Genomic DNA, 140,799 nt, shown 5'->3' with positions numbered 1-140,799 from the left:
CTCCTGTGGCTGAGAACAGGACAGGAGGCCTGAGGATGCTCCCTGACCCATCTATCCCAAAGGAGACAGAGGACAAGTGTTTGCTGAGTGTCCCCACTGTGGTCAGTGGCACAGGGAGCAGGATCTGGGTGTCCCACACTGATCCCTGTGCCATCCTTCCTCCCAAACAGTCCATCCACTCCATGGCTTTGCTCAGCCTCCAGCTGGACTAAAGCTCCTGGTGCTCATAGCAGCCTGGGCAGCAGCTTTTATTATCCCTGCAATTAAGTTCAGCTTATTCCTCCTTAATCCAGGCCTCTAAATCCCAAAGAACCCCGACAAAAGCACAGAGCTCTCTGTGGCCAGGGAAGACATTGGATACAGTCCAAGGTGTGTTTGGAGTTGAGGTGGGAAATTTCACTCAGGCTGCCTGATCCAGCCCCATTCCATGCCAGTCTGACCTGCAAACACCTCACCAGGACTCCAGCTGCCAGAGCCCACGTGAGGAGTCACCTCACAGAGCCCTGAAGCTCCTCCAGCCTCCCCAGCCAGCCCCCAGAGGTTTTGAGCCCCTCTTTTTGCTGTGCAGCATGAGCCTGGATGTGCCCAGAGCCGCTGGGATGGCAGATTGACCTCCTGGGGACCCACTTGAGATGGGCACAGCTCCATGTCAGTGCTGCCAGCCCCCCCTCACTGGTGGACATTCTTATCAGGAATTAAGTTAATGATGCTTTGAATCTCATCTACATGTTCTTCTCCACTGACTTGGGACCGTTCATCCGCTTTATTCCTGCTTTTTCTCTGGGAATGACCAGCTTCCTTTAAGACATTTTTACATGCCTACATGGCAGGAGGTTCTTTGGGAAAAATGATGTAATCCATGGAGATCCTGCCTCGTTTGCCTAGCAGCCCAGCAGGACTCTGGGCACCACACAGCCTTGGCTGAGCCTGTCCAGGCTCTCTGGACTGCAACAGAGATCCAAGAAGTGGTGAATAAATACCTCTGCTCAGCCTGGCAGCCAGAGTGGAAAGCTGAGCCTAGCAAGGAAGGACAGTGAGGCTGTGAGTGATGGGGATCATATGGAATCACAGAATCCCAGACTGGGTTGGGTTGGAAGTGACCTCAAAGCTCACCCTGTCCCACCCCCTGCCATGGGAAGGGACAGTTTCCACTATCCCAGATAGCTCCAAGCCCCATCCAACCTGGTCTAGACTGGATATTACAGAAAATTTCTTCTCTGAAAGGGTGATCAAGCACTGGCACAGCTGCCCAGGGCAGTGGTGGAGTCCCCATCCTTGGAGGGATTTAAAATCCATGTGGATGTGGCACTTGGGGACTTGGTTGGTGGTGGGTTTGGCAGTGCTGGCAGAATGGTTGGACTCTGATCTTAGAGGGCTTTTCCAGCATTAATGATCCTGTGATTCTATGATTTCAGGTCTCTGCTCTGAGCTCATGACCCTCAGCACTCATCAGAGTGAGACAACAGCAGTTCTAAAAGCCCCCAGCCTGGCTTGGAAGCTCCACAAGGAAGGGATTTCGAGCAGATCCCAGCCTGGCTGCTGGCTCTGTCCCATCCTCCATGGAGGAGCACATCCTTGAGGCACCTGGAAACAATCCTGCCCTCCAATGCTCAGCTCCTACACCCTGCATCACTCAAAGCCTGCTTGGAGGTGTCCTGCACCTGGGAAAACTCAGGAAAGCACTGTGTTGCCTGATTCTGGACAGGCCAGCCCCTCTGGGGAGCACTGCGTTTTCTTCTCAGTGTTTCACCATTTCAGCCAGGCAGGGAGTTTATCCAGAGTCTGGGAAAGGCTTCCTTGCTCCAAAATGCAGCTCAGTAGTGGGAAGGGACCCCTTTGCCCAGAACTCCATTCCTGGCTGCAAAGCAGGGGCAGCACTGCCCTGGGCTGTCCCCAGCTGACCCCAATCCGTTGGATAGAATTCATTAATCACTCCTCACTGCTTATTAACATCATTAATGCAGCCGAGCCCGCCAGTCTTCACCACTTCACCCTCCATCTGCTCACGGATTGCTCCCTGTTTTTCACACTGCCTCATTCCCGCGGCGCTGAACCGAATGTTCTTCCCTCCCCTCCTTCCTCACCCCGTCTGGTGACAGCCCCAAAGCCCCAGTCTGCTCTGCATCAAGGTCAGAATTATCTGACAGACTTGAAAAGATGGGTGAGCCTTTGCTACAAGACAGCCTGGCACTGGGTGGGGAGGGACAGATGGCAGCAGCAATTTGTTTCTTCCACACTGAAAACGGAAATATAGGAGTTTTCCCTAATTTTGTTTCCTGAGGTGTTCCTGAGGTGATGTTTTCCCTCTCCAGTTTGTTTGAGGGCTCAGGAGCAGTAGCCAGAAGCTCATTTGGTGGCACTGCCCTGATTTCTAATGGATCCACGCCTGGTGAAAAGTCACGTTAAACAAAGTGTGATGCTTTTTCTTCCCCCTAAGGATCAACCGAGAGCTTCTCACCTCTGCCCAGAGCCTAAACTCAGCGGCACTGAAAGAATGTGCCCAGACAAGCTGCAAACTTTGCAGGGCTGGTATTAAAGAGAAAAAAAACCCAAAGACACCTGGAGGCAGGAGAAATCCCACAGCTCCCTGACTCCGGGGCACAGGCAGCGGCTTGGAGCTGCAGTGCTGAGCCCCGCTATGATTTTCAAATAGCTCATTTATTCTGTCCTCACTGACTGCTCAGCTCTGCAATTATTTGTCCTTGCTTTTCCAGCCCAGGACATGCAGCCTTTGCTTTTCCCCCCTCACAAATCTTGCTGTGCAGGGGCCAGAACGAGCCCTGGCAGCAGGGATGGCTGTTGCAAGAAATCCAAGGCTTCAGGGGGCATTTCCAAAGCTTTTAAAATGCTCTTTTTTCCTGACCCTTTGTGGCTCCCGGTTGGACAAACCACCCCATAAAACCCAGGGCACAGGTTCAAGGCAGTCTGCAGCACAGACCCAGACTGGGCTTAATTTTCAACTTGCAAAGTGAGGAAGCAGGAAAAATCACTGAACCCTTTCCTTTGGGGAGGGGATTTCCCACAGGCGCAGCTCAGGCTCCTGCTGGAGCCCAAGTGAAGCCCAGCTGGAAGCATCTCAGGGCACCTGCAGCAAAGCCAAGCAGGTTTGCAAGGACTGGGGAAGAGCAGGGATCCATCAGCGTTGGGTCTTCCCAGCTCAGGGATGCAAATCCTTCCCCACTGCACACTCAGAGTGCTGAATTTGGCCCGGGGAGCATTTATGAGACAGCCCCAGGGCTCTGTGATGAGATGATGCATGAATACTGATAACCCAGGCCAGTTCCATGGAATGGGGCCAAAGGAGCCCTTCCAAGAGAAGCTTGACCTTGAATATGGGCTGAGACAACGCCACAAGAGCTCACATTGCCCTCTCCTCATGGTAAAAACAACTTTTCCTAATAAACAGCAGCTTCAAGAAAGAAAAAAACCCCACAGAATAATTCCTACCCCGAGATTCCCCATGGTTCAGTAATTTCAGCATCAAGAAAGATTTGGGTGACATTTAATTTTGGAATAACATCTGCCCCTGGGGACCAAACCCTTTCAAACTACTACAGCAACTGCAGTATTCCAGCACATCTAACCCCGATAAAATCCCAGCTTCCCTGGCATCTGGACAGTTGCGGGGGGAAAAACCCAGCAGATGCAGAAAGCAAGCAATCAGGGCAGAGTTTATTTTAATAAACTCTTGTGCCTGCAATAATCTCAGCTCTGATTAGCACTGGGGATTAAAAAATGTAAATATTTACCAGAACATCTTCAATATCCTCGTGGAGTCGAAAGGGCAGTTTCTGTGTGCAGCGTGTCAGAACTACTTGCTCCGGCAAACTCTCTCAGACAACTGTGGAATTATGCAAAGAGCTTCAGCATAATTAATTATATTCATTACAAAGCCAAAATATTGGAGTTTTATTTGCTTTCTGTTCCAGCTCTGAGTTCTCTCTGCTTTCTGCCTCTCGTGTGAGACTCAGATGGCTCCTTTAACAAAAGCTGTGATTCCCACTTGGCTCGAGGAGCTGCATTCAATGAAAACTAACAAGTTGCATGATGCCTGCAGTAAATTTGGGCTGACAGACCTCCTTCCAGTCCCTTCAGGCGAGATGTCTTTGCTTCTCCTTCATTTCAGCAGCCCAGAGAAGCTGTGGCTGCCCATTCCTGGAAGCGTCCAAGGTTGGACAGGGCTTGGAGCAACCTGGGATAGGGGAAGGTGTCACTGCCCATGGCATGGGGGTGGAATGAGATGAGCTTTAAGCTCCCTTCCAAGTGAAACCATTCCATGATTCCATGGTTTTTCGAGCCTCCACCCCGCCAGAACACAGTGTGGCTTGCGGGGGAACATCTGCCCTGTGTTGCTGGTGACACTGGCTCCCAATAAGCTCTGAATGCAGCACATCAAAAGCAAACCAGTGGCCTGGCTCCTTCCCCAGCTTGCCAGGCACCTTGTTAGGAGAGGCTTCAAGCTGCTCTTAATTACCAGAGGTGCTGTGAATGGGCTGGAGCCTGTCCTGCCCTCAGTAACGGGATTACATCCCAATTAACTCGCCCCGGGCACAGAGCCTGCTGTGTGCAGCTGCCTTTGGGCTAGGCTGGGAATTTGAGGTGAGGCACAAGGAGCAGTCTCTCCCTGCTGACACATTCCCATCCTCTGATCCTCTGCTGTCTTCCCACCTTTCTGCTCTGTTCCCATCTTTCTGCCACGATCCCACCAGGCACAGTTCCCAGTTTTGGTACATGGTCCAGGTCTCCAAACCCACCTTCCAGGGCCATCCACCCCCAAAAAGCATCACCCCTCTGCCCCTGAACCCAAATTTTCTCTTCCTTGCCCCCCTTGTGCTCCCATGGCTCAGTCCCACAATGCCAAGTTTAAAATTGCAATGAAATTGGGTCTGTTGCTGATAGAGAAACCCCTTTGCTGGACAAAGGAGGTATGAAAACTGTACCGAGTGAGTGACGTGGAAAAATAAAGCCAAAGAGGCTTTTTAGTGCTTCAAAAAGACTGGCAGATGCCATGGAGGGAAGGAGGGAAGCTTTCCTCCCTTCCAGAGGGTGAGAAATGCCAGCAAGGGCCTTTCCTGGACACAGAGTCAATCCAACCTTGTAATTGTGGTTGTTAAATCATGCAGTGAACAAAGCTGTGGTGGTGAGTTTGGGCAGGAGAGGCCTCTTTGCTTTCCATGCCTCCAATGAAGGGAAAATTCCTGCTTTTTGGGGCAGCAAAGGTGCTCGGGGAGCTCAGTGAGATGCAGGTCTCGTGCCATGGCCTTGCTCTTACAGAGTGAGTGTGAAAATCAAGTCAGACAGATGGCATGCAATCCTTAAGTGGAAAAAGCCACCAGCCTGCTGGGTTTGAGAGGCAGAAACCCCAGCTGAGGGGCAGCCCTGCAAATCTTCCTGCTGAACATCCCACCACCTGCAAAGAGCAGGGCTGGCGGAGTTTCAAAGAGAGAGGAGGAACCACCACCTCTTCCTGACATCCTTAACGCATCAAGAAAGATCCTTGGAAATATATTTTTCTTAATACAGAAAAATCTGGTTTGAATTGAGCTTGTTTCCAGGCAAGCAGGACATGCAGAGCTCTCTGAAGAGGCCGAGCATGATGAGTTCACACAGTCACTGCTAAAAACAGGGGGGTTGGTGTCAGAAGCAAGAAGCCAAGTGGGATTTTTTTGACCTGCTCTGTGGAGCAAGGATTTTTTGAGGTTTTTTGACCTGCTCTGTGGCTGGAGCTCTTCCCACTCCAAGCCTTGGGCTGAGCCTCACCGCGAGCCAACCATTTGATCTGGCAGACGCGCTCGGGCCAGGCCTGTCTTTTAAGTCGTGCTAAAAAGAAAACACACAGCTCCACAAGCCACAATCTGCTCTTGAACGGCAGTCAGGAGGGACAATGAGTCTCCTCACGCCGGGAGGAATTATCCAGCCTTTCCTTCCCACCCAAGGAAAGGGCTGAGGAAGGGAAAGGCCCGGCACAGGCGCTCCAAGTAAACAGAGGTGAGCTGCAAAGTTGTCTGCAGGCCCAGCCCTCAAACAATGGGGCCCAGAGGGAAATGGGAAAGCAAATATTAATGTTTGGCTGTTCGTACAGCCCCCGAGAGAAGAGAACAATGCCTTCAGCTGGACACCACCCTGATGTCTTTCTCCTCCTCCTCGCCTCGTGCTCGAAAATGTTATCTCAGGAGCTGGGATTTCTTTGGATGGAGCAAGGGAGAGATGAGGGCTGCCTGCTGGCCAGAGGGAAGGATTGCTTCATTATAAACCTATTTCAGTACCCCCTCCCCAAAGTCAGGGTCATGAAGCAAAACCCAAAGGCACACAAACAACACTGGAGTGCAGAAATGAGTTCCATCAGCTGGGTGAGGGCAGAGCTTAGCTGAGGAAACAGAGGCACCCAACTCCTCCTAAACCTGGCAGGAAGGGTGATCAAAATCCCAGGGACCAACACACTGGGAACATCTCCCTGGGGAAAGGCAGAGATGAGGTCCTGGCTTGTTATTTACTTTGATTGTAATTCCTATGGGGACAGGCTGGGAGAGCTGGGGGTGCTCAGCCTGGAGAAGGGAAGGATCCAGAGAGACCTCAGAACTCCTGCCAGTGCCTAAAGGGGCTCCAGGAGAGCTGGAGAGGGACTTGGGACAAGGGATGGAGGGACAGGACACAGGGAATGGCTTCCCACGGCCAGACAGCAGGGATAGATAGGATATGGGGAAGGAATTGTTCCCTGTGAGGGTGGTGAGGCCCTGGCACAGGGTGCCCAGAGAAGCTGTGGCTGCCCCTGGATCCCTGGAAGTGTCCAAGGCCAGGCTGGACAGGGCTTGGAGCAACCTGGGATAGTGGAAGGTGTCTCTGCCATGGCAGGGGGTGGAACAAGATGAGCTTTAAGGTCCTTCCCACCCAAACCATTGTGGGATTCAGTGAGGAAAATGCCTCTGCTAGCTGCACCTACAGCCCCTGGAAGGATCTGGCAGGCAGGCAGGTGACCAGAAATTGCCATGGAAATGCAGACCAGGCTCCTTGGGCCCCCTCAGGGCTCAGTGCTAGGGAGAGAAAAGCTCCTGCTCCTTCTCAAAACTGCACAAGCCATGCTGAAAAGCAGCTGGGCTCTTATCCTGGCCCAATTGTTCCAGAGGCAAAGGAGAGCAAGGAGAAGAGGAGAGAGCCCTCATGCTCGGCCATTCGCTAGGGGAGGTTGCCATGGAAACCACAGCATAATTAAAGCCTCTCTCTCTGCTCTTGGAAGCTTTGGTTCTGCAGCATCTGGGGCTTTCCAGCCCTTGTTGGTTCTAAAGCCAGGGGTCTCCTTGGAATGAGGCTTTTCCAGCAGTGTGACCCTGCCTTGGGAGAGATGTGCCATGGGTAAATGTTTGTTGTCTCTGAACAGCAGCAGTTTTGGTCTCATGCCTCATGCACAGCTGTCCTGCCCTGTCCTTTAGTCCCTCTCCTCCAGGGATAACAGCTGGTGGCCTCTCAGGACACAGCACCATGGGATAAGAGGAGGGTTAATGCTGGAAAAGCCTCCCAGATCATCAAGTCCAACCTTTAACCAATGCCCACTAAATTATGTGGCCACACCTGCTCGTTTTGTGAACATTGCAGCCATGGTGACTCCAACACTGCCCCAAAGCCTGACTGCTCCTTCATCGAAGGAATTCTTCCTGATATCCAACCTGAACCTCTGAAGCAGCTTGAGGCCATTTCCCCTTGTCCTACTGGTAGTTTTTCCTGGGAGAAGAGCCCAGGGAGTGGCTGGGATGTGCTCAGGTATCTCTGGTTCCTCATAACACGCTGGGTTTGAGCCCTGCTGTCTGGCACGGAAGGAATCCCTTAAAACACAATTGTTTTTTCCTTCCTTCTCACAGACGTAGCCGAAAGCTCAGGTTTTTGCTGGTTTTTTCTTTTAATAAACCTCCCAGCGTGGGATGAATCACTGTTTTATCATTCCATCTCTCACATTCTTCCCCCAAATGGCACAAGATAAGTTGTAACTTATTAAAATCAGAGGAATAGACTGAAAAGCCTCACCAGTAGTGAGGGTTCTTTTTTTTTTCCCCTGCATAGCAGCCAGTAAATTATGCTCTACACTGTAACGGAGCAGGTTCATTAAATTGTACCACTTTGATGTTATCTCTTGGGCTGAGCTGCGGGAAAGTCTGGGGAAACACGTGACACTTCTGGGGGAAAACACTTGTTTTGTTCATTAGTATGCATTAAAGCCTGGCTGCCTGGGAGCCAGGCATCACCAAGTCAATAAAGCAGATCTGATTTCAGGTGAAAAGCAATATCCACCCTAACAAGTCAGCTGTGAGCCACCCTCCAGCTCAGGTTTTTTTGCAGAGGCCTCCAGCAATAACCCTCATGGCCAAGTGTTGCAGGCTAGAGGCAAAAATTCATCCTGACAGAGCTTGTGACACAAAGGGCTGCAGGTAACCTCTCAGGGAAGCTCTGGAGTGAGGATGCTGTGGTGGGAATAATGTGGTGGCACACCAAGGGGAAGGGACTGGCCACCTCCTGAGAGGTTAGGGCAAGGCTGGATTGAGAAATGATGACTTTGGTGCAAAGAGTTCGGAGAAAAATGCTCCAAACCAACTCCTCCTACTCCTTCCTGAGAGGTGGAAAGGAGCTCTCCTTCCTCTGGGATGGGTAAGCACTAAAAAATCCTGTTTTCATATGGATGGGAGTGTTAGCATTTTAAAAAGCCAGCCTAAATCCCACTGATGCTCATTACAGTGGAGAAGTCTGATCTCGCCTCAAAATAATTGAACTTGTCTCTTGATATCTCAATTCCAGAGCAGGGTGGGGAGGAAAGCTGGAGCTGTCTGTGATGAGCAGCTCCAAAACCAGAGGAGGGTTAATTTTTAAGGACACAGTGCAGGTAGACAAGGTAATTTTGCTCAAATAGGGAAGGTAGCAAGGAGAAGAGCACAGAGGATCAGCATCTTGGATGAAATTCTCACCTGGGAAAGGTGAGGGGACAGGGGAAGGTCCTGGGAGAGACACCAAGGAGGCACAACTGAATAGGAGAGGCAAATGGGGAGTGATGAGACTCTTTCCCACTGCACATCCAGGGTGCAGGGGGAGGATGGGGCTGATATTTCTCCCCCCAAACACTGTGCTCAGTTCCAACGCCCCTCCTGTGTTCCCAGAAAAATTCCGAGCGCCGCTGGGATGTGTTCTCTGATGGATATCTCTCATCCCTGCAAAACACTGCAGACTGCTTCAATAACAAACATGAAAAAAAGGCAGCTTGATTACCATTCCCCTCTCTTTATGTAACAATTTATTTTGAAGCCTGATTGCCAGCAGCAGAGGCAATTTTACCATCAGCTTTACGGAGTCTCCCCGCTGGAAAAAAAAATAAAAAACAACAGCAAAAAGAACATTACAGGGCTGCACGGTCAAGTGCTCAGATATTAAATTGTGCTGAGGCACAGCTCGCTTCCAATAGCAGAATTCTGGGAGTTCTAAGTGGATCCTCAGCACTTCACAGGAGCAGAGACAGGAAGGTGGTGGCAGCACTTCTATCCCCTCCCAGGCTCCTTCCCAAAAAAGCTTTGCCCTTTCCCTGCCCAGCTCCTGATTTCTGCAGGGCACAAGCCCTTCAAACATCCCACGGGAAAGGTGGAAAAAGCAGATATCCAGAGCAGGAAAACTGCTTAAGTCTGGAAGATTTGAAATTAATGTGAGAGAAAATTGGATTTGAAATTAATGTGGAGAGCAGCAAGTGGAGATGATGAGGCTGATCCTCACGGGAGAAAGGTGATGGCTGCAATCAGGCTGAACTGGCTTCCCTGGGAAAAGCTGGGATCCAGGCACAGTTTCTCTCCCTCTCCAAGTGTGCAGTCCAAAAGGAATCCAGCTTGTTTGATCAGGCTGTGCTTTTCCTTTGCAAAGCCACCCAGAGCTCCTCTGTCCCAGGTTATCTCCTCTCATTCAGCAGCTTCCACAAACCTCTGGCAAAACCACCTCTCCTCCAAAGGGTTAAAATCAACAGACCTCAGAGCCCCTTCCAGGGCCTAAAGGGGCTCCAGGAGAGCTGGAGAGGGACTTGGGACGAGGCATGGAGGGACAGGACACAGGGAATGGCTTCCCACTGCCAGAGGGCAGGAAAAGATGGGATATTTGGAAGAAATTCCTCCTGTGAGGGTGGTGAGGCCCTGGCACAGGGTGCCCAGAGAAGCTGTGGCTGCCCCTGGATCCCTGGAAGTGTCCAAGGCCAGGTTGGACAGGACTTGGAGCAACCTGGGATAGTGGAAGGTGTCCCTGCCCCTGTGAAACAAGATGAAGGTCTCTTCCAGCCTCAGCTATTCTGGGATTCTGTGAGTCTATTTCAGTGCAAAGACACAAGAGATCCAAGCTGTTAAAAAACTTTGCAGCTTCCCAAATCCCAGCCAGAACAGCTGACAAGGTAATTTTTGTTTTAACGCTTTGGAAAGGAGGGAATGCAGCCCAGAACTTGGCTGGGTGACAGTCATTGGTGCTGGCGAGCAGGTCACAGTAAAAGTGTTTTTAAAGAGAAATGCGATTCTTTGGGTATTTCCCCGTGGGTGTTCCTGCCATTCCCTGTTATTTCCTGATTGCAGCAGCTGAGTCACTGCTGCCTCTGGAGGGCTGAGAAAGTTCAGGAGGAAAGCGAACAGGTCCTGGTGTCCCTGGTGACCTCTAGAGAAAATCAGAGCTGGAGCTGTGCACGTGGGATGAGCAGACAGAATTTGTCAGAGACCCGAAAATGGTCTGAGATCGATGGGAATTAACAGCAGAAAGGCTCAGAGTGGGATGGGAAGTGAAGGCAGAGCTGGGGAAAGGGTGAAGTGTTTCCCCCTTGTTAAAAAAGGTGTAAAAAATTGGGATTTTTGCGTTTTCCACAAAAGCTTGAAGCATCTGTCCTTAATTTTGCCTAGCCTTTAAAAATAGTTGGCGGGTGAAATCTGGAGGGAGAAGCTCCAAGTTTGAAGCTCCAAGTTTGAAGCTCTAAACCCTCAGGAAACCTGGAGTTGCTCAGGTGGAGCAACTTTGGGGTTAAACAGCAGTGCCTGACCCTCTTACCCAAATAGAAGCCAAAGGCAAATTCAAAAACCCCCAAATTTTAAACCCAACAACCCCCCAAGTTATGGGGGGGTTTTCCCAAGATTTTCCAAGCACCAGCCTGGGGTGGTGGAAGAGGTGAGGCTGATGGGAGCACTGCAGGAAGAGGGAGCTGCCCCAGACCCAGCCAAGCCTTCCCCGTGTTATCCCATAAATCCATCCCCATCATGTGTCCCCTAGCAGCAGGCAGAGTCCCCAGGGTCACTGACTCATTTGATGGGTGTCACATCAAACGCTGCGACAGCTCTGGGAGGGTCCCAGGTGTGGCTTTGGCCACGTAACCCGAGGCAGATCCATGTCTCCTTCAGAGGGAAGGCAGGGAAAGCAGCAGGGAGTGCAGGACGTCTCTGCATTATTTTTCTTCCCAGACCAGGCTCGGTGCCAACAGTGCTGCTGGTATAAATAATGGAGCGTGATGACAGGGACATTTTTAAAGGAGAACAAATCACCAGACTCCTTTTCCCAGCTTCTTTGCTCTAGTCTAAAGTGATGCTAATGAGGGAGGTCAAGCCGTTTCCATCTCTCCCTGCTGCACAAGCTGCGACATTTATCTCTTTTGACAAAATAAAAAAATCCAAACTCCTCGAGCAGACTTTCATTTTTCTGCTTGCATGGCTGGACTGTCCCTTTCCAGGGAGGAAAACTCCTCCAGGAGTTGGATGATGCCCTGGGGGATGCACCAGTCTTTCCCCACTGCCCTTGCTGCCTGCAGGGATCAGCTGGAATGTTTGATCCCATGAGGTGCCGCCTCCAAGGTCACCTCGGGGTGTGCTGGGGACATCCCGGGCTGCAGCAGCGCTGGTGACAAGGCCAGCTGTCCCCAGGGAGGGCTTGGAGCTCAGAGGGACATGGGGGGGAATGCTGGCAGTGTCTCCGTGCAGGGATAACTTCTTGTCTGAGAGGATGGCTTGGGAGTGACAGCATCTTTCCAGTCCTGGTCTCATATCCCAAAAATCCCATTTTCCTGTGACCCACGTGGGAAGCACTCCCATTTCCAGAGCAGCAGATGCCAGACCACACACATGCAGGATTCTGCTGAGTGTTTGAGTAAGACTCCATGGATATTTTGAGTAAAACTCAATGTATATTCACATCCCTGAAGTCTGGGAGACAATCCCAATTCCTGGGAGAGTGCTGCCTTTCCTTCCTGCTGTGGTAGCTGGAAGTGGCCCAGGAGTTTCCAGCTTCACGGGAGCAACCCTGGGCTCCCAGCTCATCCTCTCCAGGCAATTTGGATGTGTCCAAAGGGCTGGAATTTTGGGTCTGTTCCTCTACGGGGGGAGATGCTGCCTCTTCCAGACAGCCTGGATGTTCTCAGGGAGGACTCCGACAGAACTGGCAGGGGCAAGGCACAGCTCAGGCAAGAGGAGTTGACTCCTCCAGGGTGCAGCTCCTCATGGAAGTAGTTGGCAGATGTTGGAATGTGCCCTGGGCTCCTGAAAATTGTTGGAGAAGCAATTCTTGGGAGATCATAAATCCCAGAATGGTTTGGGTGGGAAGGGATCTTCAAGTCTACCTCATCCCACTCCCTGCCATGGGCAGGGACACCTTCCACTATCCCAGGTTGCTCCAAGCCCTATTCAACCTGGCCTTGGACACTTCCAGGGATCCAGGGGCAGCCACAGCTTCTCTGGGCACACCAGGCCCTCAGGGATTTCTCTGGCTGCCAGGTGGAGCAGTGCAGGGCAGGTGTAAAATGGGTTTTGTCACCCGTGTAAAGCTTCATTAGGAAAGAGCAGCCACTTCCAATTATCCATGCTGAGCCCTGTTCTGTTTGTCAGTGAGGTGAGAGCCTGGAAAATGAGGATTGGCTCCTGTTGGGCACCTCAGCAGCCCTCCAGGTCAGCAAAACCTCTCCTGCATGATCAATAAACCTCGTGGGAATGGCTCTGGGCAAGCTCATGGAATCCCAGAATGGGTTGGGTTGGGAAGGACCTTAAAGCTCATCCCATTCCACCCCCCTGCCCTGGGCAGGGACACCTTCCACTGGGCCAGGTTGTTCATTCCTGGCTCCCAGCTGGTTACTGTCATGATTCACACTGGAATTTTTGCCCTATTTAACAGGAGAATGGTGATTTTGTTCCATTCTAACAAAAAAAATCCCTATGGAGTGGTTTACATCCTCCTTCAGCGCAAATTCATGACCAAACCATCCTGGAAACGCCATCCTACACCCTCCTACAGGGCCAGCAACACTGACAACCCCAAATACCCCAAGAGCCTGGATCAGTTCCTTAAAAATCATGGAGGATTATTTCCTATTCATGGTTCTTACCTCTCAAATCTGCAAGTAGCTCTACAGCGATCAGGTTAAAAAAAAAAAACCACTAATTTTTTAAGAGGAAAGCAAAAACCAACAATTAATCACCTCCCCCAGGGTTTCAACAGAATAATTTAAAATATCCCAGGAAATGCAGCATGAGATAGTGGTGACAGTGTCTGTCTCTCAGAAGACCTGGCTTCTTGTTTTATTCCCACAGATTGCAGGCTGATAACAAACCTCCAAGAAATATTCATCTTTTCAAAGAGAGAGAGAGACAGAAAAAAAAAAAAGCCTGAGACAAGTCTAAATTCCCTGGAGCCTTCCCATTTGGTGAATGGGCTCCGTGTGCTTGACACTAATTAATTAATTTCCTCAACTTAAATTGCTTCTTCTGCATCCCCAGTCTACAGGAAAACTTACACCAGACCTGAATGCATAAGAGGGGAGGCAGAGTTTATTTAAGGTATCATTTAATAGCAGCAATTTTTTTCCTCGTGTTTTTTTTCTGGGTTTTGTCTCCCACATTAGGTTTGGTGTCCAGGGATGCAGCAGCCTGGGGAATAGTTTAGCTAATTTTGCCCCACCTGGAGTCAGGGATGTGCTGGGAATGAGTCTGAAGTGTAGGAGGAGCAGCATCCTGGGACACAGAGGTGCTGCTCCCTCTGCTGAACCATGCTGGGGTGATGGGAGCCATGTGGGAATCACCGAATTCCAGCCCAGCTGAGGTGGGAAGGGACTTTAAAACCCCTCCAGTTCATGGGCAGGAACACCTTCCACTATCCCAGGTTGTTCCAAGCCCTGTCCAACCTGGCCTTGGACACTTCCAGGGATCCAGGGGAGTCCAATGCTTTACCTGCCCCATCATTCCGATATTTATAAAGATTTTGAAGAGGATCTGATCCAGGACTGACCCCTAAAATGAGCCAGGAAAGCTCACGCTGATCGGGACCTTTGGGGCTGGCCATGCCTCAAAATGCCACCAGCCGGGCGGGGACAGCGGGGACACCGCGGGCACAGCTTCATCCAACAGTCCAACGCTTCCCTCTAGCGACACAGAGGCCGAAGAACAACAGTACAGCCGAGACGGAATTCCAGGGAATTCTGTGCTTGCACGTGGCGTGGGGTTTTTTGCCCTCCTCCTTTAAAAATCAGGCTCAGTAGATGGAAACCCCCATTCTTTCCACCCCCGGCTGTGGGGCACTCCGGTGCACCCCTGGTCCACTTCCAAGGAGGATCATGCAGGGAGTTTCATCCCTTCCCCTTCCAAAAGCAGGTCCTGGGTTGATCTCTGCTCCCAGCTAGGATTAGGCTCAAAACCAGGCAGTCCAGAGAAGCTGCGGCTGCCCCTGGATCCCTGGAAATGTCCAAGGCCAAGTTGGACAGGGCTTGGAGAAACCTGGGATAGTAAAAAATTGTCCCTGTCTGTGGGGTGAAATAGGATGGGCTTTAAGGTCCTTTCCAAGCTAAACCAATCTGATTCCAGGGAATCCTTCCTGATTTACACCCTGGTTGTGCATACCAGGGAGCCCCATTTGGCTAATTAGGATGAACAAGCTGCTGCCTTTCTCGGCAGCCAAAAAAACTCTCCACGGGCCAACTCACCTCTCTGCTGTTTTACACACCAGCTTTTGGTTTTTACCAACTGAAAATAGGAATAAAGGCATCCAGAACCCTAACTCCACGTTAAAAAGGGAGAGCATGGAAACACCCTGTGCCAGGCAGAGATGTAAACTCAGACTAAGCTCAAATTTTGATGGGAAGGGAAGCAGCAGTGCCTTTCCAGACCTCAGAGCTGCCAGGTGTGAGGGACTTCTTTGGGTCCCCGAATTCCAAAATTCCAAGAGCAAGGCTTGTCTCTGGGCCATCACCAGGTGGCTCTAGAAAACAGCTTTTGCCAGTCTTGCCGAGCCTCCCATGGCTGATTAGACCTGTTTGCTTTTTTCCTTTTAGCTCTGGTGTCCCAAAAAGCAGGAGGGAGATCGATGCCACCTGCATTTGCCAACATCTGTGTGGGCAAATTTCAGGTCTGACTCCCCTTGGGGTTGTTTTTCACTCCGCTGCCAAGTACAGGGGGAGGTTTCTGTGCCACGGGGAATTTTTTTGGTATCAAAGTTCCCTTGGGACACAGGAGACACCCCTTGATGGGACAGCAAAATGCCAGCACTGTGACTGTCACACAGGAGGCCACCACCACCGTCTGCCTGGCATGTAGGGAACATCCCACCAGAGAATTCATTCCAGGGAGACAGGGATTGCAAGGAGAAGAGGGTTGCTTTTCCAGCCCTTCCCTTGCCAGGAGGCACAAGCAGGGACTGTCCCCCTCCTTGGGAATATCTAGAAAAACAACCTGCAGCTATGCAGCTGGAGGAGTTTGCCCTCAGGACAGGTTATCCATGGATTTCAGCTGACCTCGGGAATGGGCCAAGCAGATAACCAGGGCCATGTGCCTCCTCACTCACCTGAGGGCAGATCCTGTGCCTGGCCCTTGCCTGGCACCCCGGCTGCTGAAGTGCAGGATGCTTTAAGAAATTCCTGCCCCGGCTCTCAATCTGCTTCTCCAGCCAGCCAGAGAAACTTTCTGAAAGCACAGGAGGCCAAAAGAGGGCAGCTTTTAGTTCAGATTCCTTCCTCTGCTCAGCAAACTGGGATGTGCAGCCAGGTGCAGCAGTAGGACAAGGACACCCACAGGGTACCCCCAGTCTCTGGCTACTGAATCTCACAATGGACTCCCATGGTCTGAGCACAAAGCCCCAGATCTCCTGCCCAGGTGATGTCCCCATGGCTGATCTATTCCTCATGCTCATCTCCCCACTCTCGTGCCTTCCTCCCCTGGGCTGCGTATCCCCTTTGGAAATGATAGGCATCATTTGGGCTGTGATTCCAACCTGGTGATGTGAACACGCAGCTCCAGCCCCATTTCTATGCTTAATTGCATGACCTGGACCCCACTTGATTGAATTACAGCTTCTCTGCATCCAGCTGCCTCTGGGATTGAGAGGAAGGGAATGTCTGGCAGGATGTGAAATCCCACCAGTGGGGTGTCGGTGTTCCCACACTGCTGTGCCTGGGAGATGCAAAGCAGAGCAGTGATTCCACAGATCCCAGAGGCCTGGGCACATCTGCACAGAATAAAAATAATCACAGAGTGGTTTGGGTTGGAAGGGACCTTAAAACTTTTCCCATTCCACTCCCCCTGCCATGAGCAGGGACTTCCACTACCCCAGGTTGCTCCAAGCGCCATCCAACCTGGCATTGGACATTTCCAGGGATCCAGGGGCAGCCACAGCTTCTCTGGGCACCCTGTGCCAGGGCCTCCCCACCCTCACCGGGAACAATTCCTTCCCCAAATCCCATCTATCCCTGCCCTCTGGCAGTGGGAAGCCATTTCCTGTGCCCTGTCACTCCAAGCCCTTATCCCAAATCCCTCTCCAGCTCTCTTTAGGCCCTGGAATGTGCTCCAAAGTCTCTCCATGGTGGAGCCAATAATGGATGCTGCAGTCACAGCAGCTGAGATCTGACTGATCTGTTGCTTGACCCTGGAGTATTTTTCCCCCAAATTAGGTTCCAGTTGAGCAAAGTAGCTGCAAACAACCCTGTGCCTGCTAAACAGCACAGAGCTGCATTTTCCCCCTCTGGTCATGGAACAGCTCCTTTACAGGAGAAAAAACCCCCAGTGCACCAGCTAGGAAATAAAAAAAGGACAGGCAGCAAATAAAATGCTCTGACATTTTGGGGGGCTAAGCAGAAATTTGTGGTGCAAATCACCCGAGGAGGCAATTTGAGAAGCTGGCGAGCCCTGGGTGATTCATGAGCCCTAAATCTCCACCAGCTCTGTGCTTTCCCTCTCTCCGCAGTGCTTGCAGCTCTGGAAGGCTCCAAGATTTACTGCCCTGGGAATGGGTGCTGAGAAATTGAGGGTTTTTCTAAGCCTCCTCTGCTTATCACTGGCAGCAGGGATAATCCACTTCCCTTTTTTTTTGGGGGGGGAGGGCTTGGGACAGAGTGTCACAGGAAAATTATAGGGTGAAATCTGCATGGCTGACTCCTTCCCCAGGCAAGACTGCTTTGGTCAGGAATTTTACCACGGTAGGAAGGGGCAATTATTATCCAGAATTATTCAGGACAGGAATGAGGGAGGCCAGGTTGAACAGGGCTTGGAACAACCTGGGACAGTGGAAGCTTTCCCTGCCCATGGCAGGGAGTGAAATGAGATGATTTTAAGAGTGGTCCCAGCACAGGACACCCAGGTGGGTGCAGTTATTATCCCCTCAATTTTCCCTCGGCTGCACCAAAGAGAGCTGGGCTTTGTATCCACACTCAGAGCGATGTCCTGGGGGAATGAAACCAGCAGGGTTTCAGTCGCGGCTCCTGCAGCCCCAGGATTGCTGTTGAGCAAAAAAGCAGCTCCTCAGAGCAGTTATTTACCCAGCTGGAAACCGGGGAGGGACAAGGGGTTATTTCGATATTTCCCTCCAGGCAAAGGGTGTTGGATGTTTGGTCTCACGGCCCATCCGGCTGGGAGGAAAGGGCTGATCCTTCCTTGCCCTCAGCTCAGCAGGTGCCTCAGCCACTCTGAAATGTGAAGCAGAGATGAGGGGATGGAGAAGCTCTTCCCAAATCGTAGAATCCCAGGATGTTTTGGGTTGGAAGGGACCTGAAAAAACATCTTGTTCCACCCCCCGCCATGGGCAGGAACACCTTCCACTATCCCAAAGTGCTCCAAGCCCTGTCCAGCCTGTCCTGGGACACTTCCAGGGATGCAGGGGTAGCCACAGCTTCTCTGGGCACCCTGTGCCACATCCCCACCACCATCCCAGGGAAGAATTTCAGCCTGTTATGGTTGAACTCAATGATCTTACAAATCTTTTCCAGCCTAAATGACTCTGTGATTCCTTGGCAGCCTTCAGGGAATTTGGGGAATTGGAGCCCCAGATGCAGCAGATCAACCCTAAAAGCTGCTGAAACCTCAACCTCTACAACGATCAAAGGAGGAAATCCTACTTTCCTCACTCTCCACTCTACAGGATTTTATTCCAAGCATCCAAGCAGCCAGTTAGTACACCTAAACCTGAGCACAGATGTTTGGGGGAGAAATAGAAGTGCTGTTCAGTTGGATCCGGGCTGTGAGGCAGCCCTATGTCCCCCCCTGGTGCCCTCAGCAGCAGCAGCAGCAGTGCCAAAATTATGTCTGTGATCTCAGCAAATCACGGGAACAAAGGCAGGGAGCTCGCTGCTTTTGTCCCTGCCTGCTCCACTCACGCACATGGTTTGTTCCTCCTGCCCAATTTCATGGCTTGGTGGAGGAAAAGGGACGGGCAGAGTTGGGGCTGCAGTGAAAGCAAAGCACAAAAAGAGAGATTTTTGGTGAGAACCCCAGCCTAACCCACCAGAGGTTAACTGCGAGGCTGTCCTCGGGCTGGCAGAGTGTGCAGAGGACCTTTCCAGGCAGTTTTCACACCTCTTTATCCAGCAAAAATCAGCAAGGCACGGCATTCTGCCCCAGGATGCTGAGAAGGATAAAAGCTTGTAAAGCTTCACCATGGGTTCGTGTAAATTCATGAAGTTAAAAAAAAACAAAAACAAAAACAAAAAAAACCCAGCCAAAAAGACTACACCAAAAATTCTAATACACACCCACCCTGGTCCTGAGCTCCTCCAGCTGCCCCCACTCCTGGAGGATTTAGGGCTGCCTCGGAAAGGCTTTTTTGACACCAATTCGTTTGGAGGATGTTTGTTCCTCCTGGGTGTGTGGCCGCTGCAGTGTTTCCTGGGGCCGAGGCTGTGAAAGTCAGCTTTAAGCTGGTCCTTGGAGGACTTTGCTTGGCCTGAGGAGGCATCTGAGGTCATGGAAAGGAGCTGAGCTGCTGTGCTGCAGATGAACGGATTATTCTTCACTCCTGCATTAGGAGCTCTGTGGATTTAGCCATTTCTCCACTGTGATGCTGCTTCTATCACCCTTCCATCCCTTCCTCCACGCACCCCTCCGCACATCCGTCCGTCCTCCATCCACCCGAGACACACCTCTGAGCCACCACACCTCGGTGTTTATCCCAGGAGCTCTGGGAAGGAGCGGCTAGGGATGGAGGGACCTTCTCCAAGGGGCACGGATCCCTTCCCAGAGCAAGGGCTGAAGGCTGGAGGGTGAGACAAAGCACAGGAAAACACCCACGGCACGCTGTCTCCAGGAACCACTGGAGAAACTGGCGGCAGAGGTGTGAACGGAGCACTTAGAGGGATAATCTGGTGCTAAATATGTAGTATCCGTCTGTCTGTCTCTCTTCACTCCCCTGCGTTCCTCCGCTGTCCCCCATTAACCCTTCCCGCGGGTGGCCCGGCTGTGTCACCCGCGGAATCCAGCGCCGCCTTTCCCGGGAGGAAGGAGTCCCCATTAAATCCGCGATGCTCTCTTCCCTCAAAGTTAACATCCCAAAGGCTCCCAAGGGACTCACAGGCTCTTCAACCCTTAATGATCCTGCAGTACCTCGTTATCCAGTGAGTGAGCTGGGAAGTCCTTGGAAAGGAAAAGTGTGGTGAAGGGAAGAAGGAGAGGATGCTGAGCACGACAGGCGCTGACCCCCCAAAGCCTCCCCACGGCCTTTCCCCTTCCGTCAGGGCTCACAAACTGGGATGAGAGTTCCTTATTTCCCACTGCTGCCTCCCCCAGCTCACACTATCCCGGGAAAGCAGCCGCTCGGACAGAGCCCATTCCTGAAACCCTGGGAGAAGAGGGGAGCAGCCCCGCTTGTCCCACCAGAAGTGCCACCGCAGTTGGGGCAGCTCAGCGCAGCCGTCGGGCTGTTCCTGCACCCCAGCCATTAGTCACGGGCACGCCATTAATTATCGCCAGCAACGGGGGCAGCCCTAATTACAGTCCCGGCCTGCTCGCTTTGTTTGGGCTGGTGCCTCTGCCTTGAACGCAGAAACAAAAGGCAGCAGCTTAGGACAAGTGATGCTACAAAGAAGGAAGGAGCAAGGGGAGGGAGAGAGGATGCTGCACGCTCCAAGAGTAGGGATACTGCTTAAAAACCGATTTTTCCCCCCTCTCCGGGTCACGAGATTTGGCAGGAACCTCCGGCAGAAGCTGCTGCTCCAAGGTTTCGCTTTGCGCGGGTGATGAAGGGCTAATTGGATGCAGATTAAAAGTCACTATTAGGGATAATCCCTGAGCGGCCGCGGAAGCGCGGGGAGCATCCCTCCCTTCGCTCTGGATGTGTGTGGACTCCTATATTTCACCCTCCCCGAAAAAGGAAAAAAATGATAAAGAACGAAAAAAGATAGTTGGAAACGCAAGATGAGCTGGGGGAAGGGAGATGGGATGGGGGAAAGCTGGGAAGAAATAATTGCCATGTCTGAAAACAGTTACTATGGCAGCAACAGTCTTCGCGCTGCCTGAGCGAAATGTTGGGGACCAGCAGCCGTCCCTTTGTCACATCCTCAGACACACATTTAGATGCTAATGCTGCCTTTAACCTTGGCTGCTTAACCTTGATAGGACGGGGAGGGCGGCGGTGGGGGAGAAAAAGCAGGGAGAGGCGGGGGAGTTTACGGAAAAGATGGGTTTCCTCTCCCTAAATTTGCCACCGAATGGACTTGGCAGACTCCTCTCAGCTGCGATTAACGCTGTTATTTCTGCGCTTAATATTCCGCGGAGGTTTTACCAGCTTATTTATGGATAGCTGGCATTAGCTGCAGCATAATTCACCGCTGCGACGCTCCCGTTTATCTCCATCCCCTTGGGATTGTCTCCTCTGGGGCCGGTTTTGAGAACATCCCCAGGTTTGATCAGCCTGGCTATCTAATCTCGCCTTTATTTAGAACCGGCGTGAAAAAAGGAGGGGTGCACGGGAGGAAGGTCTCCCCTCTAGACTTTGGATGGCGGGGAAAGAAATTCTGGCGGCCTGTGTAGCTTTTCTTGAGGCTCAAATCTGTTTTCAGCAGCGGGATGAAGGAGGAGGGAGGGAGAGAGGGAGGGAGGGAAGGAGAGGGGGAATTCCCTGGGGAGTGCTACCTGGCACAACACCGAGAGGCGGAACAGCATCTCCTGCACTCCTGGACCCGAGCACGGGCTCATAGCCCGAAGGTAAATTCCTAAATCCCAGCCCTACTGCACACAGATTAGCCACTAATTCTGGGAGCAGCCCGGGATGCCCTTGCTTTGGGATTATCCTTCACAGCAGCCTTTAAGGAAGCTTTTGCTGGAGCAATTCAGGCAGGAGAGATGAGAGCGGTGCCAGTGCTGGATCTGCCACTCACAGATATGACCCTATTCTTCTATTTCTGGCTTTTTTTCTCTTCTTTAATGCTGCAGGTCCTGGAGTCAGGTGATCACTTACAGCTTTCTCCACGTGCTCTTGGAACCTCATCACTTTGGCAGAGTAAAGCCTGAGCTCACACCAGCTCAACATTTAGTCTAAGACAGCCCTGGTGCACAAAATATTTCCATTTTCCAGCCCATCCACTGCCTGTGCCCCGATCTGGGATTAGCAGTGCCACCTCACACGAGCCAAGGAGTATTTCTCCCATCTGCATGATGCCGGGCACAGAGTTCCCTGCACTTTTCCCGCTGTCACTGCACGGTGATTTCCACAAAACTGTGTCCTGTGTCACCTCCGAGGGCTGTAAAAGCAAGCTGCCTGTATTTTTAATGATGCCATGTGTTAATAGGTAGCCTTATCTCCATGCAAAGCCTCCACATTTTGCATCCTCGGGATGAAAAATGAATATGAGAAATGATGCCACTCCAGCCCGACAAATCCTCACCGCATGCTGAGGGGGGAAAGCATCTTAAATTAAAAGCAGTATCTGTCTTCTGCAGTGCACTTCTTTCTCTGGGGCTTTCTGGCTAAGCTGTCAGATAGAGTCGATATTTATTTTACAAACGCTGTAAAAGAGGCAATGGGTAATATTGCAGCAACCACCCTGCTGCTGCTTTTTGGCTCTGGAGCGAGAGCAGAAATAAAAGCAACAGCACTGGCACAGGGTGCCCAGAGAAGCTGTGGCTGCCTGGAAGTGTCCAAGGGGAGGTTACATGGGGCTGGGAGCAACCTGGGATAGTGGAAGGCATCCCTGCCCGTGGAATTGGAGCTTTAGTTGGGAGTAGATCTTTAGGGTCCCTTCTATGAGTAACTGGGAAAGAAGTTCCATGGCTCAGAGCACAAAGCGTGCTGGACCCTGGGGGGCTGTCTCCAGCTGTGGAGACCTCAGGAGCTTTAACAGGGACTGAGGGCACTCACAACCTTTGGAAATATGAGATCCAAAAAGCATTACCAGCAGTGATGAGCATCAGTGCCAGTCGTGCCCTGGACCCGGCACAGGTGAGGTTTTCCCTCGTGGCATCTCTCCTCTTTGGGAGACTGTGACAGCTGCAGGGGACACAGATGCTCCGCACTGCTCTCCAGCTTTCCCGCTCAGATTATCACTGGTGCCAGTTATCCCTGGAGAGCTGCGCCTGAACAGCTTCTGGTGCAGTGGAAAGTCCCTCCTGGTGTCTCACGTGGAATGAATAATCACAGAATCCCAGAATGGTTTGGGTTGGAAAGGACCTTAGAGATCATCTCGTTCTACCCAGGGACACCTTTCACCAGACCAGGTTGCTCCAAGCCCCAGGTTGTCCAATCTGGCCTTGGACACCTCCGGGGATGGGGCAGCCACCCCACGAATAACACCTTGGCTTGGTTACTATTTTTAAGGCGTTTTTTACTGCTTGCTGCGGTCGCTGATGATGACAATCACAAGGATAACCAAGCCTCCAGCACAGGGAGATGTCGCTCCCGGGGGTCCCCGAGGAGCAGAAGCTCAGCCAGGGCAGGTGAAGCTCGGCCAGGGCTAGGTGAAACTCAGCCAGGGCAGGTGAAGCTCGGCCAGGGGCGGTGCAGGCAGGGGCGATCCGGGCAGGACGAGGGGCGGAGCGGGAGGAAGGCGGCGGCGCGGCCCCTCCTCCTCCTCCACCTCCTCTTTCTCTTCCTCCTCCTCCTTTCCTCCTCCTCCTCCTGCCGGGCGGGGCGGGGGTCGGCAGTCCCGGCGCGCTGCCGCCGCGTGGAGCCGAGCTGCGTGTTCCCGATCCCTGAGCCCATCCACATCCCCGCTCCCGGCTCCCTGCCCGCCGCCCCGAGCCGTGTCCCCGCTGCGGGCCGGCGGCGCGGGGATGGGCGCGGGGCTGTGAGCGCGGCCGGGAGCCGTGGCCATGGGGAACATCTCCTCCAACATCTCCGCCTTCCAGTCCCTGCACATCGTCATGCTGGGCCTGGATTCGGCGGGCAAGACCACCGTGCTCTACCGCCTTAAGTTCAACGAGTTCGTCAACACCGTGCCCACCATCGGCTTCAACACGGAGAAGATCCGCCTGAGCAACGGGACGGCCAAGGGCATCAGCTGCCACTTCTGGGACGTGGGCGGCCAGGAGAAGCTGCGCCCGCTCTGGAAGTCCTACAGCCGCTGCACCGATGGCATCATCTACGTGGTGGACTCAGTGGACGTGGACCGGCTGGAGGAAGCCAAAACGGAGCTGCACAAGGTGACCAAGTTCGCGGAGAACCAGGGCACGCCGCTGCTGGTCATCGCCAACAAGCAGGACCTGCCCAAATCGCTGCCCGTGGCCGAGATCGAGAAGCAGCTGGCCCTCCACGAGCTGACCCCTTCCACCACCTACCACATCCAGCCCGCCTGCGCCATCATCGGCGAGGGGCTGACGGAGGGCATGGACAAGCTCTACGAGATGATCCTCAAGCGCAGGAAGTCCCTCAAGCAGAAGAAGAAGCGGTAGAAGCCCCGCCGAGGCGGGGAGGGATGGGGGAGCAGACAAAGGAACCGAGGGGGAGACAGAACCAAAGCGATTCTTTTGGGTTTAATCGTTCCTTTTTTTTTTTTTTCTCCCCTCCTCTTCATTTTTTTTCCCTCCTTCCCCAAAGGACAGACAATAGTGGTGATAACAAAGCGCCTCCCGCCAGCCGAGCCCAGATCCCGGAGCTCCCCTCTCCCACCGCCCCGTGCTCCTGAGGGTCTGATCCGGACTGCCTCGGGCTGGAAACATGGAAAAACGGAATGAATCCCCCTCCTCCATCCTCCGGGACCACCGAGCCTTTGTGTGCCGGGGGGCCAACAGGGCAGGACCCTGTTGAAGCGCGTTCGAGAGGAGCCCGGCGTGCTTTTGGATCTTTCCTGCGGGCATTTTGGGGCGGGGGGGTGTCGATGCCAGCCCCCCACATGCATTTTGGGGCGGGGGGTTGATGCTGCGGGGGGTGTGGATGCACCGTGGCTCGGCAAGGTCAGCGGGGAGGGGGCTCGCAGCCCGCCTGCCTTTATCCCTGCATCCCCGCATCCCTGGATCCCTCCCCCGCGGGTGGCGGTGGGAAGGGGTGTCGAAAGCTTGGAGGAGGGGGTTGGACCCAGAAAATGTCTTTGGGGGGGTGGGTGTGATGGGTAAGGGGACACCCACCCACCCTGGCTGGTGTTTTAGGGTGCAGAACAAGGACAGGGGTGGGGGGGGATGCGACACTGGGGTGCTGAGCAGCTGCTGAATGGTGCAGAGCTTCAAGCTCTTTGCTTGAAAAAAGGGCGAAAAAAGACAAAAAGACGCAAGGGTTTGGGGTGAACGCTGCTGGAAGCGTTGTGGGGGATTCTGCAGGACCCCCATTTGTCAAAGGCTCGGCTGTGTCACCTTCTGCAGCAGAGCCCCCGCAGGTGTGCATTGTCCCCGTGCCCAGGGTGCTCCCAGGTGCGGCTTTGGAGGTGATCCAAACTGGGGGCTACTTGGTAAAACCCCCAAAAAAGCAGAGTTTGGGGTTCTGGTCGCTGTGCTGCTCTGCAGTGGGGCAGGAGGCCAAGTCGGGGTGGGTCATGGCAGGGCAGGATGGATGGATGGATGGACAGACAGAGATTGCCAGAGCCTGCGAGAAATCTCTGCTGGAAAGGGAAAATGGCAGGGTGTGAAGAGACATAGGGGGGTTGTGGTCGGTTTTTAATAAAGATTTAAACCTGACTAAAAGCCCCTCGCTTTCCCCAGTAGCCACAGGGGCAACCTCTGCCTGCAGAGCAGCCTGAGCAGCCGGGCAGGGTCAGGCCCGGCTGCCTCCTCCTGCAGGTGAACGTTTTGGTACCTGGATGGGGCTGGGGACCAAAATCCACTTGCTGTCTTGTGTTTCAGCCTGGGATCCAGCTCTCCGGGGGTTCTGGCTTCCCACAGAGCTGGAGCAGGCAGCCCTCAGGGGCCGAATATCCTGAATTTTGAGGCAGGTGGGATTTTCTGGTGATTTTACACCAGCCTTCTTCCCATTTGCAAACCCATTCCCAGAGCAGCCAAGGGGAAAGCACCAAGCAGACAAAAGCAAAATGCCCTTCGGCTTTCGGGGAGTTGATCCTCCCCTTGCAGCGATGAGCACCTTCCAAACAGCATTTTTTTTTGGGGGGGGGTGGTTTGTTAGGAAACAAATATTGCAGCCAAGTTGTGTTTTCTGTTCTTGCGGGGTTTGAGTTCCCGGCGCGAGTCCCGACTTGTGTGGGCTGGTCCCATCCGTTCAGGTGGCTCTCTTCCCGCTTCCTTGGGTTTCCCTGCTTTGTCTTCACCTCCAACACTTTGGTACTTGCTGTCGAGAGAGAGAGAGAGAGAGCGAGAGAGAGAGAAAAGAATTATTTATTTTTGATGCCACAGAAGCCACATGTATTAACCCTTTTTTGGGAGAGCGACCCGTTTGAGAGGAAAAATGTGCAAGCTGCGTTGACCCCAGCAGCTCCAGAGGGATCAGGTTTTAGGAATGACACGTGCAGGCTGTTAGCGGTGGGTTTCACCTCCTGGCCGTCGTCGGTTTAGCAAATGCTGGCATGGAAAGGCTCTTTTTCTGGAGCTGGGTCCTTCCTGGGAGTTTGTCACACCCAGCCGGGCATCCCCTTGGAGAGACGGCAGAGCACTGGAAGGTTCAGCTGAGCCAGGTGGGACGCTGTGCCCGAGCCCTTGCCAGCCGCTCTGCTTTCTGCAATAATTAAAAAGACTTTTCCAACGAGTAGCTCCTGACTTCCCGTGGTTTTTCTGTGACGTTCCAGCACCCGGATTTCTCCCGTGCGAAGATGCGCGTCGCCCTCGGTGGGCTGAACGAGAGGGGCCTCAGCAGAGCAGCTCCTGAGGGGAGCTGCCTGGGCTCTTTGCAAGGTTGTGCATCTTCTCGAATTATGAACGACCTGGGTTTTTTTGGCAGGTCTCATTCCCCCAGGTCCCTTTGCCGTGTTCCCATCCATGAAATCCCGCTGCCCGTGTCCTGCCCTCGCCTTTGTCCGTCAGTCTCCGTTCCTCCTGTCTTTCCTTTTTTTCTTTTTTCCTTTTTTTTTTTTTAAAGATGCAGACATAATGCTGTGAACTGAAATAAATTATTTATACTACGAAAGGGCCTGATTAAAAAAAACAAAACAACAAAAAACCAAAAAAACCCAGTGTTCTGCTTATTTCTCGATAACAGTGCTGCGTTTTGTGTGGTGTGAAGGAGGTTCCTGCTGCTTCCCCAGGGAGAGGAGACAAGGGGACAGAGGAGTGACCTGCTGAGGATCCAGTGTCACGGGTCTGTCACGTGACAGCCTGCTAGGACATGGGGGACATCCATAATTTGCTGGTTAATGAAATCCGAGCTCTTCTGCAGTTCACTTAATATCTCTGCATCTCTCTGCTGCTGTCTGTGCGACAGGAGGATACTTTCTGGTGGGGGGATTTTGTTCCACCACCTCTCCTGATTTCAAATCCATGTTAAGGGGGCGATCACACCGAGAGAAAGTTTCCATTTTTGCTCAGTGTGGCTTTTTTTAAACGGGTGGCCTCGGGCGAGCGGTGTCGGTGGCAGGGAGCCAGGTCTGCAGGGGTTAAAACATCACTTGGGAACAGGATGCTGCAGACTGAGCTGGAGGCTGCCTCTGCTCCTGGGTGGCTGCTGACACAGGAAACCCAGGGTGACATTTCGGGGGGGAGAGGTGGAGCTGGGTGGTAAATGACTTTTTCTTGCCCTTTTTTTTTTTTTTTTTTTTTTTTAAATGATGAGAAGGCAGCTGGAGGGGAAATGATGCGCCTGACTTGTGAAAGTGAGATTTGGAAGGGCTTGGGGAGTTCTCACTCTGCCCGAGGTTTGTGGGGTACAGAGTGCCTGGGTGAGGGGAGCTCTGAAGGGTGACAGGACCCAGGGAATGGCTGGAGCTGTGTCAGGGAAGGGTCAGGCTGGATATTAGGGAAAGGTTCTTCCCCCAGAGGGTGCTGGGCACTGCCCAGGCTCCTCAGGGAATGAGCACAGCCTGAGGCTGCCAGAGCTCCAGGAGTGTTTGGCCAATGCTGTCAGGGATGCACAGGGTGGGACTGTTGGGGTGTCTGTGCAGGGCCAGGGTTGGATCAGTGATCCTTGTGGGTCCTTCCAACTCAGGACATTCCATAATTCTGTGACCCTCAAGGCTTACCCTGCACTGCAGCTGCTGAGCTATCAAGGCTCAGAACTCCCTTGGAGCTGAGCTGGACCGTGGCATTCCAGGATTGAGTTGTGAATTGCTCAGCTGCCCCCTGACCCTGCAGAGAGCCTCTGGAAGGTGCAGTTCCTCACTCCCAGCATCACCAACTCTCCCACTATTCTGTCCCTCTGTCACACGGTCTAGTGCTGCTGAAGATGCTCCTGATCATCCTCTGGCCCCATTTTCCATGGGACACCGTGTGCTTCTCCTGGTTTCACGGATCTGAAAGCCCAGCAGTGGATGCTGCAGTGCCTGCACCTTAGCCTGAAGGGACTTCTCCTCACCGATCCCACCTGGCAGAAGCTGATTTTTGGGGACTTTCCAGCTGGCGTGGAGGTGTGCATGCTGACATTGTGTCTTATCTGTGTTCCAGGGGAACTTTGGTCCCTTGGGTGCACAGCAATCCCACGTGGAACTGTGGGGACTTTTCTCCCAGTTTTTTAAAGGGGGAACCATCCCTTTCCCTGTGATGGAGGAAGAGGAACAGCTGCTAGGGTTTGGGCTGTGGGTTTGTTTGAGAGGCCGTGACCGGGTGTGTGACTGCAGCTGAATCTACCCCCCTCCCCACAGCGGGGATTTGCGGGAAGGGGCGGGAGGGGCTGTGCCTTGTGGCCGGCAAAGCTCCTTGTGCTCCCAGCGGCAAGGACAGACATCCTCCTTGGAGCAGCCTGTCCAGAGAGTGCCTCTGTCAGCAGGGGGGTGGCGGTGTTTGGGCTGGTTGTCATGAAAACATTGCTCAAGAGGCTGCTGACCTTGCGGATGGATGGCAGAGCAGCCAAACAGCGAGGGACACCAGAGCCCCAGTGCCCAGGGTGATGTCTGGGGACCCTGGTGGCACGTGGGGCCACCAGGCAGGGCCAAAGGATGCTACCCCTGCAGTTGAGCTGGGGGCTGCATCAGCTGAGAAGGACCTGGAGCATTTCAAGTGGCAGAAGAGGATGGGTCAGGGTTGGGAGCAGCAGGAGATGGGGCCAGGACAGGAATAAGCAGAGATGAAGTCCCATCTCTCCCAGCTCAGAGATGAGCTCCCTGTTGCTCCTCTGCTGGTCCCTGATGGACCAATCCTCACCAGCTTGGCGTATCCCACTTTTCCATGCACACAGCTTCCCGACGTCTCCTTCAACCCTCTGCTGCAGGTTCTGCCATGCCCCTTGCTTCCTTCTCCCTCTCTTCCCTGGCTTTGCCTCGTTAAGCTAAATCCCTCTGCTTTATTTCAAATGGGATTTGCTTCCCAAGCAAGGATCTTTAAAAGGATCATCCTGGTTAATGCAATCCGGAGAGCACCAGATCCTTGGAGAGTGGCGTAGTGCACTGGCAGCTGCTGCACAGCACCAGGTGCTTCTGGGCAAATTTTGGGTGGGCTGAGGATGAGCATCACCTAAAAATGGCCTAGAAATCACTACCAGAAGACAAAAAACAAAATCCTACACGGATTCAAATGCTGTTTGCTTTGTTTCAGGCAGCTCCATCCTGGAGCTTCTTGGACGGGAATTACCCCAAATCACCAGAACTTTTTGTCTGAGCAGCAAAAGGCCACTGCTGTGAGTCACTTTAAGCACTTCGCACACAAACCGTGCAAAAAAATTTACCAGTCACACTGGCCTAGCAGAGCAAAATTGAGACATTTCAGCATGATGAAGGTTGAATATGGAGAGCTCAGCCTGGGAGTATTTGCTCTAATAAACCATTCTGTTTATTTCAGCTTAGCCTGTGTTTGCTTCCCTCAGATACTCATGTGAGATTTAAGGGAGGATAGCTCACAAAGCCCATCAAACTCTCTAGCAAAGACATTAAAACACTGCTGGAAGGTGAGGTATGGAGCCTGGACACCCCCCAGGTGACCAGAAGGAATCCCACATGCCCAATGACCCTTCCCTGACTGATGACATCCTACAGCTCCCAAAAATGCTGCAGCACCACAGGATCTTGTGAGAAGGGCAGAGAGCAACTCACCCAGCTCTTCAGCAGCCCACAGATGAGATTCTTCTTATTTGTCATTAGTCATCCTTATTTGTTGTTGTGAATAATATCATAAATAGGAATTCTAATTAGTATTAACAATTTGTTTATCAATAATATTAACAATTTGATAACACATACATTTATTATTTAGTAACAAGTAATAAAAGGAGGGTGAGGCTCTGGCACAGGTTTCCCAGAGAAGCTGTGGCTGCCCCTGGATCCCTGGAATTGTCCAAGGCCAGGTTGGAATAACTTGGGATAGTGGAAGGTGTCCCTGCCCAAAGCAGGGGGTTGTGACTGGATTGTCTTCAGGGTCCTTTCCAACCCAAACCATTGTGGGATTCTGGGATTATTTTTATTGCTCAGCCTACTGGTACCCAAATTTTGCAGCTGGGGTGAGCTGCTGTCAGCTGACAAACATTCTCAGGATGCCATGGTGCTGCAGCATTCCCAAAAGATGGGGACAGGCAAAACTGGCACTGCCAAAGCCCCTGATCCCACCTGGCTTTCAAGGCTGTGTTTTGCTGCCAGGAGGAGAGCAGGATGCAAAACTGGGTCTAAATGCAGGTTTTTTCAGTCTCTGCCACAGACTCCTGCCTAAACCCTGGTCACATCATTTAACTTGCCCTAGACTTCTTTTCCACAGGGGTAAAAGAAAATTGTCAGCATTTTTCCTACTCCCTGGGCTTTAAAAAATCCATTAGGCCTGGTGTGATTCTCAGATCCCCACAGAAAATACACTAAACCTTCAGGATTGTCCCTTCCCTGGTGGGAAAAGGGGTTGAAGGTGGAGGGTGGGGGGACATTCCTGCAGATCCAGGTCCTCCTGCCATGCCACGGGCTGGGAGCAGCTGAGGGCTCTGCAAATCCACCCACACAGAGGTGAGGGCCCAGCGTGGCTCGGTGGGAACACAGAGCCATTGTTGTGCTGGTTAATGTTTAAAGAGCCCCCGGGAAGCCCTCCTGTGCTGCCCTCCCTAACAAAGGGGGCCTTTCCACTCTTTGGCAACTTCCCCATCCTTCTGCTGCCTGCTGGAAATGGCCAGAGGCTGGAGAGGGAGTGGCAGTGCTGGAGATTTCCATCCTCCCAGGAGGGATTGTGCTCTTCCCAATGTCCTTGGAAAACAGCTGGTTGCTTAGAAGGAGGGAGCTGTCAGAGCTGCTCAGGAGGACAATGGGTGCTGGGGAGAAATAAATGCTAAAAGTGATATCTCACAATCCATACATGATTCTTCACAGAATCCCACAATGGTTTGGGTTGGAAGGGACATGAAAGCTCATCCCATCCCACCCCCTGCCATGGCAGGGACAGCTTCCACTATCCCAGGCTGCTCCAAGCCCTGTCCAGCCTGGCCTTGGACACTTCCAGGGATCCAGGGGCAGCCACAGCTTCTCTGGGCACCCTGTGCCAGGGCCTCACCACCCTCACAGGGAACAATTCCTTCCTAAATTTCTCCCTAAAGCCCGTGCTTGGCTGTTCCCCATCCCCAGCCCCATCTCCAGAGGAAATGGCCTTCAGCCTTCCCTGTGCATCTGGACAGGGCCTTTTCTCCCAGGAATGGACAAAGTGGAGCACCTGGCGATCCCAGAGTGATGGGGAGACTTCTGCTATCTCAGCCCAGCCCTGGGACCTGCTGCATTCTTCCTGGGACTTCCAGCAGAGTAGCTCAGACTAGGAAGGAGGAGGCAAGGATGGTTTAAAGTCAGTTTTCCCTGTAGATTCTGGCACCTCTGGAGGTGCTGCCCATTTTTTGTGACAGGGCTGTGATGCAAAGAGTCTGAAGAGCCAAGAATTTGTTCCTCATGAGCTGCAGAACCTCCTGCAGGACAAATTACCCACCTGGGGCCCTGTCCTTCTTCCCCTATGAGAGCAAAGCAGGTGCAGGGGGGTAAAACTATTTATTAGGTTTATACATATTTCTGTATATTTACATATGTGTGTTTATATCCCATCCATGTTCTGGTTTATATATATATATTTAATATATATAACTGCACCCAGGGAAGAGTATATTGCAAATATTTCCTCAGCTCCTTCTGCCCCTCTGGAAGAGGAGCTTGAAGGTGTGGGTGTGGCACTTGGGGACACAGTTTACTGGTGACCTTGGTGGTGCTGGGGGAGCATTTGGACTTCATGATCTCAGAGGGCTTTTCCAATTCCAAGACTGTATTTCTCCTGGTGATTGGAATTTCCAGCCCACAGCTTTCCCCTCCATGAATGTGTTTATGGAGGCAATCACAGATCTCTGAGCCCCTTTATCCATGTCCCCACTCAATTATTGAAAAAATCAATTAAAAATTGCTCCTATTTCTGCTCTGGGGTAAGAAACTCAGGGCTTCCCCCAGACTCTCAGCTGAAGGTGGCAGGGATGCTTTTTGGAGGCTAGAATGAAGTGGTTTGGGGTGTTTGCTTGGGCACCCAGATGCCCAGCAAGCCCTGAAGTGGGAATCTTGCCCAGGGAGTGGGTGTTTATCCCAGCCCTGTTCCCGGCAGACCCAGCCAGGTCATGTCTTGGTGATCCATTAACCAGGGAGAGGAGAGGAGAGAGTGTGCAAACCTTGGCATCTGCAGTGGAGCTGCTTGGAAAGCATCCAGTGCTGCTCTTCCCTGGCCATCCAAAAAAATAAAAAAATAAAAAAAATCCGAGGATTCATCCAAAAAGGAGCCATTTCATGGAAATGTTGGTGGCAAAATGCCACACTGAGGGTGGAAAAGAAGGGAGCTGCAGTGACCTTGAGCTTTTGGATAATGCTGAGACCACAGTGCTGGAATGGATCCTGTTTGCTCTGAGATGGCTCCTTGCTGGGAATTTTTAGTGGAATTTTGCATTATTAAAGGTCTATAATGAAACCCACCTTGAAATGTGGGCAGGGCACGGGGGGCATTCTCCATGCTGGGGCTGTTTTCTCGCTGGGTTTCCAGAAATTTCCAGTATTGGTAGCCCAGGAATCCCAGGAAAATTCTCAGAAATGGCAGCAGGAGAATTCTTAACCCCTCTCCCCCCTGCTCCCAATCTCCTGCCCCCTTGGAGCTTCTTTTAGCAGGAAAACTGTTGCATTTCTGCTGATCTGAACTCCCTCAGTCAAGACAAGACTCAGCTTGCAAAGAATGTGGGTAATTTATGTGTCGATAATAAGGAGAGGGAGAGCAGGAGGCAAAAGGAGTTTTGTGTCTTTCATTCCCCTCAGCCCTGCTCCTGAGGCTTTGCCCTACCCACAAGAATTATTCCTGATTACTCCAGCTGGATTAATTTACATGGGGACCTTACTGAATCCTCAGTTTTGCTTTAATCAATCCACTGTGGATGCAATTGCTAAGTAGGGAAAAAAAAAACCCAACAAAAATTACTTTTCTCCCCACATTTCCCCTAAACCTGTATTCTTTTGCATCCTTGGAGGTCTTAGCCTGGCTTTTCCCTACAGGCTGGTCCTTGGGAACACAGCAGAAATCCAGCTTCCAGCTCCAAGTTAGTGATGGACTCTCCAAACCCCTCCTGGTGCTGGCACAAACCAGAAGCCCTGACACATTTATTTATTTATAAAAGTCCAGTGCTGCTGGCAAAACACAGCTGAAGGCAAGGGGGACCAGCAGTGGGGAGAGCTGGAAAGGAAAATCTGCTGAAAAAGATGCCCTTTTGGGTGAGAGGAACCTTGGCAGCTTCAGGTCTGATTGGGAAAATAACGCAGGGAAATTTCTAAGAGGCTCAGGTTTTTATTTTTTCCCCCCTCTCTCCATCTCAAAAAGGACTGATCTGTTTCTTTTCAAAGTTAAGCCCAACCCTGAATTCCTCACTCCATCTCCAACAACAAATCTATGGATAACATGCCTTTAATTACTATTAATTACTTAATCATGCTCTCCACAGCTCTGCTTAAGACACTGCCTTAATTGCTCACAAACAAGTTCTGGACATGTACAAGCTGCAGTGGAGACAGCAAGTCCCTTAAATCCCATTCCCTGCAGGTTTGGCCCCTCCTTCCCCACCTTTCCCAGAAGATACCATTCCCAGTGCTTTGCTCCAGGCTTTCTCTTTCAGTTTTCCGGATGATTTTCAGGCTGACCTGATGACACAGGGTCTTGCTTCAGGGTGCTCTCACCTCCCTGGGGATTAGCAAGGCGTGGGAGATCATTTCCAGCAGCTCCAGGGGGACATCTCAAGCAGAAGGGATGGGAGAGTTCCTTCCCTGCATCAGGAGAAATGGGAAGCAAGTGGAAGGAATGAAATGCTGGGCAGCAAAACCCCTGGGCCAGGCTGGATGCAGTGAGCTCTGTGAGACAAGAACAGTGTGAAAAATTCAGTTTTAAGCCCAGACTGCTCAGGCCAAGCCTAATGTCTTAGAGGGAAAGCAGCAAGTCCTCACTGTGGAAGAATTCCAAAGAAATCGACTTCTAAAACAAAACAGTGGCAGAATCTCCAATTGACACTGGCTCCAGGCAACAAAATCAATCCCAATCACATTTCCCCAGCCAGGCTGCTCATCACACACAATCGGAATGCAGGCTGGGAGGAGGAGGAAGAAATACAAACTTGAATTCCTATGGGCAGAACTGAGCAAATCCATGGATACAGCATCAAGCACCACATCAGCCAAAACACAGGAAAGCCCCATGGCAACCATCCCCAGGGATGAGACAAGAGAACATCACAATCACAGAATCCCACAATGGTTTGGCTTGGAAGGACCTTTAAGCTCATCCAGTTCCATCCCTGCCACAAGTAGGGACACCTTCCACAATCCCAGGTGGCTCCAAGCCCTGTCCAACCTGGCCTTGGACACTTCCAGGGATCCAGGGGCAGCCACAGCTTCTCTGGGCACCCTGTGCCAGGGCCTGCCCACCCTCACAGGGAACAATTCCTTCCCAATATCCCATCTAACCTTCATCCTTATCCCAGTTATAAACAAAAGGGAGCAAAAGGCTCTTCCTCTGGAAGAAAAATGGGTGGGGAGGGAGGTCCCTGAGCCCAGCTGGGCTCCCAGAGTGTGTCAGGCAGCAGTGAAGCACTTCAGGGCCCTTGCAGATGTGTAATTATTGCAGTGAGAGCTCTGGCAGTGCAGTTTGCTCTCAATCATCACCACAAACCGGTCGCGTAGGCTGGGGCACCTCATAACCTGGCTGCTCGTGTTCCAGGTGAAATCCAAACCCTCCAATCCATTTCCAGCTTTCCAAGTGTTTCCTGTCGCATTCCTGTCCCAAACACCTCAGCAAGATCCCAGCTGCAGAGGGGATGAATGCAGGGAGAATCACGGGCACTCTGCCTCTTGCCTTCCCTTAAATGTCAGCTCCTGGGAATTTTATCCGAAGCTTTGTGGTATTTCGTGGTTTAGCACAAGTTCCACATCCTGGGGTTAAGTTCTGCCCACCTTCCCTCTCAGATGTCAGAAGGAGAACTTGCAGCTTCCTGGGTGATGCAGCAGGTTGGAAAGAAGCCAGTAGTTAGCATAAAAAGAAAAAAATCCAAACCAAAAAACAACAAACCAAACTAAAAATTAACTCCTGAGTTTTATTCCTGTTTCAGGATTTTGCAACAGCCTGCTGCAAGCGGCTTTGTCCCTTTTAACACCAGAGGTTGCATCAAAAGTTGTCCTAACAAGTAAAGTAGGGCAGTCAGAGGAAACAGAGGGTGACTGCAGTGACCAAGCCCCAGCAGGCTGAGGTTTCCCACCCATCAGAGCTGGAGATAAAAACCCTGTTCTGCCAGAGGTTGCAGCTCATCTCTGTCCTGAAGCTCCCCACTTTGAGAGCTGCACCCCAACACTGTGTCTGTAATAAGTAACTCTCATCACTGTCCTGAGGATGGGATGGAAAGCCACAGAATTCCAGAAGTGCAGAGTAAAAAAATCACATGTTCTCCTGCTCCTTTCCCAAGGAAAAAAGGAGACCTTAAACACCAGCAAGGGTGGGAAAACCCTGTTAGAACAGGGTCTGGTGAGACCCATCCCACATAAGCCAAACACAGGACCACCCTGAGGAATTTGGGATATTCTCAAGCCCCCTGTTGTCTGGCAGCCCTGGCTCTACCAGGTGTGATGCCCATGTTCCTCAGAGGTCCTGCACAGAGAAGAGCTGATGGGGCCAGGAAAACCAAGATCCCTGTCCCGTAGTGTCCCAGGGAAGGAAAAAGCCCTTCCTGGTGGCCCCCAGCCCCGAGGAATTCGAGCTATGCAGGGAGCAGAGGTCACTGCAATCAGGTGCAGCATAAAAGGCAAAGATAAACCCCATAAATCAGGCTGTGGGAAGGGGAGGAGGGCACAAGTGCACAGAGCTGCAGGAGGATGGTACAAGGAAACCCCCCCGGGCAGAGGGAGGGGGGAGGTGAGGGATAACCTGGGCTCCAGAGCAGCCTGGAGAGGGGGGATGGCCAGGAAAAAGGGAGCTGAAAGTACCCACGGTGGGAAAAATCACTTGCTTGTCCTCTGTCAGGGTAAAAAAACCAACAACACTACAAAAAATGGAAAATGCGGGGAGGGAAACAGAAGCAGTGGGTTAGGTATAGAAAAAAAAGCCCTCAAAGTACTATTTTGCTTCAGTTTTAGTCTATTTTTCATATATTGTTTCTGTGATGGAGGAGGAAGGAGACACAAAAAAACCTCCTTGAAGAGTGTTACAAATGGCGTAACGTGAAGTGTTTTAAAAGATGTCATTTCTTTCCTGCTTCAACAGGAGACCCCCCCTGAGGCTGGAAACTCTGTTGTGCAAGCGTTCATCCCTGTGGCTCCAGCTTTCCACAGGAGCCCACATGTCCATGGGGAGATGGTTGGATGGATGGATGGACATCTTGGTGACTTAGCTGGTGACCTGCTCCCCTTTCCTGAGCCCTCCAGGTGAAAACAAGCATCCAGGCAGGTTTTTGGGACACAGGAGTAGTCAGCTATCCCGAAGAAGCTCCTGGTGAGAATCCATGCTGGGCCACATCATGTGGGATCACGAGAGCAGCAACAAACCCACAGCAGATGCTCTGGATCTCATCCCACCTGGTCTGGTCAGAGCTGATGCATCACCCTGGGAGTGATGATCCCAATATAATCCCAGCTTCCACAACAGGATACTGAGATCCAGCTCCCGTGCAAAGGGAGAAGAAAAACGTGAGCTTGCCTGTCTGGGGAGGAACAGATGGGAAACGTGACCCTTGGAGGCATGGAAAATAAAGAGGGAACTGTGTAGTCTCGTGGTTTTTAGCTCGATTTCACACACGAGGGGATCTTAAAATGCACCATCCCAGTCCTGGGAAAGTTTGGAGCCTCTGGCCAGTCTCCCCCAGGCTCGGCAGAGGAGCTGGAGCCTCGCTGACACGGAGCGCCCACAGCCGTGCGAAAATAGGTGACTCGCTGGAGGAGAAAGAGAAAAAGCTATAAATATCCCGAGTGAGGGAAGAATTCATCACTCACTCAGCTCTTATTATACATCACAGGGAGCTGTTATACAAACCCCTGCCACAAAGAAAGGCCCAGGCATGAATCACTCGCTGTGAGATATCCAAGAATTCAGCCACGGAGGCCAAACCCAAATGGACCCAGACAGCCTTGGAGCCTCTGTTCTGACCACGTTCCTATTCCTGTGACCATCCAGGAAACAGCCTGTCCTTTTGGGAAAGATATCCAGGGGGCAGAGATAACACCTCCCTTTGAAGGGCTTCTAATTTGGAAAGACTGAAGGGATGCAGTGACCTGAGCCCAGGTGTCATCCCCAGGCTAAAAGATCAGGGGAAAGGGCTTTTTAGGATGCATAAAATAGAAGAGAGAGGAATCAGCATCACAAGCCTATCTCCCTTTTTCCTTGGGCTCCCACTGTGCCTCATCTCACTTTTCCAATCTGCCAGGATAACTACAACTCCCTGTTCAAGGCCCAGTTTGTGGATATGGAATCACAGAATGGTTTGGGTTGGAAAGGACCTTACAGATCATCTCGTTCCAACTCCCCTGCCATGGATAGGGACATCTTACTTCCTCCCCTTATTTCTCTGATGGAGAGGAGAAAAGGAGAGCTAAAAGTTATATCTGAAGGCTGTGGGGATGAAACCTGTTCTCCACTATCCAGGATCATGGAGAGGGCTGGATGCTGAGTGCTGAGATAAGGAAGATGCCTAGAATAACCCAAATAGCTGAGATAACCCCTGGTCTGGGGTCTGGCATTTCCATCCATCACTGACCTGGAGCCAGGAGCCTGCTCTGACCTGACCCAAGTCTCCACTCTGCCTTCCAGATCCCAGCCTTGCTCCAGGCAGGGTCAAGGTCTCACAATCCTGAACCTACAGGGTGATGGGAGCTGAGCCTGGGGACTCTGAGCTGTGCTGGAGAGCTCTGCTGGAGCAGCCAAGCCCATCCTGAGGGCAGTGGGGTGGGGTTGAAGTGGGTTCTGCCCAGCCTGGCACACAGGGAGAGGTTGACAGGGGCCAAGGTGGGACAACAGCTGTGCAATGGAGCTTCTCCAGTGTCTACACTCACATGACACCCCCAAACCCATGGGATGCTGCTCTCCAGAAGGTCAGGAATGGGCTGTGGAGGGGGCTCTGGATGGTTTTATTCCCCCTGATGAGCTCATGACTTGGCAGGACAAAGCTGCAGATGAAGCTGAGTGGTTTCCCATCAGTCTCTCCCCATCCCTGCCTCAAGCCATGCTGCCTGCTCCTTTTCTCCAGGTAGCAGCGATAGTGAGGGCCTGTTTTCCAGCTTCTCCTCATTTCCTTATCTCTCCTCCCACTTCCCCAAAGCCTGTGAGGGCTGCAGCCAAGTCATGGCTGAAGTATGAGCCCTTGTTCACCACCAGGTCAAACTATTCCCCAGGATAATCATGGCTAAAGCCAGAGCTGAAGGCTTCCCTCCCCTGCAATTCCAAGGGTGGAGAGCCCTGGGAAGGGAGGGCAGCTCTGCTGACACCACGGAGGGGATGGATAGGACAGGGAAAATGGCTCAGAGGTGTATTTGCTCCTTGTGGGCTCTTTGGCGCCTCTTGCAAGGAGAGGCTCAGAACACAGAGCAGGAGGCTGCAGGAGCCAGCAAGTTCTGCTCCTGTCATCATTCCTCCCAGGAAAAACAGCTTCCAGCACTGGAAGCCTTAATTGGGCTTCCCTCATAAATCACCTCAATGTCACCCAGGTGTAAGCACTTCCCAGGTTAGCATGGAAAGGCAACCTTTCTGTTTTCATCCCACTCTCCATTCTTCAGCAGGAGCTGCTGAACCCTCAGAGCCTCTGGCCCTGAACGCCCTGGGAGATCCTGGGAGCTCTGCTCCTCCAGGAATGTCAGCTATCCCAGGATGCTGTGCCCTGCTCCACATGCTTTGAGAGACACTTGCTGTGCTAACAGCCAGCCACAGCATCTAGTTTCCTCTCCTAGATTAGTCATTCTTCCCAAATTTCCTTCTTTTGTATGGGGATTCCCTCTGTTTCCTGCTACAGGCTTCGTTTTCCCTGTTCAATAAGCACTGGGAAGTATTTGTACTGCCAGGGAGGCCAGTTCATCTGTTCAGCTATTTTTATTCCTCCTGCCATAGCAGCTAAAGAATTGTTTGTCCAGAATAATCTCTGCAGGTCAGGAAGGGAAAGAAATCGTCTTGGATACAGCTGAATGGATTGAAAGCAGTTTCCTACGCAACAGGACCACCCCATCCTGCTGAAGTCTTTAATATTGATACTCCATGACTTGATGATCCTTGTGGGTCCCTTCCAACTCAGGATATTCCATAATTTAATTGGCAGGAATTCAAAGCAGAGCCACATCCTTTAAGACATCAGGTCCAGGTGTCAAAGGTGCCAGTCCTGGGGAGAAGAGTGGGGGATCTCAGTCCTTTGCACCTCTGAGGACTAGAGGGTTTTGGTTTCTTTCCAGAGCTATTAAACCTCAACTGAGCATCCCACAAAATTGCTCTTGCTCTCAGCATGCCCAGGCCTGGCACCAGGAAATGAGCCCTGCCCATGGCAGGGAAGTTGGAATGAGGTGATTTCTAAAATGCCTTCCAACCCAAACCATCCTGTGATTCTGTGATCAAGCCTCTGCAAACACGGATTCCTGTGGAAAAGGACAGTCAGGATATTTCTGGGCTCAGCTCATTCTCCATGACTGCATCAGTATTTGGGGAGTCAGGCTCCCTCTTGCTGCTCTTTGGAGGCAGCATGGCAAACCCAGCCTTGCCCACCAGCGTGGGATGTGTGGAGCATCCCTTGTGCTCTGCCTGCAGGGACACGCCTGGAATTCCTGCTCTGAGCCAGGCACTTGGCTGTGCCAAGGAGATGAAGCTTTGCCAGCTCCTTTTCCCTGGCTCCTTCCACTAGGATCTGGTCCCAGCAAGCCCTGATGCTTCACCTGTGCCAGCCATCCCTGCTCCAGCAGAGATCCTTAGCCAGCTCTTGGGTGGAAAGTCCAAACTGGAGCACCTTTCTCGATGGCCTCTATGGGTACTTGTAAGGCCAGGCTGTGCTGAGCCTGAGTGCCAAAACGCATTCTCCTCGTTGCATTCAAGCAAAAAATAGCCATGGTTGTTCCTGAGGGAGGACATTCCCTTCAGGCTCGACTTGCACATCTGGATCAGGAGGAGAAACAGAGAACATGTGGAGTTTTTTTGGAGCAGAACAGCCTTTTCTGGGTAGCACTGATGTCATTTGTGGGACACATCTAGAAGTCTGAGCGTGCCTTAAACACTCTGGGCTTTCAAAACACTGTATTTTTCCTCATGGTTGGTGTTTGGAAGATGGCACATTCCAAAGCTTCTTTAAACACCAGTGAGGTTTAAAACTGAGCCTTTTGTCCCCAAGTGTGTGAGCAGCCTGGGGCTGTTGGTTCAGAGGAATCCTTCCAGCAGTCACTCATCAGTGACCCTCGGTGCCCTGTTTGCCTCAGTTTGGCTGTGCTGCATTCCAGGGAAGGAAAAATCCTTCTTCTTGGATCATATCCTCACTTCCCAGCTGCTCCTGGCCGAGAGTCTGGTCAGCTTTGAGGGCAGCTCTGACTCTCCCTCCTCATGCCCACACCACAGTCAGATCTAGTCTAAGCCCAGCCTTAGTTTTGCCCTTTTCCCCCTGCTTGTCACCATGAGGGGTCCCTGATGAATATCTTATTCCCATCAGGACTCATCCCAAACCTTCTGGGGTCACAGCACAGCTCAGCACAGCAGACTTAGCACAGTTTGCGTGGCAAACCTAAACGAGCTGTTTGGCCACAGTTCTTCCTTAATCCTCCTCTGGCCTCTTCCTTGTCCAGGCATCACCTAAACCCTGACAGGGCCCTGCTGTTGCTTCCCCAGCCTTTGATCATTTATTCACAGGCTGGACAGATTCTCTCCGTTACGAATTACAGCCCTCTAATTGGATTGAGAGCCAAGCCTGCACCTTCCCCTGTAATTTAACTTTAATTAATGCCCATTTATTATTAACTGTTTTCAGCTGGGCTTAGGCTTAATATCAGCTGGTTATTATCCAGAGGCCGGCACGGATTGTTTTCATCTCCTTTATTACCCATTTCAGTAATTTCCCCCCCTTTCCCTGTTGACAGATGCCCACAGAATGTGCATGATCAGCATAAAGGATCCCTGTGAAGGAACAACGGGGCTTTCAGAGCCACCAAAGCCCCAGGAAAGCCTCCCCATATCCCCAGGTCAGTGCCCAAGGCACGTGGACGAAGGAAAATCCCTATGTCCCACAGGAGAGACACAGTTTGTGTTTTTTACTGACGCACAAAATCTGTAATTGAGGGTGGAAATTACCCGGGAGCTGTTTTGAAAGAATTGGGGCATTTTCACGTTCTTTTATATTTTCCGTTTTCTCATTTCTGGCTTTAAGAAAATAAAAATAAAAGAAAGAAGAAGAACAGAAAAAGAAACCTTTCCTTCTACTTCCTTTTATCACATTTCCCTCCCCCCTGCAAAAAAAAAAAAAAAAAAAAACCAAAAAAAAAGCAGCAGTGAAAGTACAACACCACAAATCCAAGAAAACAGCAATAGTCATGAGCATGGATGAAAAATAGGGAGCTGAAGAAGGAAAGGTTGAAAAAGCCCTTTAAGACCACCAACTCCAACCCTTAACCTAAACACTGCCAGCTCCACCAAAATTATGTCCCCAAGTGCCACATCCACACAGTGAACACTTCCAGAGATGGTCATTCCACCCTTGTCCTGGGCAGGCTTTCCATAAGGAAATTTCTCCTAATATCCAATCAAAACTGTCCCTCCTCCAACTTGGCCAAGAGCACTGAGTGTGCAGGGGACTGAGAAAACTCTTCAGAGCTCCAGGTGGGCTCTGGTGCCACCCAACCACAGGCAAAAGTCTCTGCTACAAAGGGTGACAGTGACAATTTGTGAGGGAAAGCAACAGTGGCAAAGGTGAGAAGAAGAACTGAGGCATGGGAGGGCCCTTTCCTCCCCTGATGGAGGTTGAAGAACATTTTGAGAAAGGTCAGGAAGTGTTAGAGGAACAGAAACATCCCCAAGGAGGGATGGGATATGTGACTTGCAGGTACAAAAACAGTGACAACTGCTTGGGCTTGACATTTCCCCCACCCTTAGGGGATATTTCAGTTCACTATTTCTCGACAATTGTTGTGAAATTGGCAGTTCTTGCCCCATTTAGTGCTTTCTTCTCCTTGCTCTGCGCTGACTTTGGAAAATTAGCCTCTGGGTTTGGTGGGGGAAAGAACCAACACTCCAGAGTTTCCAGGACTCCAAATCCCACCTTGCTCCCAACCTCCCTTTGCCCCAGGGGTGTGGGAGACACTAAATCTCCGTGAAACCCTGGCAGCAGCTAAGTGAGACCAAGCAGGCTGAGATAGAAGTCACTTAAAGCATGTCAGGATGACAGGGGACATCCCAGGCACAAAAGGGAAGGAGGGAGAAGCCTGTGGAGTTAATACATCTCATCCCTGGGACAATTACCTGGAGCCCAGTGCATCCTCCAGCCAGGAGCTCTTCCCTGCAAAGGCTTCATTTGCTTTAATTACTCTCATTTGGAAGTCAATTCCGAGCGGCTTTCCTGAAGATGCCTGCCTGGAGGAGCCCCGGAGGAGCTGGAAAACAACGGAAACTGTTTTCAGTCACATATCAGCCCCCTCAGGCTTGATGAAAAATAGGGGAAATGCATCAACAAAACACTTTAAAGACGTTTTCTAAAGATGTTTTCCCCAGCTTGCTCTTACCCAGGCTTTCAGCACAGTCAACTTCCCAGCCCTCAAGGCTGGAGAAAATCAGAGAACCACCATTATCATCAAATTATTTGGGTTGGAAGGGACCTACAAAACCATCCAGTGCCACCCCTGCCATGTGCAGGGACACCTTCCACTAGCCCAGGTTGCTCCAAGTCCCATCCAGCCTGGCCTTGAACACTTCCAGGGATGCAGGGCCAGCCAGAGTCTTAGAAAGGAGCGGCACACTGGCAAGGAAGGATTTCTGAAATATTTCCTAGCACTCACTATTAAAAAAAAAAAAAGGCTGATGTTTATTGAAATGTCACTATGCCAAGGAAAGAAAAATCAAGAGCAAACCAGACCTGTCCCCTCTCTGTTGTCCCCCTCCTCCTCCTTGAATTTCTTCGGAGCTGAAACAGTGACTGCCACAATCTCTGGCCCTCCTGGGTATAAATTCATCAGGTTTCAGCCACTTCCAAGCCAGACTCTGAAAATAAGCTCTGCATGGCCTTGCAGGTGACCCAGAACAAGCAGCAGAGCAGGGTTTGGATCACAGCTTTTAAATCCTGGCTCTGCTCCTGCCAGCAGCCCTTGTCACCAGCTGATAACCAGAAGCAAAGGGCTCCATGTGGCACTGTTTCCCAGTGCCCTGGAACACTACCCTGTCCTGCAGGGAACAGATGGCCAGCGTGGATCTGGGCATCACCTCGCCTTGTTCAAAGCACTCTGTGTCCAAGTCCTCTCCTGGCATGAATGGATGTATTCCCAGCAGTTTTCCTGCACAGCAGGAGCTCTGCAGCAGCTTCCCATGGTCCTTTTTTTCCCCATTTAGGCAAAAACCAGGAGGGATGGAGCTGCAGTTTGCATTTCCCGACACCTTGTGCCACAAGCACACACCGTCCTGTGATCCCAGCCAAAGCAGGGATGGAGCCCCGGGATCAGCATCGCCGGGAAGTGGATCCCGGAGAGCTGGAAACACGCCTCAGGGCACAGCCTTGCTGTCTGAAAGCCTTCTCCCACGCTCCTCGGGGAAACAGCCTGCCCGAGGCAGGATTTCTCACCTCAGCCGAGGATGGAGGAGAGGCGCTCCGAGGCTGCCACCGTGCCTGCCTGGAGGGATGCTCCGTGCCAGGCCAGCGGCACCACCCCGTCCCTGCCAGGACCTGCTGCTCCTGGCAGCCACACGGCTCCGGCGCCTGGCACCGTGCCCGTGCAGGAATGGTCCAGTGGCTCCTCCTCACACCCATCTCTGCCAGGATTAACAGGGCAGGCTGGAGCTGCTTGGAAAACTGGGCATGCTGGCATCTCACGGGGCGGCAGGAGCTGGTGTGTGACCCGGGCACCTGATAAATCAGAGTGCTCCAGAGGAAGGGAAGAGCTGGGAGCATCCTCCCGTGAGGCTGTAATTCCTGCTGGCTTCCTGTCCCCGCTCCATTTGCCATGAATTGCTCCTGGTGAGCAGCAGGGAGATATTAAAGCCTCAGCACAGGGCATGTGGCTGGGAGAGGCTGGAGTGGGCACAGGCGGCTTGGAGCCCACCCTCCCTCTGCAAACAGAGGTGTTTCCCTTGCTCAGAGCTCCCAGCCCTTCCCAGAGCCTTCCTCAGAGTGATTTCCAGGGTCAAGGTGGCTGGGTTTGGGATATGGGGACAGCACACTGTCCCTGCATCAGAGACAGGGGAAAAAAATCTGGAAAAGCAACAAATGAAAAGGGTGGTGAACACTGGCACAGGCTGTCCAGAGAAGCTGTGGATGTTCCATCCCTGGAAGTGTTCCAGGCCAGGCTGGACAGGGCTTGGAGCAACCTGGGATAGTGGAAGGTGTCCCTGCCCGTGGGAAGGGGTTGAATGAGATGGGCTTTAAGGTCCATTCCAACCCAAACCAGTCTGGGATTCCTTGGAAAACAAATCCTGGCTATTCTGACACAAAGGCAAGCAGGCATGGAAATGTGCCCTCCAACCTTTTGGATCACTTCTCTGCTCCAAGGCAGGTGTTGTTTTGTATTCTGCTCCCTCCACCTCCCCGCTCCTGCCCTAGCACAGGGAGAGCTCCTGAAATAGCTGCTTCTGAGCCACTTGATTTTGGATGCAAATCATTGGTATTCTGCAAGAAGAGCTCTCACTTGGAGAGCTATCCTGCCAGACCTGTTCCAGCTGATTTCCTCACAGAGCTGAAGCCCTTCCCATAAAAACCTCCGGCTGCAAACCCAGTGAGCAGCCAGAGTTCACCTCCTTTCTTTCTTTATCATTCCAAACCCGTCCCCCTCCTCATTTGTCTCCTTTTATTTCCCTTCCCTCACATCTGCGTTGCTGCAGAGTGCTGTTAATAAGATTTATGGCTGAATATCCTCTGGCATCCAGGTAATTCCATAGGCACTTGCTGGTCCGGTTTGAAAAGCAAACAGCTCCTCTCACCATTCCCTTTTCTGCTCTGCTACCTGAATTCCCTAAGGCAAACCCTGTGGAAGGTAAATATTTGGTCTAAAGCTTTAAGGCTCCCCTCTCCATGGGGGGAGCTGGGCAGGGTTAGGGCTGCCCTTTCCCATGCCATGGACTCACTGGGTCTTTGCTGAGCACCACCAGAGCAGGGGAGGAGGGAGAAACAGGAGCCATGCAGGACACTGGAATCACCAAACCAGAGTAATTCCATCGGGAAGGATCCCTGCAGGCCACTGCTCCAAACCCTTGCTCAAAGGTAGGTCCAGCCAGATCCAGCTGCTGTGTCCAGCTGCACTCAAATCATGTCCAGGGATAGACTGGATTTGTAGGAAGGTGCTGCTTCTCAGGGAGGATTTTTGCAGGTTTTCTTTCACTCTGCACAAGCAGGAGACATTGAGAGCCTGTCCAGGAGTATATTAGAACTAAGACATCCTATGCCTGCAGCCAGGAAAGCAGAAAATGGAGAAAAATAGCTTCTCCAAGAGTAATTATGCAGCAAAGTGACTGAACGGGGGAGACAGCAGAGGTTAAATCCATGCCATGCATCCTGTGACAGCACTGCTACCTGGAAAACCATTATGGGCTTTCACACTGAACAACAAGGCCGGGAAATCTGGGTTTTATCTACTCCAGTGACTGGGAAGTGGGAATTTGCAGATAATACAGCAGGAATGTTTCAAAGAGCTATGTTCATGGAATCATGGAATGGTGTGGGCTGGAAGGGACCCTAAAACTCATCCTGTTCCACCCTCTTCCACAGGCAGGGATACCTTCTACTATCCTAGGCTGCTCCAAGCCCCGTCCAATCTGGCCTTGGACACTTCCAGGGATCCAGGAGCAGCCACAGCTTCTCTGGGCACTCTGTGCCAGGGCCTGCCCACTCTCTCAGGGAACAATTCTTTCCTAATATCCCATTTAACTTTTATCCTTCTCTGGCAGTGGGAAGCCATTCCCCCTTGTCCTGTGGTGTTTTCTGCACATGTGCCACAGCAAAGGTGCCTTTCTTCACCAAACCAGGTTCCCCAGCTCCCTAAAGTGTGGTGATAACTCACAGGACAGGGGCTTTCCCTCAGCTCCAGGTCTTCCTGGAAACTTCTGTGTGAAGTAAGAGAAGAAAAAATGCCCAAATGTAAACTGAGAAACCACCCAAATCTCTCTCTAATCCATGGGCATAGCCCAGGTCTGCCCTGGGATGGGAAATTTATATCATGTACCAACAAAAAGCAAATTGAAGGGACTCCCATTTTGCACCTATCAGATTCTGTTGGGATATATTTTTGTTTCAAGGTTGCTTGCCCTTCCTAGAGGGTAAAGCCTTGTTCCCTGCTCCCCTGTCCAGGGATTCCCATGCACTTCCTCCTCCCTTTCCATCAGCTGCAGACCTTGAGATACTTACAGGGCAGCTTGGGGACATGGTTTAGTGGCTGGACTCCAGCTTAGAGAGCTTTTCCAACCTTTTTATGATGGTTCTGTGGTGTTGGTCCCCTTAGAAAACCCTGTGAATTTCACACTCTGCCCCAACTGCCCCTTTGCAGGGCTCGCCCAGCATGGCAAGCAGAGGGATTATCCACCTTGGAATCTTCCTGCCCATCCTGCAGCCGGGGATCAGAGGAGGCCACCGGGAATGCCACGCTCCAGACAGCCCATCTGCATTGCAGTGCAATCAGGGAGTGACTCCGTGGCAGCTCCAGCTCCCTCGATGAGGGCAGTTTTCCCTTTCAAGGAGGGCACTCCCTTGGAACGAGCGCTTGGCAGCAGATGAGTGAGGAATGAGATGGCTCTAATCCCGTAATTTAATTAGAGCTGTGTCCAACTGCCTAACGAAGAGCCCATTTCCTGAGCAGGCTGCAGTGTCTGGCTGCTCTCTCCAGGCTTGCAGCCGGGATCCTCCTGCTCCTGGTTTTCCACCCTTGCCCTATCCCCTGCTTTCCCTTCCCGTGGATTTTAGCCAAAACAGCACTGGCTGGGACTCCCCTCAGCTGTTCACCCTCACATTTGTGCATACAAGATTAGCTGGAGTGGTCTGGTGGGGAAGGGGAAGGGCAGGAGCTCTGGTTTTATCCCAGAGAAGCAGGAGGTGACAGTGGAAATATGAGCAACCTGGGATAGCAGAAGGTATCCCTGCCCACAGCAGGCAGTGGAACTGGATGAGTTTTAAGGTCCCTTCCAACCCAAACCATGTTATGATGGAGCAAAGGATCTGGGAATGAAGGACCAGCAGCCTGAGGGACCATTTGGTAAGGGCAGGAATGCACAATCCCATCCCTCCATAGAGGAGAGCAGCCTATTGAGACCTCCTCCCTGTCTCAGGGGAAAGTTCATGCTCACCCAAAATCCACATGGGATCAGTTCAGCAGGAGGTTTTGCTCAGATTCTGGCTTGACCCTTCCCCATGCATTCCTGGCCCATGGCTCCCAGCAGCCTCCTGGGGCCTCAGCCAGACACAGAGCCCCCCTGGTGCAGACAAATTCCTGCACAGCAGCAAAATCCCAGGCTGGCCAGCAGCAAAATGCCTGATTAACAATCACTGGCTCCTCGCCACCCATCCACCAGGCCCAAGCTTGCACCAGTAATTGCTGCCCCATTATGGTTTCCGGATGCTCCAAGGTGAAAGGGAGCTTTGTCCCGGAATCCTGGGAGAGCCAGGGATGCCTCAAGCTGGCAAAGAGCTCCTCCTGCACAAAGTCCTGATGATGGGACAAAGGCAGGGCTGGACATCCCATTCTGCTCCTCAAAACCTTGGCAAGAACTCCCAGCTCCGAGGGGGAAGGGGGAATTCTGGTGTCTCACTAAATGTCCTGACCAGTGTCCCTGGTGATGCACTGGAGACACCTTTTGGAAATGCATCCAGGGGATAACATTATCCCAATGCCACAGACACACCAGCACTGGGGGATTTCCTTCTTCTAAGCTGAAGGTTGCTGAAAAGCTGCTCTTAGACTAAAGATTTTGCTGCTAGACTCTCAACATTTTTCTGATGCTGCTGTATGGTATCTGTGGCCCAGCCTGGAAGGAGCATTTCTTTGTGGCTCCTTGAGGAATCCCACACACAAGGCTGCCAGGATGTGGTTAAACAGGGATTCCCCTGCTGCAGAGCCCACCTTCCACTCACCTGCAGCTGTGTGAGGAATCAGAGCCAGGCCAGCACTGGAGATCTTCAGAGCGTGCAGAACAGGCAAGAAAAGACGCTGAAGGCCAGAGGGAGTTGGGAAAACTTGGCTCTAAGAACTGCTCCTGGTTTGCAAACAAAAACAGGAATGAAGGTTCCTAAATGCAGGGCCAGCGCGGCGCTGCTGTGGTGATGCTCTTGGGCTGTACATGAATTATCCTGTCTCCCACAGCCCAGCCCTGCCCCAGCCTGTCCCCACTGCTCCAGGCAGGGGAAAATCATCACCAAGCACAGCCAGCCCCTGCTATTCCAGGGCAAAGCCTGGAAAAAAGCTGCTCTCATGCCATCTCCCTAAATTTCTGGGTCCTCCAGAAGGACCACTATCATTTATAGTGCATTTCCCCAAAGGATTGTCTGCCTTCCTTTTCAAGTTATTTAGGTGAAGAGTAAAGCATGGTTTGCTAACCCAGGCAGGAGGAAATTGCTCTTATTTAGCCAAGGCTCTGAACCTCAATGAATTCAGTGTCTTGATCTCAGAAGCAAAGCAAGCCTGGCCAGTGCAGCTGTAGGAAACCACCTCAATGTGTTTCAACCCCACTGCTGGTTCCCAAGGGATTCCTGGACAAGAAGAGACTCCAAGGATGGCCAGCCAGACCCAGACCTCACCCAGCTGCTCTGCAAAGCCCCAGGCTGGGCTCTTCCCACCAGTTTCCTCTTCTGCAGAGAACTTGTGTGTGCAGCTATGCCCAACAGACACAGAGCAGCAGCAGCAAGTTCCCTGCTCCAAAATCCCCCCAGTTTGCCCTGCAAGCAAGTTTTGTTCCTATAAAATCCTGCAATGGTTTGGGTTAGGGAGGACCTCAAAGCCCATCTCATTCCCACAGGCAGGGACACCTTCTGTGATCCCAGGTTGCTCCAAGCCCTGTCCAGCCTGGCCTTGGACACTTCCAGGGATCCAGGGGCAGCCACAGCTTCTCTGGGCACCCTGTGCCAGGGCCTCCCCACCCTCACAGGGAACAATTCCTTCCCAATATCACATCTCAGTCTGCCCTCTGGCAGTGGGAAGCCATTCCCAGTGTCCTGTCCTTCCATCCCTTGTCCCAAGTGCCTCTCCAGCTCTCCTGGAGCCTCTTTAGGCCCTGGAAGGGGCACTGAGGTCTCTCTGGAGCTTTTCCTTCTCTAGGTGAGCACCCCCAGCTCTCCCAGCCTGGCTCTAGAGCAGAGGGGCTCCAGCCCTGAGAGCATCATCTCCATGGCCTCCTCTGGACTCTCTCCAGCAGCTCCATGTCCTCCCTGTGCTGTTCCCCAGGGCTGAAGGCAGCTCTGCAGGTGAGGTCTCACCTGAGTGGGACAGAGGGGCACAATTCCCCCCTCCACTGCAGCCCAGACTGTGGGATCAGCCCAGGTCACGGGGATTTTTCTAGGCTGCAAGTGCTCATGGCTGGGTCCTGCTGAGCTTCTCAACAAATGCCTCTCCTCAGGGCTGCTCTCCATCCATTCCCCACCCAGCCTGCATTTCTGCCTCTCACTGAGCTGTGCAGCACCAGGCTGTAAATTCCTCCTTCCTGCCAGGCAGCAAGCAGCAGGAGTGAGGGATGCAGGATTCCCAGCCAAATTTCCTGCATTCTGTCCCTTCTTCCCACTCAGAGTGCCAGCCAGGTGGAGAAGCACTGGGCTACCAGCCTAGGATGTCCCTTTCCTGGAGACATTGCAACTTGGAGCATCCCTCCACACACATTCCACTCTCCAGGAAACTCGAGGTGAGCTCAGGAGAGGCTACAGCACCAGCTGGGGACAGAGAAACTGAGATTTATCGCCCTGCTCTGCTGCAGGCTCTGGATGAATCCTAAGTGACTCAGCTGTGCCCTGATGGTAATGGGGATGGGGCTGGGGTGGGAATCCAGGTTCATTTCCCAAGGGAAGAAATCCCTCCAGGAACCTGCAGCATGAGATGGACATGAGCTCATGGTCATTCCAGCATCCGTGCCTGGGAAAAGCAATCCTATGGGTGCCTTTGGAGCCTGCAGCACCTAATTATAAGGCAAGCTGAGGAGAAAGAGGGAAAAAAGGAACCCCACCAGGAAAACAAAGGGCATTTCTGAGCAATGATTGGTTTACTCCAACTGCACTGCCTTGAAGCCTCCAAAAATTCTGGAGCAATCCTACTGCTGTGTCATCTTGTGTCATTTCTGGAGCTAAACAGCTGCTTTGGGGAGGGACACTGCACTATCCTGCTCCAGCAGGAAACCAAAACAGTGGATTTATCCTGTCCTTTCCTGCAGGAGGGACAGTCCAGTGGTTTCTGGCAGCAAGCAGGAGGTGTTTACACACATCTGCAAAGCCCTTCCAGGCCCAAAGAGCAGCCAAATCCAGGGCTGATTGCCAGGAAGGGATCTCACAATCCTCTGGGATGCAGCAGGGAACTGAGAAGGTAAAAATGGGAGATCCAAGGAGGGCAGGGAGAGGGAGATGGACTAGCAAAAAATGGGGAAGGAGGAGGAGAAAAGGGGAGGTAGTGAAGGGGACATGTCAGAACCGAGTAAGTGAGGCAGTGATGTGGTAATTAGCCAGTCTTTCCCAATGGAAAGGAGTTTCCATCAGGAGGATTTCCTTCTGGCATCAGTCAGGGACAGGACAAAGCACTCATCCAGGCCCAGTGAGCCTAACCAGTGCTCCCAGTACAAGGTGGGCCACTGAGGAGGGCGTTTGGGCAACTGAGCTCCAGCTCTCTGCCCTGCAGGAAGCTTTGTCCCCCCCAAGGGAGGGGACAAGGGCAGGCAGCCAGCCCACCTTGCCAGGTGCCAGAGGGAGAACAACAACCCTGTCTGAACAAGAAACATCCAGAGGTTTCCAAGCTGGGCTGAAAGATTTGGGAGGGCGTGCAGGGATGTGATCACATTCCAGACTGCAGCAGCACAGCTATCCTGATATCCATCTTCCTCCTTCACTGGGGCTGACCTCGGGAGAGGCAGTGGCTGTGTCTGCTCACTCAGGGTGACTAAAGCAAGGTTTGAGCCAGCTTCTCCCAGCCCAGGATTGTACAAACACTAAGGAGAGGGTCAGGGAGTTGGATTTTGCCACTCCCTCTTACCCCAAATCAAGGGCAGGTAAAAAATCACCTTGTTTTGTACCTATAAAGAGAGGTTAGCCTTTCCCTGCCAGGAAGTTACACCACAGGGCTTCAAAAGGAGACTGGGAAGATGAAATTGTGTCAACATTTTACAGGGTAGAGAGGGACAGGGATGGCCCTAAATTGAGGTCTCTCCACAGTGGGTGCAAGGAAACAGTCCCCTTGATTTTCAACATTCCTCTCATTCTAAAATTCTGTCCTTGAGCAGGTGAAAATGCCCTTTTCCTGAGATAACTCCAGAAAGTCACTTCTCACAGCTACAGGATGCTGAGAAGACGGCAAAGGTTTTTGAGCACCGGGTTTTTTCAGCTCCCACCTCCACAAGTCATGTCTTAAATACCAACCAGACGAGGCTGGGGAGTGCTGGGCTGTTGGGTGACCTCCAGTGCCACTGGGCTGGGCTGGTCCTTGGGGGGAACTGGTGGAGAGGACAATGCACTAAGGAAGCAAAAGTGTCTGGGCACAGCTGGTCTGGGCAGTGTGCAGGTCACAGCCAGTCTGGAGATGGTCAGCAAATTCCCACTCCAGAGCCTGCTTGCAAAAAGGAACTCAGGAGGAGCTTACATCAGACTGGGCCAGAAGTGACTGAAGGAAGAGTGACAGGAGGCCAAGTGAGTCAGTTGTGGTGGGTGGGGGCAAGGAGGGAGAAGGGGATGTGGTCAGGAGCAGGGCATGAGTCACCAAGGAAGGGCATCTGGTGATAACAGCTGGATAAACTCGCAGCAGACATCAGGTCTGCTCAGGAGAAAATCCCAGCTGGAAGCCAAAAGCTGGAGACAACAATCCTGACAGGCAGAGCAATGGAGAGCTGGGAGAGCCTGGCATGGGCTTTTCCTGCCTGGCAGCTCAGCCAGGGCTTGGGATGAACATTTTCCAACAGGTAACACCATGGCCTTGTATCTCACATGCTGTGATTTCACTGTTCATGTGGGCTGGCAGGCAGCCTTGTCCCCTATTATATTCCTGCAGCCTCTCATTACCAGGAGGGACAGACAAGTCCCTCCCATCCCACATGGCACCAACCCTGCAGAACCCTCTGTGGAGCAGTTTCCTGCAGGAATGCTCTTGGGCAAGAGGCAGGAGCATGGCTGGGACAGGGGAAAGCACAAATCAATTTGCAATCTGCCACTGCCTCCTCTCCTCCATGAGATCATGTCTCCAGCTCCTAATCCCTGCTCCCCACCGGCATCCAGCTCCCAGCTCCCCCTGCCCATGGCTAAAATCCTGCTGCAAACCTCTCCTCCCCTCCCTGGGAGCAGCTGCTGACTAACGAGATGTGTCATGGTCACAAGGCTGCTCCTCTGCACCCATCACTGCTGCAGCTCTTCCCCTTCGGCTGGGAAATTGGAGCAGCAGTGTCCACATGGCCCAGGAGAAGTGGGGGAAGAGGTGCCTGCAAACAGCAGCTCCATCCCTCTGTGTCCTTGGGGACTCATCCAGATGTCCCACAGCTCTGCCACGTGCTGGACCTGTCACTGAGAGGGCAGCAGATGATCCAAGGGATGTGCTCTCTGTCACTCACAGTGCCAGAGAGAGGGATCCTCATGGGAAAGGATGAGAATGAGGCCACCTTTGGCACAGGAATTGGGGGAAACAAAAATTCCTGCCGCTGGACCCTGTCCAGCCTTGCCTTGAACACTTCCAGGGATGGGACAGCCATAACAATTTGGGCAAAGGAGGCTCAATTACTCTGAAGAATAATCCCATTAAACACTACACACCAGGAGTGAATTACTTTATGTCAAGCCTGTATGTGCCAACATGAACTGTAAATAAATATTTGATTAAGGTGATAACCTCGGTGCAAAAAAAAAAAAGGAGATTTATGTTACCACCTTTGATCTAAACACAATAGCTGGTGCCTGCATGTTGCAAAAATCAGATCCTCCCTCCAACTGCTCGGAAGCAACAGGAATCACAATAGCACTTTGTGGGAAAGCCCACGGGGCAGAGGGAATTGCCAAGCACAGGTACACAATTCCCAAGCACTGCTGAGAGTGCACTTCTCACCCCAAAGGCAAAGGGTGAGCAGTCCTGATCCTAAACCTCCTGCAGAGAGCAATCCCACCAGTGCAGGGATGCTCCAGCATTACCCCTGGCACTGGAAGCACTCACACTGAATTACATGAATTAATTACTCCATTATCACAAAAACGCCACGAAAACCAGTAGGATCATTTCCTTGCCTAGGCACCCTTAATGATGCTCCTGTGTGGCAAGCTGGGAAGCGAGCAAGCAGGGAGATTCCAGGTTTGGAGAGGCTGGAGATGGAGCCAGCAGAGATGGCGGGAGGAGATGTCCGTGCATGCAGACAAGTGCAGGCACAGCTGGCAGGCTGGCAAAGTGAAACCATCAGGGTGCAATCATCTCCTCCTTGCCAGTCTGCAGCCTGCCCTAGGCATGCCCTTCCACTTTTCCTGGCTGAGAATGGCAGTGCTTTCACAGCATCACTGACAGATGGATGGATAGATGGATTCCCAGCCTGCTCCACGTTCCCATCCTGCAGCACCATGTCCTAACGCTCTGACCTCTGCCAAGGGGACACAACTTTCCCTACAAGCAGGGTTCTGATTCCAGCATCCCCCTGTTTGGCATCCCTTTGTGCTCCTCCACACCTCTTCCACTGGCAGCTTGCTCTTCCCAAGGGATTTGCCGGACAAGGTCAACTCAAAGCCTCAGAGGGAGGTAGCAACACTTCCCTCTCTGCTAAATCCATCTCCCAGGACTGCACTAGCAACATCCTCCTGTGCCTACAGCCATCCTGCAATTAGTTTCTACCCCACTTCCCCTTCCTGTGGCAATTCACATGGATGAGAGTCCAGCAAATGGGCCAAGTTTTATTAATAGGGATTAAAGAGATGTTATTAACAGATAAAAGATGTGCAAACACACTACCTGCATTACATCATCTCACACTGCTGCTTCTCACAGGCCCCAAGGTCGCTCCAGCCTCCCTGTGGGACATCCAGGACCTCTCCCACATGCTCTCCACTGTCTCAGCTGCAGAAGTGATCCATAAGCTCCTCCACGTGTGCCCAGCTGATTGGGAAAGATATTAATGAAGTCAGCTTCATTAATGAAGTCAGCCCCAAACTGAATCCCTGAGCAGTTCTGTTCACCTCAACACACATCCTGTTGTTCATCCTGTTTCCCACCCACCTGAAATTCCTGTTGGCAATGCTCAGGTTTGCTCCCTTCGTTGGAAAGAAAAAAATCCCTCGTCAATAAAAGTCATTTTGGCTGCATCTATTCAAGCTTGTGGTATCAATTATTGAGCTTTTCACTTGCTCCAAACATTATCATAACTCGCCTTGACTAAAATCAGTCCATTTGTCTAAGGAGGAGAGCAGAGGAGCCAAATCCAAGGGGTAGAGGCTCAAACTGGACACTGTCCATGGCACAGGCTGTGGGTGGCAGCACCTCTGTGTTGGAGTCAGCAATGCTGATGCTGCATTTGGGCAAGAAAAATCTCCATTAATGAGCTTTTTGCTTTTAAAAGATGACTGTGAAGCTGGGCCTATAAATGGAAAATAAATTAATGGGCCCCATTCAGGCACAAATGCCTGAAGATGAGTTCTTGTGTGAAGATCATCTCTGGCAGAGCCAACGTCACGCCGTCCAAATTAGAACAGGTCCAAAACTCATCTAAAAGTCAAACCAAATCTGCCTCAGGCTGGCAGTGGTGAGCAATAACATGGATTGCTGTTCCCAAGAGAGAACTAGCCCTGTCCCACTAACATGGATTGCTGTTGCCAAGAGAAAACTAGCCCTGTCCTGCAAGGAAAGGAGAATCATGTGTTTCAGGGAATAAAAAAACCAGGATCTTGACTGTTTGGAAGTCAGCACCACTGCTGATTGGTGTCCAAAAAATGTGTGGATGTGGCACTTGGGGACAGGGTTGATGATGGGTTTGGCAGTGCTGAGCAAGGAGCTGGACTTCATGGACTTAGAGGGCTTTTCCAACCTCAATGATCCCATGATTCCCACAGAACAAGAATTCCTCACCCCAAACTCTCACAAGACTAAATGGTGACATCAATTAGGGTGTATTTCACCACAGGCATTATTGATTGATTAAAGGCCACAGGCATCATGCAGGAAGGTGCCAGGGACAAACCCACGTGTGGATTTGTCTGCAGACATCCCCTGGGAAGAGGCAGGGATAGAAGCATGGCTGGGCATTGCAGGACTGCAGGTTCCACACAAGAGCAAGCAGATGCCATGTGTCCTGAGCAAGAATTTCCTGGGAATGCACGGTGGGAAATGGATGCTGTCACACCACTGCCACCCCAACAGCAGCTCAGAGGGGTCACAGCCACATCCTTCCTCAAGCATCATTCCTGATCCCTGCCAGCTCTCCGCAGGAATCCCCTCTGGATGGAGAGATGCTAACTGAGCACCTTGGAGGACAAAGGGAGCTGCTGACCCTTGCAAAATGCCCACAGGAGCTCTCCAGGGTGCAAGCAGCTGCCTTGCTCCTCGTGAGGATGAAGGACCAGGAGCTCTCTGTGCCTCACACATCCCACGGACAAACAGCACATCCCACTGCTGTGATTCACTCACACTCCCTTAACCTGGGAAGGTGTGAGAGCTTGGGTGCCTTCCAAGCTCTGCCTATCTGTGCCTCGGCATCAGGCCAGACTGGAAATAATTTCTGGAGACAGGGAAGGAGTTGCTCCAGGCAAAGTTTGGTGCATTAAATGGCTGGTGAAGCCCCATGAGAGACAGAAGCCAAATCAATTTGAAGCCGAGGCTTGATGTCCTTCTTTAGCTTGATGGGAATTTCTGCCAACCTGCACTAGGAAAAGTGTCTTCTTAGGAAGTGATAGAAGAATCAAGATGGAGGAGAGAAGCCCCAAATATTTGAGGTGCTTCAGAGAGGATGCAATTTGTCCTGCTTTGTATGATGGTTTTGCAGATGAGCAGAGATCACTCCAGCCTAAAGCAATGCCCAGGCCAGAAGACACCAGAGAGGCAAATTCCAGCACACTTTCCCTGGGCTTTGATTCAAAGAGGCCATTTGAGTTCAGGACACAGAGACTGCAGAGGTGACATTTCACAAAGCACCCATCTTGTTTGCTGTGGGCTTCTGGAAGTGTTGAGACTCTCAGTCCCTCTCTGATCCCTTCTAGCACACAATTCCAGAATGGAAGGGAATCCACAGGCTCAGCATCTCTGACTGCCAAAGTCCTGGAAGGCACAGCAGCAAGTCTGACAGCTCCAAACCATACCTGGTGGGGAACACAGTGCTCTGGAAGCACATCTTTAAGGGGTCTGGAAACACCTTTATCCTTTTAGGATATAATGACAGCGGAAAACCCAACTTTCCCTATGTATTCCCATGAAAACAGTCTCCACAAACTGCTTGGGATGAATCCAGCGGATCTCAACCATCTGCCAGCTGCAGCTCTGGAAGCAGGTGAGGGTTTTAGTGAGTTTGCTGCCAGCACTTTGCTGCGTTCCCACTTGACTCTGCAGCTTCAGGAGGTTGGACAGGCTCCCCCTGCCGTGATGGGAATGCTGAACAAGAGGACTGCAGTGTCTCATCCCAAATGCAGCATGGAGAGCACTGGGTGAATCCCTGGCTCTGCAAGGGCTGGGAATGGTGGGATCTGATCCCTGCAGGTGCATGGCGAAGGGACAGGTGACAGAGGTGGCAGGGACACCTCCCACTAGACCAGGTTGCTCAGAGCCAATGGTGGTGGCTACCAGAAATATCTGGCAATTAAGCCCAAGCAGTTCCCCTTGGGAATCTCCAGGGCCTGACAGTGGCATTCCAGCAGCCAGGGACCTGGGACAGGTGGCTGTGACCTGTGCTGCTGCCACCAGCACCCACCACATCTCAGAAGGTGGCTCTGACCTCCCGGGAGCCACATTTTATCCCCATTTCTGAAGAGCAGTTGCTACGGCAACAAAAACTGTTTGCATTTTTAAATGATTCCTCAAGGATGTCCATTAAGGAGGCTGATGATGGGGAGAGCAGAGGGATGGACTCAACATGTGGCCCCAGCCCTGGATGAGCAGGTTTGGAGCAAGCCCAGGTGTCCATCCACGATATTCATAGATCTTCTGGAGTACAAGAGCTTCCTCTTCTCACTCCCTCTGCAGAGAAGGCTGCTTGCATGTGCATCAATGGAAGAGAAAATCCAGGCAGGAAAACTCTGTTGCTGGCAGCTTGGCACAAACAGGGGAAAAGAATCACAGCCTCATCAAAAAAAAAAAAAAAAGAGGAAAAAAAAGCAAAAAGTCTTTTTCTCCAGAAGGTACCAAAATTGACTCCACTGTTCTCATTTAAATGGACAAGGATGTTCAGGCAGTACTCGCCAAGTTTCCTTCCCAAAAAAGACTCACAGAGAAAGTCCTCTGAGGGATAATTAACTGGCTGACAGACAGGAAACAAGGATATAAATAAGTGGAATATTTCCGCTGTTGAAGGAGATTATCTGCGGGATCTCTTCCCATGATTGCACAGCAACTCGCAGATCACAGAGCGACTCCCAGCCAGCCACTGGTTTGGATGCCACCACTGGAGAAGGGAAAGCTCCCAGGTCATGGAACCACCACAGAATGTTTGGGTTGAAGGGACCTTAAAGCTCATCCTGTTCACCCTGCCATGAGCAGGGACACCTTCCACTATCCCAGGCTTCTCCAAGCTCCTCCAGCCTCCAAAGAGGAGCGGAGGCCAGGAGCAGGAGGGAAGGAGCTGTGGGATGGGATATGGGCAAGCGCTGGCTGCCAGCAGAAAGACAGAGACTGCAGCCAGGCAAATGACAGGGAGCCAGCCTGGCAGTGACAAGGACTGTGATTAATGTGTGGGCAGAGCCCTTGCGAGATCCCAGCTTCAGGCCAGGAAGAAAGACTTTTAAAAAATGACTTGTGGGACATCGTGATGGATGGGGGGACAAAAAAGCAACAACCAGCAGGTTTGAACCCAACATTTATGCTGCTAATTGTTTTCAAATTCTCACAGTGCCCTGAACGTGTTTTGCTCAGGTGAGAATCACTTCAATATGCACGGGATCACGCATGGGATGAATGCAAACAGTGCCAATTGTCCATGTGCTCATCCATGCAAACTCCAGCTGGAATGCATGACCTGCATCCCACCTGCCTGCCACTCTCTGATATTCATGGATGTTTCCCAACCTGGCAGCTTTGGAATTTTCTCCTGGCTCTCAAATCAAGCTGAGCTGGTGCAGAGAGTCTCTGTGAAGCCACAAAGCCACACCCTGCATACGTGGACAGCAGGGTCCTGCCAAGCGCTCGGTGGCTTTCTGTGCCACTGGCTGAGCCAGCAGTGGCTACAGTAATTACAGGGGAGCATGTGAACTTCAAGGCAGGCAGAGGGAAAAGACAGATTCAGAGGCCCTGGCACAGAGTGCCCAGAGAAGCTGTGGCTGCCCCTGGATCCCTGGAAGTGTCCAAGGCTAGGTTGGACAGGGCTTGGAGCAACCTGAGATAGTGGAAGGTGTCCCTGCCCATGGCAGGGGGAAGAATGGGATGAGCTCTAAGTCTCTTCCAAACCATTCCATGATTCTATGATCCTCGAGCCTGACTGTGAAAGAGGCCATGGTGGGAGCCGTTTTGGTTTGGAGTTTTGGTCCTGCCAGCCATGTGCATTGAGGAACAGGGAATGTCCCCAGAGGACTTGTGACTTGCTGAAGGCTTTTAATTGTTCACAGTTGTTTGCTTCCTTCTGTTTTCCAAGCCTCCCTGGTTTGAAAGCTTCCTTCTTGACCAACAGCACTGGTGACAAACCTTATTGAAAAAAGGCCCTTTTGAAAGGGCTAAAGCAGATAGTCTCTGCACTGGTGTCATTTGAGAGCCAATATTTCAAACCCAAGAAAACAGGCAACAAGCTTTTGCTATGGACTGGGAGCTGTGGAATTTGATTCTGGAATGGGGGAGAAGAAATCTTCCTCTACCAGTGAAATCTCGGGTGCTACAAGTAAGCAAATTCCATCCTTCAGCCCCCAAAGATCTCCAGCCTAAAAACACACGTGTTTCTTGCTGCCCTGCTGCAAAGCTCCACATCTTCCCTCCTCCCACCCACCGGCTGTCTCTGCCACAGCTCCCAGCCTTTCCCCAGAGCCTGCTCAGCAAAGGATGCTTTTCCCCAAAAGAGCTTCCCACAAACACTCTCCTCCTCTCCGCTGCTAAGGAATGCTGTGGCATGAAAGCTGCTGTTTTCCCAACCTCTTACAATCACCAAAGTTGGAAAAGCCCTCTAAGATCATCAAGTCCAACCTAGCACTGCCAAATCCATCACTAAACTTTGTTACTCAAGCTCTGATTTTTGCCCCTTTTTTTGCCTTTTATTCTCCATCTGCAAAGAAAGAAGCGCTCAAGCAAAAAATTTGCCAACAGGTCAATTTTCTGCCTGTGTTGGTAACTCCACACCAGAGATGTTAGTGGAGGTGAAAGGGTTAAGGCAGGCTGGGGACAAAAGCAATGGATTTACTAAATGAAGCAGAAAATCCTACTGTTTTCTTTCCTGCCCTTGCTGGAAAATATTTGCCTACTCTCCTTCTGAATTCTATCAAAAGCCCTGCAGGAATTCAAACTGTTCAAATCTGTTTTTCTGGTTAGAATGTTTTCTAACAGGTCAAAACGCTCTTTGGCCAGCAGCAACCTCTTCTTCTCCCTCCCTCCCTCCACATCTGGCACAGCAGGGATTTACCACCCATCCTTGATAAAGATTTTTTTTCCTCCCCCTTCCCAATCCACCTCAGGTTCTCCACCCTTAGAAATGCCCTTAGATGTAGTTGAGGCAGAGCAAACAACCAGAGAACATCCACGAGGAATTCCTGCATTCCCTGTGGCTCATTTTCCCCGGGAGCTCCGAAATTGCCAATTCCTGTGACCACCAAGCTTTTCCAGCGCTTGCAGGAGAAACGGAAAGTTCATTTTCAAGGAAAAGCAGTGGGATGCCTCACTCCCTGTGAGCTTCTTCCTCTGCAAAAGGAGCCATATGGTAGTGCTTAGCTGCACTCACTGTGCTGGAATGACTTGGCCTTCTGGCTCTCTTCTCCAAGGCTGCCCAACTGTGCAATTGCCACCAAGCTGCCACCTGCCTGCCTGGCACATGCTGTCCCCCTCCCCGGGCTCCAAACTTCTGCAGGCAGCTTTGGAAGGCTGCAGCTCCTTTCCAACCTCGGATTTAGGGAGGTCTAGCTTGGTGTGACCACCCATAGCACCACAGTGTGTTCCTGCTGGTCCCCCCCAGGTCACAGCTGCCCCCATGCTCTGTAAAAAACAGCATTTGGGGCCAGCTCCTCCTCCTTTTCAGACTCCACCGTGTGAATTCTTGTTGTCTTCTTTGGGCCAGGAGGCTTGGGAATTACTTTTCCCCCATGTGGCATCAACCCTCTCCAAACTGAGTGAAATCCCAGGTAGGAAAAAGCCAAAAGAAAAACCCAACGAACCTGAGAATGAGTTTAGGGGAACATCAGCGCCGGGCAGTTCCGTGTCACATTGTGTCTCAGCTGATCCCACATCCCAAACCACGGGATGAACACCATGATCTTCTGTGCACCAAGAGGACATCAAAGTGGCCACAGGGTTCCTGGCAGCCCTGGGTAGCAGCTGATGAGTCAGAAGCTGCTCTTCTCCTTTTGGTCACCTCCTGAAGTCAGCTGTGTCGAGAGGAGAATTGTGGAGGAGCAGCTTTGGCACCTCTCACCACGGAATTCCTGCGGTGGTTCTGTGCAGGATCAGGAGTTGGACTTGATGTGGATCCCTTCCAGCTCTGGATAATCTGTGACTCAATGACCTGTGCCACCAGCAGAGCCATGTGTGCAGCAGATAGATCCAACAGGGATGTTCACAGAACTCAGTAGCTGGAAACAGCAGGAAAGGGGAGCCTGAAGAGCTCTGAAAATAAATTCAACCCCAGGAAATGTTGTGAGGGAAGCCAGGCAGGTGTTAAATCACAACAGCAGGTATCTGCCTTCAGATCTTGTACACAACAGCATCAACGATAAAATCCAGGTTTCTGCTTCCCTATCAGAGAGAATAAATATGGGAAATCACTCACCATTACAAGGGAGCAAGGTCTGGGTGGGCAGGCAGGGGAAAGCTAAGATATCACATGGGTGACTTAAACAGCAGAAAAATTTCCTATTAAAGAAAAAAACTCATGTTTGGTACTACACTCTATATAGCTGGAAGGTGAGGCTCGTTTCGCTCCCAGGAAAGATCCACAGTGGGTTTATCTGCAGCTTAAACAGATCACTTTACAAGTTAATCCAGTTTCCCTGTGCTGGGGTACCTGGGATTACTGCTCAGTGGCTGTGCCAGGCTAGGGATGTCTGTGCTGCCGTGTCAGTCCAGGCTCTGCCTCAGAGTCTGACCTATCCTCCTGCTTGGGAGAGACTTGGGGAGCTTGGGAGGACCAGAAACATGCACTAGGCAGCTTCAGCACAAGAAACCCCCTTTTCCCTGGGCTCTGCCTGTCCAGCTGCATTATCAGAGCTCATCATTCCTGCCCCAAGTTTGTGGGCACACAGCCGGACCACCAAAGGGAAAGGAGGAACCTCTCCCACCTCAGCCCTGCTAAGAGGTGGTGGCTCAGCAAAGCTCTGCAGGATCTCTGCCAAGCACTGAGTGTGCCACAGGATCAGGGGCTGCTTTGCAGACAATGCAAGGAGAGCACCCATTAATTCGGCTTGCTTTGCACAAAGCCTTATTTTTAGTGCTCGCGAGCAGTGCCAGATTGGCAGCATTATAAATAGAAGACTTCTATTTATCCTACAGTCTCGGTAGCGCCGTGCTAAGTCAGTCTTACGACCTCAATAAATCCAGATTAGGTGCTCTCAGGGCTGTGTCACCACAGAAATAACATCTCCTCTGTGTTCAGACACAGCTGGGGGGGCTGCTGTCCCTGAGAACCAGCCTGGGGCCTCTGATGCGTCTGGATGTGACACAAGGTGACATCCCAATGGGAAGGGGATCCCACCTTCAGACCTCTCAGCCCTACTGGAAAGGGGATTACTTACCTTATGTCTTGGGGGTTGGAGGGTTTGCCTCCCAGGACAGGGAGCATCACACTCTCTCTCCACCCAACACTCTCTGCTGCTCTGGGCAGGGTTCAGTCAGATGAGGGAATTGTGGTGTCCTTGCACCCACAGTGACAGAATGCCAGGGCTGGGAGTGAGAGCAGCCTGCTGTTCTGGAAAGGTGGGAAAGGGTTACAGCAGGAAAAACTGTGTGGTTTGAATGAACAACTTGTAGCCAAGAGTAACATGTTGCTTTTCCAACCAGCTGGCTGTCAATTATTATTAAAACACCAAACCAGAATCCTGGAATATTTTGGGTTGGAAGGGACCTTAAAACTCCTCCAGTGCCACCCCCTGCCATGAGCAGGGACACCTTCCACTATCCCAGAGTGCTCCAAGCCCTGTCCAACCTGACCTTGGACACATCCAGGGGCAGCCACAGCTTCTCTGGGCACTCTGTGCCAGGGCCTCCCCACCCTCACAGGGAAGAATTTCTCCCCAATATCCCATCTACCCCTGCCCTCTGGCAGTGGGAAGCCATTCTCCCTTGTCCTGGCACTGCAGGCCCTTGTCCCAAGTCCCTCTCCAGCTCTCTTAGAGCCTCATTAGGCACTGGAAGTAGCTCTAAGGTCTCCCTGGACTCCTAATAATTCTTCCCCTCTTAAAAAAAAACAAAAAAAAAAACCAAAAAAAAACCAAAAACAAAATGAAAACACCCCCTCCAATTCCCTTCCACTTGTTTTTTTCCTTTCAGTGAGTGGTTGCTTCATTTCATCTGTGGCATTATGACAATTCCCAGCATGGCAAGCATTTCCTAGTGGTCACACACCTCCCTTTGAGCTGGTCATGCTGGTCCCAGAGGCAGGGAGTGCTCCTCCTGCAAAGCCCAGCCTTTCAGGCTGCCTGCTTCCAAAAACACCACCTAAATTGTGTAGGCATCCATCTGAGCCCGTGCCCTCCTCCAAACCCCAGGCATGCTGCATGCCTGGAGGCTGACTCTCTTCCTGTAGGCTCTCAGCCAGGGAAGGGCAAGGGGAAAAAGACTGGAAGGCTCCAGTCACCCTGGAATTACCTGCGTGGGAACCAGCCTGTCCAGCTGCTTTGGTCTCTGCCGGGAGCCCAGGGAGCAAACGCGCTGGGAAGCAGAGCATATCAAAGGGCAGAGGAATTCCAGCAGCTGAAGGTTTCTGATCCTTTCATCCTCCAGGAGATTTTTATAGTTTCCAAAGCTGGAAGCCTGCACCAGTACAAGCTGCTTGGCTCAGGCACAGCACTTTGGTCAGCTGCCTGGCAGCAGGAGGAACGTGCTGGGCTGGGATGAGTGTCCTGCCTGCTCCAGCTGTCTTCCAGAGCTGGATTCTCCTGCTCACTCGACCCAGAATGGGGGCTGGAGGGCAGCAAGGGGCAGAGGGGTGATCCAAGCTCACCAGAGCTTCAGAGCCCACCTGAAGTGTGAAAAGGGGATTGCGGAAAGGAACAATCTTACCAATTTCATAATATTATCAAATGGTTTGGGTGGAAAGGGACTTCAAGTCCATCTCATTCCACCCCCTGCCACAGGCAGGGACACCTTCCACTATCCCAGGCTGTTCCAAGTCCTGTCCAGCCTGGCCTTGGACACTGCCAGGGATCCAGGGACAGCCACAGCTTCTCTGGGCACCCTGTGCCAGGGCCTCCCCACCCTCACAGGGAACAACTTCCCCCCAATATCCCATCTAACCCTGCCCTCTGGCAGTGGGAAGCCATTCCCCCTTCAAAGCCTGGATCTGGAATGGGTACTGGAGAGTCTGGAGGCTTGGGCTGTATTTTGTGGGCAGGGGAATGGAAGCAGAATGCAAAATGAGACAGGTTGCGGAGAAGAAGAAAATAAAAATAAATTTTTTAAAAATATATCATAAAATAAACCAATATAGAATAAAATCAAAAAATGTATAATAACAAAAATAAATAAAAAGTTTTTAAAATGAGAAAAAACAAGCCAGACCTTGGTGGGAGTGTCAGTTATTTGCCAGGCAGTGCTGCCTGGGCTTAGAGTCACAAACCTGAGCTCTAAAACCACCATGGAGTCACTACAGAGCCACTTGTGCTACTAAACTGGGATTTCAGCCAACTTCCCAGTATTCAGGAGTGGCTCTGCACCACTCACGTTCCAGGATGGGATGAGGATCTGGGATGAGGGCTGCTGGAAGGCACATGGGTGCCAGAGCTCCCCGGCAAGAGACAATCCCATTTCACAGCAGCTCCAGAGGTTTCAGAACGAGTTCCCTCTGCCTGAAATGAAAGCAGCAGCTTTCAGGTGCTTTCAAAAAATTTGGAGGGGGGAAGGGGGAGGGGAGAAGGAATTTTGTTGAAATGTCTATTTTGGGATTTAAATCTTCAGTCTTTTCAGGACAGAGGGTGGGATGTCCTGTGGCTTGTTAGCACCCCCACCTGGTCTGTCATCACTGGCTGCCCTTCCAGCACAAATCCAGCTCCCAGGGATGCAGTGGCTCCTGCCAGGACAACAGCCCGTGCCTTGGATCTCCCAGCCCTGCCATCAGACAGCTCTCCTCCTGTTTGCTCCTGACGTGAGGAACCTCTCACCAGAGGATGTGGAGGCGACACTTTAGCTCATTTTCCATGAATTCTGCCTGAGTGGAAGAGACTTGAGCCTGGAGAGATCTCCTGAACAGCAGGAAGCCCCAGCTCCTGATGGCAGAGCCCACGCTGGGGGGGTCTGGACCATTTTGTGCCCATCCAAGGACAAGCAGGGACTTGGATGGACAGTGCCTGTCCCTCTGGTTCCTGCCACAGAGCCAAGCTCCCAGCCACATGCCAGAGTGCTCCAGAGGAGGAGAAACAGGCTGGAAAGCTGACCGCTAGGCTGGCTTCCTTTGGATCTGTTCCTGAGCTGCCAGCTCAGCCTGACAGAAGGTTGCTTCCTTATTTATTTCATAATTAAAGTGAAAGGCAGCTTCTGGGAAGCCCATTTGCCTCGTTAACCAAAAGATGCTACACTAGTCAGAGGTTTGTCCAAAGATTTATGCCTTCAGGATCCTTGGGAGGGAACTGGGGTTCTCTACTCTACCAATCCTTCATCACTGGGCCTGAGGATGGAAATCCCAAGGGATGAAGCACACAACTCCTGGCAGCAGCTGGAAAACACTATTTTTCTCTGCTGGAACTCATTTCAAGCCTGGCTCTCTCACTGCAGTGACCATAAGGCAGCTGCAAAGCAATTCCTCCTGTTCTGAGTTGTCATATTCCAAAAAAATTAAAAACCCATGGAGCAAATTCTACTCTCAGTTCCAAACTTGCTCCAGCATCAGCTCCCCAGTTGGGGTGAGTGAGTGTTCAGTCCATAGGAAGCAGATTAATCCATTTATGCCTTGTTCAGTGGGAAGACAACCCCTTCCCAGACCTGTGTTTCCCACACAACCACCATGCACTGGCAGGGGCAGAAAAGATTAGATCTTGTCCCACCTCATCCCACAGAACCTTGATGGCAAACCTAGGACTGTCCCCTGCCAGTGCTGAGGCAAATCCTTTAAACCATGAGGTGTAACACGACAACAATGAGTTCTGTGCAGAAGAAACACGGGATCCATCTTGGCTTTCTCATTTCAGATCCTGGGAGGTGGGCTCAAGTCATGCCTCAAGCTGACCGCAGGTTATTTTCTTCCTTGTGCCTCAGTTTTCTACCACAATTATGGGAAGAAATCCTTCCCTGTGAGGGTGGTGAAGCCCTGGCTCAGGGTGCCCAGAGAAGCTGTATCTGCTCCATCCCTGGAATTGTCCCAGGACAGGTTGGACAGGGCTTGGAGCAACCTGGGATAGTGGAAGGTGTCCCTGCCATGGCAGGGGGTGAACTGGGATGAGCTTTAAGATCCTTTCCAACCCAAACAATTCCAGGATTCTATGTTGACTGGGCCCAGAGGAAAAAGCCATCCAGATGTGCTGGCTTTGGCCCCCCAGCTCCATCCTTGTCTCCATCAGGAGCAGCAGTTTGGTGTCACTAAATGGAAGCAGCCCCTGAGCGTGCAGTTTATGTATTTCCAGATCATTAAGCCTTCTCCTAGCGACAGTGTTTAAAAGCCATGATGACGTTTCATTCCTTCCCCCCCTTCGCTGTTTGGCTCTTGAAAATTAAAAGATAAGCTTTGTAAATCTCACCGAGAAGAGGGAACTGTCACTTCAGCTTTAGAAGAAAAGCCAGCAAAGAAACAAAATTCCTCTTTTGGCAGAGGAGAAAAAAATCCATTATTAAAGGCTTAGAGACAAAGGCTCTCGACACAATTAAAGGCAAACCTAAGCCTTTGAAAGCAGAGGGCATGACATTGGAATACACACAAGAGGTAGAGATGAAAGCCTCCATTGTGGGGCTGCTGAAAAAGTTGGGTTTTTTTTTTTAAAAATAAAGGAGAGTTTCAATGGATGCATTTGCCTAAACCAAACTGGATGAGAAGCTTCCTAGAGAAGGGCTGGAGTCTTCCCATGTGTTTATACAATGCCAAGAGCCACTGGGCTCAGTCTTAATTAGGATCCTGGGGCATTACTGGAATAACTTGGGGGGTGAGGGTCACAACATTCATTAATTGGAAAGAAAACAGGGCTCTGATATTTTCTGTGGGAAATTTTCCACCTAGGAAACTTAATCTTCCTTTGCAGCCTGCTAAGCCAGAGCAGAAAATGTTTTGGTTTGGTGTTGTCAAGGCATGGATTTGCCATCCCCCCTCTGCTGCCACTGCCCAAAGCTAGGCATGGTCTGACCCTACATGGCTGCACTATGCTGGGGAGGTGATGTTTCTGCTGTCCTAAAATCTGACTCTTCCCTGAGAAGCTCAGATGGCTTTAAAGGAGAGCAGCTCCCTCTTTTCCATGGATCTCATGGGTTCTAGCAGCTCCTGTGTCTCCAGAAGGGGATGCTCCAGTGGTGGCTGGTTTTCCCCAGCTTTGTGTTAATACAGGCATCTTAATTTTATTACTGCTGGGTCTCCCCCAGGGCTCTGCAGGGAGGGCAGGAGTTGCTTTATACCCAAACTCAGCACCATCATTGGGAGTTTGGAGGGGGAGACTGTGTGGTAAGGACAGTGCCCAGGGTCACAGGAAATTCTACCATTACAGATACCTGGCTGTTTAATCCTAATTCTCCTCTCCAGAGATGCTCCTGGGATAGCTGAACCTGTTTTGGGATGGCTTGGGTGAAGGCCAGAGCCATTCCAGGCACACTTACATCCTGCTCATAGCCACACCACAGGCTAACTCGCTGTCCTCCACTCTGAAAATAAAACAAGGTCCAAGGATGGGTTCAGCTTCCCTTTTTTTGTGTGTTTTCCATTGGTTGGATTCGTCACCAAGGAGACCAAATTCCTACACTAGCTGTTTTAGACATTTTGCCGGAACATAAATCCCAGCTCCTGTGCCAATGGCCATCACAGCACAATTACATAAGGAACGTGTTGTGTGCTCACTCTACCTGTGATCTACCAGGGTTTTATGGCTATCCAAAGGGGAAAACACCATCCTCCAGGTCTGCTCCAAGCCCATATCCCTCCTGGCATCGTTGTCCAGAGTCACCTTGGATAACTCACCACATATCCATGTGGAAAATCCTGTAAAAAACACAACACGGCACCAGGGGAAGGAAAAGCATTCCTGGTGTGCTCCTGCAACAGCAGCTGAGGCACAAATTCAGAAAACACCACTGTCACCCGGCCACTTCAGGTTCCCAGTGAGCAGCAATGCCTCTCTCTGTGCCCTAATCCTGCCCGATTTTTGTGCCTCCCCCCTCTCAAACCCACTCCTAAGTGTGAGCTCAGTTTTCAAAGCACTGCACAGCAGCACCGTTGGATGGTGTTAATGGGAATTCTGTGCCCGGGATGCCTTTCAGAGCCCAGTTTATCCCGAGTCCCCCAGGACACAGACTGTCTCAAGTTGTTTGCCTGATGCCTGTCACACTGGCCTCCATCTCCACAGCAATCCAGAAAATCGAGCAACGGCAATCCAAAACACCCATTTCTGACCAGGAAACGAGAGGGCAGAGCTGCTGCAAAGAGGGCAAGGCAATGTCCACTGCAGGATGTTGGACCAGGAGGTAAGTGGGATGTCAGCCACAGGTCAGAGATGCCATCAGGGCTCTCAGAGCTGTGAAAATCAACGCAAACCCACGGTGGGTCACTTATATAAATGGTTACCTAATGATGTGTCTTCCCAGATCTGCATCACGGGGAACTGATCTGCAGGAGAGGCTGCGCTGGTAATGCATCAGGGAAGATGTGTCAGGAGGAATTTGCCATCCTGAACGCTGGAGGTTTCAGTGTTGCCTCTCTGTCCTTCTCCAGAATCAGCAACAAAACCCTTTCTTGAAGCAACAGCTGGTTTCCATGATCTTATTTTCAAGCCAGCTCCTTAACAGATACTCCCTTCCCTTCCTCCCCCCTCCCCAGTTTTAGCTGTGTTTCTGCTCCATCTGGTCCCTCCATGCTTGGAGGAATGCCAATACCTCCTAGGAAACAAAAAAACCAAAAAACCTCCTCTTCAGTTTGGGATTGTTGGGAAAGCGTGAGCAGGCAGTGGCAGCCTCTCGTGCCCGTTTCCAGTTCCAACTCTGGACCATTCCAGGAGGCTTCCAGCAGCTCTGAGCCTCTGTCTGCTGCCCAGTGAAGGTGATCTCCAGTCCCCTGGGCATCTCCATGTGCCCCCTGGGCCAGTCTGAGGTACAGAGAGAGGAGCTGAATAGGTGATACTGCATGGAAAACCATTCCACTGTGGTTTTAACCTGTTTGCTGACCTCAGGCATTCCTTTCCTTCTGCTCTTCTCTCCCAGAAAACAGAATATAGCAACTTCTAAAGATGCTGGATAAGGTAGAGGGAAGTGCTGAAAGATTTCTCCATAGTCCAGGAGACTGTGGCACCATTTCTCACCTGTTGAACAAAGACCTGCTCCATCCTGCTCCCAAGCCAAGCAGAAGCACCACTTTTTTTTTAGGATTGGTGAGAAGGAATATGTAGTTTGTAGTTCTGGCTAAACCAGACCAGACAAGCATCCTGCAAAACATCAGGAAGCCCAGTCCAGGATGAAGTAAAGGCTCTGGGGCACTTCCCATTGTTGCTGGTGCATGTGAGGAAAAGTTCCTTTGTTTTTAGGACAATAGCTTCCTTGCCTCCAGGGATCCTGGTCTGAGCCCCTTTCTTGCCTGTGTTACAGCTCAGGAATGAAAAACAAAGAAGGAATTGAGGAAAGAGAGTCCAAGCAACCCCAGGAAAGGGTGGGCTTGTGCTCCCCTGAGCACAGGCTTTGTTAGGGCAGCCAGGGAGGTGTGAGATTATGGCAAAGGGGATTTTCCCTGTTGGTAGGAGCCACCTCTTCCCCTGTCAGGCAGGAAGCCTGTGGCAGAGACCCCTGGTCCTCCCTGCTCCCCTGTGGTGGCCAAGGCTGGGCTTGTCACAGCCTTTAGGCTGATGAGGCCCACATGGCACGGGGAGGTGACATCTCCAGGGCTCAGGGCCATCCCGGGAAGCTGCAGCCCCAAAAGCAGGGCAAGCCAGCTGGGTTTGCCTCTCTGCCAGCAGGCTGTCTGCATCCAGCTCCTCTCCTCGGCTGCCTAATCCGAGGAGACAGCAAAGACACTCACACTGACAGGCATCCTCCTGGGAGCACGGCTGTGCCTGCCAGGGAAGTGTCTCCATGGTGCTGAGCACTTCCAAGCTCCAGGAAGGCAAGTGATGCCCAGGCAGGTGAGGAGGCAGCTGGTTCATGCCACACTGATTTCCCAGGAGAGTGAGTTCCCCATTTAAATCAGCACAGCCCAGACAGGTCTCAGGTGTAGAAGGGAGCCCAGGTACTTCCGGGGACCAGCAGAGCTGGAGAAGGATTTATCCTGTGCTTAGAAACACATCCGGACCAAAGTTACGCTTTTCTTTCAAATCATGGAATTGTTAAGGTTGGAAAAGACCTCCAAGGCCATCGAGTCCAACCGTTCCCCGAGCACTGCCAAGGCCACCACAAAACCATGTCCCCATGGCAACAGCCATGTGCCTTTTGAACACCTCCATGGGTGGAGACTCCACTGAACAGCCCCTTCCAAGCCCTGATCACCCTTTCCATGAAGAAATTCCTCCTGCTGCCCAGTCTAAACCTCGCCTGGCACAACCTGAGACCATTTCCTCTGGTGCTGTCCCTTGTTCCCTGGAAGCACAGCCCAACCACTCCACTCCTGTCAGGAGTTGTGCAGAGCCAGAAGGTCCCCCTGAGCCTCCTTTTCTCCAGGCTGAGTCCTTTCCCAGCTCCTTCAGCCACTCCTCCTCAACTTCCCCTGCACACAGGCACATTTTTAGATCCACTTTAAAGGGATTCTGGATCAATCATGGCCATCAGCAGGGCCTCAGATCCCTACTGCCTTCCCACAGGATTCCCAGAACTCCAGACCTGGCTTTGCTCTATCAGCCTCTAGACATGGAGCCAGGTTGTAGAAGGCAATTCAAAACCTTTCATATGTTAGGAAGGATTAACAGCCAAAAAAAAAAAAAGCTATTTTGGGGTGACAACCAGCCCGATTTTATAGAGTGAGGGGGACAAATCCTTATACAGAGCCAACAGTGAAGACGACATGGCTTGGGAAGGACCTGGCAAGCTCCTTGGATCAGCTCTGCACTGCAAACTCCCCTCAGACCCCCAGCCTTTGCTCATCTCCAGTGTGTCCATACAAACAGAAGGGTGAAAGAAGCCTCTCTGGTACCCTGTGCAAGCCCAGCACCCTCAGGAACAGGATTTCCTTGAATTTTCAGGCATTGGGGAAAAAAACCCCAATTTTCTGGAAAAAAAAACTCAATTCATTGAGGCTTTTGGCTAACTGTCTGAAGCTGGGCTGCAGGAGAGGTTTTAGTGCAGGGACATGAGAGAGGGATTCCTCTCCATGGGACCTGGATCTGGAATTCATCGAGCTCAGGCCATTCCCAAAAAAGCTGAAACCCAGAGTCAGCTCCGAGCTGATTAAAAACGTGGGGCTTGAGGGATTGATTTATGTGGGGGGATTCAGGGAGTTCAATCAGCCTTGCTCAGCAAAGTCATGATTAAAGGAGATGGGAGGCTGGAAATTCCTGGGAGCTTAAAAAATCCAATGCCCCACCGCTGTGGGGCTGCCCAGAGGTTGACCTGGAAGTCTGGAGATAAGGAAATGGAGATGGAAAATGAAACAGAGCACGAGGCTCAGCCTGGCTGAGGACTGAGGATGCTGCAGCAGCACTCATGGGGCAGAGGGGGACACAGGGGACAAAGCAACCCCACTGAGAAGGGGAGAACCCACTGTCTGATCCCAGAGGGGCAGCATACCTGCATGAAGCCATCAGGAAGGGTTGGAAAAGCTGCCTTTCCCACAGGAGGGCAACAAGCAGGGCTGTCACCCAGCTGTGGGTCAGACCACAGGCCTCCTGGCTCTTTTCCCAGCGTGGTGTCCCCAGAACAGCTGGCCAGCTGCAGATGGGCACTGCCTGCTCCAGCATCCACAGGCAGGGGTGAGGATGGAGAGATTCCAGCAGCTGCACGGGGCTCCCTCTCCCCGGCAGCCGATGCAATTTGCAGAGTGATTCAGCAGGGTATTGATTTAACTCTCTGCAGACAAATGACCTCTCTCTGGGCCACACTTTTTAGCAGAGGGCTTCGGTCTTCTGCATGAATATTTTAGTAGATTTACAGTGGAGTCGCTTCACCTCGGCAGGGAGAGGGAGGGAGGAAGGTGAGGACAGGGGTGGGGAGAAGCAGGAGGGGAAGCACAGGCTGAGAGGTTTGGGTTTTCTGCAAGCAGGCAGTGAAATGAAGGTTTTTCAATATAAAGATGTTCCTGCTGCTCTTAATTCACATTAGCACTGCACCAAGAGCAACTCACTTGGCTGGAGTTCTCCAGGCTGCAGCTCAGAGGAGGATGAGGGATCGATCTTTTGGGTTGGAAAAGCCCTCTAAGGTCATCGAGTCAAACCATTCCCCCAGTACTGCCACCACTAACCCACAGCCCCAAAATGCCACATCGACAAATCCCTCCAGGGATGGTGACCCCACCCCTGCCCTCCCTGGGCAGCTGTGCCAGGGCTGGGCTACCCTTTCCATGAAGAAATTTTTCCTAAAATCCAATCTAAACCTAATTACTCCTCCAACGAGTTCATTCTTAACATAAAAAAAGTTTGGGTTTTGCAGTTTGTTCTTGAGCAGCTTTCATCTCCTCTGCACAGTGGAAGGAAATCAAATCTGCTCTTTTTTTCCCCCCACAAAATGGGAATCTGCCACCAAATCCAGAGGCAACTGAGACCTTACAATATAGTAAACTTAATTTTTCAACACAGCTGCTGCTACTTCCCCTGCAAACCTGGCCTTCAAGTGAATGGAGTTTTGATGGAAAAATTAGGCAGGAATTCCGTAGCTACAGAGGCTCCAGTCTAAAGGATGAGCACCTCACAACCCTTTCCTTATGTCTAGCTGAAAACGTTTCCTTGCATTCAGGACAAAACTACAGCATCCCACCTCTATCCCCATCTCCTAAACAAACCTCAAGGTTTGTCAGAGAGCTTTGATAACAAATAAAAAAAGCCAAACCCGCTCCAAAACCCAAAGGGAGAGTTACAAACACCTATTGCTCCTTGGAGCAACCCAGACGGGTTTGAGCATCAGCATTTTCACCCCTTTTTTTAGTCTCTTTCAAGGCTGGAGATGAAGAGCCTCTCCCACCCCACCAAGTGCAGGTGAAACACACTTCCACCACACAATAGTCCTGGATACACAGCGCCAGGAAGGCTGCATTTGCTCGGAGATTTCCAGGAAATGAGTCAATCAGCAGAGGAGAAACACTGTATTGAAAAAGGGAATGGGAATTTAAAGGGATTCTTTTCAAGTTAACCAGCAGAGCCGTCTGAGATGCAGAAGCCACCGAATTTGCCCTTAGGCTGTAGGGAATGAGTCATTTTCTTTTCTTTCTCGGTATAAATGTCATTCCTTAGTGACTTCACCTTTTTCTCTGCACCGCTTAAAGGTTTTAATATAGGGAAAGAGCTGTTTGTTGCCCATCCTGGTGCTTATTATGGGATGTTTCTCTTGTGCCTGAGGCTGGAAGCAGAGGGGCATTGGGGAGGTTCTTCTCTGCTGCTTTGGCTGGCTCAGCCAGGGATGGGAGGAATGTGGACCTTGGAATCTGGTCTGCAGAGCAGATGGCTCCAGCTCTCTGCTGAAGTGCTGCCTGGATCTAAGCACAGCTTAATCCCTGCTCACAACTTCACCGTTTTCCAGAAATGAATAACACAAGGACACCACTTCTACCCAAAGGGCGTCTCCTGAACCCCAGGAAATAAATCAGCCAGCAAAGGGAGCTGAGCCACAGCACTAGCCCAGGGCCAAAGTTAGGAGAGCCTAACTCTGACACATCCAGGTGCCACAGAGCAACTCAGGATATGGCAAAAACCAGGATAGTTTAGATCTCTACATCTCCCATTTAGCCCAAGGAGTAACCCAGTGATACAGAAGGCTCTTTCCAACCAAACTCAAGGCACTGAGTGGAGCCTGTTCAGCAGGAAGATGTGGACCACAAAGATGCTCCCAGGGCTGGAACCCCTCTGCCCTGGAGCCAGGCTGGAAGAGTTGGGGTGTTCACCTAGAAGGGAAGGTGTTCACCTAGGGAAGGCTCCAGGGAGACCTCAGTGCCCCTTCCAGGGCCTGAAGGAGCTGCAGAAGAGCTAGGGAGGGACTTGGGACAAGGGAAGGAGTACCAGGACAAGGGGGAATGGCTTCCCACTGCCAGAGGGCAGGAATAGATGGGATATTGGGAAGGAGTTGTTCCCTGAGAGGGTGATGAGGCCCTGGCACAGGGTGCCCAGAGAAGCTGTGGCTGCCCCTGGATTCCTGGAAGTGTCCAAGGCCAGGCTGGACAGGGCTTGGAGCAGCCTGGGATAGTGGAAGGTGTCCCTGCCCATGCAAAAGTGGAATGAGCTGGTGTTTTGGGTTCCCTCCAACCCAAGTCTCTCCCTTGAGGAAGGAAAGCACAGCACAAACCATTACAGAATGGCACCTCTGCTCTCAACTCTGCTGCTGGAGCACAGCTGTGGACTGGGATAGAAGGTGAGGTCCTGCAACTTAACAGGAATCCAGAAAGGTAGAGAGAATTTCTCCAAGAGATTTTCTGCCAGCCTGTGTCACCAATCTCCTCCTGCTGAACATGTACATCCCAGCAGGAAAGCTGAAGAGAAGGCTTTGGAGCAATGAATGAAATAAAAATTCCCCTCTCTGCCTGAAGCCTGCCCTGCTTGATCTGCACTGATGGCAGCTCTTGCATTCAAGCTGCCATCTGAGGCTTTGTCCTGCTGTCTTCCCACTGTGGCACCACAGGAACAAAGCACAGCAGCACAGAGATACACTCTGCCCTCCCTGCCTCCCTCATGCCCAGCAGCACAGGCCTCACCCTTCCTGGGAAGCCTTTTTTAGGGAAGCTGTTAAATCAGGCTTCACACTGGCTCCTGCCCTTCCACCATCCCAAATAACTCCTAATGAGGATCCAGCACCAGGGAAGTTGGAGCTGATCAGCCTCCAAGGAGCTCTGAGGTGATTCCCAGAGGTGCAGAGCCCAGCTCTGGGTGCTTTACAGCATCACCCTTTCCCTACGTGGCTGAGAAAGTTCTTGGGCTTCAAGCAGGCTCAGCAATACAAGAAGTTGTTCTGCAAAATATCTATGAACCCTGGACAGTTTTCTCCCAGCTGACTTTTAACGAGATGTGGTCTCCCTCCCCACCAATCTCCCCTCCAGATTAACTTTGTTCCACAGCCTGATGGGTTGAATCCCCACCAAAACACATCTCAGAAGCTGCACAGCAAAGGAAAAACACTCTTTCCCCTCTGGAGCAGCAGCAGAGCTGAGAGGCAGCCACACCAGGGATCTGCTGGGCACTCACTGATCACACACACATTCCCACTAATCCATCCCCTAATTTATCCCACGTGTGGGGATCAGCCCAGCCCAGCTTTGATGCACCCGCCTGCTCGAGGAAGCAGAGCACATGTGCCCCAGCTTTGGGAAATTATCAGCTCCTCCAGGCAGGCAGGGAAGAGTTGCCTTTGGCTGAGGATGAAGGCACCTTTGTGCTTTGGCCAAGGGCAGCTGGACACAGCTCGTGTTCCCCAAAAACCCCCTGGGCCATCGGTGCTCTCTGTACTCAGCGGGGTCTGACCTGCTTTGCAGCCCTCAGATTGCCTCCTCTGCAGCCAGGGGTTAAAGATTTGGGTTTCTGCAAATTCATACACAGCTGCACTCCCAGATTTACACCCAAGACTCTCAGTCCCTTCTCAGAAGGCCCCTGAGAGTGATCATTAGCCCTGCTCCAGGCTCTGTCCATGAGCACCAACTACCATCTCCAGCATTACCCACAGAGAACAGAACAGAAAGTGACATTTTTTGGACACTTCCAGGGATGGTGATTCCACCATTGCCCTGGGTAGCCTTTCCAAGACCTGACCATCTTTTACATTTTTCCTGCCATCCAATCCAAACCTGCCCTGGAGCAGATAAAAGAAACCCTTTCACTGCCTGGCTCTGAGCTAAGGCAAACTCTGCTCCTCCCCATCACATCAGGGAGGGTTTTTCCATGACATGCAGATGGTGGGATGCTCACAAATCTGGCACAAAGGGTAAAATACAGGACTGGCATGCTCAGGTGAGGAATAAATTACAGCTGTAATGGTGCAGAAATGTTTTTAGCATAGAATCATTGAGTTCCAGAAGGGTTTGGGTGGCAAGGGATTTTAGAACCCCTCTCATCCCACCCCCTGCCATGGGCAGCAACACCTCCCACTATCCCAGGTTGCTCTAAGCCCCATCCAACCTGGCCTTGGGTAGTTCCAGGGATGAGGCATGACTGCTCCTCTCACATGGGAATACTCTGGGAAAAAAGGGCTGGGAGGAAGGCACAAAAAAAATATAAAGCTCCCCATAAATATATGGCTTAACTGCAGCCTGGCTCTCTTTGTGGCACAAAACTCACAGCTGTTCTTCACACATAGACATGGTGGACCCCTTGAAAAGCATTATTTAGTCTGCCTTTTACAAGAAAAGCTTTTGTTACAGCAGAAACTTCACCAGAGTTTTCTGTGGGGTGGAGAAAGTGCCTTGGTAACCTCCAAGGTAATTACAGTGTTCAGTTTACCCTGAAGCTCCTGAAGGCCAAGGAAATTGCTATGGGCAATAAATAGAAAAGGGTCTGAGAGCCTGGTCTCCAGCACAAAGTCCATAATTTCAGACTGGCAGGGAGATGTTAATCTGTCTTTTTTCTTTTCTTTTTTTTAGCACCATTTGAAGTGGTTTTACTTAAAAAGCCCACGTCAAACATTGCCCACTCTTTACTCTAGTGCTAGATTTTTTGGCCTCACATGTCCCTGAGTTGCTGTTCCAGCCCAGGAGGATGATGGCTCACTGGCTGCCTCAAGATAAAAAAAAAAAAAGAAATATCTAAGCCTGAGCTCCCCTTGAACCACCTAAAATTCCCATTACCGTAACAATTCCATTAAATTCACATTACCATAATAATGCCATAAAATTCCCACTAACCACACATGTGCAGGAGCATCCACAGACAGGACATGGACACAAGAAGCACAGGACAGCAGCCCACAAAGCCTCACAGCTGCAGAGCTCAGTTACCTGTGGATTCCCAGATGCTGCTGAACACCAACCACCTCAATGCAGAGGTGGATCCTGGTGCATCCCTATTTTACAAAGAATGGGAAGAGCCAAAGGGAGTTTCTCCAGCTTTGTCCCACTCCTCCAGCTTCCAGCAGCAGATCTATCCCTGCTGTGAGACTGTTTTTTCAGGCAGAAATAGGAAGCCTCAGAGATTTTCCCAGCTACAAAATGCTCTTTTTTCCCCCCATATTGTGTCCTTGGGCTCCTAAGCACCAACGTGTGGAAACTGAGGAGCCCACACGGGGTTATTCCCAGAAAAAGCCTGGATTTCAGGTTCTTTCCCCAAGCAGCAAAAGGGGAAAACAAACCTGCAGCAGGTCAGAGAGCCCAGCCAGCCTTTCCAGCCAACCCCTTCAGGATGGATTCACAAATTCCTTCAGCTCACAAATATGGGATGTAGCAGTGAAGCAGCACTTTATGGCTCAATATTTTATGTAAAAGTTTAAATGACCTGCTGTAACCTCAGATCATCTCCATTTCATCTCCCTTGAGATATTTACCCCAGTAATCACCTAGGAGTAAATTACCTAATCCTACTGAAGCACTGATAGGAGATTAAAACCCACAGGAAAAAGCTTAAAACATGGTCCAGGCTGGTTTCAGGTGTTTTTTGAAAGCAGGTCCATGCAGAAGGTCCTGGTGACAGGGTTTAATGTTGGCAGTGCTGGGGCAGTGCTTGGACTCTATGATCTTAGATGGCTTTTCCAGCCCTAATGGTTCTGTGATTTTACCTTCAAGCCTCCCCAAAGGCACTGTGCTGCACTGTGACTCTGCCTGGCTTCAAAAATCAGCTCAGCTGAATTGATTTTAAGCCAGAGAAAAAGCCTCACAGAAGTAAACATGACTTCCAGTGAAAAATATGACCCTGTTACTTGTCATCTGAGGATTTTGCTGTCTCAGAGCACCTCAGAAGTCACAAAACTTCCACATCCACTCAGGTTTTGCTTCAATTTCCTAGAAATTCTTGCTGATGCTCAGGTAGGAGTTGGTTTACCAGGGTCACTCTTAAGAACAGGCTTGATTAGACAATGCACCACCCCAGTGAGGACATTCAGACCTTAACCATTAATCTCAAACAGCACCCCCGAGAAAAAGACCTGTGGGAGAGACAATGCTCCATCTCATTAGCCAGAACCACATTTAAACCCAGCAGTGCCACTGCTGTGAGCATTTAAGGGCTTGTGAGCACTGCTGGGAATGTTTCCCATCCCCTCAGCTGACTCCCTGGACCTGCAGGAGGGGAGGACTCCTCCGGAGATGCTCTCTGGCGCGTTAAGCATTTCACAGCCTCTGTTTATTTATTGCACTTTAAACCTGGTGTGGGCCCATTTGCTCTCATTGTGCTGGCTCTTCCCTCGTCCCCTGACTGCAGCACGGGCAAAAACATGCTTTTGTTAAAATCAAGGCATGAGACAAACACAGAGGGCTTTTTGTTTGAAGCTGCTGGAGCAGAAAGGCAGTGAGGTCCCTGGTGAGCACTGGGGTGCAGAGGGCCTGGCTGGTGAGAGCTGCTGGTACAGCAGGAAGGAAAAGGGATTTAGGCTTGGCCAAGGGATGTCCTGCCTGGTTTAGTCCCCCAGGGAGCAGTGAGGGAGAAGAGGAGATGCTGTAGAGGTGTGCCAGGGCCTCCCACTGGAGCAGGGTGCTCTAGATTTGGGTCAGAGTGGTAAGGGGGAAGATACTGGGGACATGAACAGAGTCACACAGGGACCTCTCACAGCGCCTGTGTGAAGAGCTGAGGTGCTGCACCCAAGAGCAGCCCTCTGCCAGCAAACAATTAAACAGATATTCGATTAAGATGGGCACATTTTCCTCTACCTTCAAAAACGGGATTTTAGAGAGTGCTGCTTTATGGTGCAGCCTGCAGTGCCTCCTGATCAAACACACAGAAAAACCCACCCAAGGAGGTGCAACACTCACTCAAATTGTACCCCAATTACCTCATGGAAGCTGAACTCAGGCACAGAAAGTAAACCAGGGGTGAGGTTGGCCAGAGTAACCCAAAATGTTGGCAAGAGCTGCAGTCCTGTTGCTTCCTTGGCCAAGGAGGAGGCAGTGAGGGATGCTGGAGTCAGCAGCAGCAGCAGATGCTGTGCCCAGCTCTCCCATCCACAGCAGGGTCAGGAATTGCACACACAGGTGTTCACTTCCTCCTCTCAGTTCTCCATTTCAACTCCACCACCTGCATTCATCCACCTTTCCCCTAAAGAACCACACCTGCTTCCACACCAGGCAGTCTTAGAACCCACTCCACCTCCATAATTCCTCTCAACTTAAAACCCAGAAATAAAACTGATAGCTGAAGGCTGCCCTGCCTATGGTCAGAGTTCACATTTGCTATATCTGGCTATAAAAATGACCTTTTGTTTCCCCACTGGAAAAACAATTCAGCTGTTGGATATGATGACCAAAGACAAGCACTGTTTTTTGTAAACACAAAAGCTTTTAAAACCTGGCCTCTGGTTTAGGCTCCTGAGTTGGTGTTAACTCCAGGGACAATGGGGGAATTGCAAATATTTTATGAACTCTGGTGAACTCACACTGCACATTCCTTATTCATTCCTCTCTACAAAGTGCTGCTCAAAACTTTTGAAAAGTTAGATTTCACTTACCTGAAACTCTAAACTCTCACAAAGAAGCAAGAATGGGGCAGATTTCAAGAGCTCAGTGTGGAGGGTGTTGACTTTAATGAACAGTCAAAAGCCTGCTGGCCAACCTGGATCTTCGGCAAGGATAGAGGCAGTGCTAGAGGGCAGGGTTAGATGGGATATTGGGAAGGAATTGTTCTCTGAGAGGGTGGGGAGGTCCTGGCACAGGGTGCCCAGAGAGGCTGTAGCTGCCCCTGGATCCCTGGAAGTGTCCAAGAACAGGTTGGACAGAGCTTGGAGCAACCTGGGATGGTGGAAGATGTCCCTACTTGTGGCAGTGGGAAGAATAAGATGAACTTTAAGAACCATTCCAACCCAAAATATTCTGGGATTCCCTGCACTGAGACCCATGGACCTGCAGGAATCCAATTTACTGATGGTGCTCCTTCTGCTGACAAAGCCACTTCAGTTTACAGGAAAATTGTCATTGATGCACTTTGAGAGCTTTGGTGCTGAAATAAGATCCAATCCTAAGGAAAACACTCATCTACAGAACCAGAGGGAAGCAACACTCACCCGTGGCTGGTGGCAAAGGGAACACACAGCCAGTGTCACTGTGCAATAATCACAGCACAGCCACACAATCCTCACACACAAAAGCCAACTCCTCCATGCCAATTAAATTTAGGATTAGATTCTTTTTCCCCCTCTCTGTTTTTCCTTTCTCCACAATCTCTCGAGGCTTCAAAGGCACCTTCTGCATCACACCAGGATGTTTTCTCATTACAGGGAGCAAGCTTATCAAACAAGTGCTGCTTAATTCCACCCTTCAGCCCATGAGCAGTGACCCAGATTCCTGATCTCTATTAGGAGAACTTGGCCCAGGAGAATTCCAGGCTGGATAACCAGACAGGGAGACTGCCAAAAACAAGGACATGATGCAGGGAGAGGCAGAATGAGCCAAAGGAGTCCAGGAGTTTGGCTTTCACAGTGGTCACAGCCATGTCAGGGGCACAAAATTGGGCTCATGCCCTGAAATCCAAGCCCAAGGGAGGGATATCCCACCCTCACAGGCTGCTGCAAGCTCACACCTAGTTGGAAGGCAGTAGTAAAAGCATAGTGACCAACAGAATACTCAGAATAACCCAGAAATGGCACCAATTGACTCTAGTTGTTTCCAGACCACCAGGCCCAACAGGGGAAGGTGGAATGGGAAATAAAATATGGAGACATTACAAAGAAACCCAAGAGATGAGCACATACAGAGGCAGCCAAATGCTGCAGGCACACTGGGCTGTGCAGCTTCATCATAAATCACAATTCCTTTCCCAAATGTGCAGCACACAACTCAAGCCAGGCCCTGAGCAGTTCCTCTCTGCTGTGTCACACTAACAGAGCCAGGAAGAGTAGAATCATAGATTCATGGAATAGTTTGGGCTACAAGAGACCCAAAAGGCCATCCCATTCCACCCCCTGCCATGGGCAGGGACACCTTCCACTAGTCCAGGTTGCTCCAAGCCCTGTCCAACCTGGCCTTGGACAATTCCAGCTATGTTTCCTCTCTCCAAGCACCAGGCATAGCTTATGTTGCAACCACATGGAGTTAAAAGCAAACTCCTTTTGCCCAGACAGGATGTTGTCCACATGTCCACAGGGAATAATAACTCATGCTAATCATGGAGTGTCTGATGCTCCCAGCTGTGACTCTGCATCCAGAGAGCTGTCCCTGCCACCTGAGCCACCAGAGCAGCCACTGCCCCAGCACCCACTTTTACCCAGGCTGGAGGCATCACAGTGGAGCTCATCCTGACTCTGATAGATGGTGGCAGCCCAGACGGGCCAAACACAGTCAGATTTGGCAGCACAGCTGGAGCCAGGATGTAAAGAAACGCAATCCTGAGCATCCACAGAGGATCAGAGCTCGGCCCTGCAGCGAAACAGATGTACAAAGCTCGGTGCAAGGACAGGCAAGGCACATCAAAGCTTTAAACAGCTTTTTTGTTGTTGTTTTTTGGGCTTTTTTATAAACCCAGCCAGCTGCTTAATGTCTCAGTATCCCTTCTGAGGCACAGGCAGGGGAATCCATCTCTCCAGAGCCAGCAGGTACAATCCTCTCCATCCCACAGCCCTGTCACTTCTCACACCCTCAGGCACAATCAGGGGGGAAAGTCATGTTCCTTTTTAAGGTCAGGCCAAAATTTGGGGTGGGAAGTTGGAACATCACAGGAAACAGAGAGGCAGCTCTCCACTTGGCATCAGCAGCTCCAACTGGATGTATCCAGGAGCATTTCTCCCTGCTTCAAGGAGAGCTTCCAATGTATCCCAGCCACTTCAGACAGGAACAAATGCCAGCTTCACACACCTGATGGCTAATTTTACAAGAAAACTTGATTCCCCTGGGGAAGAGGCTACATGGGATCAGCAATTGGAGGACTGGTCCCTTCACAACTATCTGAGCCCCAGAGTATTTCATCTGCTTCCCTAATGGCTTGTCTGCAGCAACATTTTCTTTGAAGGCTGCTCGCTGAAAGAAGATAATTGCTCTAGAGCAGCCAGAATTATTCATTTTGAATCCTCCAGTGCATAAACACCCTTTAAAATTCAGAAAATAAACCAGCACCCTGCTTGTGACTGGCTAGCAGAATGCATGAGGCAGTGAGCGATCATCTTGAGTGCTGCAATCCCTGGGGATCTCAAACATGGATGTGTGGAAATCTGCTGTCCTGAGGGAGCACAGAGCTGCTTCTGGGGGAGGAAAAACTGGCTCTGGAGGACCTGGCTGTGGTTCTATGCCTTGGTTGATGCCTGTCTCACTGCTCTTCTCCAGATTGCAATCCTCCTCCCTGCAGCACCATGCTGCAGCACCATGCATTCCCAAAAAATCCTGGAGCCAAGCTTCCCTGTGGTGCCAAAGAAGAAGCCTCAGCCTCCCTTCTCTCCCCAGGAGGAAATGCCACTTTCCAATCCCCTGATTTCCTCCTTGAGATCATCCACACTCTTCTCAACAAGGCACATGAGAAGCAGCAATTTGGACACCACTTGGAGCAGCAATAAAATAGAGCAATTCCCAGTGGCATCAGACAAGTTTCTGGAGGAATCCATAGGAATTCCCACATGATTTGGGTTGGAAGGAACCTTAAAGACCGTCTAGTTACAGCCCCTGCCATGGGCAGGGATATTTTTCACTATCTCAGGTTGCTCCAAGCCCTGTCCAATCCAGACTTGAATATTTCCAGGGATAGAACAGCCACAACTTTTCTGGGAAACCTGTGCCTCACCATGCCTGCCAGGAAAAAAAAAAAAAATCCCAGCCATGCCAGATCCCTACCAGGGTTTGACCTTGCAGATAAGTGTTCCAGAGAGCAGGGGGTGCTGGAGCTAGGGAGATGCATCCTTGATGGAAGGGGATCAGATCAAGGAATACTTAAACCAACCAGGCGTACATTTGTCCATTGCCACCAATAAAGAGACAAAACATTCAAAACAGAGGTGATATTTCATGCCTGGAGATTGAAGTCAGCCAGAATATCTGAATTCTCCTCAGTGGCTGATTTCCCACATTTTCAATGGATGTGCTAAATCATTAATAGAGGTTAGTGCTGAACTCATCCCAGGAATGCTGAGCTGAGTCAGTGCTGTTCTCCCACTCCAGTTTATCCTTGCAAGTCAGCTGGAGATGAATGGCTCCCTTCTCCTGCACCCAAAAATAAAACACATGTCAAGGCTCATTTCGGGAGTTTGCCAAGCAGGTGCTGATTTGTGGGATCAAGCAAATTCAAATGGATCTGATGCATTCAGCCCTTTGCAGGCAAAACACTCCACGAGAACCAAAGCTTTCCAAGCAACAGGGGAGACTCCTCACTGGGAATCGATTCCAGCCTCTGGAATTCACCTAGTGAGTCATGCAGCTCCCTCCCAACCCACTGGTGTCCAGGAAAGGATGATTCCTTCACCAAGGGGCTCACCAGAGGGGTTGGTGTTACTCATTCCACACTTCATGGGTGATGAATGGGGCCTTTTCTAGGGCAAATCCAGAGGGTGAAAGAATGGGATGTGTTCCATCAGCCATTATGGTGGTCAAGTTACCCATCTGTGTGGGGACAGGAAAGTTGACCAGGAGAAATCAGGAAGGAAAGATAAGAAAGGAGATTTCCTTCGATAGGAAAGGAGATATGAGCTGAGGCATTAACTCAGACCTATAAAGCCCAAAATTGCTGATGCACAGGCTCTGCCCTCCATTTGCACCTCTCTCCCTGGCCCAAAGGGACAATGCAACAGCCCAAAAAAAGAAAAACAATCAGTAACTTCCCCAGTGATGACTGTGCAGTCCCTCCAATGGCTGTGGATTGCTTTGGAAACAAATGCAACTTTGCAGTTCTGCATCTGGAAGAGTTGCCCCACCATAGATTGAAAATTAGGAAGGAATTATTCCCTGTGAGGGTGGCGAGGCCTTGGCTGCCCAGAGAAGCTGTGGCTGCCCCTGGATCCCTGCAAGTGTCCAAGGCCTGGTTGGACAGGGCTTGGAGCAACTTGGGATAGTGGAAGGTGTCCCTGCCTGGGGCAGGAGGTGGGACTGGATGAGATTTAAGGTCCTTTCCAATACAAACCATTCTGTGACTCCATTATTTGTCCCAGAAATAAACATTGTTGCAAGGATCATGTTACAACAGCATCATTATCATGAAGTCTTTGGGTTCAAAAAGAATTTTTTAAAGTCTCAATAGTCCCCAGAAGAAAATCCAGAAAGATATCTGCTGTGAAATCATTCCCTGTGAGGATGATATTATGGAATAAGTGATCATAAGCCAAAAATACTGCATGGAAATCATTGATTACAGAAATACCCTGACATTCTCAAGCAGTCACTGCACAGACATTACACCAGAGCTGCTCCACACACTCCTCCCTGAAGGAAACCTCTGCTGTTGTCATGGTTTTTTCACTTCCCCATTACAAGTTTTGGGTGACCATCAGAGCAAAAGTCACAAGATCTGACTTCAAAACCCTTGTAAGAGCAGAGAAAAAGCCCAGCACTGGGGCAGATTCGGGTTGCTGATAAGCAAACAATCCCGCACATTGCTGGCACTGCCAGTCTGACTCATGCTTCTGGTAAGCACAGCTTGTTTTTCACTCCTCTAAAAAAAAATTTTAAAGCTACCCAAACAAAACAAAACCACCAAAAAAAGAAACCACCAAAAAAAAAACCAAACAACTAAGCTCCAAGTGATTTTTTTTCCACCAGGCAAAAATTCTTGGGACACATAAGGAGTTGCCAGGATGATGCTGGTGGCTCTGTGAGAGATTCCTGCACCTGGAAGGATGCACAGAGCTCACCTCCAGCCCCATCACTACATTCCAGGCAAACAGGAGCTGCTGGAGGGACAGGACAAGGGTTTTTCCTGCCTCTCCACATCCCGGTTAGTGCATGTTCAGCACCATCTGCTGGCATTCTCTCCAGGAGCCAGCTCCTCACAGCTGTCACCCAGGGTCAGGGAACTGGGCTGGGGACAACACACCGTGAGACACAGCCCTGAGACACCGATCCCATTCATTTGAAAATCAGCTCATTGTTAATTGGAAAGAGGAAGAGCAGCAGGATGTGATTGCTGCTTTGGAAGGCATGAGCCCGATCCCTCCAGAGAATCCCAGAAGGGTTTGGGTTGGAAGAGACCTTTAACCCCATCTCATTCCACCCCCTGCACCACAACCTGGCACTTCCCTGTTACAGCCAAAGCTGCTTTCCACCCAAAATAACTGCATTTATTTGTATTTTCTTCGGGAGTGACACTCGGAATTAAGTGCACAGTCCAGATAAAGAACCTTCTGCACTGTTACACATTGGGGTCTGAACCAGACAGGAATCCTGGGATATCCATTCTCTGCAATTAACCAAAACAGCCTGGGAGAACAGCAAAAGACACACATATTCCCTTTGGGAACAAAGGTTTCAGGAAAAAAAACCACCTTTGAAATGTCTCACAGAAAGAAATAGGAGGGGAAAGGGCAGACATGCTGCCTTTCCTGGTTATCTTGAATATTTTGAAATCCTACAGAGGTAAGGCAGAACTCCTAATTAGAATATTGCAGGACTGTGACTTGCACAAGGCTGGGGTTTTTTGTGACTTTTTGGGTGGGACTGGTTGATTGCTGCCCTTTGTGGTGGTCATTTCCCACATCCAGCCTCTTCCTTTTATACACCCACTCAAGGTTTCTGCTGGAAGAGAAGAGAAACTCACAGCCTGCAGGATTCCCTCCATGGGGATTGTTTTGGAACAAGCTAAGAATCACTGGCTGTCCACTGATGAGCTTTTAGGTCCCTCCTAACCCAAAATATTCTGTATGTTGAAAAGACAGACAAATGTGCTAGCATGAGGAAGAGCCACAACAACTCCCAGATCCTGTATTTTTTCCTGCTATTATTCTAATTCCCCAGACACTTACTATGCTATCCATGGCCAACGTGGTTTTGTATTCCAGTTCTTGTCAACTCTTCGTGTTGACTCGAGGCAAACCATGTGTGAATGGATGTAAACTGAAATTCACTGCTCTCCCTGGCAATGATTTCCATGAGATATCTCTGAACTTCCATAAAAATGATAAATGAGTTTAAAATTGCAGCCATTCAAATGGAAAATCCTGCTGAAGGCCTGGTACATATAGCAGAAATACAGACAGCAGAGTTACAGCTGCAGAGCAGAAAACCCTGCAAAAGAGAGCTCTGCAAGCATAAAAGCAACTCCAGAAACAAAAATAAAATAAATATTGGGATGCAAATATTGGGTCAAACCTGAGCTGCATTTTCTGGGCGCTTCTCCTTCTGCTGAGCCAAAGCCAGGTGGGAAAACCATATCCAGCTGTCAGTGTGTGACAAAGCAGGGAAGGGACCCTGGGAAGAGCTCCCTGATTAAACAGCAGCCCTGAGCAAACAGCCCTGGCCTCGCCTGCTCAGTGATACATCTTGTTCTCCAAATGGGAAGAGGACAGGAGAGAAAACATTGCTTCCAGCTCATTATTTCCAGGCTGTTTCAGCTGTCAAAACACTGTACAGGATCCCTATCACCTGGGAAAAGGGCTGGAGGGTTCAGATCCAAGGGCCAGGTTCTGTAACCACGCAGAGCTGGAGCCCAGGATATTGGGATATCCCATCTCCTGTGCCTCCATAGCTAACAGGGATGTACATTCCTACATCCACTGAAGCTCTGGAAATGCTCCTTCAGTGGGGATGCTTGATTTCCTGCCCCTGAGGTCACTGCTCTAACATCTCCCAAAGTGTCTCAGCAGAAACAATTCTCAAGAAAAAAAGCTCCAAAACCTGAGATGAAAAGACATAAAAAGATGTTTCAGCAACACAGGATTTTCCACAAATCCTCCAAGCTATTTTTAGTCTCTCTTTTGTGGCGAGAACACAACATCCAGTTTCACTGCCGTGTCCTCCAGCTCCTCTGGGAACAGACCTGCAACACGGCAAGGTAAGAGCATGTAAAAGTTCTGTGAACTGAGAGCTAAAAATGAAATTTGGGCTCTGATAGATGGGTTTTCATGGCTGATTACAGCTCCGTGGGGATGGGGCACTCCTGACCTCTTATCTGCGTGGACTTGTGGGAAAAGTGGAGTCAGGAAGAAGTCAGGGATGGATTTATTCAAGCATGGCTAAGACAAGCAGCACTTTTATAGGGAGCTGTGTTATTCAGACTTTTACCTACAAAATGCTCTGGGCTGGTGGTGTTCAGGAGTCAGGATAGGCACAGGACAAGACCCACAGCCTTCCCAATCCTGCAGGCACACCATGGGAATTCTTGGGGGTGTCCTGTGCAGGGCCAGGAGCTGGACTTAAATCCTTGTGAGTCCCTTTTGGCTCAGGATATTCCATGTGGTGTTCCCTGCCTTGGATAGCAGCTTCTCCATCCTCCCCTGCAGCAAAACACCAAAGTGGGCATGAACAATATGATATTCCAGAGGTACCTGGCTCAAAGGCAGATACTCTTCCCAACTCCCAGCACTCCTAGAACACACCTAGAGCCCCACATGGATCTGCTCTCCTCCCACATTTCTGGCAAACAGCACATCCTCCATCTGGGATCAACGCTGAGCGCATCTCTTCCCAAAGCTGTAGGTGTGAATCATTCCTCTGCTTTCATGGTCTTTGCAAATCAAACATGCCCATCTGCAATTTATGTACCAGCTGGGAAAAACCAGACTCTGAAGATACAGAAGGGGTTGTGTTGGACCTGTTGGTTCTTCTCCAGTGGCAGGAAGGTTGGAAAAGGATCTGGGCTATCTGGAGGGAAGCTGCAATGCAGCAGGATGCTGACTGACTCCAGCCATGTGACGGACACAAGGCCATAAAAAAAGAAATTGCAGACACTGAGCTTTTCCCACTGGTGAGAAGGGCAACCAAAGGTGGAATGTCTGGAGAGGGACATTTGAAATTCATGTTTCTAGCTCAGAAGCAACCAGTTCAGGAGGTGTCCAGACTTACTCACTGGATGTGCCTGACATTTACACCCAGATGTTGAGATCCCAGGGCAGCTGACAAGCCTTTTATTAACTTAAAACTAATCTGCACCATCTGTCAAAGTCTGAGGGGGAAAAAGAGCAACTTTTCCACTTTGGGGTTGGATTGTCTTACTGCTGCTCTGGCTGGATTGGTTTGCAGAAGAGAAAGTCTTGGTTTTCATGAAGTCTTCCATGAAAAAGCATTCCTGATACCTACAGAGAAGAAGCCAGTCTGTGCTTTGAGTGACTTTCAAAGGCTCCATGTCTTTCATGTGACTACTTTCGAAGGAAGGAACAAAGCAGAGATCCCCTTGATGCAGCAGCACTTGCAGATTCCCAACCTTAGATTTTTGGGAGGGACAGGAGTTGTACCAGTCTTTTCTATGGTATAGAAGAACAGCTCTGCCCACTGAGATGAGGGACCAGAATTCCAAACTCAACAATCCATCCTCTTCATCTGCATCTTAAGGATGCCTGGAGGGAAAATTTTAGGGCTGCTTGGATGTTGTTCAGCCCACAGGACCTACATAACCATCCCAGGCACACCTCAGTTGTTTTGTTACAAAAGGCACCCAACCCTAGAAATCTTCCAGCTCCAGGTGATGCAGGTCCAGAAAGGACAATAAGCAGAAGAAAAAGTCAGGTAGCTGCAAAAAATGGTCCTTCTCTCCTGACAAACATTCCTGGCACAGGAAAACCAGCAAAACTGATTTGTCCCATATGGATCCTGAGGTATTCTCCCCCTCCTGAGGGCTCTGGACCCAGGATCTCCTTATCTGTCAGTGTTTTTCATCTCCTCCAGGCAGTACCCAGACACAGCCCTGCATTAAAAGGAGCTATTTTGGGCTCTTTCACCTTGTATTCACAAATGCCTCCACCTCTTTCTCTCACAAATCTGTCCTTCCCTGGACAGGGAATTACTTCAGGTTGTCATCCTGAAATGGAAACCAGCAGACCAAGGTATCTGCATCCCCCTGCCAGTCACTGATCCATACTCACAGTGGGGGACCAAAAATGTCCTTCAGGCAGCACTCAGCAGGTTTCTCATCTCTGCACTCAGACCTGCCCAGCATTCAAAGCAAGGCAGCCTCCAACTGGGTTCTGCATTCCCTGGCTGGAGCCACAGCTCCTGTTTCCATGCCTGCCCTAGTTTCTGGTCATAATTCGGTGGTGCATTAAGATCAAGGCTGCTCTGACTACCTGTGAGCATTTAGAGAGAGAGGATTTCTCCAGGGGGAGCTTTTAAAAGCAGCAGTTCACCTGGGTCAGAAGCCAGCTCAGGTATTTAAAAAAAAAAAATCTATATATTTCCACCAAGTTACAAAGAGCAAATTATATTAAAAAAAAAAAAAACTGAGAAAGTTGTAAAGCACAACAGAAACACTTCTAATACTAGTCAAGTGGAAGATGTCCCTGGATCTGGTGGAAAGTGTCCCTGCCTGTGGCAAGGGGGTTGGACTAGATAATCTTAAAGTGTCCCTTGCATCCCAAACCATTCCATGGTTCTGTGATAATCATCACAGAGTACCACATCCTGTTTGGATCATCCTGGAAGGTGATGTGGACAGGGGAAAAAAAAAAAAAAAAAAAAAGGAGTTTCAGGCAACCTGCTGCACAAAGGGGCTCTGGGGGACAGGCTGGGTTTGTGAGCTCCTCTGGGAGCCTGTGAGAGGGAAAAAGGAAGATTTTCAACAGCAAGAAGCAAAAATGAAAGGAGAAAGAGGGGAGGGGAAGAAGGAGGAGGCAAAGAGACAACAAATGACTATTCATTTAGCACAAAGAAACCAAGATGTCAAGAACAACATTAATCAAGTCACCGAGGGATGAGACAAAATTCTGTAATTGCCTCTACCCTGATGTGAGAAACCTGGGTAATAAACAAGAGAAATGGGAATTGCTCATTTGCAGAGCATAAATTTGACCTAGTTGGTAGCACTGAAGCCTTCTGGGAGGCATTTGCATGATTGGAATAGATAAGGAAGAGTCAGTGCTCCTAACCTGTGTGGGAAGGGGGAGTGCCTTGGCTTTATCCTGCAGTCTGGTGGAAGGAGAATATCTCCAGCAAGTCCTTCTGCTCCTGAGCTTTGGGATGGTCATTAAGCTCCTTCCCCACTAAACCCTCACCAGGGGAGCAGTCCCAGACATCCACCCTGACATTTCCAAAGCTTCCCCAGCAAAGTCTTATTTTTTTTTTTTTTTTGGTCAGAATTTACCAAAAACGGCTCTAAAGCTGCTTCCCCCTCCCCGTGCACAGACCTTTGTCTGGGCAGGGAAATCAGGAACGACAGCTGAACTGGAAGGCAGCCTTTGCTTCAGAGCAAGCAATCCCACTAATCTTTTAATGCACAGACAAAGCAAATGCCAAACTAATGAAATACCGGCTTATGCCTTCAAAGGGGAAAATTTCAGACCCAGCATAGCCAAGGGAACAAAGTTATGAGAAGTTAACAAAAGTCAAAGCGAGGATATTTTCCCTCAAAAAAAGAAAAAAATAGTAAGTGCTAGACAACCACAAATACCATGATTCAAGGGAGGCTCTTTCAAAAGGCCTGGGGATGAAAGCCCAGAGTAAGTGATGTGAGACATGTAATCTTCATGGAGGGGAGAAGGAAGAGTAAGGAGGGATTTGATGCAAATCAGTTCTATCATTCCTAGTTTATATTCATTGGGGAGGGAGGGGGGACTCCAATAATTCAACATCCAGACAACTTCACAAGAGCTTAAGGAATCTTTGCAAGAGCGATGCTATTTCTGGTATGCCAAGAATAATCCAGAGATTAATTATTTCTCCTGGGTTTAGGCAGGCACAGGCACTGCCTTCTACCTTACCTCTTTGGGAATTGCCTCCGTGCTCTTTTGCACCTCCAAAGAAACAGTCGTGGATTTTCCACCTATTTGGGGCCATTAATTTCAAATAACACACAGGATCTACGTGGGAATCAAACTATTTCAGCACCAGGTACATCACACACCCTCCCAGTTCCTGCACCCCCAGCAGCCATTTCCAGGAATTCCACAGGGAAACACCCCAATATTGATAAGGTTGTGTCTCAAGCCTCAGTCAAAGCCCTATTTCCCAACATTTCGTTGCTATCTCCATCAGAAACTCCCAAAGGTCTCCACCACAATGGTGTCTTTTCTGGCCACAGCAGCTCCAACTTATTTGGATTTATTTTTCATCCATCTATTTAATGAGAAAAATAGCTGGAAGTTTCTGCAGCAATAGCCTCAGTCCTCCCTGTGGCTCAGAAATCAGCAAACCATCTCTTCTTGGAATTATAGAACCATTTAGGCTGGAAAAGCTCCCTAAAATTAGAGCCCAACCATTCCCCCAGCACTTCCAAGACCACTGTTAAACCATGTCCTGAAGTGTCACATCAGCTTTTAAATACATTCATCCCCCCCACTGCCTCAAAGGTCACCAGGCAAGGCTGCTCCAGCTCTACATTCCCCTAAACACTGGCAGCATTCCAGCGATTTCTTCTCTCCTGATAGAAATCTCCCACTGCTTCCTCCTCCTTTTCCATCCAGTCTTCAGCTCAATGTTTTATAGACCCTCAGAATCAATCCTGGGTGCACTGCAGATGTCAGGATGAAACCAAATTAAGAAATATTTTTAAAGTGGCAATATTTATTGATATTAATTATTTGGGGTTTTATTAAGATAACTTGGTTTTTATATTTTTTATAAATAAGTTGGATTAAGAGATCTCATGATGTTCTCAGCACCAGAGGTCTGGGAAGCAACAGAGTGAGGTATCAACCATTTCAGGTACTATTGTGTTACAATAATGCTAATGTAAGCCATAGAACAAACTTAAATTGATTAATTGGAAAATCTCAAAGTTTAATTGTCAATAGAGAATCAGCATTTGAAGGGCATATGTCCAGGGAATCACGGAATCCCAGAATGGTTTGGGTTGGAAGAGACCTTGAAGCTCATCTCATTCCATGGCTCCTTCCTCTATCCCAGGCTGCTCCAAGCCTCATCCAACCTGGCCTTGGACACTTCCAGGGATGAGGAAACCTGAGTGTTATTTATCCCAGTCTTATACCCCAATATTTTGGGATTAACCTGTTTTATGATAACTGAAACTAAGCTATGACTAAATTTGCAGATAATGAAAACCATTGGAGAAAGCTAAATAGAGAAGATTTTAAGGAGATCAGGCTGGTAGGCAGAGGCATATCCAAATAGAGCCAAATAAGGTGATATCTAGGAACTAGGAAAGCAGGTCATTCCCACAAGATGAGACTGTCTGAGCCATCCTAAAAACAGAACAAGATATAAATTGTCAGCTAAAAGCAAGTTGTAGCTAAGAAAGTTTTCAGTCATTTCATGCATAAACCCTCAGGACAATGAAGGGATGATTTTTATTTTAATCCTGACTCATAAGTGTCCCAAAAGCATGGGGAAATCGTCCAAAAAATGAGCTCAGTGAAGGAAGGGCTTGTAAATTCACCACACAGATGTGAAGCTTCCCACATCTAAATCTTTCATTAAATCCAGGGTGACAGATCAGGGAAATCCATCACGGTCACAGGGGTTCAGCCTTTGAGCTCATCACGTGCAGCACCAACTTCTTAACTACAAACTCCACTGTGAAGCTTCCTCTGAAGTTTAAGAGCAATCCCAGCAAGATAACACTGTACCATGCTTAAATAATCCCAGTGATCAGAAACCCTTTGATGCTTAACATTCAAGTAGGAATATTTTTAGAAAAATGCTGGCTTTAGCTAAAAAAAGAACCCACTCCACACACTATCAGTCAACTGATCAGCAGATAGTATCTAATCTCTAAATAATGCTGATCTGGAGAGAGGCTCCAGCTTTATGAAAAGACACTTGCTAGCTGATTTAAAGGTACAGAAGTGAACACAAGTAGCAGCAGCTTAAGGAAAGATGACAACAGCAGCTCAAAGCATCAACATCTTGAAAAGAAAGCAGAAGTCCTGGATGTCAGAGAATAAAAAACTTTAAAAATAAATATTAAGCCTAATAAATGCATCAAGCTTATATAGTGCAGTAGAGAATTTGGGTGATGTGCCTGGAAGGCACTGATTCCCAAAGCTTGTCCATGTTCCTGTGAACCATGCAGGGAGACCTTTCCTAAAAGGCATGCCCTGAGCTGGTTACACTGGTGTCTTTTGTTTGGGAAAACCATTGGAATGCTCCCCAGCCACTGACTTGTTGCAAAAACATGAACTCCAAGCCTTCCCCATATGGGAAAGTGCCATTAAACATCATTCATCCCCAAATCTGTCTCACAACCAAGCACTTCCAGCAGGCATGGCCATATTGTCCATGTCATCCAGAAAGAGGGTTTACCACAAGCAGAAGAAAATTTATTTGCCCACCCCACAATGAGCTGCAGGTTTTGGTGTCTACTTGAAGTCTCTCACAGCCTCAACCCTCCTGAGCATCCCTCAGTGCAGATTTTGCTTGCTGACAGCAGCTCTGCCCCTCCTGTTGTCCAGGGGATCACACCAGGTGACTCTCCACCTTCAGAGCTGCAACCTACACATCCTCCTGACCTGAAAATAACTTTAGAGTAGAGAAAAAGGAGGAGAAGACAGAAAAGTCTCTTTTTTTAACATCATTTGTCCCTCATGATCCTGTTAATGCAGCTTCATGGCTCAGTGCTGCATTGTTCACCTCCAGAAACACCACCTGCTGTCTCTTCACATAAAGAGCTGATGACAGGAGGAGGTTTATTCCTTTAATCACTTGCAGAAAAATGTTACTGCACATGCACTTGACTACTCAATTTGCTTCATGCAAGTTGTCTGTGAACGTGATCATTTCTTTAATCCACAGAATTGTTTAAAGTGCTCTTATCTCTTCCTCTCTTTTTTTTTTTAATTCTATTTCAGAAACATTGAGAAAGAGCCCAGAGAAGCTGTGGCTGCCCCATCCCTGGGAGTGTCCAAGGCTAGGCTGGACAAGCCTTGGAGCCCCCTGGGCTAGTGGAAGGTGTCCCAGCCCAGGGCAGGGAGCAGCAATTGGATGATTTTTAAGGTCCTTTGCCATCCAAACCATCCTGGTTTCAGTGATCAGCCCTGGGCAGAAGGCTGCAGGGCAGCCAGATGATGACACAGGATTTCAAGTGGAAATACAGAGTCACCAGGAGCTGACTTGTGGCACAGAAACCCCAAAGCTTGAGGCAGCTGATTCAGTGCAGTGAGCTTGTCAAGGCTGTAATAGCTCTGATTAAAGATGTCAGCAATGCCAGATCATGAGCAAGAGCATCGTGAGCAGCAGGACAGCCAGGAGACAACAATAAATCCATACTGCTCATTATCTGCAATTAAGGCTACCACTGACTAACCAAATGTGCAAAAAACCCGCCAGGACCAACCAAAACAAGCAGCAGACCATGGCAGGGAGCCAATGAGAGCGAACAGAAAAACAAAAATATTCAAGATTCAGACTGACTTTAGGTAGAAGGCCCAGAGAACCATAAGATTATGACCACGGGGCTGTACAGCTGTATCCACTGCAAGCTTCCCAGGGAAAGGCTTGCTCCTTTCATAATGGCTTTAAGCTGAGTAAAAGTAGATTAAGTTGGGATACTGGGAAGAAATTGTTCCCTGTCGAAGTGGGGAGGCCTGGCACAGAACAGCTGTGGCTGCCCCTGGATCCCTGGAAGTGTCCAAGGCCAGGCTGGACAAGGCTTGGAGCAACCTGGGATAGTGGAAGGTGGCCCTGCCTGTGGCAGGGGGTGGAATAAAACAAGAATTTAAGGTTCCTTCCAACCCAGATCATTTTAAGATTCTATGACTCCCTAAAGAACAGTTTTCAAGAGTGCTTTGCAAAGAGAAAGATCAAGGAAGGAGCAAGCTCTTCCAGAGGGAGTAACATAACCATGGCTCACCCAAACTTAGCTTTTATTTAGACACAAGTCCAACTGTAAGGAAAGAACAGAACAGGGTTTTGTTTGACCACTGCTTGGAGCCAGCATCTAATCTTATCTCTGGACGCAGGTTCCAGCTGTCCTGGAGCTGGCAGCACATCCCACATGCCTCAGTTGGGGTGCCTGTCAGGCAGGATTCAGCTGATGGGTCTTGCTGTAATTATCTCATCACAGTGACACACACCACGAGATGCAATCAGCTTCCAGCTAATTGTGCAACATCCCCAGTGCATTCTGGAACAACACAGGAGCCACATCAGAGGAATTCCATTCCACCCTCAGGAAGGACAAGCCCACCTGCCTTTGAGCAGGTCCTTGAGGAAAGGTTCCAATGGGAAGGACAGAGCCTTGGGAAAGCCCAGCAGGTGATCCAAGAGGGAGGTTTTGAGGCATGCATGCATGCTTCCTTGGTGGTTTATTTTGGGGAGAACTTCCCATTCTGCTCCCAGTCAACTCCATCCTTGGTCATGGCAGCTCCCTGAAGACAACAAAGAGCTTCAATTCCAAGAGAGCAGCAGCTCTGTGTGGAGATCTTAGCAGAAAACAGCAAGGAGAAGGAAACCTAAACAACTATCCCTGCTCCCCTGCTTGTCCTGGGAATTCTTTCCAATCCCTGCAGACAGATCCCTAAACCCTGCAGTTTACCATCAGCATCATGGCTGCTCAGGTCCTGACAGGTAAATACACAGCTACACTGATGCCTTCTGCCAGGAATGCAGAAGAGACACAGGGACAAGGCAAGTTTTTATTACAGTCCTCAGACAGCAAGTCAAATCCATTCCCAGAGAAGCCTGCACTTTTCCCCCTCTCAAGATGCATTTTCCCATCCTCATCAAGGCAACTTTAAACCTCACCATTCCATATTATAATCAAGGCATTATAAAGTTCTTCCCTGAAGTTCACTGCTCTCCATCCCCATCACTGTGGAGGTTTTGGGGAAGTTGCTTTGAGATAAAGCAGCGTAGAACCCCCAGAAATTCAGCAAGCACAGCAAGACAGCGAGATTTAGAAAGAATTAAAAAATAAAGTCTCAACAAGAAAGCTCCTTAGAGGAATGCAATTGATTTTCCAAGTCTTTCAGACCACGTATTTTAATTAATATTTATCCTACCTACTTAAATGCCATAATCTTAGCCGTGCTAAAACTGCAGCATTCAACAATTGATGCTATTAATTCTGCCCACCATGGCATCTCCCTCTTCCAGATGCAAAAGGAAGAGAACAGAGGGATTCTTGCAGCCTTCACGTGTGCTGGAAAAGCAACAACAGCTGCAATAATGTGCTCAAGCAGATAAACATTCCGACGAGGGGAAAGCTTCCCACGTACATTAACACTTCTTAAAGCGTCGATTTTGTCTTCCCCTCGTTTGCAAGAAGTGCCTGTTGTCAGTTTAACTCAACAACTCTTCCCAAATAGCAAACAGCTAATGGGCCACTGAGAAAAGCTCTTAAAAAGTCAGGTTGTGCTGCTCCAGAGATGAGCTGAAGCTGTAGAACCCCTGGAAGTAAGGGGCTGGAATGATGGGCCACACCAGGTGTCAGAGCACTGGCACATTTTAAAAAAAGACCCAAAAAAAACAACAAAAAAAATTAATAAAAAAACCTCTGCTGCCAGAGGAGAAGCTTCAGTGGCAAATCAGCTCATCTCTGGTACAGATCTGGGGAGAATGAAGGGTTAAACACCCACAGCACTGCACAGTTTCCAGCATCACCACAATTTTCACAGCAAACTCATCTTGAAGAAGGCACTGTTTGTCTCAAATTCAATTACCTAAAAGGTGGTCAGCAATTGGGGAGAAAGTTAAAATAAACCCCCAAACCCAAACACCTTCAAGTTCCAAACTACAGAGCATTAAAAGTGGAAGACTCCTGATATGCATCAGGGGGCCCTGTTAAGATCATTATTTGCTGTCAGAGAGTCTTTAAGCAGCATGCAGCCTGCTCTAAATATAGACCCATTTAAAGCTTTCCTATGGAAAAAAAAAAATTTAAAAAAGCCAAAGTGACTTAGAATCAAGAGTGACACGAAGACAGAGCCACAGCAGTGCAGACAGACTGCACCAAGGTGATTTTTGAAGGCAAGCCTGTGCACCTGCACTCCCTGGGGAGACTTTCAGTGGAGAGCTGCATCTTCAATGCTCTGCTGCATTTGGTGCTGCAACACCATCAGTGATTCCTCCTCCCCGTTCTAGGAGCTACAGTCCATTCCCAGGAGGGAGCCTGCCTTTGTGAGGGGCTTTACAGGTGATGTTCACCTTGGCCCAAACTAGATTGCCCTCCTAAGATCTCTGCACTGCAGTCTATAAGCATCTGCCAAAGCACAAGCAGTTAAAGCTGGCAGAGCCCCAGACAAGAACTCTTAGATCCTTTTCAAAACTCCACTTCATTTTTATGTACTCCAGGGAATATTGTCATCTGTGCACATAATCCCCTTGGGAATCCTGAAGTCTTGGTGATAAATCCCCAGAGCTGGTTATAAAACACAGAAGTGCTTTTGATCATGGGGCAAATGCCAGCATGAAGTCGTGTTTGTTCCCTCGTTGTTCTCCAGGCAGAGGGGAATACAAACGCAGGATTCTCTTTCTCTCCTCCCTGATGGTGTTGCAGCCTTTTCCCCTCACTCATCAAGCCTCTCTGGTGGATGCTGGGAACAACTCCTGCTCTCTCACTACCTGCTGCAGAGGAAGGTGTGATCTGCACCACTCACTTCCCACAGCATCCTGGCTGAGGGCAAGCCTGGAGGGCAGTTCTCTCCATTTCCACAGAATAATAATGCCGACAGAACTGCCCTGTTCCCGGGCAAGTCCAAAGGGCAGAGGGAAGGGCTTGCTCGGAATACTTGCTTCCACAGACAGCACAGTGGGGATGAGCATCCTTCAGAGAACAGACACTTTGTAAGCCAATTAAACCAAATCAAACACAAAGCCCCTCTGATTCCTGAGGAGTGACTTTAATCATGCTTATTCTCTTAAATTAATCCAGATTAATTTCTACTGCATACATAAAATACAGTATTCTTACGTCAGTGTGTTGCCCCAGCTAAAGATCTTTATTACCACAGCATCCTTTTACTGCATCCACATCACACTTAAGCCTTTCCTGCCTGCCAGGGCCTTGCAGACAGGCTGTAAGATAACTCCAGCCTCTTCCCTACCAGACATCCACCCAATTTCCCAGCAGACCAAGACACCAGGCAGCAGGAGAAACTTGCAGGAGGATTAGGATGCTCTATAGGGACACAGGAAAACAACTTGTGTTCCTTCTGAGAGAAACAATTCTAATTTGGAAGCTGCTTTTTAATGCTGTTGGTTTGGGTTTTTTTTTTTTCCTCCTCCTCCTGCTTTTTAGAAAGCTGTTTTGGGCATAAATGGGAGGTTTGAAGCAGCACTGAATCTTAATGGGCCTCTCACGTGCACAGGCAGCTGCTCGCTGCCAGACTGGAGCTGCTTTGGGGAGCTGCTCAGAAACATGTACAGACTCTTCTCCACAAAAGAAAGTGGGAGCAGCCTCAAATGCTTCTCTTTTTCTGCTGCACTTGAAACAACAGATTCCACCAGCCAAAGAACATCCCCTGCATTGCAATCCATCTCCCTAAAGGGGAATAAAACCACTGGATGAAAGGGACAGGCACTGAACCGCTGACAGAGGAAACCCAGGCAGCTTTGTGGCAGAGACAAAAGCAGTAACACAAACGCTCAGCCCTGTTCCCTCCCTCCTGAACAATCACAATCAAGTGGATCTCTTTACCAGAGAAATGCTAAAGCTGTGTCCTGTACCCAAACCCAAGGAACAGCTCTCCAGGGCAAGGGCAGGAACATGCAGGGAGCAAAGCCCCTGGGCTGGGCCTGCCAGCAGCAGTAGGGAAGAGATGGAGCAAAGTTACCCAGGAGAGCAATCCAAGCAAATCATGGAACCTGTTTGCTCTCAAGCTGCTCAATTCCCAGGAGCTGTGGCACTTTTCCCTGCATTGGCTGCACTAACTAAAATCCAGCTCCCAGGGGAAACCAAGGCCTTTCCAGAGCACAGACATGGCAGAGGTGCTGGGATCAGTCATGACATCTGCAGAGGTTACCTGGTCAGGTTACCTGGTCTCTGTCCCACCCTGAGCAAGCTCAGCCTTCACCCTCGTGGAGTCACACAATCCCAGGACAGTTTGTGTTAGAAGAGACCCTAAAGATCATCCCATCCCACCCCCTGCCATGGGCAGGGACACCTCCCACTATCCCAGGTTGCTCCAAGCCCTGTCCAACCTGACCTTGGACACTTCCAGGGATCCAGGGGCAGCCACAGCTTCTCTGGGCACTCTGTGCCAGGGCCTGCCCACCCTCACAAGGAGGAATTCCTTCCCAATATCCCATCCAACCCTGCTCTCTGGCAGTGGGAAGCCATTCCCCCTTGTCCTGTCCCTCCATCCCTTGTCCCAAGTCCCTCCCCAGCTCTCCTGGAGCCCCTTTAGAGCCCCTTCCCATGCCTAAAGTTTCCCTGGAGCCATCACTTCTCCAGGCTGAATTAAAGTGTTAGATCATATATTAAAGACTTCCATGCATCTTTCTGGACACTCAGTGGCAGTGAGGGACCTCCCAGCACATCCCTTCCTCCCTAGACCCTCTTTCCGCCAAACAACCCTGGGAAGTCAAACTTGCCGCGATGAAGGGTTTGTCACCTTTGGGACCAATATCCTGAGTTTTGTGCTGACAGCTCACAAGAGGGAAATCTGTTGATGCAGGGGCTGCAAAGCTGCACGTGCACTTCTGCACAGCAGCTGTTTAAGGGCAGTGCTTGGAATGCAGGGATCAACCCAGAGGATGAAAACAACAGAGACCTCATGCAGCCCCAAGAAGTGGGAAAAATATCAGCAGAAGGACTGCAGGGACACTTGGTGCTATTCTGTGCCTGTCAGAGATCACTGGCTTCTTCCACTTTTCAAAAGAAATAGAGAGTTCAGTCTCAGGCAGAGATATTTGATTACAAAGCAGATATTGGTTAGCAGATATCAGCTGGAGTGGAGGAGGAGAGCCAAGCCAGGGCTCTGAGCCCAAGCAGCCTTGCTCCAAACAGACTGCAGAGGGAAGAGAAACTGCTCTGACACAGAGACCAGGAGAAAGAGGATCTCTCCTCACAGCTGTGAGAAACCCCAGCCTGCAGTCCACTGCTTTCCACTTTACATTTGCTAAGCACATTCCACCCAAGCATTTCCAGGAACACTTTGGAGAGTCAGTATTCCTGGGAGCTGAGCATCCATCACGGAGGTGATGGCCAAAGGAATGGCACCACAGGCTTGGTATCCTGCAAGAGAGAGCAGAGCAGCTACAGCACAGCCCAGAGAGATGGAAAATGAGGGTCTGCCCTCTCTGCACCTCAGCAAAGCCATGCCTGGCAGGTTTAAACCGAAGAAAGTACATTTGTATTTTTGGCTCCTGGCATCAAGTGCAGGGAGGGACCATGGGATGCTGCCCAGCCCCACAGCACGATATTTGAGGCCAGTGTTCTAATGTGATCAGAGCCCCTCTGCTCTGGAGCCAGGCTGGCAGAGCTGGGGGTGTTCACCTGGGGAAGAGAAGGATCCAGGGAGACCTCAGAGCCCCTTCCAGTGCCTAAAGGGACTCCAGAAGCGCTGGAGAGGGACTGGGGACAAGGGATGGCAGGACAGAACACAGGGAATGGCTTCCCACTGCCAGAGGGCAGGGATGGATAGAATATTGGGAAGGAATTCCTCCCTGTGAGGGTGGGGAGGCCCTGGCACAGGGTGCCCAGAGAAGCTGTGGCTGCCCCTGGATCCCTGGAAGTGTCCAAGGCCAGGTTGGACAGGGCTTGGAGCAACCTGGGATAGTGGAAGGTGTCCCTGCTCATGGAATGAAATGATCTTTAAGGTCCCTTCCAAGCCAAGGCATTCTGGGATTCTATATCAGGTACACGTGATGTACACAGATTACCCCCTTTTCACTGCTCCAATCTGAGCTGAACAAGCTTACAGACACATAAAGCAGTTGAAGCCACATCTTGGCTTCAAGCAAAGCACTCCCGAGGCAGAGACACAGGTAAGAGATCAGGTGGCCCAAGAAATCATTAAGCAAACTCTTCATGCTGAACATGAGTGTCAAGGTTTTGAGAAGCTCAGGTTCAAAGCCCCCTGCAAGTCATTTGTGACTCGAGTGTGAGCAATACTAAGCCAAATCCCAGAGCCAGCACTGATGACATCCAATCCACCCATAGATCAAGAGTCTAATACCCCATTTTAAACCCCCAAAACACGAGAGGAACTGAGTATTTTCTTATGCTTGTACACAATGGAATTTATGAAATAGATAGCAAAAGCCATCCATCTTCATTTATAAGTCATGGCTTTTGCCTTTGTTAAACTTAATTGCTTCCCCCGTGGCTTCAAATCAAGGGCAGATTCTATTAAAAGTAATTACTTTGCTGTGCAGCTGGCATAGCAAAGTTGCTTGATAAAGGTTAATCTACTAAGTGATGGCAGCTCCTAAATGAGGGTGATGATTTTCATTAATAACTTCACGGGGAGGATGATGCTGGAATTTACACATGCATTGACATGAGGCCCTGGCACAGGGTGCCCAGAGAAGCTGTGGCTGCCCCTGGATCCCTGGCAGTGTCCAAGGCCAGGTTGGACAGGGCTTGGAGCAACCTGGGATAGTGGAAGGTGTCTCTGTCCATGGCAGGAGGTGGACTGAGATGGGTTTAAGGTCCTTTCCCACCCAAACCTTTCTGAGCCAGTGTAGAAGCAGCACCCTGACATGATGAGCTCACTCCAAGCCATTTGCTTTTTAGGATTCTTTTTGTTTTCCATAGTTTCAGCAGAAGGGAAAGCAGAGGCAGGATGATCCTAGTAATCATCAGATGAAGTTGGACAAAACTCAGGAGGAAAACTTCAAACAAACCCCTCATTTTTCCTCACTTTTTCCCTCCCACTTCATTATTTCTCCCTGCAGAGCAGCAGCCCAGAAATGCAGCCCATTGCAGCATTCTATGCAGAAGGCCACTTGTGTCACACAAATAATGGGAGAAAGGTTAGGACATTAAAAAAAAAAAATCCACTCTTTCCCCCCCACTAATGCCATCTTTCAGCTGTTCTAAGGGATTTCACTTCTCCCACCCATGACCAAAGTGTTCAGTTGTGTAGGGACAGCACTGCTGCTGACTCCAGGCAACCTAAAGCTGGACTCAATGATCTTTGTGGAACCCTTCCAACTCAAGATATTCTGTGAATTCTGCATGTTTAGGCACCAGGACATGGCAATCCAGTGCCTACTGTGGCAGACTTACAAAAAAACCCCAAGCATTTTCATGCTTTTAACCATCAGAACCTGGTTTTATAAGCAAGCTGCAGCTATTTCATGAAAAATTAGACCAGCTCTCTCAACCACAGGGAAGTTTTACACCATAAATCACAAATGCCTCTGAAATCAGGAGCTTGAGCAAAAAAAAAAAAAAAAAAGTTAAGAATTAGAAGCTTAGCACCAGCTATTTTTAACATAATACTGAGAGTAACACCCTGCAAGCAACACGCACACATGCTCTACGAATAAAGTAAAAATTCAGCCTTCTGCACACGCCTGCCCCTCCGTGAAGGGAGCCACCATCTGCATGTTGAAAAGATTATTTTCCACGTGGGAGGCCAGAGGAAAAAAAAACAAACCCAAAAAACTGCTAGGAGATGCAGTCAAAAGGGCAGGTTGTCTCCTGTTTCAGCAAGCAGAGGTGGTCCACATGGGATGGCTCTGGCAGAGGGGTCTGACAGGGGATTGCTGGCTTTCCAGCATTAATCCACCATTAATTGCCCCTCAGGGAGTTAATTATGGAATTAGGTACCTTTGGGGAGAGAGTTGGGGCTGCAGAGACAAAGTTCTGAAAGGGGTGACTTGCTTCATCCCCAGCTCTTCAATATTGACCTTAGAACCATCTTGCTGTAGAATGGAAACACCTTTTTGCACCTTTCTTCCAACCCCACTGCACCGTTTTTACCCCATTAACCACAGTTATGTAATTTTTTACCCACCAGGGGTCCATAATTTTTGTAAATTTGTAAATTTTTAGCCACCAGGCTCTGTCTCAGATGGGACATCCAAGCTGCAGTTTTTCTCTTATTAATGAAGAGCCACTATGAGCACCTCTGCTTCTGCTCCTCCAGCACAACAAGGCCCTTTCAGAGCAGCAGGTTGCTATTCCTTCCTTTCCTGCTGCACTTCACACACCTTGGGCTTCATGAAGCCACCTTGAGCCATTCCCACCTCCCAAATCCTTGCTTTGCCTATGGAAGCAAAGCTCTGCCCTGTGTCTGTGACAAGGATTTGCACTCTGAGGGTTTCAATTTCCCCTTGGTCCTTATCACTCCAGAGCAATAAAAATCTCATCGGGTCAGATGCAAACAACACGTGGCTACAACTCCCTCTAAATCAAGTTTTACTGGAAAGTCACGGGAAGCTCAAATATTCCCGAGACTAGAAAGAGAAAGGAGCTATTTATTCTTGCAGTTACACCAAGCGAGAGCTGAAAAGGTGTTACATTGCTGCCAGCTTAGCTACACATTCAAAAATAAATGTGTTTTCTTGGTGATGGTGAGAGTGCAAATCTCCAGGGAAAGCAAAATCAGAATGGAAAGGCGGCGAGGCAAAGTTATTTATTCAGACTAAGGCTGTCAGAAGGGTCTGCTCTGATCAAAGGCTGCTCTGCTGCCCAGGGGGAAAGGTGAGCAACCTGCAGGTGAGAAAAGCAAAGATTTCCTCGCTGCGAGCAGGTGAAGCAGCCCAGCAGGGACATGTGGGATACCCAAGGGATGAGCATCCAGCACCACTTGTGTGATCCAGCAAGGCAAGGGCTGTGTCAGGCTCTCCAGGAGCACTTTTTGCTTGTAATTACATGAGGGAACAAGCAGCAATTTCACCAGAGCCCTCTCGAGCTTAATCAAGCCTTCAGGAGATAAATGGAGCAGTCACAACTGTCCTGCCACAGTGTCACTGCCCAGAGGAGACAGGGATGATCCCTGATCCCTCAGGGACAGGATGGGAAGGTGCTTAGAGGGGGAAGGACCAGACCTCATGGCAGTGGTCAGCAACTGCAGCAATCTGGTGCAGAGGTCAAGGTTAATACAAATCAAGACGCATTTTAATTGAGTCAATCGCACTCTCTGAAAGAACAAAGGGATTCTAGGAAAGTGTTTTAACATGACCAGAGCCCCTCTGCTCTGGAGCCAGGCTGGCAGAGCTGGGGGTGTTCACCTAGAGAAGGGAAGCTCCAGGGAGACCTCAGAGGCCCTGCCAGTGCCTAAAGAGGCTCCAGGAGAGCTGGAGAGGGACTTGGGACAAGGGATGGAGGGATGGGACACAGGGAATGGCTTCCCACTGCCAGAGGGCAGAGTTAGGTAGAATATTGGGAAGGAATTGTTCCCTGTGAGGGTGGGGAGGCCCTGGCACAGGGTGCCCAGAGAAGCTGTGGCTGCTCCTGGATCCCTGGAAGTGTCCAAGGCCAAGTTGGACAGGGCTTGGAGCAGCCTGGGATGGTGGGAGGTGTCCCTGCCCGTGGAATGAAATGGGTTTTGAGGTCCTTCCAAATCATTCAGTGCAGGTGTGAGCTGGAATAATTTGGAAATAGGATGTGTGCTCCCAAATGGTGCCAGCTCAGCCCCACATTTGATTGGCACGTGGCAGAAACGTAAAATGCAGCACTAGGCTTTGGATAAGGCTCAGTAAAGCCCAGCCATGAGCATTCCTAGGAGCATGTGATCCTCTCTGGGTATTTTTGGTGATTTTTTGGGTAACAATGTGTGCATTACACTGCAAGTCACACTGGTGGAATGCTGCCAAACGCAAGGCAGGAACTATTCCTAGTGCCTCAAACCTGAGGAGATGTTAGATTTCCAGAGCAATCTGATCTAAAGAGCTTCAACATAAAAGGAGAAAAGAGGAGCTAAAAGTGAGTTATTTGTTTCTTATTTTCATGGCCACTTTGATTCTTTAGCAAAGTCTACCACAGGGGGGAGGAAAAAAAACAAACCCACACACACCAAAACCACAACCACCCTTCAGATTTTCAGCTAAAAATAGGATATTGGATGCCACAGAGCTCCCTCTTCATCATTCCCTGTATAAATCAGATGGTGAAAGAGCACAGCCAACCTCACAGTCACCTGCAGAGTGGGATGCTCATGCACACAAAGCCAAGATTTAGAGCTAACCCAAAGGCAGAACCTCTAATTCATCATAGTTTTAATTGGTTTCAGTCCCAAAAGAAATACTTCAGTAGACATGAACTGAACCTGGCAGCCACGCAGGGATGGGAAAGAGGCACACAGCGATTCTAGAGAGAGATCTTTAAACCACAAGACTGAGCCTTGGACACTCAAATTGGTTTCTGTGGAAAAGCTGTAATGAAATTTTATGGCTCCTTCAGAGCCACAATAGAACTAGTTGAATTTGAGCAACCTTCAGTGAAAAACCATACATAAAACAAACCTTTTCTTCCCCCCTTTTAAAAAGGAAAAACCTTTCTGCTTTAAAAAATGAGGCAGGAAGGAGAAGCTAAAGAGAAACTGGATAAAAAATGCCCCCTTCCCCCAACCCCCTTTAAAAATCAAAGGTATTTTACCTCCCCTAAGGCACCAAAAAGTAAAGATAATCATGAAAAAGCTGAATGAAGCAAAAGTTTTGTGGAGGTTCACGTGTGGATTTGACCTAGATACAGTGAACATTCTCGTGATTAATACAGAGGTTATAATTTTATACCAGAGTGCTCCAACTCCAGCTCTAAAACAAATTGGACAGAGTGTCTTATTACTCCCTCATTCCCCTTGATAGATCACTAAATATCTGCGTACTTTAATTATTTGAAACAGACCACGATTCGTTATTTCCCCTTTGAATTCTGGTACAGAGCTGGGTTTTCTTTCATGCCCTGCAAACTGCATTAGACTATAAAGGGACTGGGATACTAAAGGAATATTAAACCCTTTGCCCACATGCTAAAAATCTGTGGGAGGTACTGAGTGCTCATACCCACACTGCACACTCCACTCCACCTGAGACATTGTTTAAAGCTCCTAAAGCTAAAAAATTAAAAGAGGGGTGGAAAGGAAAAATTTAAAAGTAAAATGAAAGCAGGTAAATGGGGATGTTGCTTCTTGGGTTTCAGAGCAGTGGGGTTTGACATCCCAAAGCAGGATGTCATGGAAACATGGAAAGGTTTGGGTTGCCAGAGACCTTAAAGATAATCTAGTTCCAAGCCCCAGAAGTTTAAAGAGTCTTTTAAAACAACAAATCTGCATTAGTTTTCCACTTCTGCTCCCATACAAAGCTGGGATTTTTACTTTCAACAGGGCTTATAGCCATTTATCCTTCCCAGGATACCCCCAGGACCATGAAAACACAGCTCCCTGTCCTGTCCTGATCCCACTTTGGCTCAGTTACAGCAATTAAGTGACCATGGATGTCTTCATGACATCAGCTGACATCTGCACCCACCCAGCACCTGAATTTCATAACACTTACACAAAATTCATGGGCAGCTTCCCTTAACAAAGCAACAGCAGGTCCAACAATTGCAGTAGATGCAGTAGGGGAAAAACTGAGGAGGTTTTTATCAGAACAATTATGCCTCCTTAGACATAAATTAAATTTCCTATGAGACTCAGTGCCCAAGAGCTGAGAGCAAGGAAAACACTCTGGAGCTCCCTGACAGGACACATCCCTGGGGATACATTCACACCACATCTCACTCAATTAGATGAGGAATTATAAATTACAGCATCTCTGCCAGGACAGAGGTAATCTAAGGCTGGTTTGATGATTACAACCCCTACTCTGGCTTGTGAGGTGTGAGCATCTAATCACACCTCCATTCTTAACCTACTTCAGCTGGCTGCTGGGGTTTCCTTCATTTTTCACTGATTAAGCTCCCCCAGATCACATTTTCTCAGCTTTAATTGTTCATTCTCCTGGTTACCTGAGTAGCCAGGGCTGATTGATAATGTTCTGCAAGTAATTAATCCATTGCTGCCAGCCTGAACAATCACAGAACAGGTTGGCTTGGAAAAGACCTTAGCTGCCATCTCATTCCAGCTCTCTCTTCCCCAGCCCAGTTTTCTCTGTTTGTGGGACGAAAAAAAGGCTGCTTTGGGGAGAAGGAGGCAACACAGCAGCATAAAATGGAAGATACATCAACATCTAAACAAATATCTAGAGTATCTGCCAGGGGCTTTGCAGCACCTGGTTGAAGAAGCACAACCACCACCTCCAGTGACTCCTTTCTCCATCCTCCAAGCCCATCACTGGCCCTGCTATCTGGCTAAGAGACATCCCCAGGCAAACCACAGCAAAGGTCTTGGGATGTTTCCTCCAGCAGAGGGGAGAACAATGAGAGGGAAACTCAAAATCAAAGAGCACAGCCAGCTCACTCAGCCATCTCCATCCATTTCATGCTTTTGGCATTCACCCGATGCAAATTCATCCTGCCCCACAGACACCATTTTAGAGAGAATAGGGAATAAAATTTCTTGCTCCTACTTTGTGCCCAGAAGGCCAAAATCAACACATCCCTGCAAACAGACTGGGACAGGTACTAAACAGCTGAAGGATGTATTTTTTCCCCTAGGCTACATATGTCTAAATGACATTTGATTCCACTAAAGGCAGATTCATTTGTATTTGGAAAAGCAAGCAAGGAATGCGAGCTTATTTTGAGCAGAATCAGCATTGTGGTAGCCAAAGCTCATTAATTATGAATTTTATCAACTGTTCACTGAAATTTGTTCTGCTAGCACTGCGTAATTGCCAGCAAAAGCAGTGCTTTCAAACGAGAAAACGCCATGCTACAAAACAACCCGCATCCTTCCTTTTCCAGGAGATATACCTTACTTGTTCCAGAACAATTACAGTGCTGGGAGAATCCTTGAGGTTCTCCAAGCATCTTCTCAGAGTATTGGCTGCAACAAGAAGTGCTGAAAGGCATAATGGGGTGAAACATGAAGATGGAGCACAGGAAGGAGCTCTCCTTGGGTCCTGGCAGGGTGCTTGACCTGTTACACTAGGAAATTTGTCCCTAATCTTCCCATCTTTTAAGCAGGAGGGATATTTTCTGCTGCTCAGCTGGACTAATAGCAAACGAGGACTAATAGCAACACCACCCTGCAGCCCCAGGGTTCAGACAGTGAGTCAGCCCCGTTCAAATACTGCTCCCAAGAATCCCATTAAGTGCTGAACGAAGAGAAAACATCACCCGGCAGCTCTGCAGGGCACAGGCAGCATTTAACATTACAATTATTTAGAGACACTGATTTTAATCAGCAGGCAGAGCCTCTCGACTTAATTTCATTTTACATGCACACACAGACCGACCTCGGCAGAGGCAGAGCAGCAGCTTGGAGGTGACGAGGAGGATCATCTTCCACAGGACTGCACCTTTGTGAACAAAAACAGCATTTCCCAACACCCCTGCTCCTGGAAGGTTTGAACAAGCTGCCTTCTAGCTCAACCAGCACCTACACATGCTGCACTGTAGCCCTTTTACCAACAACTCTCCTCCCTACTTTGCTCTCTGGTGTGGTTGCCCTTCCTTAAATACCATTTTTGCAGAGCTGCCCCACCTGTGACTCGTGGAGAGTCCATTGGAAACAGCTGTGACCTTCAGTGAGCCCTTCAGGAGACATCCCTGCTCAGGCACACCTGCCCTCGGTATCCATCCCTTAGCACACAGGGGTCAACAAATTATTTGGCTGTTTGTTGGGACTACAGGGTCTTTAAGGTCCTTTTCAAGCCAAACCATGCTGGGATCCCACATTTCAAAGAGCAGCTGTTGGGCTAAAACATGCTACTTCCATCTGGGAAGTAATAAAGGGTATGGAGTGTTCTCCCAACGATTAAAATAAACCCAGGGAATAAAAATGTGGGAGTTCTGCAGGAGCTGGGATCTTCACAGTCCACTTTGGGCCCTAGCAGCAGGGAAGCTCTGAGTGCCCAGCTGAGGTGACAACTTCGGGGTGACCTTCACGGTGACATTTCTGTCACCAGGGCCACTGGAAATGAGGTCTGACCTGTCCTCTTTGTCACCCTGATGAAAGCATTGACTCAGCTGATAATCAGAGAGGCCTCAGCCAGGTATGTTAATGACTATGTAAAGGGTTTCTGCTAATCAGTTGTCAGTGAACAATTGTATTTCTAGGATCGTTTCCAGATGCCAAGCTGTTAGAGGGTGTTTTCATCAATGATCTGCATTACATTTCCTCCTAATCAAGTTCCCCGTGATCTTTTGATTGGGATGAAAGGAGATACAGAAGTACTACTCTGAGCCCAAAGAGATCTGTTTCTCCTGTTAACCCCTTCAGGTGAAAGCCATTTAGATGGCAGGAGATGCTGGCTACCGGTTTTACCAAATTTTTGGTGACACTAAGACACAAATCCTGCCCCAGCATGGCAGGAAATGCAGTGGGGACTCAAATCTGAGCAGTTTGGTGTCACTGCAGAGGAAAGCTCCAGCAGCCCTTGCCTGGTGAGAGCACAAGCCATAAAATGTGCTAAAACGAGATAGATTCACAAAATACCACCGAGCTGCAGCGACATGAAGGGAACGACTGCAGAACGGGCAGCCATCTGTGCCTGGCTCCCAACACCCAGCCTGCCAGAGACTGTCATTAGCACTGTCCAGACAGATCTTCTCCTGTCTGCTGTCAGCAGCACTGTCTGTTCCAGAGCTGCCCGTGGCACTAACAGATGTCCCGAGCAGTTCAAAAGCTTGTGCAGAGCTCTGAGTTTGCATTTCAATTCCCCTGGTGTGAGCTCTGGTGCTGGAAGACACGGAAAAGGTGCAAATAAAAATACGAATTATTAAAAAAAAAAAAAAAGCTCTTCCTAGGGGTTTGATGAATAAGCTGAAAATGCCCATTTGGCACCTTCTTGCCACTGGAGGAAACCTCGGCAGGTGGGAAGCAGCACAGAAGGACAGGCAGGACCAGAGCTGAGCTGTCAACCTGAAGCAAGGATCTGCCATGTGTTGGACCCTCCCTCCCTGACAACCCTCAGCAACACTCCCAGCTGCTGGTTTTGGAGAGATAACAAAGGTTTTACCTCTTATTTTCAACCCAGGATGTCTTGCAGTTATTCCCACAAGGTGCATTGCTGTTAAAATATAGGAAAGATCCTGGAGAATCTGCCAGGATATATTTTTCTAACTACAGTTGTCTCAATTAGTGCTTTTCCATTTGTTGACACAGCCTCAAGCCCAGCCAGGTTAGATGATCCAAGCCCACATATCAAGCCAGGATTGAAATTGAACTCTGCTCTCTACTGGCATTTCCCAATGAGAATTTCTCTCCAAATAAAATAAAAACCCTCCAAATAAATTAAAAGGGAAAAAAAAAGAGAGAACAAAGAAAAGAAAAATCCATCATGAAACAGACAGCTGAGTAGCAAATAAATAGTCCAGAAATACAGCAATAGCTTATGCATATTTGAAATACCCCACAGCTACAGGGTGTCAGCTGCATGAAGAGGTCTGAGTAAAGCCTTTGGGGAGCACTTTGAGTTGTGGTAGCTCGGAGGAGCAATCACTGGAGCAGTGTGACAGCAACCTTTCCCAGAAAAAGCCTCTCCAAAGCCACTGAGAGCTGTCAGCTTTGAAAGGAAGCAGCAGGAAAGCCAGGGGCAAACTCGAGCTGCTGGAAAAGAGGAGTCTTCCTGGCAAGTGTTTTGTTATTAGGCAAAATAATTATCTGACAAGGCAATGGTTATTGTTGTTAATTAATCAGTGGTGTACTTAATATAAAGCTCTAATTTGAGTAGTGAGGCAGAGCATTAAACAGGGATTTGGAAAGCGGGAAAGCACCTCCGGCTCCATGGGTTACAGGGGGTCTCTGGGTACATGCAGTGGTGGCCACATTTGTGTATCCAAAGTCATGGAATCACATCCCAGAATGGTCTGGGCTAGAAGGGAACTTAAAGCTCTTCTTGATCCACCCCCTGCCATGGGCAGGGACACCTTCCACTATCCCAGGTTGCTCCAAGCCCTGTCCAACTTAGCCTTGAGGTCTCCAAGAGACAACGTCATTTCAGTGCTGAATAATTTAAATTGACACCCAGAGTGCCAGGGATGCTGAGCTTTGCTCCTTCCTTCACAACATCTCTTAGAAATCTCCTGCAAACCATATCAAAGGTGATTTCAAGACTCATTTCAGGCTGCCCAGCATCTGCAGAATCCAAGTCCCCACAATTACTGCTGCAAAGAAAGCTTTCAAAATCCTTGTCCAAGGGCATTTTATCACCTTGGCTGAGAAGTGACAGGCAGCAAAGCTGACTCTGAATTTGGAGCTCCCAGCCAAGTTTAATGTGTAAAACTTCAGGGTAGTTTATTTCCAGGGTTTTTTGTGACTTACTGGGAAACCAGCAGGGGTCACATAACCCAAAATAGAGAGTTTACATGTGACACAAAGCTGTTTGCTTTCCAAAGGCTGACGTGGGACTGGGACTGTAAGTGTGGCAGGACATTTGACAGTCACTCCTCAACAACCTTCCCAGATAAGGGTAATGACAGGTCCTAGAGCTTGGCTTGGCTCATTCCTCACAGACATGAGCCTGGAATGTCAGCAAGGGATGGTGCTGCCTTTGCCCATGGGATTTAACATCAAACATTCCCTGCCCATGGCAGTGGGGTTGGAACTAGATTATCTTTAAGGTCCCTTCCAACCCAAGCCAGTCTGGGGCTTGATCTCTACAACAGCATCACTGACTTGCATTCAAAATGCATTCATCTACTTGTTGAATGATATCAAGGTTGGACTCAGTGATCCTGGAAGTCTTTTCCAACCTAAATCATTCTGTGCTACACTGGGAACAGAGTCTGGGGTTTGCAGAGGTCAGTTTGAACTGGGTGTAATGTTTAACTGCATTACTGGGTGGTAAAAACAAAGCTAATTAGAGGGTGAAACAGGAATTGCCAGAAGCTTATGCATGCATGGTCACATTCTAAATTATCTCAACACTTCACAGAAAGGCTCCTGCCAGGAAGGCAGGGAGCCCTGGCTAGGGGCAGTATCCCCTTCTGGAGTGTACAGAGGGACTGGTAGATCCAAGGGATGTTTTGCCCCAAACTTGGTGAAGGACAATGGCTCAGATTTTGTGGCTTTGCTGGATTTTTTAAGGGCACAGCTGCTTCATACTACAAGACAAAAATTTATATTGGGGCAAGAAATAATCCTGAAGGTCACTGAAGGCAGACAACCTGAATACACGATAGCTCCAGTGGTATTCTTGCATCGAGCCCTACTCTGTCCCAGCTTTTTTACTGAAGCCACCCCATTCACAGTTGGATTTCACGATGTTAAAGGTCTTTTCCAACCTGAATGATTCTGTGATCTACAGTAGCATCACCACCCACCCCCAAAAGTCTGAGGCACAAACACTGTTTAAACAGACTGTGAATGCTGTGAAGGATCAGCTACTGCAGGAAACTTCTTGGGGCTGCAGGAGCTCAGCCCCAAGATCATCCATCGCTGCCCACATTTGGTGTGAGAGGGACAGGAATAGGAAAAGTTGTCACTGTGAGGCTGGAGACCAGCAACTGCTGTTCTGTGCCATCTGCCACTCTCACCGAGTGGCACTTTTCCAACCCCAGGGCTTCCAGAGCTTCTCCAGAGCCACATCCCACGCCCAGGTGCCACCAAGGTCAGCCCCTCCTGCTGAAGGGTAGAGACCCCCTCCCTACACAGGCCCAGCTCCTCTTGCCAGCACAGCAAAGCCTTTCTCCTCTCACATGTCACACAAGAGCTAAATGCTGGAAAATGTGGCTCCCAGCAGCCCTGGTGGAAGATGCCAACATTCACACTGTGACACTTACAGTCTGTCATTGACAGCCACAGAAGGATGAGGGGAAGAGAGGTTCTTCTTTGCCACTTCTGACTCCAGCAATCAACAAAATTTCCACTTCCATGCGGAGAAGGTTCAGCTTTTCACCCTGATGAGTGCGGAGAAGGTTAAAATACACACGTTTAAGCACATTCACTTCTCAAGCTTTGGAGCCATGGGGTGAATTTTAGGGTAAATTCTCAGGGTAAGGAAACAGGAGCCCTTTCTGGACGTGCAGGAGCTCCAGCACTGCAGCAGAGTTGTTCCTGCTGTGGGAGAGCAAATGGGCAAAATCTGTGCCAAGGACGTGGACAGCCTCAGACTTCCACTTTTCCACCCCATCTTAGTATCAAGGTTAGGAGCAAAGCTAATTTAAGGAGCCACCACAGCTCCACCAGCCCTCTCTCTCTGTCTCTTGTACACACAGATCCTGCTCTCTAACATGTTCCTTGTTCAACAAGCTGCTATCCCGTTCTGCCTGAATAATTTAAAATCTGGAAACACAAGCAGCAGCAAACAGGCACAGGGCAAACAGGACACACACACATCAAGCCCTTTGAATTCAGCAATGGCTTTGTGACCACGCTCAAAGGCTTAGGGAGGAGATGCTTCTGAAATATCACCTTCCTGCCTGTGCTCCATGAGCTGCCCGGGATCCATGGCATTCCTGCATGCCGCATTAATTCCAGCATCTCATTAGCTCGTTTCCGCTTTTTAGCTGGATGCCAGCGATACGGAGCACTCACATTTACATTTGGCACCACTAAAGGCTGTGACTAAAGGGTATTCTGAGCTGGTTTTCATTCCCCACAGCTGCTGGCTTCACCTTCTCTTGTCTCGCTCTGCCCTCGCTCTCTGAACTCCGGGAGCCTCCAGGGGCACTGCCGATGCACAGCAGCTGTTCCCATCCTCCTAAACAAGTTAGCAGGGAGCATTTTCCTGCAGAAATCCTAACAAATCTCCTTCATCACAGCTGGTGTGAAGTGGAAGTGTCAGATTTTCCACGTGACAAGAAACAATCCTCCACCCAAAACTTGAAGGGCATCAAATCTGATATTGGCTCAGGTATTTTGAGGTCAATATTCAACCAAAGGTCTTGAAAAATAAAAGGAGAGGTTTTTAAAGAGCTCTCAGAAAGATTTTACAAAGGTGGGGGAATTGTCAGAGAACAAGACTGCAAATGATCTCTGTCAATGATGTTTTGCTTGCCTGAATGTACCTTGAAGGCCTCAAATAAATTTGTCTGCTTTTTATACTCCTAATTTGTCTTGGCCTCTGAAAGTAGCCTGTTTTAGACATCACCTGGACATCTGTTGCTTCCTAGAAATAAGCCAAGAGCTGGAAGAGTTTAAGGAATCTCCCTTATAGAAGAAAAATACCTATATATTCACATTGCTAGACCAAATCAAAATGTTTAATGGGGATTTTAGAACAACCTAGATGAGGCCTGAGACATCACTAGCAATGCAGGGTAGGAAGAGATAACAAGAACAAGGGGAAACAGAGCATTATTTACACTTGTGGAGATCATGGCCAGTTAGTCAGGGCTTGGGGAAGCAGTTCTCTAAGATTCAGCAGCTGGATTACAGAGGCTATTTCAGGGCAGTTACAGGTGAAACATTCTATATAAACAGGAGCTCATCACCCATTTCATCATCTTTCAGCAGGCAGAAAGCATCTGGAGCTCTGTGAGCTACTCCTGCCTCATCATTTGGAGCTCAGCTTCTTCTGGAGCCCAGCTACACAGCTGTGGTTATCCTGCATATTTACAAGTCTCTTGGAAAAGGATCCTCAGCCAATTCTGGCTGGCATAGCCAGAAAAAAAAAACTCCTTCCAAACAAAAATCTGGGTCCACATCCAGCATATTGCAGGCTGGGTACTCAAAAACATTTTCCCAAGAAAACGTGGTGGTTCGCAGGGGAGAACAAAACCAGGAGAAGGGTAGAAAGGTTCTTCAGTCCAGATATCCAGCTGAAGTCCTGGAAGCTTCCAGGGATTTGGAGGTTTTGCTCAATGAGACATCCAGCTCACCTCACCATGACGTGGGGATTGTTGAACAGAGACGATGGATTGGGCTCAGGTTTCTCTCTCTGGAAGGAGAGCTCAGCTGCCTGGGCTGAAGAAGCAGCTGCTGCTGCTGGAGGAGCTGCCAGAGAAGAAGAGAAGTGGGAGGACCACAGACTTCAGATGCTCCAGCCTGGCTCAGCTGGAAGCTGCCTATTTTTGCCAGAACATTCCTGCCCACCCCACGGGAAAACCAAGCCTTGTGATCTCCCCCCAGCCCTGCTTCCTGTTGCTGGGGGAGCCAAGGAGCTCAAACTTCTGTGGTGGCTTGAAGTGCCAAAATCATGAATGCACTTATGCAAATGCTGGAATAACACAAACCTGAAGTGACAAGCTATTAAGAGGCCTTTAATTCTCAGTGTTGTAAAGGGTTTATTAAACACTGCACTGCAAGGCCAGGACAAACAGGGAAGTGGGGATTTGAAATAACTTGACAATCTCATTACATCCTCAAGTAGGACAGTCATCAATTGACCCCCAAATATTTCACACCACCAGGTCAGTGCTGTTTCCTGCACTGGACTTAGAAAGGAAAGCCCTAAGGATAAATCCATTTGCCCACAGCCCAGATTTTGGATGTCTCAGCCCATGTCCTCCACTGCTCTAGCTGCTCTGTTGCCTCTGCCCAGTGCTTCGTGGGGAAAAGTGGGAAGAGGAAGGGATGGCAGAGGAGAGCTCTTATGGGCTGACTGCAACCATTCCCAGTCCCTCAGGGACAGGGATGGAAGAGGTGGGAATGAAGGAGCAAAACAGACTGGGCAAAGAGGGTTGGAGAGGTTTTGTTTTCATTTTTGTCTTTGTTTTTCACCGTCCAAATCTGTTTTAATCATTGAATCATGTGGGTTGGAAGGGATCCACAAGAAGCACCAAGTCCAACCCTGTCCCTGCACAGACACCCCAACAATCCCACCCTGTACATCCCTGACAGCATTGGCCAAACACTCCTGGAGCTCTGGCAGCCTCAGGCTGTGCTCATTCGCTGGGGAGCCTGGGCAGTGCCCAGCACCCTCTGGGGAAGAACCTTTTCCTGATATCCACCCTAAACCTCCCTGACAGCTCCAGCCCTTCCCTCAGGTGTTGTCCCTGTCACAGAGAGCAGAGATGGGAGCTGCCCCTGGGGCGGTAGCTGAATGCTGCTCTCCAAGTCTCCCTTCAGTCTCCTCCAGGCTGCATGGATTTTAGCAATAAAGTAAAATAATTTTCCCCAAGGCAAGTCTGTTTTGCCCATGACAGTAACTGATGGGTATCTCCCTGCCTTTGTCTTGATCCAGGAGATTTTCCACCTTATTTTCTCGCTCTGTCCTGCCAAGGAGGAGCAGTGAGAGAGCATCCAGGAGGGCATTTAGCATCCAGCCCACCCCATGTGGAGACAAAGGGACCTCTGGAACAGAAACCTGCAGAGGCAGACCTAATTCGGCTTGGAGTTCAGTTTTTGGCTCTCCTATGCTCTCCCCACCCCTTGGATCTCATTTCACATTAAGGTGAAAGCAATGACAGCTGATTTTTCAAGTCTGGAGACACTCATCTGACATTTGCACAATGCCTTTACCTGGGAATGTGCTGGCAGCAAACTGGCTGCCACTTACAGAGAAGCACCAGGAACTGCCTTCCACTCACACCAGGAGCAGACAAGGTGCAGCATGAAGACACTTACTTGGAACAGTGCTTTTTTGGGGGGAAAAAAAAAAAAGTTTGTGGTTACAGTGAGAGCAGGCAGCTGATGAAACCACCCTGTCAATCTCTTTCAGCCTTCCATTTTGTTCCGCACCATTTTCTCCTTATAGCCCATGTTTCTTTTTAAAAAAGAAATTACTTGTTGTTTTCTCCTCCACTTCACTCAAAGGAACCTTGAATCACAAGTACAGCCTGGCTTCTGAAGCAGACTCCAGCAACTGTCAGGATTCCCAACACCCCGAGAAGTGCGTGTCACATCCAGCAGAAGGGAAGGAGGACAGGTGGGAACAGAGCATGACAAGCAGCTGAGTGTTACCCTCTGCATTCCCAGCATCCCAGGGAGCCTGCAAGATGTGCCCTGGCAGAAGCCAGGGAATGGTTGGAGAGGGGTCTGGGAGCAAGGAATGGGGCTGTGACATTTCTCCCGAGGCTTTTCAGCTCCCAAGAGCTTACAGGAAGGCAGGGAGACCTCACCTTGAGTGCTGTCTCCAGCTCTGGGGGCCTGGCGTGCCAGGACAAGGGGGAACAGCTTCAGACTTACATAGAGAAGGTTTAGATTTAATATTGGGAAGGAATTGTTCCCTGTGAGGGTGGGGAGGCCCTGGCACAGGGTGCCCAGAGAAGCTGTGGCTGCCCCTGGATCCCTGGAAGTGTTCCAGACCAGCTTGGACAGGGTTTGGAGCACCCTGGATAGTGGGAGGTGTCCCTGCCCATGGCAGGGGGTGGAATGAGATGAGATTTAATGTCCTTCTCAATCCAAGCCATTCTATGAAAACCAGAAAGATTAATTCCTTGTGCCATAAAATCTCTACCAGTACCACCCCAGAAGAGACCAGTGCACCAGGCTCCTGTACAGCTCTTTTTAGTCTATCTGATGATGACACATCTTAGAGGCCTTTGGTCTCAAAGGCTTCCCACCCAATATTAGGGGGCTGGTGGTGTTCCATGCCCTGGAGGCAAATCCCTGGTTATTCCAGCAAGGAACACCTTTGCAGCCAAGGAAAAGCTGCAAGGTCTGGTTTTCCTGGGGTCACACAGCTCTGCAGCCTCAAGGAGAGCACAGATTACACCCGGCGATCACACGGAGATCTCATTTCTGCCTCGTTTTAATCCCTCCATTTAAAAAATATTTAGATGGAATATAAAGGGGAAAATGGAAAAACCAGACCTTGACATTTGGATGGCTGCCTCTTGATGTTCAGCCAAAAAGAGGCACAGCTGCAGTCCCACATTGGCATTTCACCACCACAGAGCCCAAGCACATGGCAAAGTCAAATTATTACGGGTGATGGTTCACAGGAGTGCCAGGAGGAGCCACCCAACAGCCTTGCTGACAGCAGGAGGAGGGAAAGGATGGCTCCTGTGGTTTCCTAAGAGCTCCTTATCTCCTGATGTCAGTGCCTTGCAGAAGGTCAGCCAAACCTCATGGCTCATGGCTTTGTGCTCCCCAAAGTAACTGAAAGCCACCTCAGAGTTTGAAAGGTGGTGGCACCCAGCCCATGGGTGCCACCCCAGCCTTTGAGAGAGCACACACCCCCCAAAACATGGTTCTAATGGTCCTGAGAAGAAAAGAATGACCGAAGGACCAACACACAGAAATACATGGGGGTTTTTTCCCCCTTAACCTTTCTCCAAGTCATTCCAGAGCTTGCATCCAGTCTAGCAAGTAACCAACAGTCACTCCAGCACGTGGCTAAATCCAGGACTGCTTTAAAATCCAACTTTCAGTCCTCTGACAATCAGTTTTGTGGAAGTTTCTTGCCCTTGGGGAAATGAATGACCTTCATACAGAGCTGGTTTTCCCAATGCAGCTCTCTGCAAAGCCAGCTGACTCTATTTAGCAGGAAAAGTAGGAACAGAGCCCAGACTGGTGTTACTTGGAATATCGGCTCAGCTTCCAGGATTCTTGAGGCAGTCACTCAGGGAAAGGGATGAAATATGGCATTTCTGTATTGTATAGCTTCTATACATCAATGTCCTTCTAATCAACAACAGCTGAAGAACTGCAGAGTGCAGGGGGAGAAGAAAATCCTGAAAATGTTTTTTAAAATTTTATATCTATATATACACACACAGATACTTGCACATACTTAGTCTCCAGACACCCCAGTTAGCTGGAACTAAATAACCAGGAGATGCTGTAAACTCTGGGAGAAACAGCATCTCCTGGGTGCAGCTTTTGCTCCAGTCTTGGTGTTTTATTTCAGAGTGGGCAGCCACTTGTCAGGCCACACCAGCCACGGAAAGCCAATGCATGTGCCTGCATTCTGGACAGAAAAAAGTTCATCTGATGGGTCCAAGGGGCAGATTCTTCAAGCTAACTGCTAATGAAGGGGTTGGATTGGCACTGCTGTGTGCTGTAAACATTTGGGTCTGAGCAACAGGGATCACGCAGAGCCACATAATGATACATTTGTCTTTTAAACTGGCAAAGAACCCCAAACCCTCGAGGGCATGCTTATGTCATTCTAAAGCCTGACTCTATTAATCTAACAGCAGATGCAATGAGTTCCCACAAGCACTCCCCTAGTTCCAAAATCTTCCAAGGAGTTGGTGGGGGGTGCAAACACAGACCTATCTCTTATTTAGACTCCACTGACACAACTATCAGCATGACAGATTAGTTGTTATTTGAATATCCTGCTTTCCTGAGAGAAATATCTGCCAGGAAAAAGCAGAATGAGACCTGAACATCACCCCCTCCACCAAGGTTACTACTACCCCCATACAAACAGCCCCTGGAAGCCCAGGAGACCCAAAATTCCTGATACACCAAAAAAAACCTTCCATGCCCCCTTGTTCATGGATGGCAGCAAAGGTAAGAGCAAAACCAGTGTGGAAAATGAGATTCAAATGAAATTCTTTCCATTTGAGCTGCCTGAACAGAGGGAGAGAGCTGTGCAGATGGCAAATCCTGCACCAAATGATGAGTCAACCCTCCAAACAGGGGGGCATATTTCAGACCCCAGGAGGTGCAATAAAGCCAACGTGAGGCTGACTTGAGTGATCTCCTTGCCTTGTGGGACATGCTGCCCTTGCACTAGTTCCTCTGCATCATTCACACCCACCCAGCTCCTCTTGGTTTGTGTCTTTGGGATCCAAACAGAAACGCACTGGGCTAATCACACTATTTCATTAATCATTTATCTCATCAATCATTTCGAGCCATTTCCCTTGGGCCACCCAGCCTTGCCTGCAGCTGCCAAATTTCAGGCTCGTTTCATCTCTAACCTAGTTTCAGAGCTGCCTTGCCTCCCTGCCTTTCATGTTCTCAGCTCGTGTTTCCCTTGCACACTTGAACTGGCTGTCCCTGATCAGCAAAGAGCAGCATGAGGGGGGGAGAAATGAGGGGAAGACAGACTTTCTGTGATCGTTGTTTGCTAAAATCAGTGTCTTGGAACCAGATGGTGGCTGACTTGTTTAATTCTCCTCTAAGAGTGGACTCAAAAGAGCAAGTAACCTCAAAGTGGGCAGCACTCCATGCTAGCAAGTACCTACAGGTCCCTAATCATGGCAAAACATTTGTGCTCCGTGTCTCCATGCAGCAGCATGTCCTGTGGTTACATTAATTGGGATTAGTGTGAGGGAACCTGGCATGGAGTTCTGGCCTATGCTGGGCTCAGCCGTTCAGAACATCATTCACCAGCTCCAGAACGAGCTGTTGCCATGTTTTTTAACACCTTAGGGGCTGGGGAGATGTGTTTTCAGGACAGCAGTCACAGCACTCTCTGCTTTCTCTCAAGAAGGCATTGGGGGAAGGACAAGGCAAAGTGCTCACAAGAGTTTCAGCTGAGCCTTTCTTGTGCTCTGCCATATGCCATGGGCTGCTGAGGAGTGAAATTCCCACTCTTGGCAAACCACACATACAGACAAAGGTGCCTCACTTTAGCTGAGAGCTGAAAAGCATCTCTTCCGCTTAAACACAGAACCCTTCTGATTCTCCTTCTCTCTAGGATCAAAGAGGAGGCACAAGCATGAAAACCTTTCAGCAAACTGGCCCTTGGCTCTGGGAGCTTTGAGGTGAAATCCTCCACTTCCTTCCACCACTGCTCACACCGGGGCTGAGCAAAGGGTGGCAGGTCTGGGAATGCTTAGGGTTGGAAGGAAAACCACTCTCACCAGGTCCCACAGAAGCCTCCTCCCTAAATTAACATCAAGTAAAGAAAAAGAGAGAGTTTTAAACCCCAGACTAGAGCCTTGCAATTCCTCTGGTTGCTCAGAGGGGCAGATTCCAAAGATCCCACTCAGCTCCTACAAACCAGGTTCCTGGGCTTTGGAATCCCCTACGAGGCCAAGAGCCCTGCAGTGTCAGAGCATGGCTGTGAATACAAAACACAGGGAGTCTCCTGCACCAGCAGCATTCACATTCAAGCCGTGGCAGGCTCCAGCCTCCCAGCACATCCCTGTGGAATTCCAGCCCTCCGTTTCGAGCTGCTCTTCTCCAGCAGAGCCAACACCGCAAATGTCAATCGATGGCAGGCACCAGCACCACGCTGAGAATCTCTGCTCTTGTTCACAGTGGGACCAGGCAGTGTTCTCTTAGAAACAGGATTTTTAGGAAACGGGATTGCTGGCAACTCTTTCTGTGGAGTTGTTTCAGCCAGAGAGGGATGAGAAATGCAGAAGTGTCAGAACACGGCCTGTTGCCCAACAGCAGATAGCAACTAAAGACTCATTTCATGACCAAATAGTCATAACGAGCTGTCATTTGAAAGAAAGATACAGTCATACAATCGTGGCAGAAAACCAAGGCCTATTATTTCAGCTCCACGCTTTGGTTCCATCCTCCCTCAGTGAAGGAACTGAAATCTGTGATGCTCTCCCAAGAGCACCCAGCCACTCCCTTCTGGTCTTTCCTCAGACACCTCTACTTCAACGGGTATATTTGCAGACTTGGGCACAAAAGCTTTTAAGAAGAAAGCTGTGTTTTGGTTCACTGAACACATTGCAGATTCTCTGCTCCAACCCTTTAAAGGGGGGTGTATGTCTTTCTTGATGCATAAACCTCACGTATTTGAGTCCTTTTCTCTCTGCTAGGAAAGGTGGTGTGGAGTCTGTTCCAGAAAATTCACCAGCAGGACCTGTGAATGCTTTAAAAGAGCCCAAGAAGCTGGGAAAAAATGCATGGACAAGTGCGTTTTTTCTGTTCTTTCCAAGAAGATAAAAAGTTGGCAATTAAGAAAACAACAGATTTTAACCAGCTTAGAAAACAAAAAACTCAAAGGTTTTTGCAATCAGTTCTAGCTTTACCTGTAGTCAGTGCTTCTTCCCCTCAAAACACCCTGGAAGACCATACCACTAAGCAGGAAAGCTACCAAAATATTCCTTAGCATCAGAGACCACTGCAGGGTTTTCTATTTTGGTTTTTTTATCCACTCTACCTGCTCCCAAAGCACCTGGCAAACCTGCCCAATGGAGATTTCTCACTGTTGAATGAGACTGTCTGCAGTATTCAAACACAAAAGGAAATTAAAGACCTTTAAAACACACACAGAAAAAAAGTTGTTGGGCTTTTGTTGCTCCAGCTTTAGGCTCCCAGACTCGATGATTTTAAAGGTCTTTTCCAACCTAAAAGATTCAGTAAGTCTATCTCAGTAATCCACAGGTGTCGTGTAGCCCTAAGTTTAATTGTTTCTGGCCCCCATTCTTCTGCACAGGACCTCTTTTTGATGAGATTATGGGTTTTCATTTTCTCTTTAAATCCACAGCCTTCCATTTGGGATGCTGTTATTTTTTCCTCCCCATTATTCATTCCAGATCAGGAGGCTCAGCCAGCAGCATCACCTTCCCACTGCTCTGAAAAAGATTCCCTCTCCAAAAGCACATAAGATTCTTTTTAAACTCTCATTAATCAAGGCCTGTAATCCCTGGGATCCTGCCAGGCTTTGTGGTTTTCCTGGTGGTCTCCTCCTTCAAGTCTCACAGATAAATAATGCCCTAAACCAGTTTGGTCTCTAGAGGCCAACACAAAATCCCAATTTCCTTCTTGGGCTACGTTTCTCCCAGCTTAATCTCCCCCTGATTTAATCTCCAACGAACATCCAGATCACTTCCAGGAGCTTTACTTTCTTGGAAGAGTTGAGCCCCATGTTTTAAGCTTCCCTTTCCAGGTCTAATGCTGGTTTTCCAGCTCAGGCTCTTTGTCGCAGAGGACAAGCAGTGCCCACAGACACGTCACCACCACCTTCTCAGAAGCCTTCACCATGTGAAGATTGCCAAGTGCTGGCGCTCCATTTCCTACAAGAGTTCCCACTGTGCCATGAGGCAGAGGCAACAATTTGTCCTGGGAAAAACAGGGGGAAAAAAATCAGGATTTTAAAGCCAGCGGGAGTATTGAAAGGAGCAAGCACTGTGACAGCTGTGAATGTCAGCCAGCAGCAAATTTCTTCCTGGTAGTAGAAGCATTAATCAGCACACCTAATCTTTAGAGCCATTAGGATGCTCTTGCTAAAGTTCAGCAGCCACAGTGAATGAGCTGAGCTCCTGAATAAGAGGAGAGATGGGAGCTGGGAACAGGTAGAAGACTTCAACACTGAAATCAATCCCTCTCCACTAGCAGCATTTATTTCTCTAGCTTTCTTCTTACCGAAGGCACTTCACAGCCAAGGCAAGGGGTGCCTGGGAAATTTGATTTAAAGCCGTTTTATCAAAAAGGATAAGTCTGTCATGCAGGAGAAAGAAAATTCCACTGTCCCACGGAGTAAAAAGCAAAACCGTCTTTGTGCCTGGAGCAGAATTTAAGCTCTGGGCTGCCACAGGCAAAACAAGCACTCCAACCTGGCCAGGATTTTTTGTCTCAGTCATTTCTCCTCTGCATCCCCTGCTCTCGTCACCATTCGAACACGCTGAGCCTCCTTGCACAAAGGTCATTTTATCACACAGCAGGCCCGAAATCAGAAGGGAAAAAGCCGGGAATAATTTGCAAACGGAGACACTGCAAATGGAAATTATTCCCTTGCATTTATTCAATCCTGACATCTAGTGGGCATCAGCACCAGCGGCAAGCAGGAGCAGCCAGCCATGCTCACCGACAGCTCTGGAATGAGGTGATTTATTGTACCACAGAGGATGTTCCCCACCCTCAGCACAGCTGGGTCTCCTTCCAGCCCTCCCGAGTGTCCGTGCTGAACTCGCAGATGTGCTGCCAAGCCCATGCTCCATGGAAGAGCCGATGGGAAAACACCCAGGTCCTGATCCCAACAGCTCCCTGCTCTGCTCTGAGTCAGAGCACGGGTTTGGCAATTAAGGCCTTTCCTTCATTTCAGAGAGATCGTCCAGGGGTCAGCCTGGATGAGCAACCTGAGCTGAGGTTGCTGACAGCAGAGCGTATGCCCAGAAACCTCCACATGCCTCCAGGATGAGCAATAACCTCTCTCTAACATGGGCTAGGCTCCATCCAGCTGATCAGCTCTGCTCTTTGGGGACTTCTTCAGGCCAGTTCCATGCAGGACTGAACTCGTCTGAACTGCTGGTAGTTCTACTCATTTCCACCTAGCCCACGTGAACAGAATTTACCATAGGGCTACCAATGCACGAGTTCCAGTGGCACAAACCACACCAGCGCCTGGCAATGACCATGGAATCACAAACTGAGCTGGAAGGGACCTCAAAGACCATCTCAGGGCACCTTCCACTAGACCAAGTTGCTCCAAGCCCCATCCATCCTGGCCTAGGACACTTCCAGGGGTGGGGTGTCCATCACTGAGCATCTGTGCCATGATGCTGAAAAGAGGGTCTGGTAAATGAGGTGCTGTGGCACCCTGGAGCCCAAATTCCACAAGTGCTGACTGAAGGGAGAGAAGGGAACTGAGCCCAGTTTTTCTGCAGCATCACTGTGTGGCATTGTCCTTCATCCATCCCACACCACGGGAATTCCTGCCCAGACACTGTCAGCATAAAAAGTGTTGGGGTGTACAAAAAACCCAGAGCAAATGCATATAAAAGGAGTTATTCTGCCATGGATGCAGGTTTCACTGTTTTTCTCAGAGAGCAAGAAGTCAGCAGTTTCCACCCTTCCCTGGGGACAGACTGCAGTGCTGGAGGTCTGTGCAGGGCCAGGTGTCCTGCCACTGTCCCTGCCACTGCGGGCAGCTGCACTTGCTCCTGCTCATTCCCAAAATTACCACACAAGTCCAAACCCTCACTTCTTCCCTCATCCTACGACTGCTTCGCATTGCAAGGGTGACATTTCACCTTCTGGTGAGGCAACAATGCTCGAACAGTCACAAAATCCCTGTATGCAGCCAGCCCCAGTCTCACTCGTCATGGCTTTGCTGCTTCCCATTCCTTTTTTTGCTGCCTCAGAATTTCTGAACAGTCTCAAAGCCAGCAAGAGGAGAATTTCTACTCTGCACATTCCTTCCAGAGCAAGTAGTGTCTCTAAGGGTGTGGGGAAAGCTTCCTCCCTGTCCTTGCTGCTGCATAAATCTTCACTCCCCAAGTAAAGCCAACAACAAAACTCACGGTCTGCTTACACAGGCCAAACTCTCAGCCAAGGGGAGTTGGAAGGAAGCATCCCTAGTAAGGATCATTGGTATGTTGGAGCATCGAGTGCTTGAGTCAGCGATTTGAGACCAGGAAAGACTCAGGAAAGTAATGTGGACAAAGGGAATATTACTCCCTGCTGCCAGATAAACATCTGCACAGCAGATGCCACATCAGCTTCTAGGTGTGAAGGCATTTGCATGCGTGCAGCAAAGAGCTTAAAGTACCCTGTAATCATTTTGGCTGGGGAGGGGGGGACAAAAAAAAAAGTGTGCCTTTTCCTGTTTTTTTCTCCCTTTTTTGTGTAAAGAAGTGCACATTTAATTATTACATATCAGGAAAATATAGTCATAGAATATCCTGAGTTGGAAGGGCCCACAAGGATCATTGACTCCAATTCCTGGCCCTGAGAACTGTCTGTTGGGAACTGGGAAAAGGAAGAGTGAGGTAGGGAAAGGTACAAGCCCAGCTGAAGCTGTTTCATGTGTCAATCCATCTCATCCCTTCCAGGAAACAAAGCCAGGTGTTGGAGGAACAGCATAGAAAGGTCTTCTGCTCACCTGGGACAGTAAGACATGCATTGTCTGCACGAAAAGACCTAAGCCACAATCACTGGAGCTCAGGAGTTTCAGAAAGCACCTCAGCTGTTCCTGTCCAGTGGAGAGTCATGGTTCTACCTAAAATCAGCATAGAGGTGTGAAATCACTCCCATTGGAAAGAAGAAGCTCAGCAAATATCACTCGACTGCAGCAGAGAGGCAGATTATGAAGGACTCTGGCACTGGGCATTCAGAGCGAAAGGATCATGGAATCTCAGACTGGTTTGGGTTGGAAGGAGCCTTAAAGCTCATCTCATTCCACCCCCTGCCTCTGCCAGGGACACCTTCCTCTATCCCAGGTTGCTCCAAGCCCTGTCCAACCTGGCCTGGAGGGGTGATGTTCCCAGTCCTGTTGATCCAAGCAAAGCAAAACCACCATTGAAAAGGAAAATATTCCTTCCTCTGATAGACCTCTAGACTTTATCGGCACCTTCCACCTCCTTCTGCTCCTTGCTACAAATGATCATCGAGGGCTCTGACTGCATTTGCTCAAGCTTTTGAGATGGAAATTCCTACAAATCAGACTACCTCATTGCAGTCAGAAGGGAAAATTAAGTGAGAGTCAAACTGGGTGGGAGAGTGGCTTTAGAGAGAAAAATCAGTTGATTTTGACTGATAAAGCCTTAAAAAAACCCAACAAGAACCCCCCAAACTGCACAGTGACCTTTCATCTCCCAAAGAGCTACAGGGTGGGCTCTGTGCATGGAGTGGAGAGAACAGGTCAAGACTGCTGAGCCCTTCTTTCCCAGGTGAGGAACACATCAGAGATCTGTCTTAACCTGGCCTTCCTCCAAAAGCCATTAGTACCTGACAATCACCATCATTAGCAGCCCTCAGCTCTCCACATTAGCGACCAAGTACCCATTAAAGCCAGATTCCTACAGCTGGGCTACAGCTACAGCTCCAGCCTCTGGATTTGGAGCGAGGCATCTCTGTCCGCAGTGAGGAAGGAATAAAGTGGGTGTATTAGTTTGAATAATCAATAATTAGCCACGAGCATCACAGAAAATTACAAGCAAGCAGAGAGCAAAGCAGAAAAAAAACAAACCCAAAACAGATGGTATAACGAGCTTTTAATAGCATCATTATGGGATGGTGGAAATATCCTGGACACAGTTAAATTCCATTCTTCCAAGGGAGACCTGACACTTCAGAAGGGCTATCGATGCAGAAGGGTGTATTTAGCATCTCACGAACTCCTCCAGTTGGCATCAGAGAAGAAAGTGAGTTAGGGGAAAGACTCTCACTCCACTGCAGAACAGTTTCTCACCAAAAAGAAAAGGCCAAGGCATCAGGTTCTTTCTTCCCATGCTGCATATTTGAATCTTGATTTTTTTCGTTCTCCAATCTACTTTAAAAACAGAGAGGAAGGAGAAATGTCAGAGCTGAGAGTTTGTCTCACACGTCCCAGAACCTACCCAACATCCTTGGGAAAAGTGTATTCAGCTTCAACAAATTGCTTATTAATTTGCTTCCCACCATGTGGAATCTGCAAAAAGAAACCTGCATATGCATAACATTTCATATGTGCACAAATGTCATGGCAATGGCTAATTAATGTAAAAAAAAAGGGGAAAAAAGCAGCAGACTGTTAGTAAAATTACCAACAGTGAAATGAGTCCCATGGGGCAGAAATCAACACATATTGTCAAGTCTCAAAAGCAGGGATGGTTGAGGTTAGAAGCTGGTGTATGTTCTGCTCTGAAATGGATCTGAATTGAGAGTACAATATTCAGAAGAAATTGGAGATGTGTTTCTCGGAGGGAACATGTGACAGTTTCCCCAGCACTCTGTAGCCTACACGGTGTCTTCAGCAAGTTGGTCACCATGGCAACCTGAAATTTTTCTGCAAGACAATTTTGTTAGTAAAATTTCAGAGAAAGATTCAGGCAAGAAAGGAGAGTCCACACGTGTGGAAGTGATTAAATATAGTGACTCTCTAAGAACAGCTTGTCCAGGAGCCCCTGAATCCTGCCCAGCCCTGGAGACAGGGGATGGATGGCAGGACCAGCCACTGCAATCCTTGCTGGGGACCAAGGGACCACAGAACAAACAGGAACCCCTGAGAACATGGGAGATTCCAGCTCAGTTTAAGGAGAAAGTCTTCCCCCAAGAGGGTTCCTCTCTGGAGCCCAAAGAGGATGAGAGATCTTTATCCCATGATATTCCAAGCTCAGCTACACAGCCCCACTTTGAGAGGTCCTTCCCAAATGCCTGATTCTTTGACAAGCTCCTTCCTAGTGCTTCCAAAATCCAGCACTGAGCAATGGGTTGAGGGCAGTCAAGAGCCCTTTCCATTCCTCCAGTGAAGGAAATCCTGTTGGTTTTCTCCAGGAATGAGATGAAGGGGCTTGTGAAGTGTAAGGGATCATCCAAGCTCTGCATCCTCCCTAAATAGGAACAATTTCCTCCATGCAGCTGTGGGTCTAATCCTTCAAAACACATCAAGAAGAGGGGGACAAAGGGCAAGACAAAACCTGCTGCTGTTCACAGCACCAGGAGACATCACAGTGATTCTCCTCTCTGCTGTAACCTCTGCCCATCCCTGCACCACGCTCTGACCTCAGCAGCAGGAAAGGTCCTGCCTGGCTCTGTTTCACTCCGAGTCCTTTGCCTCTGAGCAGATGAAAGCATGCTGTCCCCTGTCACTGCACATCACAGCTGCCAGGTGACACCAAGGACTGGGCCATCACTGCCAGGCTCCATGGCAGCAGCAATAAAACAGCAGCCTGTCATTTCCCCAAGCGACCAACTGCTCCAAAGCTCTCAAAGCTCATCCGACACGGAGCTCACGCACTCTGCTACAGATCCCACTCTGCAGGGATTTTCCTTCCCTCTGATGCTTCACTTTTTTTCTTTTTTTTCCCACAGAAAGCAATAAGCTGCTTTATGAAAACTGTAGGAAGTGGGTGGATGAACAGGAGATGGGAAAAAAAACAAAGGCATGAGGATATAAAACCACAAGTAAAATCAAGCAGCTCCTTAATGAGGACACTGGGGATTAAAGATGATTTTTCCATGCCCCAGGAGAGCCATGAACCCTGCTCTGCTAGTACATTTATAGGAGACAGATAAACAAGCACCCATTTCGCTCTGAAGGTCAGATCCTGGATTTCTTTGGTATGAAAAGAGGCCCAATGCATCCTGTTACTCTTCCATTGAAAAAAACCCACCCTGATATTTAAGGATGCCAGTCTACCTGCTTCTGCACGTGCAGTGCTGCTAATCAGCTCCTACCGACTGCCAGCACCACACTCCTGCCAGCAGCAAGCTGTGCCAGGTGACAGAGACCTCAGCCGGAGAGCAATTGTAAGGAAAATACAGAAAACTTGAGGAGGAAATCACAGCCCCTTGGCTTGATGCTGAAGGAAGTTGATTTCCTGTTAAGAAACACTCTCCTTGTGTGATTAATGAGCAAGAAACAATCTGCATTTACCATCCACATGTATTTTGCAAAGGCAGGAGCTTGCTTCTTGATTTTCCTGTTGAAGGACATGAAGCTGGGGAGACTCCGGACATAAGGTACAAAAAAAAAAGACAAAAAACAAACTGCCCCCTAGGCAGGTGATTTTGGAAAAGCAAAGCCTTAGGACCCTTTGCTTTCTGGGGTGTTTGAGCCATTCTTATGCTTCTCTTTGCAATTCAGAGCCATGAGCAGCATTAAGGAGATTCTAGCTCAGATTGCTAACAGGTGATCAGCCCTTGTACAGCAGCTTTCCCCCCCTCCTGTCACTCCCGATGTGCCTGAGCTATTGGTTAGAAAGACTGGCCCCAGAGCATGCCAGGGGAAATTTACAATCTCCCCAGCTCTGGAGATGGACTAGGAAATAAATCCAGAAAATCTGATTAGGACTTGTCACTGAAGTAAGCTCATTAATCATTGATGGGGTTTTTCATATGCAATTTCTAATTCCTGCAGGCACCAGCAGACTGGTGGGTCTGAAGATTGCAGACTTGAAAATGTTCTTTATATAACAATGGCACTGTGGCTTTTTTTTTTAAATCCACTTGAATATTTAGCACATTCTAATAAATAAAAAGAGCTACAAAGCACCAGTGAGTTCATTTAGCCTAGCTTCTTGCACAAAGTCAGGCACGGAATTCTCCTGAAATAATTCCTGAAGCCAAAAAGATAAGAAGGCCTAGTTCAGAAATGTAAAATCCAGCATGAAAAACTGTCAGCCACTTGCCTGAGCAATTTTTGCAGCAGTCAGTCACCCATTCTGGTGTGTAAAAGAAAAAAAAATCACATTTCGCTTCTTACCTGAACTTGTCTAGCTTTGCCTGTCAGCACCAGGTTCTTTCAGTAAGAGATGAAAGTCTTCTGTGATTAAATTGCTATTTCCCCAGCCTCCCCCAAAATATTCTCAGCTCAGCTAAGCCAGTCGAGCTACTGCCATTGCAAAACTCAGCACTCACTTCCCATGCCCCACCAAACACTGCACGGCTTGTAATAATGCCAGCCAGGATCACACACGTGCCAAAACCCAGGGAAAACAGCCGGGAATAACTTTTCCTGGCCTCAGACACATGAAATCTGTCTAATTTTTGGCTTCAAATGAAACCCTCTACTTCTGGATCCAAGCAGAATCAGGAAGGTTCCTTGCCAGACTTTACAACTAATAAGTCACAGAGATAAAAGCAAGAGAAACAAAGGGCTCTGGGGGTGGGGTTGATATTCTCTCTCAATCTCCTGATGTATCTGCCTCTGAGATGTCCAAAAATCCAGTAAAACTGGTAGGAAACACAGCTCCATAAATGACACTTGCATGAAATACAGCCCCACAAATGACACTTGCAACCCATCTTCAGGAGCGAGTAGAAAGTATTAGATTCTTAACTGCTCAGGATTTCAAGAACCATAAATTTCTCTCGGTTTGTTTCATGGGGATTTTTTTTCGGGAAGATTTTACGTCTTGCTTTTGGTTAGGAGATTTGCTAGACATTAGATACAAGAACACAAAGCATTTCTGAGTGCTGCTTGAAAGGGGATAGCTTTTCTTGAGAGCCAGAGAATTAAAGATAGCTGGCACTTTCCAAATGAAGAGAAAAGTTAGAGACTCCTATAAGAAGACAGGCAGTGATTAAAACAGCCTATTGGCTTTAGTGACTCGGAGATAAACTAAAATAGCATCTGGATTTAATGAAATAATTCTTGCAAACAGAGCAGAGTGCCTGGGTTTTCCTTTGATATCTCGTTTCCAGGAGAGCGGGAGGTGCGTCTCCTTCAGCTCACCGAGGCTTACCACGGATACGCTTATGAGTAACATGTGTTAGCTTTTGGTGAGTCACCGGTGCTAAATTCCATCTAAAACTGTCTTGTTTCCAGTGCAGGAGGCTGGAGCGGAGCTCCACACGCAAGGAGCACTCCGTTCTGGCACTCCCGCAGGGACAGAGACCTGCTAATGATATGTACCCAAGTGCTCGAAGCCTTTTTAATCACAAAGACAGAGCACTAAGTAATTTCCTCTTCCTTTCCCAGCTACTTTAAACCCGTTTAGCATGCCAAAGAATGAGCTCATTCCGTGCTGCTGAAACTCTTTCAAACCACTTCCCTTCAGATTAACTCCCTCAGATGGCAGGTAAAGCATCAGCAGCAATTAGGGCTGCTCCCACACAGAGCCGCAGAAGCAGGTCAGCTAAGGTGCTTTGTGTAGGACAGGCCCTGCCAGCTCCAATAAATCACCCGTGTCTTTCATTATCATTCCCATTAATTGGCTTCCAAACATCTCCTTCACAGGCTCTCCAAGGCAAGTGCTTTTCCTGGGCAAACACCGCGATTCTCCCAGATCCCTTCGGTTTTTTGTTTGAGGAGCTGTGCGGCCCCGGGGCACTTGATTTGGCACAAAAACATAGCCATTCCTCCAGGAGTTTGCAGAATACACACGACAAGCCGTGTGGGGGAGGACAGCAGCAGCACGGAGATGGTGGGTGACTTGCTGGAGCACCAACAACTCATCTGTCTCTTGGCCAGAGCGTGCTCCAGATCCCACAGCCAAGTGATACACCCCTGCTGAGGGAAGCTGGTTTGGATAAGGTCCAGGGAATCCATGAAACGTCAGACAGAAACATGTCTCTGCCAGCCAAGAGAGACAGAATCACAGAATTTATTAAGGTCGGGAGAGACGTTTAAGATCACCCAGTCCAGCCATCAACCCGGCACCACTAAACCATGTCCTCAGGTGCCACATCCTTGTGGTTTTTGAATGTTTCCAGGGATGGTGGCTCCCCACCTCCCTAGACAGCCTGTTCCAAACCTTTGCAACCATTTTTGTGAAAAAACATTTCCTAGTATCTAATCTAAACCTCCCCTGGCACAGCTTGAGGCTGTTTCCCCTCATCCTGACCCTTGTTCCCTGGGAACAGAGCCCGATCCCACCTCGCTGCCCCTCCTGTCAGGGAGTCATGCAGAGCCAGGAAGTTCCCCCTGAGCCTTCTTTTCTCCAGGCTTAGCCCCCACAGCTCCCTCAGCTGCTCCTGATGCTCCAGACCCATCCCCAGCTCTGTTCCCTTCTCTGGACCCTCTCCAGCCCCTCCGTGTCCTTCTGGTCATGAGGAAAAGGGAGGTAAAAAGGCTTGAACCCTACACTAAACTCAAACTCTGAGTTTACAAATGGATTTTCTTGCACACTTTCCACATTACTTGTACCCCAGGACACTGGTGTATGTCAGACTATATGGGATGGGCAACTCAAAAGGGAGTGACAGCCATGAGCTCTGTAGCTGGGATGTCTTCTGAGGAGTGAAGCAGCTAAAAGTCCTTCATCCTGAGCAGTCACTGCCCCACCCTGCCACAAAACCTGCAGACCCAGCATGTGTAAAAGCTAACCCTAAGCCTACCCTAAACCGAACCCCATCCCCATGGGTGGTCCAGATTAAAAATATGTAGGAGCAGCGATGCTGGGGCCCAGCTGGGATGGCCTTTTCCAGGGCTCTCTGACTCTCTCAACCCTGACCCTAACCCATACTCACCCAAACCAGGTTATTCCATCTTGTCAGAGCTGGGGTAGCTGGATTTGTTCCAGTCTCCACGGCTGCCGCCTCTTCCCCTCGAAGGGAAGGCTTCAGGAGCAAAGACACCATCTAAAAAAAGAACATGGAGACATCTGTGAGCATGAGGTGCTTTCAAACATGTGTTGATTGGTGCCCAAAAAAGCTGCGACTGCTCCTGGATCCCTGGAAGTGTCCAAGGCCAGGCTGGATGGGCCTTGGAACAACCCCTTGGAATAGTGGAAGGTGTCCCTGCCCACTGCAGGGGGGTGGAACAAGATGGCCTTTCAGATCCCTTCCAACCCAAACCACTCTGTGATTCTACAATAGAAAATATTCAGCATTCTGCACACAAATACTGGTTATAAGAGCACAAATTTGGCAATCCAGAAAATGTATAAACCTTGGGTTTGGCAGCACAGTGCCCTCCCTCCACCCTCAGCTAGACACCCTTCTGCAAGGGAAAAACCCATTTCCCATGACCAGGAGCAAACAGCTGATCTTCCACATTGTCTTCACCCTCAGACAGATGACTTTCAGATGTTCCAAAAGGCAAACACAGGCCAGGGTAGCCCAGCATGGCAGAACTGGCTTACCTTCCCTGTGAGTGCTGCCTCGCCTGTTAGGGGTCATTATCGGCAGGTGCATCACCTGGAAATTAGATACATTTCTGTAAAAACCTCACCTGGCAAGAAGTCTCATATCTCCATTTCCTCAGGCACTAGGTGATTGCTAAAGTAATTCCAAACCTCATTGTTAAATTGTTCTGAAACAAGATTACTGCTGATACTCCTGCAGTCCAGGGGTTGGACTCAATGATCCCCTCCAACTCGGGATATTCTGTGATGCCAGCCTCGGTCAATCACAATTCCTTCTCCCATCCAAATACCACCACAGGTACACCAACACCACCTCAGCCAAGCTGAGATCCCGAGCTGAGTTACAGCTCCACAGCAAGAGCTGCAGTGCACTTGCTGCAGCCCTCTGCAGAGGGAAACACTTTCCTTTTCAAGTGCAGTAATTCCCTTTGGCATTTATTCCTTATTAACATTGCAGGAAATATATTCCCCAGCAGGAATATTGGCAGCAGCACTGAATTTTAAGTGATGGTTAAGGAAGATTAGGGGGAAGATGTCTGCTTGTAAAAGCAAGTGTTTGTGCTGAGTGCCCTGGTTAACAACGGTTATGTCAACCCCCAGTGCTTCACGTGCAGTCTCTGCTCTGCAAAGCCAGGCTTCCTGGGTTGCACTCACTAGCTAGCTTTGAATGGAGACTTGGAGAAAAAAAGAATAAATGAAGAGTTAGTTTGGCCATTCAGGCGAAGGGAAAGGAACAAAGAATCCTATTTGCTTACAAGGCAGCTGGAGAAGGATTTTCACAAGGCATTGTAGTGATTGGACGAGGGAGAATGGCCTTAAGCTGAAGGAGAGCAGGGTTAGATGGGATATTGGGAAGGAATTGTTCCCTGTGAGGGCAGGGAGGTCCTGGCACAGGGTGCCCAGAGAAGCTGTGGCTGCTCCTGGATCCCTGGAAGTATCCAAGGCCAGATTGGACAGGGCTTGGAGCAGCCTGGGATCGTGGTAGGTGTCCCTGCCCATGGCAGGGGGTGGAACAAGATGAGCTTTAATGACTCTTCCAATCCAAACCATTCTGTGATTCTACAATTCAGCTTCTTCTGTTAGTCCCCTGAATTTCCCAAAAAGAAAAGCTGTCCATATCCTTGCTTGAGAAGCTTTGCTCCCTCAAGCCCACCACCTACTGTAGAGCCATGTTCGAAGTGCAGACACACAAGTTCAAGAGTCACTTCATGGATAAAGTGGACACTGGCATGATTTGAAAACAGCCAGCAGGAATTCCCAGGTTAGGCCAGCATTTAACAATACACCAAAAAGCAAAGAAGAGCTCAAAAAGGGAGCACAGATGTCAGCAGACCAAATGTCCTTGGGCTGTGCTGTGATGACATGCTGTGATGACATGCTCAGCTGAGAGCTGGGTTTGGTAACAGAGCCAGAGGCAGAGGTTCTCAAGGCACAGAGTGAAGAAGTGTTGGAGTTGATGGATATGCCAGAGTGCCACAGAGATTCCCACTCTCCCAGGCAAGGTCAGAGCCCCCAGCTGATGGAAAGGGAAGCGTTACAGCCATCAGCTGAATTTCAAACTACAGCCTGATCCAAACCTCCAGCTGTGACAGGAGCACATGCAGACGCCTGACTTCTCTATAAAAGAGGGTAAGCAGAATTTTCACTCCTCACTTTCTCCCTTCCTTACCTCCTCGCTGCTCATTGATTCGGAGCTGAATGTGCCACGATGGCAGCGCACGGTGATGTTGGAAATCAGCTCCCCGGAGACTTCCACAACGCTCCTGCAGGAAGCAGTGGGCTGTAATAGAACAAAATAGAGCCAATCTCACAGAGCAAACATCCAACACAAACCCTCTCATGGGAGTTTCACTGGGGGTGGGAGGGAACTTGCAGACGAATTTAAAAAACAAATTCCAAGAGAAAGCAACGCAAGAAAGATTATACACGACTACACACAGGTTACTGCTCCACAACTGTGTGTTCACTGTATGAAGACTTGAGCTTGCTTGAGGTAGGAGAAAACCTCCACATCCTTTTCACAGCTCTGAATTCACCAAGTACAAAGAAAAGGACAGTGCAGGGCTATGCCTGTGGCAGCTCCAGCTCTGGAAGTTAAACTACTCTTGAAGACGTTGTCTCTGCAATTTGACAAAAAGCCGCAGCAAAACCTGCACTCAAGTTTGGAAAACACATCCACACGCTGCCATATTGCCCCAAGAAGAAAAGAGGGATGGTGTCAGTTTAGGATACAGGGATACCATTGTAGCAGACAACATTTGTGTTTTTAAAGAAAAACAGCAAAGCAATAACCAACAATTCCGTGTGGTGCCATCTAAATGCACACAGGAACTGCTTAGCTCCAGAGGAGAGAGGTGGCTTGGCCCAAGTAACTGTGCACAGAGAAGTCCAGGCTCAAGATGATGTATTTCCACCAAAGCTGGTGATTTAAGACTCAGAGTAGAGCAAGAGCTCTATCAAGAGCCATACCAAGAGCCTTTTCATTTCAGGCTGAGAGTTAAAAATCTGAAAGTGATCAGTACTGTGAGCACAGAGGGGGGAATCTGCATTTATGAGAAGATAACCCCTTCTGTGATGTCCAGATGCATGATAGGCAAAAGCAAGTGCTCTTCTACCCTCTTCTCTTAGAGAACAAGCCATTCTTTCTACGATTTGGCCCCAAAAGCACACCTACCTTCACTACACTCTGCTCCAAGACAAAAATTCTCTCTTCAGCTCCCTGCACTCCCCACTGACCAGGCAGAAGAGTTTCCCACCACTGACCCTTCCCACCTAACACCCCCTCCACGCTGCAGGTTGTAGCAGAAAGTTAGCCATTCCTCATTTTTCAGCACCAGCAGCATTCCAACCCATCCTGAGAGGATGCACAGGGAGGGAAGGTTCCCATTCCCACCAGGGGCACTTACCACGAAAGGCCCAGTTTTGAAGGCACAGGTGAAGGGATCTCTCCCCGAAGCTTTGGTGCACACAGTCTCACGGATGCTGAACTGCAGATCTAACATATAAGCATCGCTGTCCCACATGTCCACCTGGTGAAAGGAGGGTCAAAACAACACCTCATTAGTCCTTGTCACCCCTCTGCTGCTCTCACTACTGGGCAATCTTGCTTCTTTGCCAAGCAGAAGATGGCATAAGGGCATTAGGGGTGTGGTGGTTTTGATTGGCCCAAAACATCAGTGAAATGTTTTTAACATCTAGGAGAAATTTGGACCCCTCAGAAGCTGTTCTAGTAGGCTTAGGGAGGTGTCTGAGGGGTGGGGTGTGGCACAAAGATGGCTCCTGTGTGTCCTGAGTGCAAGTTCTGGAAGTTTTTACATCAAGTCCAGCAGAGCCAGTCTCTGATGGCTCTGAAGGTGATGGACATGCTGCTGGCCAAGTTTGGGCCAATTGGAGGTGCTGGTTACGCCTCTGTGAAAACATATTTAAGAAGAAATCAAAACAAAGCAGGCGCGCACTTCTTTCACTTCTTTGTAGTTGGAGGAGGAGGAGGTGGAGGAGAAAATATGCAGAGGGAGAACAACATGGAGATTGCCAAGGTCAGTGAAGAAGGTGGGGGAGGAGGTGCTCCAGTGCTGGAGCTGAAAACCCTCTGCGAGCCACAGTGAAGGCCATGGCGGGGCAGGAGGTCCCCCTGCAGCCCATGGAGTCCACAGGAATGCAGAAATTCTGCCCACAGCCCACGCCAGAAGGGCAGGTGGATGCCTGGAAAAGACCGTGAACCAGTGGGAGTCTCATTTAAGAGTTAAAACTGCAAAGGCCTTGCAAGAGAGAGAAAGGCCTTGCTCCTGGCATGGAAGCAGCCTGGCCTCAGCTTGGGAGAGTCTGCACAGCACCCTATGGACAAAAAGACTCATGTTGCAGCAGAATTTCGGGCGGGATGTTGCTCGTGAGATTGGACCCACGCCAAAGAAGTTCTTAGAGGACTGTCTCTCGTGGGAAGGACCCCTGGCTAAGTAGAGAACCTCTTTCCCTGATTGGACTGACCAGAGGACCCCTCAACCTGCCCCTGTCTGTGTTGCTGGTTTGGAAAGAGGGAAAGGGGCGGGGGGTGAGTGCAGAGACTGCTTCTTAAGAGGGTGGGGGTGAGAGCAGAAAACTGTCTGGAGAGAGAGAGAGAAACAAGTAAAGATAAAGAGTATTTGTAGTAGAAGAATTGTAGTGATGAATAAATTTGAGAATCCGCTCTGTGGACTGAAAAGAGACCCCACACCCTGCCCCCCCCCCACCTGGCTTGTGGATTGTAAAGGAGGAAAGGGGGTGAATACTATAGGTTCGTAAGAGGGAGGGGGGAGTGAACAAAATGTATGAAAAGTTTATTTTTGCCTTGCATTTATCCTCCAATTCTGTTAGGTAATTAAATCACCTTTTGCAACTTTAAGCTTGAAGCCTGTTTGCCCTTTTTCGTGCGTCCTCCTGGCAAGGGCCCTGTCTCAAACCCACGACATTCTTTGGACTTAATTCTGGACCCACCACATTGGGTCAGTGCCCAGTTTAGAGCAGATTGATGTGGGTGAGAAAGGCTGCCTCGATGGGCAGCACACATGCCCCACTGCAAGCTTTAGACTGTTTAGTTGCCTTTTGATTATTCTTTTCTCTTTCACATAGTCTCATCAATGCTTTGGCTCAAGATGGGAGACTCAAAAAAAAAAAAAAGAAAAACAAGCAACCCACAAAACACCCCTGGCAAACAACAAATTCCCGCTACTTTCAAATACTGGGAGTTTTTAATCCAAACGATATAAATCCGTAAGTCATCTTGACATTCATTTTTGCAGAAGACTTGATACATGCCACCTATAGAAACAGAAAGGTTCTGAGGGTGTTCAGGAGCATGGATAACTTTGATTTAAGAAGCTTTAACTCCTTCATTCAGGGCGTATCCAATATAAGCTTTAGCACCACAAATTAAAACATATAGGGGTTTCCTGCTTGCACTTAGACTCTAGCGGATTTAAACCAGAATTGGTGTGTAGAGACAGATGAAATGAATACAGATCAGAGAATGAATCCTGAATGCATTTGTGGGGGCATTTAATCAGCTAAGACCTTCAGATGAACCAGGTTGCTTGATGCCCAAAGCAAAGCAGTTAGCTAGAGGTATTTAAAAACATCACTTTTGACCAAAATCCTACAAGACATTCCTCGAGAACTTCTACTCTAGGGGTGAAAAATCTGAATTCCTAAACAAACTTACCTACAAATGATATTTAGGTTCCTAAAGCCATAACTTCAGATAATGCCCCAAACCCACCCTCTTCCAGGCAGCATCAGCAAACTCCAACTAAATCCGGGTTTCCAGAACTGTGTGGAAAAGAGTTTTCCATCCCAGCAAAGCACATGTCAGGTAAAGGATCTGCATTGTCTGCACACTTACTCCTGTGACTCGGCTCCTGACAACACCATACAGGTTTCTGCTCCATGATTGGGAATTGATCCGTGCAATGGATGCATTGAGAGCCTCTTCCATGACAGGGACTTCATAGTCATATGCTGGAAACCCTGAGAGGGCAGTACAGTTCCATTAGAAGTTCCTTGTAGGCTTGTACTTTTCCCCACAAAACCACCCTCCTAAGAAGGGGGATGTGGCTCCAGCTTACCTGAACACGAGAAAACGCTCAGTGTGAGGACAAAAATTAAGATCCTCATAGTGTGTCTTTCCAAATCCTCTGGTCTTTTCCCTTTCCAAGCAAGGATTCCCAGTGCATATCCCTCTGTCTTTATATAAATGCAGCCTTGATCCTGCACCTGACCTCCCCACGTCCAAGCTCTGCTCCAAACATTGCACTTTAAACAGAATTGATCCCAAGGTAAATATTTGTTGTCAGCTTTTCTCCATTTAGCAGGAGTTCTCTGGTAAGCGATGGGCTGCAGTGCCTTTTACCCAGGACTGAATTACCCTTTGGGGAATTCAGGGAGCACTGAATTCCTGATATTTCCATAGCCAAAGGCAGAATCTAGTTATTTTGTCCACTTTTAGCCATTAGTTTTCCACGGGGGGAGTCAACTGTTTCCTTAGCACTGGAAGCCAGAACCTTCATGTCCTGCCAGAGTCTGGAAGCATTTACAAGCTGGCATTCCCTGAGGATTCCCCAGCACCGGAGGGGAATTCAGCCACATGGAGCTGCCACCATCACTCTGCAGACCAAAGCACCCTGGAGAAGCCTCCTTCTCCTGACACAAGGCACGCGGCACACTGCAAATCCCTGGGACACCCAGTCTAAGCCCCAAAATCAATGGGATTTTTGGAAAGTGTCTTGCATGGGAGAGAGGAGATTTATGTGCTTTTGCAGTTTGACAGGCTTTAAGACAGCTAGTTCCCCAAGACTTAGTCCCGTTCGCAAGATTCTTTGATATCTGGCCAATTTGTCTAAAAATACCATGTATTTGACACAGAACATAACAAACATACAAACATAGAACAGATTGACACACATAGACACACAATGAATACATAATTGCAACACTATGGTAGCTAAAAATGCAATTATGGGGTAAAACCTTGCTTGAACTATAAAGATAGTTAAAAACGCAAGAAATGCTTGCTTGAACGATAATGCAAGTTAAGAAATGCTTGCTTGAGCTAGCTGAAATGCAAGTTAAGAAAGGTAGCTATAAGTTAGCCAGAATAATACAATTTAGGAAACTCAAATGATCTTACCAAATCCATATTTGGAGCTGGAATACATTGAGATTTCCTCACTCAATCCCAGGGAAGTAACCGCAGGACTGCGTCCAGACCTGGGGAGAAAGCATTTCTTCACACTTCTATATCCATGTAGAAAGCTTCTAGCTTTCTGAGATTTCGTGAGCTTTTTATAGGATAAAAGTGTGTATTTGTAGTCACTGAAAATTTGGTCACATTCTCTCTGCATTCCACAGGGGAGTGTCTTTTCAGACTTTCAGTCGCCAGCACCAGGTAGTCCTTGATTAGGTTATCAACCTAATCTGAGCCATCCATTTCCTGGGACCGATCAGGGAGACAGAGAAGGGGGAGGGGGGTTGTCCTGCCACAGAAAGCAATGTTGGAAACTGTTGCCTTCAAGCAAGCTCACCCATTGCTGCTTGTTCACAAGGCAGAGATGGGTCTAACCACGTCCATTCTGAAGATCCCATGAGTGAAATCCCTCCATTAACCTTCAAATTGCAGTTCCACTTGAATTCTGTGGCACGGGGTCATTTTAAGAATTTTCCAAAAGACATGCACTCATGGGAGGCTCAGATTTGGTAAGGACAAGCATAAAGTTGCTCCTGCTTGTCAGCTGTCAGATTGCAGAGTGGCAGCCACCCCAGCTGGACACCGGGGGAATC

At 49.6% G+C, this 140,799-nt stretch overlaps 2 protein-coding genes and 2 long non-coding RNA genes across 11 annotated transcripts; 2 read left to right on the top strand and 2 right to left on the bottom strand.

Annotated features, from left to right (window-relative positions):
- The first annotated feature begins 23,310 nt into the window (after positions 1-23,310).
- Positions 23,311-26,337, top strand: ARL4C (ARF like GTPase 4C). Its single transcript, XM_085065843.1, has 2 exons — positions 23,311-24,097; positions 24,247-26,337. Exons 1-2 carry the CDS (start codon positions 23,523-23,525, stop codon positions 24,332-24,334), a joined length of 663 nt encoding a protein of 220 aa, XP_084921969.1. The 5' UTR covers positions 23,311-23,522; the 3' UTR covers positions 24,335-26,337.
- A 6,413-nt stretch (positions 26,338-32,750) lies between these two features.
- On the bottom strand, positions 32,751-108,769 carry LOC146434341 (uncharacterized). 3 transcript variants are annotated; one of them, XR_014853356.1, is made up of 7 exons: positions 108,585-108,769; positions 68,009-68,144; positions 62,554-62,726; positions 60,982-61,558; positions 54,452-54,595; positions 42,633-42,763; positions 32,751-33,955 (listed from the first exon to the last, which is right to left on the bottom strand). It is a non-coding gene; the product is annotated as an uncharacterized LOC146434341 (long non-coding RNA). The 3 variants fall into 3 exon arrangements; XR_014853355.1 differs by lacking the exon at positions 42,633-42,763 and having other exon boundaries at positions 32,751-36,830; positions 54,449-54,595; XR_014853357.1 differs by lacking the exons at positions 32,751-33,955; positions 42,633-42,763 and adding an exon at positions 48,436-48,551.
- LOC146434342 (uncharacterized) lies at positions 45,431-54,805 on the top strand. Of its 2 annotated transcripts, XR_014853358.1 has the most exons (5): positions 45,431-45,573; positions 50,074-50,186; positions 50,709-50,857; positions 51,765-51,840; positions 52,526-54,805. It is a non-coding gene; the product is annotated as an uncharacterized LOC146434342 (long non-coding RNA). The 2 variants fall into 2 exon arrangements; XR_014853359.1 differs by lacking the exon at positions 45,431-45,573 and having other exon boundaries at positions 49,626-50,186.
- An 18,191-nt stretch (positions 108,770-126,960) lies between the features above and the next one.
- On the bottom strand, positions 126,961-139,243 carry SPP2 (secreted phosphoprotein 2). 5 transcript variants are annotated; one of them, XM_085065838.1, is made up of 7 exons: positions 139,089-139,243; positions 138,866-138,990; positions 136,398-136,520; positions 135,161-135,271; positions 133,489-133,543; positions 132,875-132,985; positions 126,961-127,253 (listed from the first exon to the last, which is right to left on the bottom strand). In XM_085065838.1, exons 1-6 carry the CDS (start codon positions 139,135-139,137, stop codon positions 132,885-132,887), a joined length of 564 nt encoding a protein of 187 aa, XP_084921964.1. In that variant the 5' UTR covers positions 139,138-139,243; the 3' UTR covers positions 126,961-127,253; positions 132,875-132,884. The 5 variants fall into 5 exon arrangements, with proteins under 5 accessions (XP_084921964.1, XP_084921963.1, XP_084921968.1 ...); XM_085065837.1 differs by having other exon boundaries at positions 126,961-127,250; positions 139,089-139,242; XM_085065842.1 differs by lacking the exon at positions 133,489-133,543.
- Between the last annotated feature and the right edge of the window lie 1,556 nt (positions 139,244-140,799).

The sequence above is a fragment of the Lichenostomus cassidix genome, chromosome 7, assembly GCF_008360975.1.
Source record: "Lichenostomus cassidix isolate B80296 chromosome 7, HeHo_3.0, whole genome shotgun sequence".
Classification (NCBI taxonomy): Eukaryota; Metazoa; Chordata; class Aves; order Passeriformes; family Meliphagidae; genus Lichenostomus; species Lichenostomus cassidix.
Note: the sequence above shows the minus strand (reverse complement) of the source record. Positions and strands in the feature narration are given on the sequence as shown.

What these genes read in the sequence shown, in the direction of transcription:
- ARL4C (XM_085065843.1), top strand. Translation starts at nt 23,523, where the DNA reads ATGGGGAACATCTCCTCCAACATCTCCGCCTTCCAGTCCCTGCACATC. An exon ending in CTCAAGCAGAAGAAGAAGCG is followed by an intron (nt 24,098 to 24,246) that starts GTAGAAGCCCCG and finishes CCTTCCCCAAAG; the next exon opens with GACAGACAATAGTGGTGATA.
- SPP2 (XM_085065840.1), bottom strand. Translation starts at nt 139,137, where the DNA reads ATGAGGATCTTAATTTTTGTCCTCACACTGAGCGTTTTCTCGTGTTCA. An exon ending in TCAGGAGCCGAGTCACAGGA is followed by an intron (nt 136,521 to 138,865) that starts GTAAGTGTGCAG and finishes TCCTTTCACCAG; the next exon opens with GTGGACATGTGGGACAGCGA. An exon ending in TCAAAACTGGGCCTTTCGTG is followed by an intron (nt 135,272 to 136,397) that starts GTAAGTGCCCCT and finishes GTTCTATTACAG; the next exon opens with CCCACTGCTTCCTGCAGGAG.